General features: G+C 37.8%; 2 protein-coding genes and 1 long non-coding RNA gene across 5 annotated transcripts; 2 read left to right on the top strand and 1 right to left on the bottom strand.

Annotated features, from left to right (window-relative positions):
- The first annotated feature begins 3822 nt into the window (after positions 1 to 3822).
- On the top strand, positions 3823 to 10690 carry LOC134530756 (uncharacterized). Its single transcript, XR_010074867.1, has 3 exons — positions 3823 to 4130; positions 6909 to 7045; positions 10602 to 10690. It is a non-coding gene; the product is annotated as an uncharacterized LOC134530756 (long non-coding RNA).
- A 34125-nt stretch (positions 10691 to 44815) lies between these two features.
- On the top strand, positions 44816 to 142925 carry LOC134530755 (uncharacterized). The gene is made up of 10 exons (XM_063365895.1): positions 44816 to 45037; positions 58454 to 61408; positions 66163 to 66243; positions 68755 to 68870; positions 70508 to 70595; positions 84257 to 84435; positions 87945 to 88055; positions 97339 to 97488; positions 107261 to 107480; positions 138662 to 142925. The coding sequence occupies exons 2-10, from the start codon at positions 58460 to 58462 to the stop codon at positions 139097 to 139099; spliced, it is 4332 nt and encodes a 1443-aa protein (XP_063221965.1). The 5' UTR covers positions 44816 to 45037; positions 58454 to 58459; the 3' UTR covers positions 139100 to 142925.
- Positions 113245 to 119547, bottom strand: LOC134530754 (uncharacterized). Of its 3 annotated transcripts, XM_063365892.1 has the most exons (6): positions 119005 to 119547; positions 118334 to 118476; positions 116760 to 116969; positions 116571 to 116636; positions 116364 to 116494; positions 113245 to 113559 (listed from the first exon to the last, which is right to left on the bottom strand). In XM_063365892.1, exons 1-6 carry the CDS (start codon positions 119226 to 119228, stop codon positions 113446 to 113448), a joined length of 888 nt encoding a protein of 295 aa, XP_063221962.1. In that variant the 5' UTR covers positions 119229 to 119547; the 3' UTR covers positions 113245 to 113445. The 3 variants fall into 3 exon arrangements, with proteins under 3 accessions (XP_063221962.1, XP_063221961.1, XP_063221964.1); XM_063365891.1 differs by having other exon boundaries at positions 116571 to 116969; XM_063365894.1 differs by lacking the exons at positions 116571 to 116636; positions 116760 to 116969.
- Positions 142926 to 144179: the final 1254 nt, after the last annotated feature.

The raw sequence follows: 144179 nt of genomic DNA, 5'->3' as shown, positions 1-144179 counted from the left end.
CCGACGTGGAGAGACCAGGACGGCCGTATCATGCACCGAGCGCTTGGAGTAGCTGGGTCGTGGAAGACCTACGTGCCTCCCGAGGCGCGCGAGGCTGTCTTGAGGTTCTACCATGACCACGACCTGGCAGGACACCCCGGTACGGACTAGACACGACACGCGGTCTCCCAACACTACCATTGGCCTGGCGTGGCGCGGGATGTGAGGGAGTACGTCCGGGAGTGCGAGGTCTGCCAGGTCCGCAAGGCGCGCCGACGCGACGGGGAGCAGCAACAGCACCCACGACAACCGACCCACGCCTTCCAGACCATCGCACTCGACCTGATGGGGCCCTACCCCAGGTCGCCCAGAGGGAAGAGGTTCATACTCGTCATGACAGATATGTTCACAAGATGGACAGAGGCATATCCGTGCAGCAATGCCAGGGAGTCCACCATCATCCACCTCATGACGCAGGAATTCCTGCCTCGGTGGGGCTACCCACAGTCGGCCTTGACCGATAATGGCAGCCAGTTCATCGGCAAGCAATGGCAGGACCGGTGCGCGCGGGTGCATATCCAGCACCACACAACCCCAGCTTACCATCCCAGAGCCAACCCCACCGAGCGCAGGAACCAGGACTTGAAGATCCAACTCCGACTCCGACTGACTGACGACCACTCGAAGTGGGACCAACACCTCGCCGACGCCCTGTTCTGCATCCGCCGTCGTGTGAACGCAGCCACAGGCCACACACCCGCCGAGATGGTGCAAGGGAGTAACCTGTACCTCTCAGGCGAATGGGCCACCCACGGGATGCTGCACGATGGAGAAGGGACGGAGGAACGTGACCAGCGCAGGACAGACATGTATGAAGACGCACGGCGACGACAAACGACCTACTCGCAGAATATCACGCCCAAGACCACGCGGGAGCCACCCCTAGTCCGAGCGGGAGACCAAGTCTACGCCCGGGTCCACCCGCTGTCTGCAGCCCCCCGCAACTACTGCGCCGGATTGGCACCGCGCTGGAGTGGGCCTTACAAAATCCAGAGACGCGTGAGCAGGACCGCATATCTAGTCAGACTCGGGGGGCGGCGCATCCGGAAAATCCACCGCGACGATCTACGACTGGCCACGACACCGGGTGAGCTGATGCCGGAAGTACCCGACCACGATGAGACACACAACGACATGCACGACGATTAACAACTGGTAGCAGACGAGCCCGAACCGGCTACCGGAGAGCAACACCACGACATCCGAACCAGGACACCAGAAGAGGCCCTCGTTGACCTGGAAACACCAAGTGATGCACAAGATCTCACGCACGAGATGACAACGTCATGCCAACCAGGACAGATGACCCGCCACGGACAGGTGACCATCACCGACGTCTCACTGAGCGATCCAGAGGGCCTATTGGGAGACACCACCACCGTCATCAACGAACCCGACGACGTGGTACTCGGCGCCGCCAGACAACAACTACAACTCTGTGCGGCTGGGCCAGTGATCGCCCACGCATCAGAGGAGGAGGCGGCAACCCTACCTGAGGGCACTACACCCGTCGTGGAGAACCCGACGACGAGGCAGGAGAAACCCCGGGTATACCCGAACGAAGGAGGCAACCTTACTCTAGTGGGCCATCAAACAACCACGACGCGAGCAACCGCCGTACAACACCGACGGAAGACCACAACAACACCACCACAACCACCACTTGGACGCCACACGACCCACCAGAAGCGCCCGACGAACCGCCCATACGTCAAGTGATGAGACCCACCAGGGACAGGCGGCCCCCGGGGTACCTGGCCGAGTACGATCTCGGGAGGGCCGAGAGAGGCCACCGCGGCCCCCACAATCCTGAGGGCACGACGGAGAAAACTCGACCACCGGTGGACACGCACTACTACCTGCGACCGCCCGGAGCCCCAACCGCCTGGACATGCTGTGAAAACTAGGCCACCACACCACACCACCACACCACCACAACACTGCACACCACCACCTACCTCATCACGCCTCCACGTGGCCCCACTAGCCGCAGCCACCAGGTCCAGAGTGCCGGCCCCACCAGCCGCAGCCACCCCAGGCACCAGGATGGGGAGTCAACGACATGCTAGGGGTGCAAACCGCCGCAGAGCCTGATCGCGTGCAAGACCGGGCTTCTTCAGTGGGGGGCGTTTGACGTCGTACCGACCGAAGGCCATTAGCCCGGCCTCAGCCCGCAGTACTGGCTACTGCTGGTGGAACGCACCCCTCGCCAAGTCTTCACCCAAATGAGACGAGCGGCGTAACCTTGGTGCATGGAGGGAGTGTCCCCCCCTCCGCACGCCAACCCCTGAGGCAGTTCTGATCAGCTCGCAGCCCGGAGCAGACGTGCGCGTACCGTGGGGAGCCTTCAAGTTTTGTCTCTGATTCCTCACGACTGGTAACTATAGTCATCACCGAATACCTTTTTCAACGCAACTCCCCACGCGACTCCGGGTCGGTTTTTTTTTCTACGGTGCAAGGATTAACCCGGCCGTCGCTACTTTCCAAGTCAAGCCACCGAGTCTAGGGGACACGCTGGGGCCGATCGACCCACTCACGGTTAGACGACAGAGCTAGCCTGGCGCCCTCCCAGAAAATACCCCAATTTTCACGTACAGCTCGTTAGACTTGCCGCGGGAATCGCACCCGAAACCCCGGCTGTTGGCAGCGGAGACAATTCTCAAATGAATCAGCAGAAATAGTTCTGTCAATGGCAAGTCTAGTCAGGGCTAGTGAAGATGGTTATGGCAATTCGTAAGCAGTCCAGGGCATAGCAGGGACATGGTATAGGAGACCTACCATACTTTGGGGCGAAAATGGCTATAGAATATGAGCTGAGTGAAGAATTGCTTGACTGTCGATCGCATGCTTAGGGAATGTAAGTCGTTCGTATGAGCACTTTAAAAATATATTTTTTTTTTAGCGGTTTTACAAGAGAATGATGGGTGTCTAAACATATTTCAATGCTATTTCACTGACTAAAAAGTGTAACTACAACTTCTGTGCCTTGTTTCTACTAATTGTATTATTGTGAAGGAGGTGTGTGAAATGTACATAACGAACGGGTGGGCAATTAATTATGTTACAGTGTTAATATTTTATTACACATTACAATAAAAAGTGAGTAATAATACTATTTACTCAGGCAAATATTTTATTTTTATACATACTAAATTTAAAAACTAAGGTTTAGCTTATCTTTGACTTTATTTAAAATTAAAATTCAGGTTGTAAATATAATTACTATATAGATTTCAACTAATAAATATATATTAGCACTCATAGTTTTTGGGGGTTTGGTGGAAATATTTACACTATTTGCACCCACAACCATTTTTCTCAACACCTACTAACATCTTTCAGTGCAGGTAAGTACTGCAAAAGGAGAAAAGAGGCATTTTAATTTTACGGTGGAGCTTGGCAGTCTTGTATTCAGTAATTTTTTATCTTGTAGTTGGTGCCACCATGCTTGAATTTTTAATGTTTTGTTTACATTTTGTTGTGTTTATTGCATAGTTGTGAATTTTCCAGTTATTTTACGTTTTGCTGGTTAATGTAATTGGTTATGTTGTGCAAAACGCACATATATGGAAGTTGTGTTATGTAGTTCAGTAGAGCGAATAGTTGAACATTTATAGAACAGTAAACACAAACATGCTAAATTTACGACATCTTCGATGTTTTAATATGTTACAGACACTTGGATTAGGCAACTTGAAACTGACAAATATTGTTGCACAGTGGCTGCCTCAAAGGAACTTTGGACTCAGTAACACCAATTGTTTAAAAGAAAGTACGTAATGTATTTGTGGGTAATTTTATTGAGTAGCATCTGGTACAGAAAGTGAAAAATATTCCGGAAATTGATTTTTTTAGTTGCTTTCATTAATCGTGAAATAGGTTTTTTATATGTTTAAACGAGTAATTTTTAAGAGGGAAAGGCTTTCATTAATTGTGAAATTATTATTAGGTTTTTTGATATGTTAACCGAGTAATTTTTAAGATGTAAAGGCTGGTTAGGTTAAGTCAGTGACATTTGAATTCCTTTAAAATTGTGCGAAAGGTTAGGTTATCCTAGTAAACCTTCAAAATACTTTATATTCGTGCCAGAGGTTGGTTATGTTTGGTCAGCAACCTTTAAAATGTTTTAGTACTTATGAGATGTGTTGTTAAATTGTAAGTGTCACAGCTTTTCCTTAATATATATATATATATATATATATAAAAAATATGATTCCAAATGACTAACAAGAAATGGCAGTGGTGTACCAACAAGTCTCTGACCCATGCGAACGAGCAATGCTGTACTCATGAGAAAAAGAAGAAGAAGAAAGGGACCCATGAAGCATGGCAGCATACTCCCTAGGAGGGACATAGGTGGACTAATGTATCATGGCAGTGGCAAATGCATGAATATGGGCTGTGTGGCGTACCAAAGAGAGGCAGGGGCATAACCACAAGGAAGAACAAACTTACGTAGCATTGCAGTAGCTCACTGACAGATTGCAATACATATAAATAAAAAAAAAGTTTTAATAGCTAGAATAGGTACATAGAATCATTGTAACAGTACTAATGAATATTTTATTTCCTTCATGTGTAATGAGCAGTGCGAGAGGGGAAGCCTTCTTTTCACTGACGAGAGAGCCAAACGCCTGATCGTGCATCTTCAGGGATTTTTTTTTTTGTTCATTGTAAATATGCTGGTGTTGATACTAATGGTAGATTAGGTTAGGTTAGCTACATTATAAATACTTTAAAACATTGTGGACAGTTGATTTGGTTAGAATAGCTACATTAAAGATACGGAAAAAAAAAAAAACATGAACTTCAGGTTTTGGCTCTCTCGTCTGAAAAGAAGGCTTCCCATGCGATAATGTTCTGCCTAAAATCTTCCGTAGCGAAGCACAGGTACATCACCTAGTACTAAAATAATTGTTCAGTGCCACACTAATTCAGACTGTCACTTCTTTGTTAACTCTTTATAACAGTACTATCATTCTGCATTAATTTACAAAAAAAAAATTTGGCACCACTAGTCTAAAGCTGCTAACTTTGAAAGACTGACCACACACAAAAAAAAGTGGACAACTGATATTTCTAGTGCCAGAATATTTCAGTAGCAAAACTTAAAGTAAAGAAATATAATTAAATACCTGTTAATTTTGCACAAACTAACCAAAAATAAATGCAATTAATGATCTTCTATAAAATTGGTAAGATATAATATAAATTATAATAGGCCTATTAATTCTAAAGTTACTGAAATTGCATTAAGTTGTACAAATATGCTTTCAGCATTATTTAGGCATATGTAGCAAATTTTTTTGTGATTCATATTCATATAAGAACATCAATATGATGGGAATGGTACAATAAACAATCCAGCTATAAAAAAACAAACTATTTTTGATATGACTTGTTCCACAGAAAAATATAATAGCTTTTTATTGTATATGCAGAATAAAAACCATTTTGTTTGGTTGATTCATCTTTGTTCACAAAAGCCTCAAAGCTTAAACAATTACCATTGCAAATGAGTGAGTTACGTGTTTCCACTGCTAACATTTACATTATTGGGTGAATCACAGGTGACCATGCTATTCTAGTCTCTTGGCTACAGGATGAATAGCAGATGATCACTGGTAAGCTGTCCTTCATTTGGTGAATCGCATAGTCATCTAGGGTTGTAATTTCAAAAAAATGGTAAAGAGAAGATTGTAGCTTTAGGATGTTTATTATTCATACACATTATATTGACTTCAGCTTTATTACATAGCGCAGGAATTTTTGTTTTTGTAAATTACCAAACTTATTATCCCATTATGGCTGAAATTTCAGAAAGTGGTAAAAAGTAGTTGGTACCTATTTTTTATGTTTTTTGTTTATACTCAATTTTTAACTTCCTGCTTGATTAGCTTTAAAGATAATTTTCCTCATACTAAAACCAAACTTACCTACTTTTCACCTTTCTGAACAATCAAATATCTAAAAATACATTATATACTCAATTAATGTCATTTGTGCTTAGTTTCGTACCCCTTACTTGATTTGTTGTGGAGATGTGGTTCTAATAATATATAGTCCCACATGTGACTCACTCATCACTCACTGGTTTATACACGCACTTGCAGATGAAGTATAAACTTGAAATTTTGCAATGGATCTCAGTTCGCAACCAACAGAAACATTTAAAAAAAAATGTGGAAATTTTTATTTACAACCTAGAAAAATATTCAAAATTATGACATACCTACAAAGTCAGTGTTTTTATTATAAAACTACTTTTACCCCATTTTCACTTTCTTAGGGGTGGAATTTCAGTGCGTAGTAAAATTGATATTTGGTGGTTTTAAAATGTTCATTATTCTGCACAGTTATTATCTCCCACTGTTAACTCTGAAGGAATGATTTTCTGTATGTATGTTATTTATTCTAATTTTCTTATCCCGTGCTTGATTTTATTATTTATTGCGAATTCAAATTTGCTCTATTTTCAATACCTTAGGGGTGGAATTTCAAAATGATATGTAGCCTGTATATCAATCTAGTAGGTATTTACGATAAGTACCTGTTTTTTTCAAATTTCAACCACAATGATTCTGTGGTATTGAAGTGATTGATTAACAAAAGTCTAAACACCCTAACTTGCACCCTTTATATAATAGTAGGGTTATCTTGATTCTTTTTTAATGTTTAGCAGCTTATTTATTTATTTATTAATTTTTTTTTTTTTTTTTTATGAATATCACGGGGATTATGAGCATTTGATGTACCTTGCAACTTAACCACTAGAGTTTATCTGATATACTGTTGAATGAGCAGTATATATTACATATTACATTTAGTTCATGAATGTGATGCCAAGTCTGGTATTTTTCTTTTAACAGTCCAGGAGAGGCAGGATGGCAAAACACGCATTGTGGAAGGCGTGATAGTTACATCTCCAAGGGAACCATACCTAGTCCAGACAGACCACAAGGGACCATGCCCTTTGTGCAGTTTGGGACTGGATCTTAAACATACTGTAAGTAGTTGTTAATGTGTACGCAGTGACAAGACTAACTCCTGCTTGCCTGCACGTAAACATGTTGCCAACTCACTGTTTTGTGCGGATGTGACTACCTGTTGTGGATCCCACCTCAGGCAGTGCTTTCCTGCTCTGGGTGCAGATGGAGGGGGGTGTCTGCTTGCAGCGACCATTCATGTCTATGGCTTGTATCTTTGTGTTGGTGGGCATGTGACAATTAAAATAAAATAAATAATAATATAATTGTTCTTTAGTTTTAATTTGCGTAAGCTGGAACCAGGTTGTGTGTGATGCACGCATCATCAGTTTTTATCACAATTTTCCTACTTTGATTTTCTGTTGTAGTACATGGTGCTTGTTGTTTTGATTTAGTACATCAAAAAAACTGGCCAAACAAAATTTGAATAAAACAATATAGGTACACAAATTATTTCAGGTCTTGGTAAATTATTTATTTCGTATTCAACTAACGATCGTAATTCATTTTTATGTCACAACTTTTTGCTACCTATTTCCATAATTTATTCGACATGCTTTATTAAAACAGCAAGCATCATGAACCACAGGATTCACTGTATTCAGGATTATGCTATCAGGATCTAAGGAAACACTTGGATATGTGATATAGAACATTTGCCCAGTTTTTATTTTATTTTTTTATTGATGTTTAATACAAGAGAGAACAACAATGTGAAAGATAGCAGGAATACAGGAAAACAAAACTATCCCTCCTGTCTTTACCTTTCGAAATATGTGCAGGGGTGTTCCCAATATGGTGGTTGAGTGTTCAGATTACTCGCTTCCCACCAAGACGATTCAAGATCTCAAACCTAGACTTTTTTTTTCTAGTTCACTCCGTCATATTCTTATCACATCACCACAGACATCTTGGAAGAGCTCAATGTCAGTGAGTGAGATTCATTATAAAGAATCATATTCACACTTGCAATTGTCTTTTGAGCAGTAAGTGTGTGGGGTGAGTGGTAGTTTGTCCTGTAAGTTTTGCTAGAAACCTGATATTTTGTGTTTTGGATTGTTACGCTTGTCAGTAGTCGGTTAGGGGACGAAGTGGCGTGGTGGCAAAATGCATAACGGTAGAACATACTGAAATTCTAAATATCTTATGCTTTTTAATATTACAATTTTTTTTGTTTTTTAGCTGTGGAAATGTTTTTATTGTTTGCATTTCATTTCTGTTACAATTTACGATACAGCCACTCATCTCGACGTATTTTGTCATGTAAACAAGAAAGGTGAAAAATATTGAACAGAACTAAATCGAGCTTTCCAACTGTACGATTCCCCCCCGCCCCCTTTTTTTTCTCTCCTTTAAACAACCTAAAGGGAAATTTATTCACATGACTTCTAGTTCTGTGGCGGAAATGGCGGCGTGTGCTGTTAGGTTGTATTGTTCTGTACGTCTTTGGAGTTTCAGTGCTTGTGTATAAAGATATCTATTATTCAGTGAGTTTGCGTGTGTTTAGGTCTGCATATTCATAATTGTTTCCATGATGTATCAATAGGCTCGAACTATGCATTTCGCAGCATGTGCCGTTGTGATTTAAATGTTTCTCATGGTGTGAAGAACAGTATTTCTAATTATGTGAAGTGTTTGAAACACGTTAGTAATGTGTAATCTGCCGAGGGGAAAAAACCAACAGTTTCTTTTCGACGAGCCTTACCAGTTTCACGGATGTGATTCAAGCGGAATGCTATTTGACCAGTTTTTTTTAATACGTAGAACATAAAATTTCATTTAGTGTAGCAATTCAAGCCGGAAATTTGTTCCGGAAAATGTTCCTGACTTCAGACATAGCAAAAAAAAAAAAAAAAAAAGGATAGTTGCAGGCGCACAAAAACTGCTGCTATATTTGAAGAAATAGCATCAGTAACCTATAAATGGTAATTTCTCAGAAACAAGTAGGAATTTAGAAATGCTGTTTTGAGGGTAAATAGAATAATGTCTTTAGTATTCAAAAGAAGTATTTTTGGAATTTTATTATTTTATTTATGGAAAAGATGTGACATAAAAATATTACCCAAATAAGTTTTTAATCCTGAATTTTTGAAGAGTGCTAAGCAGGCCTCTGCAAAATGTCTACAGAATTCCAGTGTATAGATTTGAACAATATAGAATTCACATACTTTTTTTTTTAACTCATGTACATGCATGTGACTTTTTAAAAAATAAATTTTTTAATTGTAATCTAAAGCAATGGATCATATCTTTTGGTATGTTCATCTATATTTGAATCTATTACTCTTTTTTTTTTGTTTTGTTTAATTTTTTAAATATTTACTTTAATTATTCCTTTAGGTAGGTATTAAGTAGATTTTATACAGATATGCATATATTAAACTATTGTTGTGTTTAGAATGTTGGTTTACGTATGGTGCATGTTTCCACTGATTGAATCATTGTGTATGATTTCTGCAAAAAATTTTTTTTTTTTAAATCTTACTGTTGGTGGCCTTGCCAAGTTGACAGGCATGGGTGTGCAGAGGTTCAGAAGAAACTACACAATTTCAAAACTGCTCAAGACTAGCATTTAAAAATATGTTGAGGGCAGATAAGTGGTTCTGTTTCCAGATTTAGTTTTTAAAATGTATTTTAGAAGAGTGAAAATGGTTAAAAAATTTGTTAAAGAATAATTTTTAGACTTGAAACTCCCGATAGGGAATCTTGAAAGCACCCAAGGGTGCTAGTTTTCTGGAAATTAGTTTTGGGAAAATATTCTGGTTTTTTTCTAATGAGTAATACTTTTACACAATAAATTTTATCAACCTTTTATACAAACATAACCAAATAAAGAAAGAAAGGAGCTATTAGGTTTGCAAAAAAAGATAAAAATATACTTTACATATAGACATGCTCCACAGTTCTGTAGCTACTTTTTAACTTCAAAGTATTTTTACATGTACTGTAATATAATTTTACAAGTGGTATAAAGACTTCATAACAGAGGATAAATTCTAAACACTATACATGTGTACAGTCTACAATATAGAAATATTGTACTATTATCTTAGTATATGAACCAATCCTAAATTATGTAAATCTATGTTTTTATTGTAAAAAAAAAAGAAAATTTTCCCTCTCACATCTCTACCCAAAGGATTTGCATTACACCTATATCTTAATTTCTTTGCCATAATATGTTATGGTTACCGCTCAAATCTCATAGTTGCCTTATGTACGACAAGAAGACTGCGCCAGTTCACAGACTTGCTCTTAGAGGAGATACCGCTCTTCAAGCACTAGTGAGCATCGCACTAATCATTCCGCACTAGACGGGCCCCTTAAACAGTTACATTGGAGAGAAAAAATTATAATGTTAGTTTTATTACCGTAATACTATGGAGGATGAGTCATGCAGTTGAATTGAAACATAGTATGCCTACTTTACAAATTTGTAATGTTATTTATAAATTATGCAATTTTTTTCACAATAGTGCAATAAAAATTATTAAATAATAGTTCATTACCTTAGAGCTACATGCTTTAAAACTGTAGTAAAAACAGCTGAATGTTCCAGGATGTTTTGATCCTCAGTCAGTTCTTGCGCCGAGATGGCTGTATGTTACCCAGGCGAGTGACTGGACTGTGCAAAAAGCAACACATACGAGTCACAAAAATGGTGCAAATGGCTCAGAAGGCAGGTATGTTAAAAAAAATTCATTCTCTGCATTTTGTTGGTTGTATGAAGTAAATCTTTAATTTTTAATTTAAAATACCACATTTGTAAATTAATTAACAAAACAAATTGTATACATCAGTGTAAGAAAAACTTCAACAATTTTTTTATTTCTTAACTTTTCATATACAAAGATAACCTGTTTAAGTTGACGTAAGGCATGATAAAGGAAAGCAACATTATATAAGCTTCAAACTGGCATATACATCCAAAAAAATATCTAAAAAAAAATATATACAGTACTTTGTGAAAATAATGGGCTTAATGTCTCTTCAACATCAAGGTCATTAGAGTCAGTATGGGATAATGATATTAAAATGGAACATCGACAGAATGAATTGAGTGAGGAAAACTAAAGTACCCCACTGACTCACTGAAAAATTCACCATGTTTACCATGTGCGAAAACTCTGGTTTGACCTCATCACGATTCAAACGCAGATAACCAGAAAGTGGAAGATGAGTGATCTCACCACTCAACTATAGCGGCCGCCATGTGTCTATAATGATTTGAACTAAGTGTCAGGTGCAATTTTTTATTGAATGCTAGCGGATGAGCAATGAAAACCCTAGTTCTTGGCCTCACAGACACATAGTCCATGTCTGCAATACGAGGACATGGTGGCGACCAGTTGGTGTGAAGTCTCCCCAGACAAGAATGTTTAGGAGGACTGAAGAGTACACTGTGCCAACGTTGTACTCACTTTGACCTTCCCTCCCTTTCGAGTGGCTTCTTGGATGTGTTTTCACTCTATTCTCTCCAGGCAGCAGCCTCCTAAGGCCTAAGGCTATGTTCACTATGTTTCGCATGTTTGCTGCGCCAGGTGGCCAGACAGATCAGTCTAGTTCATGATGTTGGAGAGACGCATCCCGTGGAATTCAAGTGCTCTGTGGCTTGCCCCAGGTGCCACTACCCAGTCATGTCTCTTATCTTTTCAGTGCTGAGAAAGAAATTATGTGCTTGACCCTTTTTGTAATCATTCATTACCTTTCTGTATTTTTTTGATTTCAGGCCTTATGTCAAACATTAATCCTGACAGAAGCAAAAAAGATCCAAAACTGAGGTGGCATTGGAAAAAGTTTAATACTTATTTTGATGAAGATACAATAAAGGTGAAATTAAGATAAAAATGTGGTTTTTATCATAGTCTTCAAGGTTTAAAATTTTTAAAGTCATTTCTGTACAGTTTGGTCTATTAAAAAAAAATTATGGAGTTTTTTTTTATAATAGCATTAGGTTTTGTATGTTATATGTGATGAAAAGCAATAGTAAAATCTACTCTCATAATAGTTGTATCCATTCCATTTTTGACATTTCTTCTTGTTGTGGATTGAAAAATTCCTGTCTTGGCTTTTTTTTTTACAATAACCACTAATTAGTTTTTTTTTTTTTTTGTAAAAAGGAAATATTTTTTTTTTGCCTTAAAATTTAGCTATTTATAAAGTAAAGACTTGCCTAAGCCATATTTGTATTGTGGACATGCATAAACACATAACCCTGAAGGTATACCAATCCCTCACTTAGCACGAGAAATATGTTCCTAGAAATGTTTGTGTTATTCGAAAGCGTGTATTCTGAAGCATTAGTTTCCATAAATAGCAAAGCTAATTTATTTAATTTAATGTTCCAAAATGTGTAGGGAAATAATCTTTACATAATTTAACACTTAACTATAAATATGTGACACCATTTATCTTTAGAAGCCTTACCATCAAATACTTTATATGACAAATATGACACCGCGAAACGAGAGATTGGTGGTTACATACTTATCGTCAGTCAGCTGGTTGGCTTGCCTGTCCAAGCCTGACTTTCAACACGCTGCGTACCTTTACACGAACCTTCCAAACCATCCTTTATTGGCAATGAAATTGATGTTGCTGTACAGATATTTACAGTTTAATTTTTCAAAAATTGAAAGTGATTTTTTGCATATCACAGCTTGTTCACACCAATACTGTCAGGCCCATGATTTTTATCATTGGGCCATTCATTTAACAACCTTTCCATGTGAATCATCTGTTCATTACTGTTTTGGTATCTAATGTCAAATATATTCCCACTAGTACAACCAACAGCATCATAGTTACATAAACTTTTGATAGTCCTTATTTCTACAATGGGGCACACAGTTTACTCTCTAAAACCTTAAGTGCGAGCAATATATGTTTAGCCTTCTTGACAGCTTGCAAACCGTTAATACTTCGAGTTTCGTCTCAAGACAAATAGTTTATGTTTCTTAACACTTACTTGAAAATGATAAATTACGCTCTATCTTGGAAGCCATGATTTCAACTACAGGTGCTTGTGCACACTCAGTTACCAGCAGACGTTTGTGCATGCGAGTCCCATCCCACTGGCTAGACTGAAGTTTATCAGGGCCCAATCTGTGGCCGAGCGACAACAATACGGCCAGGCGGCATACGTGCTGACCTGACCTTTACATTCCATAGCCGCTACTGAACTCACCATAGCCACTACTGAACTCACCATAGCTGATGATTGTAGAACAGCCGATATCATAGTATGACGTGCGCTCACATCTCTTCCCCCTCACATAGCTTACCCCTTCCCCCACCGCAGTAACTGTATGCCACGGTACATCTGTTTACCGAGTTGAAACAGACTTTTTTACAACATGCCCGACTTTGTTTTTTTGCCTGTGGCAATTTCATGCTAATTGCAATTTACAGATGTGCTATTCAAGACTGAGGCAGTAATAAGTAGCTGTAAATGAATTTGCGCAATTTGAAGACGTGCTAAGTGAGGGATTGGTGTAGTTATGTTGAAACAGACATTCACGATTAATGTGCTTAGAGCTTAGACTAAATACAATATGCAGCATTAACTAAGTCATATTAATTGTTAATCATGGAAACATAATATTTTGATTTAAATATGTTTATTGTCTGCTGCTTTTCAATATATACAAAAATAATAACATTGGATATTATTACTTCTATCCACATTAATAATTGGCATTATTAGAAAGGGAAAGCTCAACTGATTGTTTAGCTTCATTTTTACATCCTTTATAATTATGGTGAAGATATTGGGCCTTTGAAAATTATCTGTGCTGGCACTCAGGACCTAATGAATGGTTTGATCTTGTTTGCACATGCACTGGAGCACAGACAGATGTCCTGTTTTAGTAGATTGCGCACAGAGGGCTTCACAGAAAAACCTACCCCTGGGGCAGTAGCACATCAAATGTCAGCAAAATAAGACTGGTGATGTTTACTAAGAAGTGTATTACAGCATCGGAATAACAACACTTGAAGCATCAGATTAAAGGGTAGGCTGATGGTTTGAAATTTCTGGGTCAGGATCTGATACCTATGACAGTTATGTAGTCTAGTTAAGTTGAAGCAGCTGGGTTAAACCTCACACCAAACAGGATCCAGGAACATCTAGAAGATATTTTGACAGGACAGTATAAAGGCAATATTTACGCTTTATAGAAAGTAAATATTTAATTTCCTTTAATATTTATTTAGTTTTTTTATATTTTATTTCTTATGTTTATTTGGACTCTATGAACAACCCAGACTGTAAATTTCTTTCGTTATCGTTTGTCTATGTATTACTCTGTGTTTATTTTATTTTTAAATATTGTCAAAGTTACCATAGCAGTAGTATTTTGAATTAACAATTAATTTAAAGATGAGCACATCAGAAATGGTCAGTAATTTTATTCTTTTGTTTTAAAAACAAACGAAAGAAAATTGTTTTTTAGTGACGGAAAAATATTCTTTTAGAACGAATTGAGACTTCATCGAGACAGCAGCTAAAACACAACGCATTTGGAATTGATATATAATTTAATACATTTATTCGAGGATTGGAAATAACCGCTACTGCAAATATTAGCTGAGTTTGTAAGAGAATAACGATTTTTAAGCTACGGAAGATTATGTTCAAATACCAAGATTTTAAATAATTATTTCTAAGAAGAGAAATCGAAGTAAATCAGTATCCAAGAGACTACCAAATTCATTTGATATTCTATGACTACTATGAAGTTTGAATACCGTTTGTAATACGAAGAAAGAAGAATCCTGTAGAAATGAGAAGTCACAGTTTGAGCCCAGGAAGGATGACCGTCGCGCAGTCCAGTCCTGTCGCAGCCCATATTCGGAAGGACGGAAGTGTTACGGCGCGTATTCCTTCTGCACGCTAGAGGACGGAGGAGCTACACAACTACCGCAGTCCTTGACGTGTTAAACCAAGGAGTCTCCGAGAGCCTACACGTCTCGTGGGTATCCTGCATCAAGGTTTGGTCCCTTACCTCATCAACTGAAGACTCGCTGTATAGAAGTCCCTGAACTAATTTCAGTTTAAGCGAAACGAACATTCTTTTGACCGATCTAGACTCTGTAATATTATAATGTATATTCCTCTGTAAAGAAAACATTCTTAACTTGTTCATCTTTAGATTTAGAATCAAATTTCGGAATCGCGATCCCGATCATGATAGTATGACTCAGTACAGATGGAATTTGGTAGTATAATAATGTGTTATTATCTTTTGCTGACAAGTTCTGCTTGATCGTACCCAGTGGTCCATTCTCTACAGGACTAATTTTAGTTAAGAATTGTATGAAATATTTAAATTACACTTAAATATTTAACATTTGATAGTGAAAACAACTCACTGATGTGTTAATAGAATTGTTGGATGCTTGAAGTTGATAGTCATATCAAATTCTATCTGTAGCTTAGAATAAGGTAGTTTAAGGTAATCTTCATGTTACGTGTTGTTTTATATGTCATAGTGTATTGTCGCCGTCATAACACGCACTACACATGAATATAGACAGTACATTTGGATTTTGATTACACTTTATTCCAAGGTCTAAAGGTACAACATTATTAATTAATGTACCTTTGATACACCTTACTTTGACTTTTACATTCAAGTATACTGGGAGAGTTCGGCTAGAAGTGAGGAAATTCTTAAATAAATTAAATAATTTCATTTTAGGCACTAGCCAGCTCCACAACAGAGCTTAGAGAATCACTTTGCAAGTATGCAGTTAGTAACTGGGTTCTGATTGTAAATTGTATATAACATTACTCTTTAAAAGTTAATGAATAGGCTCCCAGGATAGTTCTGCCAGTGTTTGGGGCAGTAATGAAAGGCTTAACCTCTGTGCAGGGGTTGACGTTTACTGTGTACAGACTTTTAATGCCTAGGGTGCCTGCATACTGTGCAGGGGAGGAACAGGAAATGGATCCAGAGGAATCTGTGCGGCCCTTCCACTTTTATTGAACATATACCCAGAAACAAAAACACCCGATATTTCCTGTGAGCTGGAAGAATATGTACGAGGGTTGTCTATCAATAAAGAGAGTCATACCTGTGCTACTGTGGTAGTGATTTCATAATTAGCAGCCCTCATTACTATAAGGTCCCCGATGGCTATAATAACCAGGGGGTTCTCTGTTGGCCATATGACAACAATATTCCCTGAGAAAAAAGTTTCAACTCTACCTGTGGACTAACTTAAGGGCCTGCATTAAGAATTAGTTTGGCCATCATCAATAACTTCTCGGCAGAAGGTGGCAGGCCAATAAACTTCAACAAAGTTAGTTTAACCACTGATTTAATTCCTGATTATTTTCACACCCATCCTCTTTAATGCTTCTATTTGTGCCTCTACAGCAGTAGGTGATAGCTGATAGAGCATTAACAAAAATAACATTTATTTTCTTTCACTTTGGATATTATCACATTTTTAGTTTGTGATGATTTAATTGTCGAGATCTGTTATCCACACTTAGGTTCTTTGCCTTTTATACTTTCAGCAGCTAAAAACTCTGCCAAGAGACTACAAAAAGGCTATAAAAAACATCACTTGTGGTCTTTGATTCAATATCTGAGGAGGGCTTGTAAATTTTACTATGTTAATTTAGTTGTAAATTGTCCATTGGGACCAGGCTAGCTCTATGTCTAACCATTTGCTACTGTCACATATCATCAACCCCAACATAGTTTTCTAGGCTCATAGGCTTTAGAATCTAATGTAGTAAAAGGTCTGCTACACTTTGGTGCACACCTTCCTAATCAGCGTAGTAAACTGGTTCTTATATAAACTTTACAGTGAATACAGAATTTGCAAGATATGTTTATTTTTTCACATTTTCCCCTTCAAGAAATGGCACATTTAAAACATGTAAGTTTAGTTTTATGGCTTAACATAAAATTTACCCTTTAATTCATTATCTCTGACAATAAGCCCTACCCTGTAAAATGATCTAGGAACACGTGTGGGCCATAAGTTAATTAAAAATGGTTTAGGTTATGACTGTAACTACCAGAGTGACAGTTTTGTAAAATTGTTTGATCCCTTCAAAACAATATATCCACCCTGGATTGGGCCATTGATCGACTGCCGGTAGGATTAGGTTTAGGGGTGAGTGTATGGCCACCCTCATGCCAAATTCACTTAAGAAAAATATAGTCAATAAAGTTTATTTTTTTTAACGAAATAACTTTGGCACAATGGCTTTTATAAAAATTATATATGTTTGCTTTTGGACTTATTATTGCCCTAATTAATATTTAAACACCAATTACTTTAAAAACACTAGTCCCGTTGGAAAAACTGTTTCTGCTGTTTTCCCCGTCTGTAAATAAATGCACTTGTCATTGAATAGTTTTAAAGGCTATGATACAAGGCAACAAACAATGATTGAATGAATGGGGTCACACTTATTTTGGACAAAAAGAGTGTAACATCCACTCTAGGTATAATTAATTTTAATTTATCGTTCATGACAAACAATGGCTGGAAGCATGTGCTGACCTATGTAATGGAAACACAGTATGTAATGGAAACACAGTACCTAGTTTGCAGAAAACCCAGAGTGGAGTGAGTGGTAAATAAATTTAGCTTAACTCCTGCCAGCATTAGCTGCAGAGTTACCATGGATCTTAGACTAACTGGCTTGGTCTATAATGCTGTTTTAAGAGAAAATACAGTACAGGAATAAAGTTTTTTAGAGGTAACCCACCTGGAGAGGTAATTATGTGACAACAACTAAATGTTAAGATTTGATCTCTTATATATTATTATTCTTTTTTTCTCATGGCAATTTTACAGCAAGTACATTATATGAATTTAAATTATCTTGAACAGAAAGATTGTCATGTGTTGGCGATAAAATTAAACTTGACAATACGCAGAGGACTTAATGAAGTGAAATTTACAAAGAGCTGGTACCATTATATTTAATAATGCTGTCGGTTGGCTGCAGTGTTATTAAGTCTTTATTTTTATAATATTAAATACATAGGTGCTAGAATGTCATATTACCCTAGTTTTTTTTTTTTTTGTAAAATTGTCTCCTTTTCAGCTGTGAAATTTATGATGGAAAAACTGCTTAGTATAGGCCGACCAAGCTGGCAGGCGACACCAAGATGAGAGGCTGTCCGACTTATGTTTCTTGGCTTTCATGGTGCCGAAAGGGGGCGGAGCTATGCCGAGGAGATGGGAGGAGATAGTAGCCTCTGATTGGCAGTAAATCCTTAGGTAGTAGGGACACATAATAAAACGATACCTGAGCCGCGCCGCCCAATGTTTCCCAAGACTGCCGACAGATGGTGCGCATGGGCGCTAAGACTAATGATCAGCCGGTAGCCGATGGCTCTGGTGGCAGTCGTCACCTGGTGGGAAGATCACCGACAGGTCGCACATGAGAGGTGCTAGCAGCATGCTTGGGGGTGTGGCTTTGTTCCACCAGCGGGGGAACTGGATTTAGAGACATTCAACAGGTCAATACTCTGGACACCAGTTTCTAGGAAGTACATCGATAAACCAGATGGCAAGAGGTACAGGGGGAAGAGCTGGCGTCGTGGGAACTTGGCGAAACTAGCCTTTCTGGCGTGTCCTGGCGATGGCGAAATGGATCTCCAGGCCTGACCAGAGTTGCCTAGTTCAGCCGATATATTATAAGGCTCGTGCTCCAGTAGGGGCTGATGGGAGCAGTAACTCCGAGATGGAGCCACGCCAGAAGTCACGGTGAGGGAAAGGAATTATCCAAGCCGTGATCAGGAGCGAAGAGAAAAGGATTATCCTTGCCGAATTAACGTGGGACTGCTGATCATCAGCACACAAGACTGGGAAATACAAACGGAAACCAGTACGGCAAAGTTTAAATTGAAAAGTACAGCAAGGAAAGAAATTTAAATTAACTAGGTAAATCAGATATATATAAAACACCGTACTTTTACTTTAAACTCCTCCTGAAATCTACCACATTCTACACTAACTCTTACTCCTCATTCAAACTATTCCATTCCCCATTTTTTAAACGACCAGTGAGTTAGGTCCACTCCCCCTTCCATTCTTATTAACTCACTAAAATTGTTTCGAGTATCCTCCCTCCTGTGATCTAGCTTTCCCCATCCTATACCACCGCAGTTCTGATGGTGCTAGTTACATGCTCTCCATTTTTAATTTTTTCCTACACTCCTCCACTTTTCTTTTCCCAATCTAGTTAATCTATGCAATCCCTCCAACACCCTTTGAGCAACACTGTATTGATCCCACACTGCCGCAGCATATTGAAGTATGATACACACCAATCTCCTTCAACACACTGATTCTTCCTCTCAGTACCCTGCTCAACATACTCAAGGTCTGCCTGTTTTTCTTCACTACGTCTGCACTTCTCTCCCAACACTTCTAAAATTGGCATCCTCTGAGAAATATTTGTAGGCTTTGGTAACTTTTCGTTTTTCTGTTTCCTCTCCTTTCAAACCATAAATCCTCTTATTCTCTATTTTCTTATCTTCAAATTTCACTACCCCTGTTTTGCCCACATTTTTCCTAATGTTACTAATTTCCATCTATTTCCCCATTGTATCCATATCCTTCTGCAAACCTCCCTCCTCTACTTCTCCATATAAGTCTCCTGAAGAAATATGCATGTCCCCATTTATATTTTCCTATATATTTTGCCATAATGGAAAAGAGCAGTTAACCCAGTACACGATCCTGTGGGGCACTCCTAGAGAAACCCTGCCCTTCGATAAATTATTATTTATTCGCAACATATTTTTATTTTGTCCATATGAAAATCCCCATTCTACCTCACCGTCCTCCTCCCAATAACATCTCCCTCCATACTTTAATCAACCTTATGTGCGGTACCTTACCAAATTCTTTATCGAAGTTGATGAAACAGGCATCTATCTGCTTTTCCTTATTGATTCCCTGTACCAATTACAGTTGTGTTTCACATGAGGAGCCTCTCCTAAACCCATATTCTGCCTCTCATCCAACCAATATCTCCTGACCATTACTCCTAATACATTCCTGTGCCGTATTCGCTCGTTTATTTTGCCTGATGCAGATGTGAGGCTTATTTTGTCTTTAGCTTGCTGGCTCCTCTTGACACCGGTCCGGCTGCCTCCCCGTCAAAGCTATCAAGTTTTTAGAGGCATGGGTCTCGGGTTTGGGTTCGGCCAAGTGGCGGGAGGCAGGGACGTGTCCGTAGAGGTGATCCTTGGGCTGTTTAGGCCACCCAAGACGCCTTACACTACAAATGATACACTCCGCTACGGGAAGTGTGTTTTTATTCCTTATCAAACTTTACATGGTGCTGGCCGCGACTGTTCGGGGTTAGTGAGCTCTGCGCGTGTATGGTTGTTCGGTGATGACCCCACTTATAATGGTGAGTGGGGGAGTTTATGAGAACAATACGTGGCGTACGTTGCTGCTGTTATGGCGCTATGCGCGCGACGGCTGTCAAGGCCTGCACAGTGACGCACGGCCAGTGGGGGTCATAACTCACGTTCTAGATGAGGTTGCGGAATTGGCGCGAAGTTGACCTCTCAACGTTGCGCGAAGACGACCAGCCTCTCCGAGCTCCCAGTGGATAATGCCGACTTCGTGTAGCGCGGCCCTACAGCGGGCCTGCTGATTGCGCGCCAAAAGCGCAGCGCGCGGGGAACAGACGCGGCCAAGTTTAGGACATATTCGCACTTTGAACAATTGCATTAATAAGTGCAAACGTTTGACGAATTATACATTACATAGTTTATGTCTGTGGGAGAAAACATGTGCCCTTGAATGCTATAGTCCGGCGGAAACACATTGCCACACCCGGTGGAGTGCTTCCGCCGATATGGCCGGTAGTGGTGCTAACTGCGGGTCGTTCAATGCACTCACACTCATTGCACCATGTTGTACGCACGGGCGTATTCATGGCACACGGTTTTGAGAGGCATCGGAAAGGCATCGCGGCCTGTGCGACTAAGAGGCGCACTATCGGCTGGCGTCAAATGCCCCCCCTCTGTCTGAGGCCGCTATGTCCACCGACGCCTCACAATGATCGCACGGGAGTGATGCACTCGAAGCGCTGCACTGGGGTGGTGTACTATGCCTGGGGTGAGATTCTAGGCCCTGACTGCCACAAGCATCCCTCTTCAAACAAGAAAATGACTGTGTGCCTCCCTTACTATGTTCGTTCCCCCTCAGTAGGGGCAGTGGTGTTGTGATGTGGCCTAGCTCCATTGAGTTGCACTGGGGTGGCACTGTAGGGTCCCTGGCCTGGCCCTGATGATTAGTCCATTCGTACTCAGCCAGGTGAACCGGAGCCCTGCTGGTCCTCTGTGGCCGCAGTGGAGGGGAGGGGGCCGCCGCTTGCTCGGGCGTGATGTCCACCGAGAGGCACCCCTCCAGGGGCAAGAACTTGTCCGAGGTGTTATCCTCAGGCTCTTCCAGGGGAGTGATATCCTCAATATTGTATTTCCCGGGCTCGGCCAGGGTGTAGGCATGGCTAACTTGGTCTTTCTCAGGCTTTTCCCGTGGGGTGACATCCTCAATTATGTATTTCCCGGGCTCGGCCAGGGTGTTTGCATGGCTAACTTTGTCCTTCTAGGGCCCGTCCAGGGGCGTGATATTAATGGACTTGTATTCGTCTAGACAGCACGTCCGGACCGAGGCCCGCCGCGTGCATGATGGGTACCTTCCCCCAATGTCAGTTCCTTCCTCCCCCTCTTCTGACTCATCACCTGACTTGTCGACAGACATCTAGGGGTTGGCATCTGCCAAGCTCATGTTCAGCATCAATGATGGCTCATCCCATTCCTCGGTCTCCTCCTCGTCATTCTGTTGCCGTATCGGGAGGTCCTGATGACCGCCGCCCGCAGCATCGATTGGAGGGCTCAGAGTACCGGCGGTTGGGATTTCCTGTTTGGGAGGGAAGGGGGGGGGGGGGCAATATGTATGGGCTCAAGTCCCGTGTTGACGTCAGATGGTGGGGCGGTGCCCTTTGGCAGAACCTGCTGGTTCGTTATCTGCTGGCCCTCTGATTGAGGCACCCTCGGGTTGAGCCCTGGTGACACGCCTTCCATTACCCCGGGTACTACCAACCGCAGGTCATCCCTGTGACCTTGGCAGGCCGTCCCCGGGGGTACGGACCACGTATGACGTGAGTCCGGATTTCCAGAGCACTTCCCTTGGCTCCGACCACTTAAGGGCCAGCCCCGCACAGAAATTGCAAGCTACCGATGACAGATGGTGCTGCCTCACGTACACCCACTGTCCAGGTTGTAGGGGCATTGGGGGGTGACTGGTCTGTGGTGTGTGCTCCGATAGGAATTGGTTTTTCTGTTGCCTGGCCTGTTCCCTCCCTAACCTCGATTCCTGGACGGATTAGTGTCCGTGACGGCCGCCGCCGCCCGGCACTCCCCTGGTAGGGTGAGTTTCTGTCCATACAGCAGAACTGCCGGGCTGTGGCCTGTGACGGCATTTGTATGGCGCCTAAGACAATACAGTAACTTGGGTATATGTACATCACACTTGGAATGGTCATCCCCCAGGCGCAATCTTAACTGTGCTTTTACTTCTTGGTTCCGACACTGGGTCGGATTGGCCTGGGGGTGATAAGACGGGACTGGTGTGGTGGTCTAGGCCTCACCGACGACAGTCAACTCGCCAGCGCTTCCCACTGAATTGGCACCCATTGTCCGTCAGTAGTACCCTCGCGAAGCCATAGTGCGGGAAAATTTCCCGGTCCAGTAGAGCCACTATGGTCCCAGCTCGCACGTTGGATACTGGGAAGGCCTCAACCCACCTTGTGAAGATGTCCGTGATGACCACTAAAAATCTTTGCCCCGAGTGGTCCGGGGATACGGCCCCATGATGAGTACCAGCATGTGGAATGGGTCATGGGGTCCACGGGGGTGTTGTTGCTCTACTCCGTCCGCCGCGCCTTCCGCCGTTGGCAGTGCTGACACTGTCGCACATAACCCCTAACATCGCGGGTGATGCATGGCCAATGAAATGTTTTGCGAATGACGGTCTGTGTCTGGTCTGCCCCGGGGTGGCCAGCCAAGTCATGGTCGTGGTGAAAATGTAGCATGCCAGTTCGTGCGCCTCAGGGTACGTAGAGGCGCCATGCCTCCATGTCGCCCGGCACCCGTGTCTGTAGCACTCCGTCTACTACCCGGTGGTAGAGGTGGACTGTTCCCCCAACCGCCTGCACTTCGGTCTGAGTAGCCTCGTCTGTCTGCTGGGCGTGCTGCACGGCCGCCACTAGGGCAGTGAGGGTATCGAACACCTGGATTGGAGCAATGTCCGTGAGCATGGTCACAGCGCACAACACTGCTGGTGCCTCCTCCCTGGCGGCGACAGGTAGGGTACCTGGTGGGGGTAGCAGCCCCTCCCAGCTGTGGTCGTCTTGGAAAGTGGACCCAGGGTCGGGGTGACGTGACAGCTCGTCAGCGAGCTGGTTGTCCTGCCCCTTTACATGCTCGGCTGTGAAGTCGAAGCTCTGGAGCATGAGTGCCCACCGTGTGAACTTCGACTTGCTGCCTTTGGCGGAATACAGCCAGCTTAGACACTGACTGTCCGTCCTCAAAGTGAAACACTGGCCTTCCAGGTGGTGTCGGTACTGCCGCATCGCCCAAACGACGGCCATGCACTCCTGTTCGTTCACATGGTACCGCTGCTCGGGCTGGCAGAACTTGGCGCTCGCGTTCTCCACTACCCAGCGTTCCTCGTTTTCCCCTACCTGGTATAGGATGGCCCCACCCCCTCTTGGCTTGCATCTGTCTGCAAGTACAGCGGGGAGTTGTGCCGCAAGCAGGCGAGTCAGTAGCACTCCCGGAACTCGTGCTTGACGGTGGCCAGTGCGTAATCTGCCTCCTCTGTCCACCGAAACCAGGTCTTCGGTGACAACATGTCAGTCACAGGGGCAACTATGCTGGTAAAAGTGGGGTACAAAGGATCTTAGCCAGTTCAAGAGGCCCAGGAGTTTTTGTAGCTGCTTACAGTTGCTGGGTGCGGGTTTGGATTCAATGAGGTTCAGGTGTTTGGGCAGCGGTCGACAGCCTACGGCATCCACGAGGTGTCCCAGGTACTCAATCTCTCGCGCACCCACATGGCATTTGTGGGGGGTGCACGTGAGTCCGTGTCTGGCCAGCCGCTCAAGGACCAGGCTGAGGTGGCATGCATGGTCCTCCCACGACCGCGACCAGATGATCACGTCGTCCAGGTATGCTGCTGCAAACTCGCCAGCTTAGCCATCTAAGATGCGGACCATCATGGCCTGGAAGGTCGCAGGGGCGTCTATCAGCCCGAACGGCATGGCGCTGAACTGGAAACGCCTCCCATTAGGTGCTGTGAAAGCTGTTTTGTGCCGGTCCTCCGGGCGTACCGGCACCTGCCAATACCCTGACTTTAGGTCGAGCGAGATAAAGATGCACGTGTCGCCCAGCCCCGCCAAGGCATCCATGATGTTGATGAGGGGAGGGGGGCAGGTTAGGTGACTGCGTTAATTGGCTTGACATTAACGCAAAAGCGCATTGAGCCGTCCTTACTGGCCATCACAATCAAACAATTGTAATGGGACTCACTTGGTTAAATGATGCCATCGCACAACATCTCGGCGATCTGCATCTGGAATACCTCGTTCTCTTTGGGCCCGAACCCGAATGGTTTGACGAACCGGGGTTTGTGTGGCCTGGTCGGAATGGCATGCTCAGTGACCGTGGTGCATCGTAGCATATCGGTAGTGGCAAACACTTGCGGTTGTTGGGCCAATACCCGGTTAATTAGGTCTATCTGCTTGGGTGGGATGCCATTTTGCAATTCATCTAGGGTGATGGAGTTCTCTCGCCGGGGTGGTAGCCACCGACTCAGGCTGTACACGGTACGCCTCTCCTGCTTGCCGACGTGCACTCTCCCTGCCTGCACTTCTACTGTAGCATCCTCCTGGGCTAACCATGGCAACCCTAAAATCAACTGGTCCCTGAGCCCATCCATCAAGAGGGTGGTGGTCTGACTGGTGTGATCTCTAATGACATTGGTGATTTGGGTGCAACCGACCGTGAGTGCACTCACCCCCTTGGTGGCTAATTGTACATTCTCACGCTCCGGGATCAGGTCCCCCTCGGGTATGAGTTGAGCCGACATGTAGGAATGACTGGCAGCCATGTCCACTAATGCATGAACAGGTTGCCCATTCATGGCCATCGGTATCCTTAGTAGGTACCCAGCCTCAGGTCCCAACTATCCCAGGTGGGGCGACTCACCAGACTGATCCAAAGGTGCTGCCACCGTCGTCAGAGGCACCCGGTGGCTGGTGTAGCTCGCCCGCGACCTGGTGCAGGCTGCTGATGGGTGGCGCTGGTCACCCCCGTCTGTCCTGATGGGGTTCACCGGTGCTTCAGGAGGCACCGCAGGTGCTGCCGGGGTCGCTGTGGGCATCCGGTAGATGGTGTATCTAGCCGGCGACCTTGTGCGGGCCGCTGACCGATGGCGCTGTTCACCCTCTTCCGTCCTGACGGGGCACTTTGGTACCTCAGTTGGGGCTGGACACGGGGTCCAGGGGCAGCAGCCAGCCGGTGCATCGCCCCCTAGTTGGCGTTTTCCGCCGTGGATTCTTTGTCCTGCGAATCTGCCATAATGCAGCCCTGGTATGGCAGACATCATGCCAGTGGTACTCTTCCGTCCGGCAGTACTTGCAGTGCGGTGCCCTGTTTTGTTGGCCTTCCGATCTCGCGCTTCTGCACTCGTCATGCTGGGTCCGTTGATTACCCTGGTTCTGACTGCTTGGTGATGGGTTGCCACGCTCGCGTGCTCCTTCTGTTTGCCTGAGTGGGCCCTGTGACTGTGCAGGCGCTCCATAGGAGACTACTGCAAGTGCGTCCTCAGGTGTCGTCAGTTCCGCAGTGTACGTCCCTCGTCGCTGCGCCGGGGAGCTCCTTGGTCGGCACAGGCTGTGCAGGTCATGATCCACCTCTTTCGCCAGTTGTACGAAGTCCTCTAACCCCTGTTCGGTGGCGCTCCGCAGGAACGGCCGTAGCTCGGGTACAATTAATTCCATGACTACACCCAAAGCTGCGCCTATGTTGCCCCCTGGGACCAGATGCCTGTGCAACTGGACTTTGTCGCGTATAAACGTCTCCATGTCCTCATCGGCAGCAGGAGATGCCGGAATAGCGTGTCCTGGCACTGCGCACGTGCGTGTGCACAGTCAAAGCGCCCTTCGAATCGGTCCACGAAGTCATCCCACACCATCTCGAATTCACCAATCATCCCCCACCAGTCGAGTGCGCTCCCCCACAACTGCTCGTCGACTCGTTCAGTCTACTCGTTGAGCGGCACTGCGAACCGGGTCAGCCGATCGCGGCAAGTCCGCGTGAACTTGCCGGGATCCTCGTGCACTTGTCCTGCGAACTCCGGTAATGTCATGGTTACGATATTACTCGTGATGCTTACCGCCTGTACCTGCGGGGGTCTCGTTGCTATGTTCTCGCACACAGAACACATGAACAGACAGTCTCTGAATTTAAGAAATTTCCGCGCTTCTGTACATCTGCGTTGTTTCATTGCGCCACACTGGTGACAGTATGCAACTTCGTCCGGTTGCCTGTGGCATCTTATCGTGCTGCATTCATGTGCTCCCGTTGGGCTCCTCCCATCACCTGGTTCAGTCTTTATACCCGTGCCGCATGTGTACATCGCGCACGCGCCCGCGTTGTTGACTGGTGTACGTGGTCGGGAATACTTGTCGCACAGATCTCCCATGTCAATAGATATGTCTGTGTTGGCTTGCATCGCGATCGCGAGTCGCGGCTGTCCGGCCCGTGTGCCGGGTTTAAGCGGTGATACAGCCCGTTGGCCCCGTTCACGTGTTTCCTGGCATTCACGTGGCCGCTCAGTGTGCCTGACTAATTTGTTTCGGCTAATGTCGGCTCGGCTCGTGCGGTGACGCTCTGTCCGAAACTGCTATTGGATGCACTTGTGAAGGGGGAGGGGGGTTCTGTGCGCGCTTGGCTGCTCGGAGTGCATTGCTGAAGGGGTGGGGGTGGTTTTCCTGGTTTAGCTGGCGCGTCCCGTTTCCCGCGCCAGCCTGTCCAGTGACGCGCACATGAAATCCGTTTTTCTTTGCGAGTTATGCCGTTCTCGCCCGTGTTTTCCCGCTGGCTCGCGTTGTGCATCTCCCGCAGCTGAATTTTTGCTAGATTTTTCCCGTTTCTGATGTCGTTAATTTTGGTAAATTAGTCCGTACTTTGGTCGCCACACTAGTTGGGCGCCATTTTGACAATGGTCCGGCTGCCTCCCCATCAAAGCTATCAAGTTTTTTGAGGAATGGGTCTCGGGGTTTGGGTTCGGCCAAGTGGTGGGAGGCAGGGATGTGTCCGTAGAGGTGATCCTTGCGCTGTTTAGGCCACCCAAGATGCCTTACACTACAAATGATACACTCTGCTAAGTGAAGTTTGTTTTTTATTTCTTATAAAACTTTACATGGTGCTATACATCCCCTAGCCGCGACTGTTCGGGGTTAGGGAGCTCTGCGCGTGTACGGCTTTTTGGTGATGATCCCGCTTATAATGGTGAGAGGGGGGTTTGATGAGAACAATACGTGGTGTACATTGCTGCTGTTATGGTGCTATGCGTGCGACGGCTGTCAAGGCCTGCGCGGTGACGCACGACCAGTGGGGCTCATAACTCGCGTTCTAGATGAGGCTGCGGAATTGGCGCGAAGTTGACCTCTCAACATTGCGCGAAGATGCCCAGCCTCTCCGAGCTCCCAGTGGATACTGCCGACTTTGTGTAGCGCTGCCCTACAGCGGGCCTGCTGTTTGCGCGCCAAAAGCGCAGCGTGCGGGGAACAGACACGGCCAAGTTTAGGACATATTCGCACGTTGAACAATTGCATTAATAAGTGCAAACGTTTGACGAATTATACATTACATAGTTTATGTCTGTGGGAGAAAACATGTGCCCTTGAATGCTTCAGTCCGGCGGAAGCACATTGCCACACCCAGCTGAGTGCTTCCGCCGATGTGGCCGGTAGTGGTGCTAACTGCGGGTCGTTCAGTGCACTCACACTCATTGCACCATGTTGTACGCGCGGGCGTATTCATAGCACACGGTTTTGAGAGGCATCGGAGAGGCATCGCGGCCTGTGCGACTAAGAGGCGCACTATCGGCTGGCGTCACTCTTTAGTCCTTTACTTATGCATTGGTATAACAACTGGCTTCTTACATTCCTGTGAAAATTTTCTCTTCATTAAATAATAAGCGCCCAAAAGAATATTATAATGATATCACCCCTAAGTTTAATCATGTCAATCCCTATTACTGTAGGTATAGTAAATGATAAACGATAGAGCATAACTTTGACGCCAGCCGCCAGTACTCCCTCTGGCTGTATCCGAATACCTAGGGATGTGTCCATTAAGTTCATGTCCCTCAGTGCCGGTCCTATCAAAATTTTTAGGTAGTGCGAGATCTAAAAATGGCGCCCCTCTAAATAAAAAAAATATTGTTAAACTGGTTGCTTAATTTTCCACCAAAAAAAGCAGCCGCCTCAGATTATTAAGCCGAATTACTGCTGTCTAAAATGTCAAATCTTAGAAATGTTCGTTTGACCAGTTTGTGCGATTACCTATATGTGATAGATTTAGTGGACAAATGACAAATAATAATAATAAATATAAGTATTGTCAACTTTAATTTATTCTATGTTCCATGCAAACATTAATCAAAAAGTATGTAGACATGTAGTAAAAATATTTAAAAAATACCTAGATAATCACTTTTCTAGCTTTAGCACTTGCAAATTTTTTTATCAAGTCAGAATAATTCAACTTTTGGGCAATAGCATTTTCTATAGACAAAATTCCAAGATCGGACAGTCTTTCCTGACACATAGTAGACTGTAGGAAGTTTTTATAAGTTTTAATTTACTGAAACTTCGTTCTCCTTTGGCAACAGTTATAGGCACATTTAGCAAGATACGAAGCACTGTCCATACATTCGAGAAAATATCTTGCCAATCATTTTTTTTTATAAGTCGAAGTACTTTTATTGGCTCTCCTGACTGAAGATCTCTTAGTAATGGGTTCAGGCTCACAAGTTCTTCAACCAATTCATGACCAGATATGTCACATTTTTCTCAATCAGTTAAAGTGATTTGCAATTTAGCACATGCTTTTTCCAACATGGATTTTTCTGGAATTATTTTAATGTCGTATAAAAATGACCATGTATCATTGAATTTTGACAGTTGTTGAAAACGTGTAACCAATGTATTCTCAATTGTGTCTATCATCGGGTAAAAAACGTTCATTTTATATAATTCCTCCGGATCAGTTGGTGTTTCATCTAAGGCTTCGTATTCAAATAACAGTTTTTTTTCTTCGCGATCGGACTGCCTTAAAAACTTGGTTTATTTCGGCTAGAGACGCTATTTCTTTAGCTGTAATTAGAGTTGAGGAAAAGCTACGGTACTCTTTCACGAATTCCGAACAGTTTTTCAGTAATTGCGATGCATTTGGTAAGTCCATAGTTTCAGACTGCATAGCTTTACTTACAATGTTTACTTGAAACAATATATCATACCTGCCACCATTGTAATGTGCCGGAAAATAGGCATTTCGTCACCTTTTTTTAATTTTTCTATAATTTTAAAATTTTTTGGGATTTCTTATTTTTTTACTTTATCTGGTTGTTAATGGGGGTGATTTACTTTTTGTTAGGCCGGAGTACGCCACGTATTTAAACTTTGTGCCAGTGGACCAAAGCCCCTTCCCAGGGGGCCTATCTGATATTTTGCTGTCTATGTGGACATGGTCAGCCCGGTTGAAATTTCTCTCGCCTGCAGTCACGTCCCGAGTTTGTAATTTTAATTCCCTGCACGACCAAAATTGCATAGAGCAGCTCCTCGGCTGCAAGCTGCTGCCTTGTAGAGGCCTGCTGAGAATAGCATGTCTCATCACGAAGCAGTCTCCAGTGGAGCTGCATTCCCACCTTAGTGGCTATTTCTGCCCCCTCCCCCTCCTCTCTCTCCACCTCACATTAGTTCTGAGAAATCAAGCTAGGAGTAGTGACCTGACGGGACGATGGCCTAATTCAAGGACCTTCTCCCTGGTCCGACAGAGACGTCCCCGACATCTAGCGGAGGAAAAAGTAACCGCGGGCCTGGTCGCCAGCGTGCAGAGCTCACCCTCATGACACCTGGTGGCAAGTCAGTTCACCGCCTCAGTTAGTTCCTCTTTACGCCGCTAGAGAGCAGCGCCGCGGCGCCCTTAAGCCCTATGCTTCCTTCTCGCGGCCTGTTGAAGTCGATTCTTTGTAGCTTCCTGTTAGCTCCGGTAGAGAGCGCGCATGTCGTGTTCTTGTCATGCCAACCTCGGACTCCTTCGGAAATTTTCGGCTTAGAACCGAACCTTCCCCCTCCTCCCTAGGGCGTTAGCGCCAGTTTTTAATTAGAAGCCTTGTCCGCCATTGTGGCACTTAGTTCTCTGAGCTCGGCTACTGACCATGTCTTCTCGGCGCCCTCTGTGCTAAGAGGCTTTTCGCGGCAACAGCGAATTCGTGCGCACAAGAATGTAGTCAGCTTGCTTTAGGGATGTGATCCCAGTGGTACAGTAGCCAGTCAAATGTAGTATCTATAAAAAGGCCATGTTTAGTTAAATTTTAGTATTTTTTCTATTTTTCTTATTTTTCCTAAAAATTTTAGTTTCTTCCGCGCTTCCGCGAATTCTCGGTACGCGCCATCCTGATGTCGGCGCGAGACACCTCGCGAGCCCTGATTTCACACCCTGTTTGGTGAGTAATCCTTTTTTTTCCCCCCAAATTCCCGTTGTTGGGTTTTCGCGCCAACTGTGTATGACTGTCTGGACGCAGGTCTTATTTGTTTTGAATTTGACATGTGTTTCAGACAGGGTCAAAGATTCCGGGGAGAGAAATTGCTCCCCACATGATCTTCGGGACCTGCTGCTGATTTCCCCCTTTAGAAGAGTTTTCCTCTCGGTCCGACGTCACCCTGGGAAGACCCGGGTGATATAAGCTATATATATATTCCACTTGAATCGAATCAACTAAATTCACTAACAAGATACCAGCGAGCAGGGCTTTAAGAAAGTAATCTTCAGGGACATGTAAAGTCAAGGAAACTCATGTATATGTAATCGTTGGGACATTCAAATTTGGTGCAATTTTTTTATATTTTTGTTTATGTAATCATTTATTTGTTAAGGTGTAATATGTATTGTTTTAAATAAGCCCGGGGCGCCCCCTTAAATTTGTTACTTACTAAGATCTTTATTGTCATGTTGAAATAATGCGAAAACAAAATCTCTTAATAATAAACCATGAAAACCTATAGACCAAGCTACCGATATAGTGTATTTATTTATCAAATACCGTCTTCATTTTATCGATCCACGAACTCCCCAAGTTACTAGTGTGCAAGGAGTGTAAATTTTGTCTTGTGCACCGCCTCGTGCCCCCTCTGGTAATTAACTTTAATTTTCTTTGTATTTTGCCCAGCAGTTTCCAAGAACTTTTTATTAAAATAAAATAATTTTTTTTGAGGCACGAGGGGCGTTACAGTAATTATGAACTCAAATTGCTCCATATTCTGAATAAGCGACAATGCCTCTGGTGCTGCAACTGAGTAATTAGTTTCTTCATGAAGATTTTGAAGGGCTTCACGAACTGAAGTATAGTTAAAGCGAACAGCAGCAAGACTAGAAACTCTACTCTCCCAGCGAGTTTCGCAAACCTTTTTTAATGATAATCCGTCTATGTGCTTGGATATCACTTCCCATCGTTTGGTTGATCCAGAGAATAAAACAAATAGTCTTTGGAGAAATCCAAATAAAGAAACAGATTTAACGGAACTTTTGGCTGCATCTGCTATCACCAAATTCAAGCTGTGGCAGCCACATGGATTAAAAAATGCCCGAGGATATAGGTTTAAAATTCTGGTTTGTACACCTTTGTTCACTCCTATCATATTCGCTCCATTATCGTAGCCTTGACCTCTACAACCGTTCATGTCTAAATCAAATTCTTGTACAATCGAATCAAGAAAGAGGCCAGTGAGTCCTGCTCCCGAGAGTCACTTACTGGCTTGTAAGCAACAAAACACTCTCGCACTTCCACTTCTTCTTCATTAACGTCAACGAACCGGAATGTTAGTGACATTTGTTCAATGTGGCTTACATCAGGAGTGCAGTCCATAATGATGGAGAAGTATTTAGCTGACTTTACCATATTCACTATATTATTTCGAACTTAACTTCCAAGTAAGCCAATTAATTCGTTTTGAATGCGTTTGCTGAAATAGTGGACATTAGTCTCTTTATTTACAACACGGCGGAGGTGCTCCATCATCACATTGTCAAATTTTCCTAATAATTGCACCAAACCCAAGAAGTTGCCATTATTAGGGGTGTATAATGTTTCAGAGCTCCCTCTAAATGCCAAATTATTGCCTGCCAAGAAGAACACTATCGACATCATTCTTTCGAGGATAGCAACCCATCTCGATTTCTCATCTTCAATCTGTTTTTTGTAATTGTTTGTCTATCCCGCTACAGTTCTTCAACCTAATCGATGTTTGTATCCAACTGTTCAAAGCACGTCGGTGATCTGAGGATGTTTCGTGTGTTTTGAGATGCGTTGATAAGTGCCGCCAGTCGTCAAATCCTTCTTTTCCCAAATTAGAGTTGGGGTTTGTGTTGAGTAAACGACAGCAAAAACAATATACTTTATCTGCAGATTTAGAGTACACGAGCCATCTTCTTTTAAAAATCTCCCCATTTGGCATTACTTTTTCAAAATGCGAATTTGAAAAATGACGGCCGTCACAATTCTTTGGGTAATTTTCGTTGTTCATTTCATTACAAACAGGGCATCGAAGAAGGATTTCATCTTTTGTTGCAGAGTCAATAATAAGCGGCCATTTTGAAATAACATCTAGTTTTCTCTCTTTAAAAGATGATGATAACGATTCATCTGTTACAACTTCTTCTGTAATATTTTGAGATGCAGATGAGGTTCCAGGAACAGCTAAATATTCTTGAAAATGGTGCTGTGTATCTTCAAGATCAGAACTTTTTTCAAGCGGGTCTTCTTCTATTGCTTGTTGATATTGAAGTTCTGGTGATGAAGGGTCAGATAACTTTTCTACTCTCAAAAATTTTGATAGCAAATTTGCAGATTTTTCAGTTTCGGCTTGCTTTATCCGTTTCCTTTTTAAGTTTTGTGCACCAGACAATTTTTTTGAAGACTGTGACATGTTTTTTAATCTGTAAAAGACACATTTAACCATCACTCGTTACATACATGATATCAGGAAATCAGTGACATAGAATAGGACATACTTGAGTTAAAGATTTAAATTCTGATGTGCGATAATCTATTCCCACGGACCCACGCGATCGAAATCGCCGGCAGTAGCCAGTTATAAAATAATTAAATTAATTTTTTTTTTCCTTTATTTAAGTTCAGGGACTATTTAAAAACCCGTTTTTTGCACTTTTAATTAATTACGGACCTGTTTTTAACCATCTTTATTTAACTGGCTGTTAGTATAACTGATTGATTTTTCATTTATTTTCCATTCAAAATACATAAAAACTCAGTTACGCTAATTGTCACTTAAATAAAGGCAGTAAAACAGGCCCTTAGACAAAACGTTTTTTAATAGTTATTGGACAAAAAATAAATAACTTTAACAAGAGTGATATATAATATATAGTAGGCCTATACAAATTTGTTAAAATAAACTAGTACCTACATCACCTTTACCACCTTATATATAAAACGCAGTATATGCAAAGATTAAATAATAGTTATTACGTAACAGGTAGGTACATCACTTCCATACAAAAGCTACCATACATACACTATAATAAATACACTACAAAAGCGCAGTACATCGGGCTGCAAGGAGAAAAGTACTCGACAAATCATTAAATGCCTAAGACACTATGTTTAATCTCGCCGTGCGGTTTCGTTCGTTGATAAGTGGGTATGTCTTATCGCAGTACCACAGAATACACTAGAAAGTAGTGGTGCACTGATATGACTTTACCGATTACCGATTCTTGAAACGTCCGCTTTATATGGTAATAAATTATTACGCTATTCATGTTTGGCCTTTGTTTATAATCATATGTTAACATTTAAATAAGTTAATATTCTTATCGGAAAATAACTGTACTAAAATAATGGAGATAATTTCAGAACGATTGTGAACGTTTAGAACAAGTAAACGTTAATAACATTTCAATGCAATGTATATGTATGGAAATTAAGTGTCGCCAACTTCTTGTCGCAATATGTATTTCTTATTCGTTAAAACAAACATCGCCGAACATGCACGAAGACGCCATATTTACAAAACTTTGGATACGTTGCTGTTAATATGCGATTAATCGGTATCCGCATCTGTGCTCCACTACTAGAAAGGAACTTAAACAATACTTACCTAATTCTGTTTTCTATTAAGAATTCTTCTGTAATAATCTAACGACACACACACTGTACAACACAGATATACACTCGCGCATGTTTGAACGACTTGGCTATTCAATAGACAATGCTTGCCTAGCGAAACAAGTGACGGACGAAATTTAATCACGCGCCCCACTTGCCCCTAATGAACGACTGGAAATTGGAAGACTCAGGCGCCAAGCAGTTCAAGTAACGGCCGGATGAAGCGCCACTGTAAACTGTGGGACACAGGATGTAAATAAACAATTGCTAGTAATGTAATACGAATGAGCCACGTTAAAAGAGCTGTCGTACACATAATCATTATTAATTTGGATTCATTCAATTTGGAGATCTAACACCATGACTTCGGAGGGCGGGTACCTCAATTCGTCCATTTTCCCGTGAGACCGATCGTCACCGTCGTTCGTCTCATGTGTCGGTTGATTTCGGCGCCCCCTCCCTTGATGGCGCCCGGTGCGGTCGCACCGCTCGCACCGCCCTAGGAACGGCCCTGATGTCCCTACATCCCTAAACAAATGCACTCAGAATTTAAAGGATACATTCTAATGTATGTACGATATCCGAATAGTTATACAGCTAGCACTACCTGTTGGTTTGTCATTGTACTAATGTGGATTGGCCTTTGATATTCATGACATATAATGGTGGGCAAGTAAATCGTAAATGAACATTCAAATTTATAAACAATTTCGGATGATTTAAAATATTGTTGGGAATTGAAATATGGAAGAAAATTTGAATCGGGCACTTGTTGTTCCTACAAATCAAATTAATTTACTGTTTATGTGAATTATGTAAACATATACTTATAGTATAAGTATTTAAAAATACCATAGTTTCATTTTACGTGTTTATCTTCAAGTTCAAAATCCTTTCTGATTAACTATCTCGTATCACACTTGTTTTTAAAGAGTTATGTTCACAATACCAAAGCTAAGGGATTTAAGGATGTAAAAATGTATGTAAGGGTCGTGTCCCTTAATATCTCGAACTAGTGGACGCCTGAGAGGATGCATCGACATCCCTTGTGAGAATTCGGATACAACTCAAAGATGGCAGCATCCATTACGATGTACTATCTTTGGATCCCTTAGCTAAGGGATCCATTAGGCCACTATTCAGGTACAGCTTCTGGGTCGCACAGGGTTTTACGTCCCAACAACACTTACTCGATTTGTGAGTGCAACGAACACGCCCGCGCGTGATGTCCGTCGTGTGAGTTAAAGTGCACCGTGACGAACAGCAAGTCGACTACAGTGCCCGGCTGGGTGTGGCAATGCGCTAGTGTGTAATTAAATAAGTAATTACTCTTTTCAAAACCAAAATAATAACAATTAAATGATACTGAAATAATATGAGAATAATGTGCAATTGTAAAATAATCATGTAATATCAAATTTAACAACTAAGTTGTGGGTAGCTGTTTTCCCACGCTCTACGCTTTATGGAGGAGGTTCGCTCCGCGCTTTTTAGCAGTTGCCTTCCGGCGCTCACTAGAGACAGTCGCTCCGCACCCGTCGCGCAGACATCAACATGCCAAAGCCAGCATCTAGGCGACAGATCGTAAGAGCATCCTAAGCAAGGACTTTTGTATTCGCAATCCAGCCGTGCCACAGCGATCTACAGTAACTTTCATGTTTTAGCATTTATTATCAAGTTAGGCTTTTCTAGGTCCATAGTTTATTTAACATTATTACATTTAATTTATGTTACATGTTCACAAGCCAGCCACCTCATGGCAGTCATCAGTAACAGTGTAACGGCCCCCGTGCCCTTGATTTTTGGTGTTATAACACCTCTTAAAAGTCCTAGGAAACAGCTGAGCAACAAGCAACAAAATTCACATAAAATTCGAACATCACCAGAGGTGGCACGAGGCGGGGAACAAAACAATTTAGAAACTCCCTACAAACAATCCATTTGGGAGTTAGTGGATCGGTATAAATATACATATAGGTACTCAATTAAATAAAAACAACAAAATAAGTCATGTGATCTTCCTGGTTTATTTATATTAATATTCTTTTATGTAGTGCATAATCTTTCTTTTAATAGATTTTACCAGAAAAGATCAAGGCAGATTAACAATCGATCAACAAATTAGCATTTTAACATCTTAGCAATCATTAATGAAGAAAACATGAACACAATTTATAGTGCTAGCGAGTCCGGACCGCGAATCTAGCGAAAATGTAACAAGGTTCTAGCCATAGTGAAATGTTTACAACAATAGTTAGAATATATGGCCTTGGTTTTGAAACTTATGCAAAAAAAATTACAATATCATCATGTCCAATAAGAGTTAATTCTTCTTGAGTCATAATTACTGAAGATATAACTTTACATAGTTCACAAAAACTTCTCCCCTGTCCACTGGCACACCAAGATTTATGAATTTTTGTCGTTCAGAACTCACGACCAGGTAAAATTCGGTGGGAAGAGCAGAATAAATTTTGTTGGGGTTCACTCAATTGACTTTCAATCCGATCATTTGTGCAGGGGTGACTCACGGATGACGGGGGTGTTTCTTCAATCGGTAGGTATCTCTTGCACCCTGCCTGCAACAAGGTCCAATATCGACAGAGATTAGACCAAGTAGCAGACAGACCATCAATCGGGCAAAAGCCCGCTAAATGGGAGCGAATTGGGGGAAATATTGAATGCAAAAGACTCATCGAAGCAGGGTGATGACAGATGATTCCATTCATGTTGCGCGATCGCCAGTTAGGACGCGCGACACGTAGACGTCGCGGAAGCCCAGAGAAAAGAATTTAAAAAAAAATACTAAAACATAGCTATTCGGGTTGGCTGACTAACAGAAGATAAAGAAAAGTTTAGGGAAAAATTCCCTTGGCCAAGACGATTACATCCTATAGCGCAGGAGAAGGCATATCTGCACGCGATTTATTATTCAAGAAGCAGTTCGACAGAGACGCCGATGTAGTCAGCCCAACAGCCCGCGCATTAATCCATCATGGCGGCTAGATCGTCTCAAAAAAAGGATGCTGGGACCCGGTAGGCTGAAAAAGGAGGGGGGGGGGGGATATGGCTCAGCGCCGAAAGGAGCCGAAGACGTCCGAGGCAAGGTAAAACGAAGGTCTGTTGCTTGGTAAAAACCTCTATAGCCGTCGAGCGCCGCGCGCTCTATGAAGGCGCAGTCGAACTAAGTTTAACTTCGACTCGCAAATTTTGCGCTAGGTTACTTGCAACCAGCATGGTGCTAAAGGAGGGGGGGGGGGGAACAAGACTGCGCTCTGGCGGTCAAAGAAGAGAGAGAGGGAGAGACTTAAGGACACGGCCACTAGAGTGCGCTGAAAACCAGGGAAAGAGAACTAGGATAAAAAAGGTTTGATATGAGTGAACAGAAGTCTGACAAAAATTAAATAAGAATGAAAATGGAAAAATTTTAAAAATGAAAATTTAAGCTTGAAATTTAAAATCTGTGCCAAACACACCAATAAACGGCACAACAGTCACATCTCGTAGTATATTGTCACGTACATCCAAACGTGACGCTGTCCCCGCTGACTGTCTTAAAATTATTATAATTTTATTACATTAACTAGAATTTGGTCTCGAAGGCGGGGTTATTTGCCTTGTGGCTGCAGGCAGGGATGCGTATACAAAGGGCCTCCCGGGCTGTTCTGGCCACCCAGGATGCTGTAACTATTGAAAAACAAATGTAAACCTAATTGGTTTTATTGCTGCGTCACACGTTACAGTACTTCCTTGTACAGGACATCTTCACATGACTGGCCGTATCATCGTCTACCTTCTCATCTCCGCTCACACGGCCCTCGATTGGCGGTACTGAATTAGCATCTGGCGGTATTCCGGGAGACTACCACACCGAGGGACGAGGGCTATCCTAAGAGTGACGGCGACGACGATTAAGGCACGCGGCGAATTTAGTGGTTAGGACGTGGCAGTCCGGACGGTATGTTACAAAAGAGTTCACTAGTTACTGATTAAGGGGTTAGACAAAACACTACAATTGACGCTTACGCATGGCTGATGACAAACACTAACACTAATACTTAAGTAAGGTAACAGCGTTTACGCTAAGAATGTCTCGGAGCTCAGGTTGACACTGGCCTCTCCCGTTCCGGGAAATTACGTGATAATCGAGGCTCGTCCTCGTGGTGGCGTGGGCCACGTTAAGCTGTGTACGGGCGCGGTGGTACCTGACATTGTAACTTACCCGCGACCGCGGCACGTCCCAGGATTTGATGCGTTATAAAGTTTGAGTTCGCATTAGGCGTAATGCCGCCCTGCGTGGGCAAATTTCAAGTTCTCCGGATGGAGTGATAAAGGCGTGAAGCGCAGACACCTCGGCGGGCTGCCCAAAAACACTATAATTTACGTAGCACACGAAAACGACTCGTAGTCGAGTCACACATTTTACTTACGGACCATACGACACGTCATACGGCCAATTTAGGGCCGACCGTGGAGCAGATGAAAACGGATTTGGAAATATTACCTATTGAAGCTACATGCTGATTCTGGCGCGAAAAGTTGGAGGCTCCACGTGCGCGGAGCTGCCGGCCCTGGTGAGTGCTGGAAGGCTACTGATGATTCCCCCTGGCAACCTGGCCAGGGAGGGGAAGAAAAATCCGCGGGAAGCTACGCAGCGCGGGAAGATGATGCCGGCCAGTTTTGTGAACGAAAAGAGTTTACAATTGCATTAATTAATTATTAAGTAAGATTTGACATATTAAAAGTTTAAGTTGGTGTTTGTACTTTAAATTGCATATGCACTTAATCCCCTTTTGAGCATATCCACACCCGGCCGGGCGCTTCGTATACACAGCCAGCCGAGACTTACGTCACGCCGTTCGAGGCACTGATCCCCCCTACACTATGTTGCATGTGCGGGCGTGTTCGTAGCACTGGCCCTGATTCAGGTGTTGAGGACACATAACGGCCTGTGCTCTCAGAGGGAGTACCGATGGCGGCGTCAAACGTATTTGCAATCTATCACAAACTTTGATTTATAAATATATGTAGTTGCATTACTTTTTAAGAACTGTTGATCGTGTACTTTTGACATTTCATATTCAAATTCAGTCATAACATAAATTTAGTTGCAACTTTTCAGTGCTGCAGTGTTTCGCTGCGGCCTTAGATTGTCAGTGCCGACCTCATGATAGAACTATTACACGCGTTTGCCGCCTAACCTGTTCGCGCACAATGTTGGTGTGTTAAACCGATCGTGTAGAGACGGTCTGTCAACAGACTCGGCCAGGGTTGGACCAGCAAGTGTATCAATCTTTATAAAATACAGTGTTTTCTCAGTCTTTTCCTTTTTATTTCAAGGCGTACTGGGTGGCCTAAACAGCCCGGGTAGTTTAAAATAACGATGCGCTCCTGCCTGCAGCCACGAGGTCGAACTCCCCTTTTTGCCCCCTGAGATCATTTTCAATATTTAAAACTTAATCAGGCAGCGGGAGTGGCGTCAACTTAATGGAATGCCTGAAATTAATAGTGACTGGTGTTTTATTTCTTGTTCACATCTTTATTCTCTATTCCACACGATACATCTCCTCCATCTTTCTCTCTACCTTCTTCTTCCTGCCTCATGGCCTCTGCACCTCCATGTGGCCATGATGGCCACTAAAATATATATTACATCCTTCCACCATTACAATTACTTCTTTAGCTCTACATCACTCAACATTACATGATACATAACAATTACTTATTTAACTCTACATAACTCAACATTACATGATAAATATAACAATACTCCATTGCATTTACCGATGACACACACCCTCTCTTACTCTTATAGTATATGACATATTACATCAAACAAACATATAAATACTTTATTAACTAACATAATACATAACCTCACCAACTCTTACTGCAACATAAGATACTACTAATATCACTCATTGCATTACAATACTCCTCTCATCTCACTTCCAGACCTGTGTTTACTCATATTCTTCTAGCCACCTAGGTTTATGTACACATCTCCCCAATCTCGTCCACCTCTCCTTAGGTTTCTCCTTGCTTGGGGTGGTTCCCTGTTCACCCTCTTCAATATTTGGCTCACTTAATTCCCCATTATTATCTACGTCTACACTGGTCTGTTTTTCGGACTCATTCATGTCCCCATCGATATCTACATCGACACTGGTCTGTTTCCTTCCCGATTCCTTTAAATCTATCCTATTTGTTCTGAATTCTCGCCCCACCTATCACTTACAACATAGGACCGCGGATCTATACTTTCCTTTACTATTCGACCTGGCTGCCATGTACCTGTCACCTGCTCTCGCATCACCGCCTTTTGCTCCGGCTTTAGAACTGGCAACCTTTTACTCCCCTTATCATAATGTGTTTTACTACGATCTGATTGCTCCATTTTTTGCTTGATCACCTCTGTTGGTTTGATTGTGTATGGCTGTACAATCTCTGAGTGGACTGGCATCTTAGTTTTGCAAACTCTTCCCATCAGTAACTGAGCTGGCGAGTGTCCCATATGTTTGAGTGGCATATTCCTGTGCTCCAATAACATGCTCCAGATATCCCCAGAGTGCAGGCCTAGTTTGCGACACTCTGTTTACAGATTCCCACCCCTTTTTCCGCTAGCCCGTTACTCTGCGGGTAATTTGGACTTCTGAGTTTTACCTCAAACTTCCACTGCTCTGCAAACTGCCTGAATGTGTGACTGCCAAATAGTACATTGTCTGCACTTACCACATCTGGACCACCATGTGTTGCAAATATCGACTTGCACTCCCCTATTACGCTAGATGCTGATTTGTCTCTAATTGCCCGCATCTCCACCCAGTTAGAATAAGCATATATAACTACCAAGTATGACTGTGTCCCGTATGTAAAAATGTCAGCTCCCACCCTCTCCCACGGTCGTTCTGCTATTGGCCACGGGTGTAGTAGCTCTTTGCAATTCTGCCTACTGACCCTGACCTGCCGCTAGTGTGTTGTGTTGTAATTCTTGTTTTTGCCTGTCTGCTACAAGAATGTTGTCTACTACTACTTGTACTGCATGTGTCACCTCCTTATCTTGATTCTGCTTCAGTTGTCCCATGCATGCCCTGGATAATGTGTCTGCTATGTATTGCAACTTCCCAGGGAGATAACAAACATTGACATCATATTCGAGCATTTTTAACCTCAGTTGTTGAAGCCTGGCCGACAGTTTGTTCAGATCCTGCTTGCAGATTGATACAAGCGGCTTATGATCTGTGAACACTGTAACCTTGTGATGGCCATATACAAAGTTGTGAAACTTAAACCTTGCAAACTGCACAGCCAACAGCTCCTTTTCAACTTGTGCATTGCGCTCTTCGTGTTCATTAAGACTGCGTGAAGAAAATGCCACAGGGTGGTCTTTCTGCATTAGGCAGGCCCCCAACCCATCTTTGCTAGTATCCGCAAACACCTGTATAGCCTCTTTCGGATCATAAAATGCAAGCACTGGTTTCCTACACAGCAGCACTTTTAGTTTCTCAAAGCTCTCCTTGTGCTCCAACTCCCACCTCCACTCTGCCTCTTGCCTCGTTAACATCCTTAAGAGAGCCGACACATGAGACAAGTTGGGGATAAATTTCCCTACATACTTCACCATCCCCAGAAACCTTAATACATCACCCCTACACTGAGGTTCCTTCATTTTCAATACTGCCTGCACATACCCCTCATATGGTCTAACACCTTCTGCACAAAATGTTTGCCCCATAAACTTCACACTACTCCTTTTCATCTGCACTTTATTTCTGTTAAACTTAACATTGTATCTCCTAGCGCGTTCTAGCACTGTAACCAGTCTGCTGTCATGTTCCTGTTTAGTTTTTCCCGCTACTATGATATCATCAAAATATATTTGGACCCCCGGTAAGTCACCAAACAATTCTACATTTTTCCTTTGAAATACTTCCGGGGCCGACTTGATTCCAAATGGCATACGCAAAAATTGGTATCTGCCAAATGGTGTCCCAAACACACATAAATCGGCACTACTCGGATCTAGCAGTACCTGATAATAGCCATCCTTCATGTCCAACACTGTAAATAAACTGTTGCCTGCCATTTGAGCTGCAATGTCATCCCCAGTTGGTATGACAAAATGTTCCCGTTGCATTGCTGCATTGAGGTGCACTGGATCCAAACATAATCGCAATTCTTTATTGGGTTTCTCAACAATTACCAATGCATTAACCCATTCAGTTGGTTTGTCCAATTTTTTTAACTACACCAAACACTTCCAACTCCTCTAACTTGCTTTTCAGCCTCTCAACTAGTCCATACGGTATTCTCCTAGTAGCCTCTATGTGTGGACGTGCACCGTCAGCTAGTACAATTTTATATGTGGACGGAAAACATCCTAGACCTGAGAAGACATCTTCATATTCATGAAGTAACTTAGGCATGATTGGCATACTTGTGCTACCATTATTAATTAAATGGACACGTTTAAGTAAATTCAATTTAACACAGTCCCCTAAACCCAGTAATGCTGGCTGACCAGCTACATCTATAACTAGAAATGACACACCTACATTACTCTCCATACCTTTTGATTTACATTGCAAGACCCCAATTCCTAACACATTTGTCTTAAATTCTGGATTTCCATATGACAGAATGACAGTGTTGGTCTGTTTCAAATCATCAACACTGAATCCTAACTGTGTGTACATTTCCAATGGTAATACAGATACATCAGCACCCGAGTCTATCTTTACTAGTACCCTCTGCTTATCATTAACTAAAATGTGTTAATACCACACCCTTGATTTTGTACTGCCATCAACTGAGCTTATGCACACGTGCTGCCGATCATCGTCAGTATCCTGCACCTCACGCACGGAGTTGACTGTCTCACCTTCGTTCGTCCTTAGTCCCTCCTTTCCATCACGTTGTCTACATACATTGGCAAAGTGATTTTTCCTGTGACACTTCGCACAAAGTTAATTATATGCCGGACATATTCCCTTCTGATGATTATACCCACAATTATCGCACCATGATTGCATCATGGGCCGCGGCTGTTGTGGATGAAGTGATCTTGTTGAATTAATGGCTGATGTTATCTCCGCATTCTCCTGCAAGAACCTCGTCTGTTCTTTGCTTGTCTCAGCTGCTTTACACAACGTGACAGCTTTCTTCAAATCCAGTGCCGGTTCCCGTAACAGTCGTTCTTGCACCTTTTGTCTCCAATACCTATTACCACACGATCACGAACCATTGCCTCCCCATCTGTATATTCACACGTCTTGACTGCTGGTTTTAATGCCGTTAAGAAACTGTCAAATGACTGTCCTTCCAAATGTATTATCTTTCCGAACTTGAACCGTTCCGCTATCACATTTTTCTGTGGCGCACAATACTCTTCAAAGGCATCTACCACTTGCTTATAATTATTGCCAGATGCCTCATCAATGTTAAACGTATTAAAAATTTCCAACCCGTCATCTCCGATGCAGTTCAACAGCAATGCCACTTTCAACCCATCATCTCCTTTTTCCTTGCCAGACGCCCGTAGAAATATTTCAAAACGCTGTCGTAATCTTTTCCAATTCTCAGCTACATTTGATGACAAGTCCAGCACCTCCGGTAACCTATAAGACCCGTCCGCACTTTGAGTCGCCATGTCTCTCTGCAAATCTACTTTAGGCACAAGCACAATTCACATCTGACACCATGTTTTATTTCTTGTTCACACCTTTATTCTCTATTCCACATGATACAACTGGCTAGTATATATTTTTACCCTTTGTAGTCATTGGTGCTTAATATTGATGTTAGGCACTAACTGTAACGGTAATTTTTCTGTTAATTCCAATCATTTTATAGGCTTTTTAAATCTCTAATTATGTTATCTCTACATTAATGAAGATTGACTTTCAATAGATATTAAACGTTTATTTTTATGGTATAAAAACAGTTGAAACAATTATGGCGTCTTTCGATCCAATTTTCTTCTTTAAATATTGACGTAGTTTAATGGTGTATAAAGTGTATTTTGAAATGATTTCAGCAAAATATTAGTTAAATTGGGGTACTAAAAAGTATGTTAGGACTATTATTATACAAATCTCCAGAAAATAATAAAATTAAATATATAGTAGGAAGTTTTAAAATGAATTGGGGAAAATCATCTGAAAAGGTTTTAAAATATATTAAAGCGATATAAAATTGTATAAATTGAATTTACATGTATTACTTTTTGTAATTAATCTGAAACTACTAAAAACTCTAAAACTTTTTATTAGTAGTTTTGGATGCGTCGGTGCAATAACGGAATGAGTTTTTTGTATAGGTTTTTTCAAGGTCTATTTGCATGTTTGTTAGTCTTTGGTTGTAGGTGTTTTGTTACAATTTTGCGTGGTAGATTAGCAATATTTATAGTGTTTTTGATTGAAACGTTTATACGTGATTTTACGTGATTGAATTATGTGAAGTTTGAAGCTAAGAGCAGCATGTTCTTTATATGAAGAACGTTTTGTGGAAGATGGTTGCTAACATCTAAGTTTTAAGTAGGTTACCTTTTATTAAAAATTAAGATTTCACTAAACATAATGTATTTATCCAATTATTAGTATTTATTCATGGAATTGTTATGAAAGCAGTTTAGTTGCATTTTTTTTATAGTAACGTAATAAATTTGAAACATGAGACTCGTTTGTTATGGTAGTTACTTACTTTTGAAGTTCCTGAAGATAGGTCTTTAAATATTTATGTACGGTGTAGATGGGTAATTGTTCCGTGTCACGTAGCGAAGTTTATACCTTGATACAATTCCTAAATCGCGGCTTTTCCGGAAATTAATAAATGTTTACTATTTATAAGGTGGGGAAAACTGCTGGGTTCGTAAGGGATAGCGAAATCGAGTTTTATTACAGTTTTATTGATTACTAATATTTACATCACTAATAAATAATCCTACTTAAAAATGCCTAATCACCAATTACTCGCACTTGAAAATGTTTATCCTCTAGTCACTCAATGTGTCAAGTTCTGCTGTTGACACTCCTCACAGTGGTTCGTCCCTTACCTTGCACCTGTCCACACACAGTCTTGTGCCACTCAGTTGCCGCACTCTCAAAATTCAGTAGAACTGTGTGTCTTGCCACACTGAAGGGCGGTCTCTCATCCTCTTTAACGGATTATGCTCTAAAATTCAGAATGTCCATTTTTTCTAACATTAGAGACGTTCCTGTATTTATCCTGAAAATAGTGTTGATTAAATCCTACTGGTTTCTGAGAAATCACCATTTATAGCTTGCATTACAATACCTGTGCATTGTGCTGCCGCCATTTTTTGCGATCTTGTGTGGGTCTGTTTGTTTAGTCAAATCATGAGAATGGTCTATTAAGTTAGGTTAACTACCTTAAAAATACTTTAGGGTCAATCCATATGAAGTGGTCCAAAAGGAAATTATTGGTAGCTTCATCAATTTAAAAAAAAATGATATTTTGTGCCTTATTAACATTATGTATTGACAGTTTAAAACTGTCACTATTAAATTTTTATTCTCACTGTTTGATTATGGCAGTCATTTTATTGCCATGGTGCATGCCAATTTTTACATTTAACTTACTAGGGTTTACCTACATTGTCATATCTTAGCTTTGGTAGGTCATAGCATAAAGAAACAAAATCTGAGGTGTTAAAGCACATTATATACTACAATTCTGATCATAAACCATCTTTCTAAAATCACTCAATCTTACCGACTTTGAAGGTTGAACTTCTGCCTCAAAATTGCAAAAATTTGCAGTTTAATAATTTTTTTTCAAAATGAAGGCAGTATGTGTTGGGCTTCAAAATATTTTTGTAAGTACTTATGTAATAGTAGTGTATACACAAATTATTTGGAGTGTGAGACTTTGCTACATTTTTTTACAAGCTTGTAAAAATGAGTTTTTTCATATTTTTGCTTACTTTACGGCTTAATATCTCTGGTGGGCAGTTATCTAAAAATCTGAAATTTGCACACAATTAAGTAGGGTACTTACTCCATGGTACATAACTCCTGTTAAAATTTTGACGTTGAGATTCAACTGGTTCATAAGTTAACCCCTGTTGCGAACTCGTAATTTTTTTTTTGTATAAATAAAAGCAATTCTAATAACTATATATTTTCTTAATTAAATTTAATATAATGCTGTAAGTACTGTACTAAGTCATAAAAAGTATGATTACATATTATATAAGTTCGATTTCAAAACAAATAAACACTATATACAAATTATGAAGCACAATAGTCCATTTATATCACCTTTCTAAATATAGTATATGTTTGTTTGATATTACAAATGATTTACAATTTTAATTTGTTCACCATATCTTATTTTCTATGTTTGTTAAACAGCATTGAAATTTCATCACATAGTGATGCTGGAATATTGTGTAAACGTCCAGTTGGTGTGGATAGTTCTGATGGACTGATCTTTCTCAACACATTCGTATGAGGCACCCACACTCAGTCTTCACATGACATCTTAAATGACGTTCTAGGTCCATCTGGGTTGTAAAATTTTACGTAAATGTCATTGTTTAGAAAATTAACTTCCTCGATGACTCCTAGCCACCAATGTTTATCATAGACACAGGCAACAATGTCATTGTTCCGAAGATCCAGGGGGACAGACTTGGTTGAAACTAGAAGATCCTCATACTCTTTTGATTTGGATGTTGCATAGCTTCTCATAATCTCAGTGAGTGGAACAAAGCGGTGAAATATCAGTGTTCCTGGGAGCCGTTGGCAGTTGTTAAACCTAGGTTTGAGCTCTTCTTGTCGAGCAGTGATTTCCTCTTCTTTAGCATATATATATTTTATACCTTTAATTGTCTGTGTACATAAACATATCTTCAGGGGAAAGGATGTGATCCTTGACTGTTCCTTGAAGACTCACCTTTGTTATTTCCCTTTTTCTGTTCCTCCGACACCATCACAGGGATTTTTTCCATGTGATGTTGCGAAGAAATTCCACTCTGATCTAAGGCTGATTTTATACTTATGGTGACAGTCATTCATAAGATTCCTTTTATTTTTATACTGACTTGATGATCCATCTGAGAAGTAATATATATGTTGAACCCAAGAAACAGTCTTTTAAGTGTTTCATAAGATGAGATTGAAATGTATGCACTGTTGCAATTTTACACAAGTTTGGCAAGGTTGTAACTTATGAACCAGTTGAATCTCAAAGTCAAAATTTTAACAGGAGTTATGTACCATGGAGTACCCTATTTAATTGTATGCAAATTTCAGATTTTTAGATAACTGCCCACCAGAGATATTAAGCCATAAAGTAAGCAAAAATATGAAAAAACTCATTTTTACAAGCTTGTAAAAAAATATAGCAAAGTCTCACACTCCAAATAACTTGTGTTTACACTACTATTACATAAGTACTTACAAAAATATTTTGAAGCCCAACACATACTGCCTTCATTCTGAAAAAAAAATTATGCAATTTTGAGGCCTCAGAAGTTCAACCTTCAAAGTTGGCAAGATTGAGTGATTTTAGAAAGATGGTTTATGATCAGAATTGTAGTATATCATGTGCTTAACACCTCAGATTTTGTTTCATCATGCTATGACCTACCAAAGCTAAGATATGACAATGTAGGTAAACCCTCTTAAATGTAAAAAATTGTCGTGCACCATGGCAACAAAATGGCTGCCATAATCAAGCCAGTGAAAAAAAAAAATTTAAATGTGCCAGTTTTAAACTGTCAATACATAATGTTAACAAGGCACTAATTATCAAATTTTTTAAAAATGGTTGAGTAACCAGTGCTGGACCACTTTAAAACATTGTGGACAGTTGGTTGGTTAGTATAGCTATTATATTAAAATTGGTAAAAGTTCCGAATCACGTATCCAAGTATCCCTTGATCCTGATGGCATGATCCTGTACATTTTGATCCTGTGATACATGATGCTGTTTTAATTTAGTACATTAAAGATCCTGCACATTATAAAAACTTGTGATATAACAATAAATTATGATCTTAAGTTGAATAAAAAGTAAAATATATTTTCTTTTTAACTTATGATCATTATTCAATGTTTTGTTTGTCGGATTAGGATCTTTTGATGTACTAAATTAAAACATGTACCACAGGATTACTGCATACAGGATCATGACATCGGAATCAAGAGATTAACTTGGATATGTGATTTGGAACTTTTACCTTAAAAATAATTTTTAATGGTTGTTTAGAAGTTAAAAATTTAAGATACAGCTATCCTGACCTAACCAACCGTTCACATGATTTCACAGTATTTTTAATTTAGCTAACCTAACCTAATCTACCGTCCACATATTTGTATAGTAGGACAATTCCACGGTGTCGGACGTAAAATTCAGAAAATATTTTGTACTATATGTTTTATTTATTAACTTATTTAATTATAAATGAAGTTATATTTTTCAATGAGTTAATAAAGCAAGTTCTCACAGTCATTCTGGTTTGCATTTTAACAAAACATAATATTTCTTAACATTTATATAATTAAAGTTATCATGGTGTCGGACGTAAACAGAAAAGTCCATTTATGCTACATCCCATAGCTTAAAGTAAAAACTCTGTGAAATACTCATCTTCAGTTCAGCACAATTATTTTTATTTTGTAGTTCACATAAAAAGCTTCAGAAAGAAATCTTTACAAACACTATTTTTCCAAAAACTTTTTTGTTTTGTTAAATAGTTATTGGTGTCGGACGTAAAACGTTTTGGTGTCGGACGTAAAACTTCTGAAGTATGTTGATGTTGGATGTAGATATTTAAATGTATTTTGGAAATATAAAGTTATACAGTATATTGTGTTGTGTATATAGCAAAGGCATTGGATAGTTTCAAAAAGACTCCTATTGTAACATGAACATATGTCAGAAAAACAAATGCACAATGCAAGTTACAAGTTACATTTCAGTAAATTTTTAATGTGCTGATGGTATGTTTAATTAATGGAAGTTGTGAAGATATATTGACCTTGTGTACCTCCACAGGGTACAGGAGGTGCAATTTTCTTAATAATGTAATTTACAACATAGGCAATGCAGTCCACTTGTTCAGGCCAATAATAGCATATTCCAGTTTTGGATGGGTGCATCACTTTCACTTCTATGTCATTTCTCTTAACGGACTGTACTTCACCTGGATAAAGCATGCTGTCATACCTGACAACTACCCAGTCCTGCTTAGGTTTGGATGTCATACTAAGTGCACTTCCATTATCAACATTCTCTGCAATTTTAATGTCTCTGTCTGGGGAAACACTTTCATCACTAGAGTCTGAGGGGCATTGTTCAACAACTTTCACTCTTATTTTTACTCCAGCGCTTGTTTCACTCACCACAATATACCCATACTTAAATAGCAGCAGCAGACACAAAATGGATACTGTGTGTATATGGAACAGGAATCGTGGATTCCCATATTTCTCAAACTTCATTCTTCTTCTCTTGTATGTCCAGTTTTGGTATATATACCACAGAAATATTGGGGTTTCGATTTGCTGCAAAACTAGCAAAATCATTTGCATTATTTATAACACAATGGGGCATTGCTTTCACATTGTTCCACACACTTCTTTTTACAGTGCCCCCAATGCAATCCACAACGCCCTTCCCGTGAAACATTGCAAAGAAGTGCCACAAAAGTTTGATGTCGTATTTCTTTTCCAACATATGGATTACTGAAAACATGTATCTATTTTTAAATTGAGATGATGCTCCATCTGAAAAAATGTTGAATGTGGAAATTTCAGGAAATTTTGTGACCAAGTCATTGAGAATATAGCTGATGAAACAATAAACTTGAATTTTTTTTATGTTCTAGATCATCAGACACAATCACACAACATTTACTCAAATCTCGGGAAATCCATGCATATGATGTAAATAATGTAGCCTGAGAATGACTCCAATTAGCAGATTGTATTTCATTCTGATGTATAAGTGAAGCATTTTCAGAGAAATCAATTTTGAGTAAGACATCAGACCCAGAGACATTTTCTTTAATAGTGTCAAAGGTGTTTGCTTGGCTACGTTTGATAAAACAATGAATGAGAAAGCCTTTCATTTGGCCTTTCAATTCTTCAAATGCCTCTGAGATTGTACTAATAATTTCCACTTTTTGAACTGTACCTTCTAATTTCTGCCACTGGAAATATTTAATCATTTATTCCTCAGTCTCATCTTTGGGCTTGTAGATGCTAATCATATTTTTACAAATCTGGCATAACTGAGACATGCACTCTTTTGATGATGTAGAGCAAACTATCATGTTTATGAAGTTACTACAGTCAGTAGGGAGATTAGTGAACCCTTTTATACCTATTAGCAACAAATGCACATTTTCATGATGTGAAAAAACACAGACACTATGTGGAACTGTGGAAAAACATTTACAGTGTTTTGGACGAAGGCTGCAGAATTTTGATAAACCCACTGTCACTTCTGGATGCTTCTCTTGAAAATATTTATACACTTCAAGAAGTGACATTGTTAGATAGCGAACCTGAACCGTGTATTTCTGTTTTTTTACCAAACTCATCTTTCTCTCTGTATATCACTCTGTCTTTCCTGCCAGGTGCTTGCCATGTAACCTTATCACTATTATAGAATTAATTTATAATGTTCTTATCATGTTCCGATAGACCCTGGTTATTCCTTATGCTACTTGATGGAGACAACTGAACACCACAATCTTGTGCTAGACATTTCACAACATGCATTCTCTTTCTTGGTGATAGTGGCAAGTTGTTGTAAGCTTGCTTCATGGCTTTTCCCAAAGATTGCTTATTTTTGAAAGGCACTGATAAAGTTTCAGGTTTATCTTCACGATGTGTTAATTTCTCTTGTTCTTTCTTTTTTTCGTGATACCATTTCTTTACTCTTTGGCACTCTTTCTCACAAAATTTCTCTAATTCCTTTTTTGTAGCTGTTTCTTTCTGTCTACATCTCACCAACTTCTTCCTAAGTCTATCCTTTTCTAAAGCAGTAGCTCTTTTTGTGGGATAATTTTTTTTATCTTTCTCTGCAACGAGCCATTTTCTGACTGCTAGCTTAATTTCAGAAGAGAAATATACAGACATAAACTATGTCACAACATAAACCATAGAAAAGGTGAACAATAAGTAATGAAGAGGAACAGGAAGTGGATTTTCATTTAACAGTAGCAGCAACTTAGTTATAATAAATTACAGCAAATACAAACTGGAAAAAATACTAAATACCTAAATCATTGTTTGGTGTCGGACGTAAAATAATTTTTACATCCGACCCCCCAACTAAAAAAAAAAAATATTTAATTACAATTGTCTTCTATAATGCATGGATATTGAAGCCAAGGAAATTCCTACTTTGAAATTTTATTATTATACAATACAAACAATCTGGTGGCAACTTACAAAACTGAACACACATTTTAGTGTCGGACGTAAAATGAAAAAGAACATTCACTTTGATCGCAGCCTAAATAAAACAACATGCAACAAATTTATCTTTCTGTGTTTTTACATGTTGCTCTAGGCAGTAGTAGTTCAACAGATCAAGTTGAATCCAATTTTAATTATTAAATCACAGGACATGAACCAAGAAAGAAACCAGTGCAAAATTAATATTTTTCCTGAAACACTTTTTAGTAAGTTTGTTTATTATTATTATTTATAATTTACGGTTTATAACAAAGCTAGCAACTGATTCTCGTACAGCAACATGTTGGCTTTCCAATGATACATAACATCCCAAGTATATGTTCATTTGAAAATTTACTTCACTGGTTGACCTTCCCATGGAATTGCCCAGTACCTATTTTTAATGAAGCTAGACTAATCTCTAATTTCTCAGTCATTTAAGTCTATGAAAGATGATATGGACATCTTTATTGCACATTTTAATCTGCTACATAGTTAATTGTGCAAGCTGCAAACTTTTGTAACCTTGGGTGAACTTTGGAACTGTTCGAACCTTGGAATAGACATGTGTGAACTTCGGAACTGTTCGGGCTTCAGAATGGACTTGTGTAAACTGGTTGTTACACTATTACTACCATTAAAATATGTTACAATGTTTTTAATATAAGTTTTTAATGGAGCTAACCTAATCCAAACAACCATTCTCACGATGTAACAAATTTTGTAATATTTATATTGGACATGCACAAATGCTGCCGCGGAATGGACTGTTGTGAATGTTAGTTTTGCAGATCCTTTGATTCTTTATATATAAGAATGTTAAAAACATGGCGACGGCTGCATCAATGCATAGGTATCGTAATGTAAGCTATGAACAGTGATTTCTCAGAAACCAATAGGAATTTAAAGATATTGTTTTCAGAGTAGAGGAACATCTTTTGTGTTTGAGAAAAGTATTGTTACGATTTTCCTGCGGGTTCATAAAGGATAGCCCAATTAATAGATTTTATTTCACACACACAGTTTTATTTATTACCACTACTTGTCACTTACAAATAATCTTCTAAATTGGCAGATAATTAATTACACGTAAAAATGTCAACTCCCCAGTCACTCATTTCACACACCTCGCTGGACCGCACTTCCGGCGCAACTCTCGCCGCAGCACCCCTCGTGGGTCTCCGCCGCGGGACTCCGTCGCCACACTCCGCCGCCGTCACACCCTTCGCCGAGATCCCACACGACGACTCACTCGCAACTTCGCCCGGGACTCCGCCGCGCCCGCGACTCTATCGCCCGGAACCTCCCGACTCCACTGAACTCACTCACTTCCTGCCCTGGAACCTTCGTCCAAGGACTTCGCCACTCTGCCGCACCCGCGGCACTATCGCCCGGAATCTCCGCCGTGGGAGAACTCCCCACTGAACTCCTCTCGAAGGTCGGCCCAACCTCCTTATATAGCCCTTGGGTTCCCGTCCAGAACAATCGGGCATGTCTCCGAGATATTGCGCGACCTTCGCCTTCGAAATGCCCAGAAACGCGTCGTGAGTCCTCGAAGGACGCGGCGGCTGCTCAAAGAACGCCGATAAACGCAACAAGCATCGGGTTCCCACAAAACGCGCCGATAAACATGTCTAAGTCCTTTTATTCCGCAGTGCGGCCTCTTTTAAGTAACTCGATCTGAGGCAGGTGCGCACTGCGACGGTCAGGATGTTGCGAGACAGTATGACACGAGATACCAGGGAGAGGATGCGGGTGGAAGGGGGGCGCAAACAGGCTGAACGAGTGCGGCGACGCCAAGCAAGGCAGCCAAGCGCGATCGTAACAGTATTTTCTGAAATTTATTAATAATTTTCGGATAATCCACGATGTAAGAATACTACTACCCGTAGAAAGATCCTGGCCAAATGGAATTACCAAAAAATCTTACATTGTTATAAATAATTATATCTGACAAAGAAGTTCTAAAGTTTACAAAGTATAAAAGTTTGTAGGACAAGTAATAATCACACACTCACCTTCAATAACAGTTTTCCCGATTTTTGCTCTGAAAACTTTTTTCTTCTTCCATACCAGTGACATTGCAAACAACACAGGATAATGCGGCCAGTGTTGTTCTTCTGGTGCATGAATAACTTATTACCAGTTTTCCCATTTTCATTCATCACCATCATCTCATTTGAAATATCCTGTATAATTTGTTCTAAGGTTTTTGAAATGTGGAAATGATGAAGGTGATCAATAAATGAGGACTGGGGATCTTTTACCCCTTAACTTGGAACTTTACTTATCGTTTGTGTTTCGCCTCAAACATTGTCTTGATTTCCTTAGTTAACAATTACTTTGAATGGATTTAAAACTGTACCTATTTAGGGTATTATGAATTTTTTACCCTTTAACCCCTGTTTTTCTCCACACCTTGCAGTAATACTTAGTCATAGGTATGAAACGATACTCCGGAGGTATCAATACTTTTACTTGATATAGTATCGGTCGTAAAGTATCTATACCTACTCAATATCGTATGAAAAGCATGGATACTACTTGTATCGGAAATATCGGTTGTTTTTTCCAACAAAATCATAACAGTAGTTTTAATATTATGTTTATTAATGAATGTAAAAAACTGGACTAAGGAAAAAACTCTGCTTTAGATGTACTCCCCAAGAATAATAATTTTTCAAGGTGTTTTCCTGTTAAACTATTTCTTGATGTAGTGATTGTTGCAACAGCTTTGGAAGACAATCTCTTGCAAGGTACAGAGGTACCGAAAATGTGCAGATACATTCGCGTCTGTCTGTATTGAATTGGAAACAGAGGTTTTAATTCTTCCCATTCTTCTAATAGGTTGGCTTTTAATGAGCAAACAGGATTAGCCATATATATTGACACTTCATCGGTTTTTGAGTTGGTACGTCACTGCTTTTGGTCCACTGCTAGTTGTTTACGGTGCAACCAAAAGTCAAAATCTTCAGTCGAAGTTTCTTCTTCAGATCCACTAGTTGAAGTTGCCTGCTGTGAATCTTCTTTAATGATGCATGCATTTGCATCTTGGAAATGAAGATTTTTGATTTACACTCAGCCAATAGTTTGTTTTGTAACTGAGTGACACATTCTATTGATGAGGAAAATGTCTTTACCTGCGATGTGAGGCAATTTATCATGGGTATGATTTTGGATATAGTGACGTAATTCTGGCCGGAAGATTCTCTGGTAACAAATTCGAACTGTTGTAACAACTGAACTATCTGCTTCAATATTTCGATTTCCTGGCCCGTCACCAATTCAGGACTATCTGTAGCATCAAGTAAAAGTTGCGAAGCAATTTTCAACATTTCCAAAAATTGTAGAATTCCAGCGTGATTTAACTTATAGAATAAATTTTTTGTACATCCATCAGAAATTCCACTGTATCTGGATTTTTCTTAATTTGTCTGACTGTATTACACTTTTTATTACCCATTTCACAATATATCTAACTTTTTTAATAACATCATTAACTTGAATAGAAGTATTGCTTATTGAAGAATCAACTACAAAATTTATCGTGTGTGCAAAACATGGCAAATGTTTTGAATTACCAAGTGTCTTTTTCATTGCAGCAACCATATTAATGCCATTGTCAGTAACTGCATAAGTGATTTTAAACTGTGGAATATCCCAATCTTTTAGAATATCAACAAAAACATTAGAAATATATTCTGCTGTGTGATTTGATTTGAGTTCCTTGGTTGCTATATTAATGCTGGTAATGGCTATCTTCTCTAGAAAATGTAACTGTTTGAAATGTGTTGACGAAGGCACTTTGTAATAATGTGCCAATACCTTCATTAATTTCAAAAACCCTTCTCCTTCAAAAACATTTGCATATAAAATATAGTATGCACATATTTATATTGCTACATTTTATGCCACCTTTTTGTGAAGCAATTTTTTCGACGGCAGCTTTCAATGGTGAAGATCCGAGTGAGAAATTTCATCCCTACGTAGTCATATCAGCAAATTTTTCAGAAAAATGTTGTAGTTGGCTACTTCTCTTAGGATATATGATAAATTTAAATTTATCTATCATTTTTAATATTAAGGGAGTTGCATTGTTTTCTTTATGTTTTTAAAAATACCTTTCATAATATCAACTTCTTTATTCTGATTTTGCCCATTAACGAACTCTACAGAGATTTTCTCTTTCTTTATTTTATGTATCAGTCTGGAAGTAATATGTACAAAATTACGACAGTTATTGTGACCATTCAAAAGTTAGCTAGATATAGAAATATATAAACTTTTTAGATGACGTAATTGTTTTGGGGTATAGTCACCATGAAAAAAATAAAGTATAGCCTACTTTTTCTAAAAGTCGTATCATGGTTATAACTACGATAGGTAGACTTTTTTTATATGTACCAGAAACACGTTTCTTATAATACAGTCATGCTCACAAAGCCTAGCGAATAAAGTTTTCTGTGTACTTTGTGGCACATCATTTTTCATTATTTTCAAAGTAATTGACAAGTATATGTATTTTTTTTTAAATCAGTTTCTAAAATGTAAGAAATTTTATTTTGTTTCTTATTGTGTACCTGAACTCAATACTTGAAGAAGAATGTTTGTTTCCCTTCAGACTCAAAATATTTTAACGTATGAACTTCCCCTTAACAATAGGTAAAATTGTTATGTTAGTAATTTTAATTTGAACAGAAGCTACACTTGTGAAGCATATTTTATTTTATTTATTTATTTATCTATTTAAAAAAATTTTTACATGTCTGCCAACACTATAAATACTTTTGGGGCATGTACAAAAACAAAATGGATTGGAATAATCAGATATGACAGGACAACACAAGGGGATAATTTAGAAATACACAAACACATAATAACAATAGAAAAAGTTATGAAGAGGTTACATTAAATAATTAAAAATAAAAATTATAAATAAAGTAAATATTATGGATGGGCAGAGGATAATTTATACCCCTTATAGGAATGGTTTGTAGTGTAAAAAAATATTTCAGACAGAAGTTGTAGATATATATTAAATTATGGTTTTGCAATAAATTAGAATGGATTTGATAGTGTACATGGTACAGAAATTATGAAATTTTTTTTTAATCTTCTCCTGTGGCAATAGTTTGTCTTATCAAAAATTGTTTCAGACAAAAGTTTTAGATAAAGTTATAATATTTACAAACAATTTGAAAGAACTCGATGGTGTACCTACAAGGGAGTTGTGAATTATTTTGTTTGCCAACTCTTTTTTCCACCTCTTGCAGTTATGGTTGGTTGTATCAAAAATTTATTTAGACAGAAATTTTTGGTATTACTCTTATGAGTTATAATACATTCAAATGGATGAGATATGCATCATATATGGAAGATATAGCGATTTTTCTGTTTTCCAAATAATTTTCCCTGTTTCTCCCATTAGTGTGTCCCTAAAAATGTGATTTGTATCTCTCTCTCTGTGTGTGTGTGTATGTATGTGTGTATGTGGGTATGTGATTTGTGTGTGTGTGTGCCTATATATATATATATATATATATATATATATATATATATATATATATATGTGTGTGTGTGTGTGTGTGTGTGTGTATATATATATATATATATATACACACACACACACATACATACATATATATATACACGCGCGCACACACACACACAAATAACATTTTTATGGACACACTAATTGCTGTAATTTTGCACAAATTTCTTGGATAAACTTTGACTTGGCAATGGTTTTCTGGGGCCTAACGACCAAAAATGAAAATCTATATAAAAAAATTTCCAGAAGTCTCACTATGTTGAATAGCTACAATATTTAGTCTTTCTTCAAAATCTGCCTAATAGTAAGCAGTTACAGTACTTCAGTTGTCTGTATATCACTCATACTATGTACTTTATCTTCCGAAATGACATACCAAATTCATTATTTATTTATCCTGTACGGTTAAATGCAATTACTTAATTAGATAAATACTATTTACTTGCCAGTGACATATTAGGTATCTATGCAAATGAAGTAAGTAAATATAAGTTAATGATTTTTTACCTACTCAATATAATCTGCCTCATATTTATTTTTCCTGTTAATTGACATAGATAAAATGTTTCACAGCATTTCATTAAATTACGAAAGCTACATCTGGTGAAACAGAACTGTTATCCCTGGTTTAAGGGTAGGGTGAACTCAAATAGCATTTTATTTCTCCTTTCTACAGTGAGAAGCTAGTTTAAAACATGATTAGCTAAGTTCACTTCCTGTGTTTCTTGCATTATCTACTGAAAACATGAACTGATGAAAATATTATGTTAAAGGACTACACAATTTTATTGCATAATCTAAATGAAACATATGTTTGTAACATTTGTTTGCAGGCTTTAATGTCTTTGGAAGATTGGTGTTTGTTTTAATGGCTATGGATTTCATTTTGTAAATTTTACAAGTGACAATTTTTTGTAGTGTATTAATATGGTAATGTCAATGATGTAAATTTCTTTCTTTTTTAGGGTGTGATGGCTATGGATTTGATCAATCAAGTTCAGCAAGTGAAACAAAAGCTAGAAGGATCACTTTTTAACATCACAGTGGATGTGAATCAAATTTATGAAGAGTTAGAGCAACATAGTGTCAGAGAAGATAGAGTAGATTTTGTAGCATCATTGTTCCTGAACAAGTTCGGCTTCACTCCTATCACTTCGTGCACAGACAGTGAGAGTAGTGATGATTTGCATGCAAACATGAGGATCGATGAAGTAACTACAGAAAAGCGAAATGAAGTACCATCTGCTGGCATGTGTGTTGATGGAACATTTTTATCTAATAGAGCAGACAATGAGACAAAATCTGCTTTTGTGAGAGTGAATTCAAAAGTTCCTGTAAAATCTCTGCTCGACTTGCAAGCAGATGTCAAAGTGGAAGTGAAACCGTGTAAGAATAAAGATACTAGGGACCACCTAGGCCTGCAGGAGGATACCAGTGAAACTGTTTTTTCACTGCCCAGCTCTTCCAGAGTGTCTAATGGCATTACTGTGCAATCTTCATCTGCTGAATTAGATTTTGATTATGATGTAAACAACAATGATCCAAACAATAACACAGAGTATGAAATCCCTTCTGATCCTGTGTCTAGTAGCATTGAAGGACTCCCTCCAGCTAGTCTGCATGAACACGATGATTATAATGATGTTGAGTTTATTGATCAAGAACATATTCGAGAAAAGTTGCTAGGCGAAGCAAGAGTCATTCACACTGTTGTTCCACAGCGTACTTTTGGTGAAATTTTTTCATTCCTTGAGTCAAATTTAGACAATGAAAACAGACTGCAAGTAGTGATGAAGTATTTTCTCAATCAAGACTTCCCGAATGAAGCAAATGTGGTTAGTGTAGTGAGTAAAAGTAGTTTAAGGCCAAAATCTGTGCACTGTACAGATGAAGTGATTTATGTTGATGATGATTGCTGTAAAGTAAAGGACCCTTGCACTCAAGAAACTCCTAAAACCAAAGTGGTCTCAGTTGCAGACAGTGAGTTACATGATGATAGTAGTTTGTTATGTGATAGAAAGATAACAGGTAAGCATGAATCTGAAACCGATGTCATTTTTGTTGAGAGTGTAAGAAATGGGAAACGTCACTCTTCGGGAAAAACGGAGGCCTCACCCACGAAAAAAATCAAAAACTCCTCTCAGAATTTATATAGAGCTGACTCTGAAGCCCTTGATTTGTCACTAAACATTTCAAAGTATTCTTGCAACACTTCTCATAAGCATTTTGATGCTGTAAAAGAAATGTTTCCTAACTTGGGATACCAGCATCTGGCCAAAGTATGTTCACGTTATGGAGAGACTGATGATGATTTGTTAAGGATTGTTGATGATCTTCTGGAAACTGTAAGCAGTTTGGGAAAAATGTGTGAACCTGCAGTTGAACCGTTGCCTACATTACAAGAAAGTGGTTTGATGGAAAAAAATTATTTGTTTCCCTTTATTTCTACAGAAATTAAAGATGAGGCAGTGGATGAAGTGCCAGAATATCAGGAAGCTGAGCAAGCATGTAATGTAGAGCAAAAACGTAATTTGGTTACTGTTTTCCAGCAGGCCAGCAGTAGTCATGGTGGGCCCAGTAGCCAAGAAACTTCAGTGTCAAGCAGGAAGAACAGCAGTAGCTCTACTTTTGTTGATGGCATTGCTCCCCCATTAAGCATACGACCTGTGTCCGTTGATGGCAGTTCTAGTTCTCACAGTACGAGCTATGAACATGTAGCTCAGAACTCAAACATCCATGTAGTTGGTGGTAATGATACAGAACATAACAGAGTTGATACAGGTGACATCAATAAAACATCAAGCAGTGGGATGAAAGCTGGTAAAGCAGCTGGTCGAGAGAATTCAAAATCTGAGGAAGTGGCAGCCATTGTTGCAGCATCTTGTGCGAGGTTTGCAGCTCCGACAATTGCTGTTGAAAATGTTACGAGCACCAAGGTTGATGACCTTGCATCACTAACTTTTCCTTTAAAAAATAAACTAGCAGGTATTCAATTAGTACCATTGGACAAACTTCTAGATCAGAGTAAAACTTCAGCTGAAAAGCTTTTATCAAACACATCTTCAGGTAATGGTAATCAAAAGCAGAATAAATCTTTAACTGCAATTGCAGTACAGAAAACAGCTTCACATCATTCTCATGAACACAATCACTCTGTTAATAGAAAAAGAAGTTGTTCGAGACATGGAAAGACATCTTTGGGCACTAATAAACCCGTAAAAAAGTCTAGGAAAGGTGCAAGGACGTGTGATGGTGATACAGTTGCACCAATGCCAATGACACTTTGTAATAATCATAATGATCCTAATCAACCAGGTACTTCTGGTACCCAGAAAAATACTCCGGTTGCTGATGCTGATCGGATCACATCTACCAACACTGCAAATGAAGATAAACAGTTAGCAGCTGATGATGTCACTCAAGATCAGCAGAAACTAGACGATGATCGCTATGAATGCTTGTTGAATATATTTCCCCAAGCAGATCCTACGTATCTTCTGGATAAGTGTATAGAAATTGGAAATGATGATGAAAAAATGAGAATTTTCATTGCAGATACTTTGGAGAAGAAAGATTATCCAACATACCAAGATTACCAGAAACGTATGGAAGTAGAAAAGCAGAAGAAGAAAGTTACCACTGAATTCAGTGTAGAGAGTTTTCTTGAAATATTTCCAGATCCGTTAAAATACTTTTTAGAGCAAAAGAAGGCTGTTCACAAGGATGCTGCCATAGTATTTTTAAAAAACAGGTACCCAAGAACTCGCCAACATGACATATTGACAGAATTTAAAAATTACCAATTCAATCTTACCAAAACATGTGAAATTCTTGATGGACATAACCATAGTAAATTGAAAATCAGGCGACCTCTAATAGTTGACACTGTAAATAAGCAGGATCTGCAGTTTTTACAAGAGGTGAGTTATGTATTTGATAGGTCTGATTAGTTGGGAAAAAAAATTATGTTGCCTTAAATATAAATATATCTATAGCATAGATATGCCACATGAGAAAGTTATTTGTGTTATTTTACCATTTTTCTCATTTATGATTCTTGATACTTAATAAACAATTTCAGTTGTAATTCCAGAGCATTGTCAAAAATATTTATATTTTATATTTTCTGTAAGTAGTGTAGTTTTAATTGTCTGTCAAGCTATTCCCAGCTGTGGAGCTTCTATTCTTTTGAGTCAGCTTCAATTGCAAAATCTTTGTTGTTGATGAGTAATGCTTATAGATAAATAGATTGGTTTTAGATCAGTTGATGAGGTAGGATTTACATGAACTGAAATATTTTAAAAGTTTGATAATTGCATATTATAGCTATTCATCATCCTAGAATCTTTTTCCAATTGTAATTGGTTATGTAATTCATATTATAGGGCCTAAGACCATAATCAATGCAAGTGAACTTGAATTTATATTTGGTTTATAACTTAAATAAGCCACCCAGATAATTAAAAAAGCTATAAAAAGAGGTTATGTCAGGGGAAAAGAGAGTGTTTGGTAACCCTAGCATTGGTTGATATGTCAAGGTAAGGACACAGCACATTGTGCTGAAGGATAGGAAGGGAAGGAGGAAGGGTTGGTTTTAAAGCCCAGTATACACAGGCTTCTTTTTTTCGAGCATGGAAGACAACATGAAAGCTAAACAATGAAGTTAACACTTATTCTAACTAGAATGCAAGAAAGACAGTGGACAATATTCACTATACAAGTTCAAATGCTCATATTTTTGACAGCAAATGCAAATTTGTACTAAAATTTATTTAATTTATAGGTATATTTAAGTACTGAAGTAGGCTAGCATTAATATTCATGAGGAAAAAATTTTCTTTTCTGATACTTTGAAAAATAATTTTCTATTAGTTTACTCTGGACTTGTACAAGAAAGCAAAAAATAGAACTCTCTTTAGTATTATACTAGCTAGTATGCAAATCCTTGTATACAGAACACAAGTTTGCTACAATTCAAGGTTACAAGAAGGTGCACACACGGCAGTGTATACTGGGCTTTAATTAACATAAGTTTAAGGCTCGTAGTGGTTACTAATTTGATTGTTATAATTTTAATTTGAAGTTAGGCATGAAACTACTGTTTCTGGCTCACTTAAAGTGTATGTAGTTACGATAGGAATTTTCTCAAAGTATATTCTTAAGATTCGTGGAAGTGCACTTCAAACTTTTTTGTGTACAGTCATTTGGGGTAACTTTGTTCCACACAATGAACATAATGTGCATTTATCACTACCAAATCATATTCACAAATTTCTTAAGACCAAAACTATTTAAAGATGATATCAGACTACAATATAGCCAACAAATAAAATTCATATAATTTTCATATTTAAATAATAATCATGATTTAATAGTGGACCAAAGTTACACTTATGTTTTGGATAACTTTGTACCAATTTTATATAAAAAAATTTATATAACAAACAGAGAGTTAAAACAATATTTTACCTTATCTAATACGATGACATGTTATTAACAGTGCAAATACAAATGCAAGTTAAATATTTTATTTTAATTCGACCTTGCTGCACATCTTGGTACCCAAACACATGTGATCATCTACAGTGAAATGTAAAACAAACATGTACAATTTCAACCATTCATGCTTCAATTAGACCTCACAAGTATTTCAAAATATAAAGAATGGTATTTACTATATACACCAATATTCACAACACTTCATTTTTTTTTTCTCACTAAAAATATAGTTTCTAATTCACTCAACATCATCAGAGCACAGAATTGGATCATTTATGCGCATCATTCCTCTTTTGTTCACAAGTTTCATGCAAGATTCGTCAAGTTTTTTAATTATATATTCTTCCTGGTACCATATGGTATCTTTCTGCTCAGGCCACACCCACGTTTTCCCTTTTCTTCTCATACAGCTTATTTCATATAAAGTAGTATTCACTTGATCTTGTCGTTCTACTGTGATCACTTTTCCAGGGTAATGAGCGCCTTAGTATGAAACTATCACAAAGTCCTCTATATTTTATTCATATGTCGGTTTAGCAAGTTGATTTGTCACGAAGTTAAAATTTGGAACTTTTGGCATATAGTCCAAAGCTGATTCACAGATATCAGTGTCTCGATCTGCAATCAGTGATGCCGGCTCACTGGTTTTGGCCACATCACAGTTGTTAACAACTATCTCGGCTAAGAGGTGTTGAATAGGAGCACTTTCTTCATCATTGTTTTCTTTTGGAGTAGGCACTATTGTTCTAATCCCTAACCTAGCTTTACATCTTCTCCCTCCTCTTGTTCCGGCACTTGATATTGGTCGTTATGCATTCTCTGATATGTCAGTATAACAGTTCCGGTCTAGATGTTCAGAACTGCTGTTCACTTAAAGTGTTCTTTTCTGTCCACGTGTGTTGCCACATTCTTTGTTAATGTAGTATTCTTTGACCTCCTCCACAGAAATACTTCTTCCTGGTTCAACGGGTAGTCTGTATTTCTTTACATTTTTAACAGTCAGGTCTGACTCCCTAATATCTTCAAGATATTTCTTGAACTCAGTGCCCACACATTCTGTTTATGAGTGATACTGGTTTCGCATATCCTGGAAGAGCTTCAAGTACTCTGTTACAGTCCACTGGGTAAAGGCCACTCTTCTCAAAACCTTTAACCAAGTTTGATGATGCTGTGCTTTGACCGCGAAGCAAAGCTTTGGCTAACAGTTCACTAAAAACACCTTTGGGTAAACACACTTTCTTCTTTCCTTCTGGTGTTTTTCTCCTCTCAGCTAGGACTTGTCTCCAGTTTGTCTTCTAAGATGAGAAGTAGGCAACGTCTAGTGGTTGCACGAGATGTGTCGAGTTTGGCGGGAGGCATATGATGCTTATATTGTTTTCTTCACATAAATTCAAAGTTTTAATTGAAATATGGGAGGACAAATTGTCCTCAATCAGTATTTTTTTTCCCCCTCTTTCCTTATGGCAACTGGAAGAAAGTGAAACTCAAACCAATCATCAAACACAGTTTGATCCATCCAACCACTTTCAGATGAATTAAGTTTTGTTCCATGAGGTGCATTATACAGCCAGTCTGTCCACTTCAGTTTTCCCTTAAATATAATATAAGGGAGTATGAATTCGCCCACAGCATTGCCGCAGAACATTACAGTGTAACAAGACTTTTATGTGTTGAGAATTTTCTCTGGATGTCTGCATGCCCCATATGGATCAATACTTTTCCTTTTGAAGGGGCGTCATGGAATCCAGACTCGTCATAATTGTACATGTTTTCTGGTAGAACATTTACAGTTTCCATTTCAAACTGCTCAAAGAACTTCTTTATTGTTGCCTCATTCACGAGAGCTCTTTTTCTTGAAATGTTAGTGGCAAACCTTTCACCGATTTCAGATTTGTGTCTTTCAATGAATGACTTACCCCATTCCCATCCTGGCATATTTCCAGGAAAGCAACGTACTTTCCTTTTTGCAGAATCTATGTACGATTTAACAATCAATCGTAAATCAAAGAGTGAAATGGAAATACCCATATCACTAACAGCTATGCAGTGCCTTACAAAAACAATTTCTTCTTCTGGAGAAAATATAATAGGGCGTCCGACTTTACGAGTATGTCTATTTTTTATTTTGTTAACAATTGTCTGTCTTGGAACTCCATACACTCTAGCTGCTTCTCGCTGACCAATACGACCTGCAGTTACATCTTCAATAATTTTGTCTAACAGATCTGCTGAGTACCTTGTTTTCGTGCCATACTGTCTCGTTCCGGGTTGAACTGGTCGTTTCCGCACCATATCTGAGATGAACAAAAAAACTGTTAACATTTGAGTATGTAATAATATTATTTTTAATATTTAGGTACCTACACATATAGTATTAAAATCTGCAAATAATGCTGTGTGTAAACAAATTTTTTAATGTAATTCAATGAGTAACAAGTTCACTACTAATATTTAAACATGTATGTATATATTTACAACCTGTAGTGATTTCAGTAAAAGTTATTGAAAAACAATGTTATTTCAATTTAATATCGTAATATACAACAAGTAAATTCCTAAACATGTAATTATATTACAAGTGATGTATATCAAGATAACTTTGGACCACATTTGGGGCAACATTGTACCGGTACAATGTTACCCCAAAACATGTTTGAAAATGCAGTGATATTTTTATAAGGTTCCGTTTTAATTAAATACGCCATTATATCATTCAAATAAACAGATACCATAATTAATAAGCTAACTAAAGCATTTAAGGATAAACACTACACTTAATAGTAACAAATTTTACTTACTGTTGCAACTTGAAGTCGGTCTACAAAAAGGCGCACTTTATACCACCATAGAATAACTACTACTGCTTCCCAAAGACTGTGCACACAAGATGGATAACTTGTAATGCTTCTGCACAAAACATGACAAAATTAAACTTTCCTGCAACCTTTACTATGAGCAGCAAGGGTAATTTGAAAAAAACATTTTAAGTGAAATGAGGGACTGGTACAATGTTACCCTGAGGGGTACAAAGTTACCCCAAATGACTGTACCTGTATTCCTTCACATTCAATGTACATTATCATTACAGAATGCCAGGGTTGAACTGAATATATGTGAGTTTGATTTGCCACGTGTCGATATCCAAAACAAATGTCTTCAATTTGTGTTTTTTCAGGTGGCATTTATTGAGAATAGGCAACTAATTGAAGACTATATTAAAAACAAAGAGTCTGCTAAGAAAGCAGCATTTGAAGAAGTAAGTGCAAACACATGTTTTTTTTTTATGCCAGAGCCTTTTTTAGATGTATAAATTGCTTGCAATATTTGATTAAGATATATACCATAATTTAATGGGAAATTTTTAAATATAATTTTCTTTGTTTATCCTTTTTAATTTTATATGGGCTTGATGTATCAACGGCAGTGAAGAACACACAACTTTACAGAGCAGGGTTTTTAGGGAAGTAATCTACCATGGGGACCAAGATCAAAATGGCCAAACCAGGATTCAAACCTGTTCTCTGAAACACTAGTTTTCGTGTCTTACCTCTGCACCACTTTGGCTCTATACATATAATTAATGTGATTTTTTTTAATTATTTGTACCGTTAATATAAAATAGTCTGTGAGTTATCCTTGTATGTGCTCACTGTACATGCCAAACATCTTGGTGAGTGAGAATCTGTGGTGCAGATGTGTATCAATGCAGTAAATTTACAAGATGATACTAAGTAAATAGTTTTATAATTGTCCATCAGGAAAGACAGCTTGATCTGTGCTGTTTCAAAGACTGACTAGTTAATGGGGCCAGCCACCAAGACATTTGTGTCTTTCAGAAATGAAGTTAATGAATATCTGTTTATTTGTCTTGTCAGTAGAAGCACGTGTTAACTTTTATAATTTATGTTGAAATTTTTTTATGTCTGCTATAATTTTATGGAAGTATTCGTCTACTTTTTAATATTTAAAAAAATATTTGGCCAGGTAAGCATTGAGTTACGAAAAAAACAAAAATTAATTCTTGAGGCACTGATGAGATGGTTTGGATTTTACGTTACCCTTGCCATGAATATCATTTAAGCTGCAGTCACAATTTTCCATCACCTGTCTGTTGATCAGTCATGTGACCTCTAGCCAATTATAGGCCTTTTCTCCCCTCCCTTCCTCCTTCCTTCCTTCTTTCCTTCTTCCCTTCTTTCCTTCTTCCCTTCTTTCCTTCTTTCCTTCTTCCCTTCTTCCCTTCTTCCCTTCTTCCCTTCTCTTCTTCCCTTCATTGTACATCATTATAATCTTAATCTTGGCAATCCCTACCTTTTGATGTATGAATGTGCTGAAGCCTTGTAAGTGAACATTTGTGGCATAGCTGACCTTAAGCTTATCAGTTTTATTTTATTTTCAAACATGGAAGGCTGTAATGATTCAGTTTTTTTTCTTCTTTTAACTTGCATGGGGTAATCACAATTTAGCAACAGACTTTGTGATATTTCAGACAGTCAGACAAATGGGTAGTTGACTTTACATTTTTCACCACTGAATGACAATGTGTATCATTTAAATAATGGCTGCACATCAGATGCACAAACCACTATGGTGCCAACCATAAATCAAATTTTGGATTAGCAGATATGTAAATTTTTTGATCATGATAATTTTATATGAGCTTTGTAAATGTCATGACATGGGCAACATATAAAACTTTCAAGAACTCTAACTGGTTTGTGATTTTATCATTTTCTTTGTCTCTATTGTGAATTGGAATGACTTTGTGTTGCTTTCTACTGTAAGGCATGTTTATCACAAGTAATGCAAAACAAAAATGTGTGACACAAAATTGATTTTGGCTAAAAATTTATGCGCATCCGTTTATTGTGGTCCTAAATTGAAGTTAGCAATTGTAGGAAAGCAAACAAAATAGTGTGTTTGTCAATTTTGACTTTGCCCCCTCTCGTTTATAATCTCGAACTTGCGCCACTCCCTGCTTAGAGCATGGGCACTGCGCATTCGCCCATTTGTTGTGATTTTAAACAAGGAATAAACACAGCAAGCAGTCCGGTGTAATCTTTATACTCTTTTATTGGAGCAGTCTGGCAAAAATTTGCATTGAAGTGTGTGGGGTATTCTGCTCAAAAATTTACCAAGTTTAGTGGTATAATACACCATTTTTGGACATTTCTTTCCTTAAGAGCTCCTAAATTCCACAAATACGTTGTACTTTGATTGGTTTATGTTTGATATCCCAGAGGATCAGTTTTAATTTATGTCATTCACCTTCGCTGTGATACACTCATAATGATGCTGCTGCTGCTTTAGTGTGTCAAACGTTGGAATCACTTATTTGTTGCAGGTGAAGTGTTGGCTTGTTGCATGCATTGCTTGTATAGATACATTTCATTTTGTTCTGGTGCACTCATTTTGCACATATAGGGACTTCATCCACTGCTGTAGTTAGTGACTTATATAAGTAAGTGAGGAAATTTTGATAAAAAGAATGGAAATGCATTATTGTATGGTTTAAAAATAAAGTGGAGTGCAGATAGTGTGAGATATGCGACTTTGTTTCTTTGGTTTGTGCATATACTATTACTTGTAAGTTATCAACTGTGCATTGATTTAAAGCATATTGAGCTTGTATTTAAGTTTTTCAGTGTTTTTTAGTATTTTTTAATATTATACTTCTTACAATATTGAAAGATCTTTGGTACTCGGTTCGCAATTGTACAGAATACTGCTGAATGATGGTTCTCTTAGTTGCTCCCTATATTTCCAGGCCAAATTGAGGAATGAACTCCTTGAATGTGCATGTTGCGGCAATGATGAAGTTCTCCTCCAGGACATTGGTACTTGTAATGAAGGCCATCTCTTCTGCAGGGAATGTATCCAGAGGTGAGCAGTTGTCATGCATTTGGCATTTTAGCATGATGGGGGGAAAAAAAGGGGGGGGGGGGGGAAATCTTGATCTTGTAACTCATTCCATAGCAAATTTCCTTATGATCTCAGTGGAATATATTACCTAAGTAGTAAAAAACTGTTTGGAAATAAAAATCATTCCTTTTGGAGTAATTTTCACTTTCTACCAGCATGGTGAGATTGTGTAATTTGATATTTTTGAAAAATCCTTTAAATATTTTATTTTCCAAAGATTTATTTGAACAGCCTTGAAAAGCTTTCAATCCTTATTCAAACATTTTCACTGTTAGGCAAAGTACAATCTTATATATAGTTATGCTTATCAATGACTCCCTAACTCAGTAATGCCAAAGAGTAATTTGTACCTTGGAGACAAGCGTATCATGAAGCACAAAATTAGCCTACTCCATAGATATGTTAATTCAGTTTTTATTTACATGTATTTGTGACAATTTTTGGTATTTCTAGGCTATAGTATTTATCAAGTTAAGTTTGCATGTACCTAGTTAGTAAAGATGTATGTGGTTAACCTCGCCACTTAAAATAAAGACAATAAATAAATAAAATAGAAAATGTAAGTGTAACAATAGAGTAACATTTTAAATACAGCTACATAAATAGAACATACCTTAATTATTAATTTAAAGTGTTTTTTTGTATTCATTATTAGGCACCTTACGAAAAGCTATGCTTATAATAAATTACTAAAAAGGCATATATCTCAGAAAGTTTAGCTCTAAATGAAAAACTGTGAAAATATTTCCTTTTTTGGAAATCAAAGTTTGTAGCACTGGAAATCTTTTGATGATATTTTGTTTTTTTTATTTATGCCCTTTCAAAAATCTTTGTTTTTAAATTTTAAAAAAGCTTATATCTTTGAAGTTTAAGATTTTATTAAAAATCATTTCTATTTTTGTATTTTATGGATATATGTGTTTTTTTGCCGTTATGCTGTTTTAAATTTTTATATTATATTCTTTTGTGGTCACATAATTTATTGCTGCTAAAATTATATGTTAGTAGCATAGATTAAAGGGTTTGTTATATTCATCATTTTTCAATGGCGCACCACAGCACATTTTCAGTCCGCACCGTCTGTTTCACGTTAAAAGCCTCCAAATATTTGTCAAAATTAATTTCAAATATTTAAAAAGATATTAAAAATATTTTGCTAGCATTTGTATCTCATATGTGATAATTTGATTGAATTTCAGTGTTTTTTGCCAATGTTTTTATAAAGGATCAGTCCCCATTTAATTTGTTCCATTTATAAAATCTCTGTGAACTTTCTTATCAATTATAACTTACTCTTAACTGGAAGTTCAGAATGTGAAATAATCTTGTACAATGATTCACATTTGGAATTGTGACCCTCCAGAATAGCAGTTTATGAGTTTTATATTTTTAAATAATAGTGAGATTCATCATTTTGAAATAAACTTGTAAACAACTCAAGAATAGGCCTCCAGGGAAGAAGTGAGAAAGCATGGATCAATAAATAGCATCTATCCAAATTGCAGATTTTTTTCCTTCAAAATATTTTGCATTATTGAAGAGGACAAAAGTTATGGTCTTATATGCTTGTAATTGGTTCATCTCCTGCTATGTTCCAGGGGTGTTGAAGTGGCAATTGGTGATTGCAAAACTACTTTTACCTGTTTCACAGAGTGTGATTCAGAATTCAGCCTGAAGACTTTGCAGGTAAAGTGCTAGTTGAGTTATTTTTTTACTTTAAAATAACAAATAGTGGCAGTATTAAAATTGACTCTCTTTCTGAAATTATGAATAAAATGAGTTCAAAAATTTTTGTGATTTGTATATGCGCATATGCACACAAGCACAAGCATACACAAACATACAAACAAGCAAAACACCATTCATTGACTCGCTCATCACGGATTCTCCGCAACTATAAGACCTACAGACTTGACATTTGGCACGTAAATTCCTTTTGCTACATAGGCATCCACAATAAGGGATTTTACAAGAATCAGCTCCCAAGAGGAGTTGTGAAGCATTAAAGATCAAAATTCCTGTTTTTGTTCGAAAATCTCAGTGGCAATAGCTGTTGCATTGTTGTCTTTGCCTCCAAGGCAGCTGTTCTTGCATTGTTAACATTTTCTTTGTCTCCTGGCAACAGTTATTTAATTGTTGATGCCTCATAGCAAGTTCTTAAATTTGTTCAATTTTCTTTTTGGTACATAGACATCAGCTAAGAACAGATTTTATGAAAATCAGCTTCCAAGGGGCTATTTAAAGATTCCCTATTTTCAACAATAAATTCTACAAATTTTTTTGAAGGCATTAAAGATAAAAAAAATTCTTGTTTTTCAAGTATATGCCCTACAGACTTAACTTTGCAGTGGTTTTCCTTATATAACATCGTGGTCATGAACTGAGAACAAGGTTTTCTGAAAATCAGCTTCAAAGGGTACTGTAACGTTTTTCACCCCCGACTCACGTTTGTTCGGGCGCCATTGGTTGTTGCACAACTCCCCAACCAAAGGGATTTTCCAGCAGTTTAGTGGTTACCAAAAAATGGCTACACAAGACTTTGTCGCATCACTTCCACTCAACCAACTTGCAACACGTTGATCCAGTCCTTTTGCAGTCTCGCTTCCTTACTCCTCCCCTGTGCACCTTACACCCACGTTTTTCTCTCAGAGTCCCATCCTCCATCTTGCCTTTCTTCCTCTCTCCCCTCTTCCGCCGGCACTCCGTATCCCTCCGCCACACTCCAAATGAGGGAATTTGAATTCACCACTGTTTAGCAAGCTCACTTATTCTTATGAAGTCTAATTTCAGAAAATGTTTAACCACTATTATTGATGTCCTACAAGTTAGTTCACACGCAAAAGTTTCAAGCTAAAAAATAGGTGGATCAGGGCGCAATAAAGTAGTTCCTAGCCAATAACAGCCCCCTGGCTGCAGACAATACTGCTATCAAAGTTGGAAGAAATGGCTTAACTGCCATTTTATCAGGGCATGGGGGTAAGCTGCAGTCCACCTCACAGTACCCATGCCCGTAAAAAACTCTTTCAGCTCTGCCTGTGTGCGTGTGCGCGCGTGCGTGTGTATATACACATGCAGAAAAACATTGACTTTAGTGAACATATCAAAAACAACAATGCTTTTAAATTCATAATTTTTTTGTTTTATTTAAAAAAATATCTCATTAACTTGCTCTAGAACTATGTACTAGCAAATGTTGAAAATATTTTCAAGTATCAAGGAATAATGAAACAAAGTAAAAGTTGTGTACACAAGCCAAGATGTGAGTGACCCTGACTAAATGTTAGCTGCTCATTATGCAATAATCAACTTATTATTTACTGTGTGTATGTCAACTCTTTTAGTAACATTCTGCATAACTACCCTCTTTTATCGCATAATCGTCGCACCTATATTTTAGGGTGTCAAAATTTGGATAAAACAACCTCTCGCGTAATCATTGCATGATGTTTTTGGTCCCGCTATTAGATTCCGAGCTGTTTGTTTTCTGTATAAAACGATCTATTTTAAAATTGAAATCCAGTATTTATTCCGACATTACCAGAAATATAAAGTCTGATGTGTAAATTATCTTTTAAAGATGTTTTTAAATGTTATAAACCTTTATCTGATCATCTGTGTCGCTGTGGAGTACCAGTTTTAAATATTTAGACAGCGCTAGTTGGCATCATTCATGTTTGGTTATGTTGCTTTCCGTATAGAGCGCGCACACGTAGTCGAATTCAATATCTAGCCGATTGCATGCAATGTGCGTTTTCTGTCGAGTGCCAAGTTAACTACAGTAGACGCAACATAACTCCGAGCCTGGGTGACGGTTAGAAAATCAATGTGTGTATGTGAGTCACGACATTGGGGAAGGCATACGTGGCGCGGCAACGAGCGATAATGCGTAACTTGATAACAGGGGCTACACGCAACTGCACAGAGTGAAAACTTAGTCCTTTTGGTGAAATCCGACGAATACGTTCGTTAACACATCCGTGGTACTTACTAAACATTTTCGTTTACAGTTTTGAATCTGAGGTTTGTGTGCATGTAGTGTATCACTTTTGTTCAGAGCCAGTGTTACATATGTAGTGCAGTGCTTCAGTAAAGTACAACTTTATACATAAAATGCCTCCAGTGTTGTCAAAAGTTAAGAGTAAAAAACTGCACTCGCAGGCACGGGAAATTGTCTATAACGTTCTGCAGTTTATGGAAAATGAAACGCGACTGCAAGAACCCTCCATTTCACTATAGAAAGCACAGCTGAGAACAGCTAAGGTGACGGGTGTGTCTCGCATGACTATACAAACAATTAAAAGGGAGGCAAAGAGGAATGAAGCTGGTGAAGGAACAACTTTCGAGACGCCCAACAAGAAGTGAAAGAAAACATGTAAACACGAACTTGACACCTTTGATGAAGCTGTGGTACAACATACTGTGTACAATTTTTACTTATTTGAAAAATGTGTGCTGACTGTCGAAACTGTACGACGTAAACTAAAGAACGACATAAATTACCAAGGTAGCAATATAACCTTAAGGACGACTTTGAAGAAGCTAGGATTCAGGTGGCAGAAAACCAAATCGCAGCGCTTACTTTTAATAGAAAAATCAGATATTCGGCATAAACGTATAGAATATCTCAAGAGTATGCTTTAATATAGAAACGATGAACGCACAATTACCGTATTTACTCACATATATGTCGCCATCGCATATAGGTGGCACCCATAATTTGAGGTCTTGAACTTGGTATTTAAGATTCCCCCCATATAAATCGCACCGGTAATTTAATGACGTGAACGGCCGGCGCGCCGTGCACGAAAGAGTTAACGGGTACTGTAAAATTCCGCTACTACGAGAGCTGATAATGGCGTGATAAATTGTTGTAACAACAAGAACTCGTAATAACCGAATATAGAAAATTGAAGTCAAGTTAGATTCCTGACTTCTTAAAATGTCTTAATTGTAGACTATAACTCGAAAGCAGTGCTTTGCATTGAAAAAATGCACAGAATAAAAGTTGTAGTAAATTTAATTACGAATAAAAAAGGCCTGTTATGATTTTTTATATCTACAGCGGTTTTCGTTATGGGTTCCGATAAATACTCACGCTAAGTGAATTCACGTCACGTGAGTTCGGCTATGCTAGCCGGCTGGTTGTTATTTTCGTTCAAAACGTGGCGAAGGAACTTGTGGATCAGGTAGAAAACATTAGGCTATAAACGAAAGATATAAGAACAGTGCTATCCTGAAATGCTGTGACATGTTTTTGGAGTAGATAATCACAGCGACAGACCGACAGGATGCGCTCCCGCCCTTGCCGTCAGCGATGTTTATTTTGACAGCTCAAGCAATTATCTTTTCCACAACCTTTCACAGAGTAAAAAAAAAAAAAAAAAAAAAAAGAAAAAAAAAAGTTTCAATGCAGATGGAAAAGTAACTATGCAGTAAAATAAATATATTTACGGCCCTGCTAGATTTTTCTATTCAATAAAATTCGAGGTATTAGTGATTTTTCAGCAGAAACTGCTGTGTGACTAATAAACAAATTGTATCATAATAACTTAAACTTATAAAGTATTTATTAACGGCGAAGGACAGTCATATAAGCCCATAAAAATATTTATTTTACCGAGAATGGACTATACAACCTGGCTTTTGCCGCACGCGGTGTGGGAGGGGAGGAGGATGCTGACAGTTTCTCACGCAGAATGTTGAAATAAGGGAGGGAATGTGTTGAAATGTTAGTTGGAAAAGGGGGGGAGGGTGTTTTTACATGGTTTGTGGCTCTGGGAGGGATGAGCCTTGAAGAATTAGCAGGGGATGGGAGAGGTAAGCGTCACGTCACATATGATGTCAAGCCGCCAGCCTGGCCGGACGAGTTTCTTATGCTCTCGCAGAAGCTACCACAGTGGTTTTTCGTGCGATAGTGGACGCGCCGAGCTCGGCTAGACACTGCCGCCGCGTGGACAGTCTAGAGGGGTGGTATCTATTTTTAGCCGTCTTTTGTATGCCTGCCTGCTTACAGTACAGCTGTCACCAAGAGAAACGTGAACACACAGCGCCCAACAAAGTGTAACAGACTTGTTTTTCAGCCGATTTTACTCAAATTTTCGACTTTCTCTGCTCAAATTTTTCACGGTTTCTCAAAAAACGGTCGTATAAACGGAATGGACGCATCAGAGGGGGGTCGCATCGGCGGGATTCTACTGTATTGAAAAAAAAAAATTTAAAAATTTTAAAAAAATTTTCTTCACATATAGGTCGCACTTCATTTTTTCCCCATCAAATCTGGTAAAATGACGCAACCTATATGCGAGTAAATACGGTATATACATGGATGAGTAGTACATATTGTCGTCTCATGCAAAAAATAAAATGTGAAGTGACATGTCCTCAAATGGTTTACTAGTGCCTGTCGTGAAGGGTCAAAGATTAATAATGATTCACGCAGGTGGCGAAAAAGGTTTTATCCCAAATGCTCTTGCAATGTGGAAGTCGCACCAGGCAACAGGGGATTATCACTAAAACATGAATAAAGATAATTATGAAAAATGGCTCACCGAACAATTAATACCAAATCTTCCACCAAACAGTGTTGTTGTGATAGATAATGCTCTCTATCACAATGTAAAAATAAATAAAACGCCTACCTCCAGCTCGACAAAATTGGAAATGCAGCAGTGGTTAAGTAAGGAGAATATTTCCTTTACTAGCGACATGCTCAAACCAAACTTGTACAACCTCATAAAGAAGCACAAACCTTCGCAAGTGCAGTACTCGGCAGACAGACTATTGGTAAATAGTGGCCACACATTACTTTGTCTGCCCCCTTGTCATCCGGATTTGAATCCGATGGAAAGCACATGGGCTAAAGTTAAAGGAGGAGTAGCTTCAAGAAATGTTACGTGCAATTTGACAAATGTAAAAAAACTTTGCGAGGAGATATTTAACCAAATGGGTCCAGAAGATTGGATACCGATTTGCAAGTTCGTTCAGGCTCGCATTCGGGTCACAGATTTTGTTTTTCTATTTAAAGTTGAAGAAAGGTTTTTGTTGCATGACTTATTAATTTAAATTGTTTAGCGTGCTCTTTTATACTTCATTTTTAAATAAATTTACTTTCCAGGAATGGGTTTTGTTTTTATGAATAACTTTACCTAACAATTTTTTTTCTCACATAAACGTCGCATCCACTCTTTTCAAACTTGATATTAGTATAAAATGTGCGACGATTATGAGAAAAAAACACGGTAATAGGATCCATTAATTTTAAAAAAGTTACTGAATGGGTTTTCATTTTGTTTTGAGACAATATATTTCCAATGCCTTAGGCTGGTATTCCAAGACTCGATAATAAGGGTTTAGGTGTTGAATATACTACACCTGTACCCTAAGCATATTCCTAGTGCACAATACTGCTCCAAAACCTTTAGATGGGTCACAGCCAGCCCTTTAATATAAGGGAACAGATTTTAATGTCTCCTATCCGTGACCTATCAGTTACCCTAATGTCTATGCATGCGCAGAGCTCACTTTTTTTATTGATTTTGTCCAGATGGCAGACCTGTGTCTGGAGTATTGAACTTGTGACACTCCAAACCTCCAACTAGCTCAAAATTTATCTGAATAGCATATAGAAGTCAGGGCACAGTGGGATAGCATTGTTTTCTAGGCTGGACAGCGCTGCTACCTGATGAAGACACTTTTAACTATCTGAGCAAGTACAGAGGCAACCGTAGAAGCCGTCTTGGTTCTGTGTGGTTTATGCTTTATACATGAACTATGCAACAAATGTTTTTTTTTTGCTCGAGAATTTACAACTTTAAGCAGTTTTCAACTAAAGGTAAGTTGTTTTTTATGAAGTATACAGCCTCTACTAACATTTATTTTTAAAGGATGCTTCATTCATTAGCTACAGCCTAATGATATATGAAGGTAAAATAGACATCTTTTGAATCCAGGAAAAATCATAATTTAAAATGTTTTGTTGGGGTGGAACGGGATAAGCCAGAACAGGATGGTGTCCCATTCTGCCCCATTATATTTTCATTGCAAAAATAGGTTCTAAGTATTTTTTGTCATAATTCCATATGGTGCAAAATTACATCAGGAAAGTTGACAGACAAAAATGGGACGAAAAAGCAATGTCAGAAGCAGTGGAAGCTGTAATTTCTGGTAAAACGGGATTTCTCAAAGCTTCTCATCAAATTAATGTATCTAAGTCATATTCTTTAGAAAGATACATTGATAAAAGAAAGAGTAACCCTGACTACAAAGTTAACAAATCTGATGGAAAATTAAAAATATGCTGAACAAGAATCCGACTAGTCGAATACCTAAAGTTTATGGAAAGTAGGCTTTTTGGCCTTACAATGAAGGTTTTAAGATCTTTGACTTACCAACTAGCCAAGTAAAATGGCTTAGATCACATATGTGACAGAAAGTGTTCTAGCAGGACAGGATTGTTTTAAAGGGTTTTTCAGTAGACATACTACCCTAAGTATTCAAACACCAGAATGCACATTAGGCGCAAGAGCTATGGGAGTCAACAAAATTGCAGTTTCACAATTTTTCTCTCTCCTCGCACATTGTTGATAAGCACAAACTTACAAGTGAACGAATATTCAATGTTGATGATACCGGGATCTCTCTGTAAACACTATAAGTCAATACAAAATCATAGCTCTTAAGGGAAAGCGGCACGTAAGGGCAATAGCTTCAACTGAATGGTGAAACAGTCAGCTTCTATGCTCATCTTTCCCAGAATCAAAAAGTAGGGATGTGCGAAAGTGACTTCATCCACACGAAATGAAAGTGAAAGAAAATTTATCAAGTTTCGCGAAAGTGAAACGAAAATGAATTTTTCTATGAGATAAATCTATTCTTAACGAAAGTTAAGCGAAATTTTTTAATTAACAAACAAAAAAAGTGCCCCAAAATTTGCTCTTTAGTAAAAAATTCTATTACATAAATCATTTTGGTGTCTTTTGATGTATCTAAAAATGACAAGTACATAAACTCATGTTTGACGACATGCTAGCAGGATACAATATAACCTCAAATGTCATTTGAAATTTTCTACAGATGACGAACCAATAAAATGCTTGTGTTACTCCAGTTTAAGGTTGAGATGCACTAAAGCTACATGAACTTGTTTCAGATATAAAATTAGGCTTTTCTAATCACGTGCATGGTACTGACGAAAAAACACGTGACTACTGCGGAACGGCCGCCATCTTGCACCACTGTCACACATGGCTAGCTCAGGAAGCTGTAGACCAGGCAAAGGGACATTGTCAAAACAAATCATAACAAATGGTTGCTGCCGAGTGGTCATTACACGCAGTGACTTGTTGACCTTTTTGTCTAATTGGCTGTATATTATGAGGATTTTATATGCCAGACAGAGTATGTAAAATTTAAATAAAGCTGACGACAATGTTTTTGTTTGGCCGTGTATACGGAAATACTAAATAGTGTACTAACAGTTCTGGAATGTATGTTTTACGAATATAGTACCTACACTACTGTTTGAAAGCAAATGAATCAGGTAATTTTTCAAATATTGCATGATTTTTTGATACCTAGGCCTACTGTAATCACGTTTGAATTTTGTTTACTTTATCACCCATGTTTGTTCACATTATGATTTTACCGTATTTTCATCAACGTGAGTTTTTTTCATCACCACGTAAATTAATCGTAACGGAAATCTTTTTTCTAATTAATGTCTTTATATGATTTGCATATTTTATTACGTTATTAGTAATAACATATGCAAATCATATAAAGACATTACATTTTTATTAAATTACGAGTTCTTTTTCAACTAGAACAAACGGACTTCGGTAAGCTATTGAACTTTCGTTTGGCTCGAAATATTTAGCTAAAAACGAACTTCGACAGATGAAATTCTTACCGAAATTGAAAATGAAAGTATTAAAATTTCGATTTCGGTTTCGGTATACCGAACATTTGCACAACCCTATCAAAAAGAAACAAGAATTTGAGTTAGGTTTGCCTCCAGAAACTTGGTCTGACTCTAATGCCTTAGCTGGATGACTAAGAAATTGTTTCGTGTATGGTTGTGAAAATTTATAGAATTTTCCAGAGATACAAAAGAATCTCCTCTTCTTATTGTGGATGGACATTCTACTCACACCAAAAACCTGGAAGTGATTGACATGGCTAGAGCAAATGGAGTAATTCTGCTGTGTTTGCCACCCCACATCTCGCACAAACTCCAGCCTCTGAATGTAACATTTTTCAAATCCTTACGTCTGTATTATGGTGAGGAAATCAGAAAAAGGCTCAGGTGCAAGCCAGGAAAAGTTGTTACATTCTTCTCTTTAGGACAGCGTATCTACTTGCAGCCACTATGACAACTGCCATCAACTGCTTTAAAAAAAACGGGGATATGGCCCACCGATGCTAAAGTCTTCTTGGAGGTAGACTACCTGCCAGCAGCTACAACTGATATACAATTGGACTACATGGATGCCCCTCTGAAGATTCCACGGGCGGCCTTGATAAGAGCTCAACCTCTAAACCTCAAAAGCAATTAACCACCCGTAAAGAAAGCTGAACCAAACCTAATTGGAAACATAGAGCCTCAACCTGGTTGTTCTTGGATATAAGATGAACCCAAAATAACATCTCCTGAGTAAGACACATCAGCATTTCACAGTACTAAGCCAGAGGCTATAAAACCAATTCCACTCATCATACAAGGTGTCACGAGAACTACTAGAAAAAAGGGAAAACTGTTGTTTTAAACGAGTCTCCTTACAAGAACGATTTAGAAGAGACACTCGCCAAAAAGAAGAAAAGGAACGTAAAAACAAAAGGAAGAAAATACTGCTATTAAAGGGAAGTCTACCGCAAAAAGCTTTTTTAAAGAAAAAGGAACGTTCAAAAAATAAATCTAAAATTAAACAGGCCAAAAGTCAAAAGAATTCAAAGAAGAAAATTTTAGAGGACAGTGAGTCCGATGGGGACAAAGATGAAGCAAGTGACTACTGCGGAGAATTTTACTTCACATCTAATGAGGGTTGGGTTGCATGCCAGAACTGCTTCAAGTGGGCCCACAACTCATGTGCTGAAATAGACAGTGAAGAAGATGATATATTAATTTGTGAATTTCACCAATATAATAATTTTGCTATAATAATGTTCAAATCTTTTTCAATTTTTAAAGTTACTTTTTGAAAAGATTTCCAACCTTTTACTCAATGTTTCATTGAAAGGTGTTAAATTTATGTTTTAAAATTAGTTTTTCTTTACTTTCTTACTTTATCAAAATTGTCTCCCACAAAATTTACCATATCCGATCCTGCCCCACCCATGGGGCAGAATGTGGAAATAGGTAAGCATTAAAAAAAATTTTAATATTAGTATAAAATATTTATTTGTACCATTTTAATGGTAACTTTTTGTAGCAAATGAAATAAACTAGTGATTTGTACTTTCATATTGTATTTATTGTACCCAAGTACTTGTGTATGGTTACCTAAACAATAAGTATCCCGTTCTGCCCCGAGTTCCCCTACATAGAACACTTTAACAATTTAGTTTGGCACTGAAATAATTATTTAAGTTCCAACAGAAATGTTACTATCAACGAAATTTCTCTCCGGCACAAAATGATATAAATGTATTTTTATTAATACTTGAGAATTTACAGTCATTGTGACCGCCATCTTGTGACCACAAGACCAAATACATTTGGAGTATACAAATTGGTCACACCAAATCTTCACTGATTACAGAACACAAATTTACCTTTTTTATCTACCGAGAAACAAATATTAAAAAACTAAGTAAATCCTGTGGTTTGGTTGCAACCTACAGTATGAGCCGAAGGCCTCAATTCCTGGAAACAAAGATGAAGTTACGCAATTGTGGTTTTGGGCGAAATACCTAAGATTGTGGTCACTGAATTCTAAATAAAAGTTCCAAAAAAAAAAAAAGATTAAATATAAAGGGTAGCGCCCGGACCACAGCTGAGAAATTTACTGAACTCCCATTAATATGTTATTTGTGAGCCACAGCCTGACATGTGACCTACTTGGTACTTCATTCAGATGCTGTCTGATGAGACGACCATCTCTGTCTTGGAAGGACAGAGGGGCTCGTGCCATATAATTTTCAACCAATCACAAAAATACGTGGAAAATGTCAGCCAGTCATGGCACATGGCATGAGTACTTCGACAAACTCCAGAGAATTTTTTTTTTTTTTTACCGTTCCAGAACACAGTGTCTCGCTAATTAGTTCACAGCTGGCAAACTATTGCAACAACTCTAACCCTGGCCAAATAAAACATGCATTTACGAATTTAAAAAAACAAGCAGTACTTAAAAATTACATGAAAGCACATAACTACATTAATAAACAAGTGGGTAAAAATAAATTCTAGTGTCTTATGATCCATAAAGAAAGTAAATCATCAGTAACACAAAAAAAAAATCATGAAACAATAGAAAGTATGATCATGGAACATGTTGCAAACACACAAACACTTCATAAAAGGAATGATAAGATTTTCTTTAAATAATACCAGAAAACCTAACCATAGTACTGAATATGATGACATAATAAATCTGTAAATTAAACCATTTAACAACAAATGGAGAGTGCAGTGACCTGGGTTGTTAAAAACTCTCATGTATTCTCTTTGTGAAAATTGGGGGAGTACTAAGTGTATCAGTGTGCCAAGTGAAACTTTATGATAGTAAAACTGTCCTGGAATACATTATGTACACTTTAATGGCCATGGCAATAAATAATCTCATCTTAATAAACTTGAGAAAATTAGAATAACGGCTTTGAATACCCATAATTTCTTCAACATTTTTTCAGTGTCTTCTAAGCGGAGTGGTAAAGTGCATAGTACACAGACACAGAGAATGGTTAGTAACGAGTTCAAATCCCAAACACTGTTTTTTTTATTTTAATTTTAAAAAACATATTACATTATGAACACTATAATTCAATTTTAAATAAATTTAATATTATTTTAATTGAGTGATTACTATAAGAATTTCTAATACGTATCTTAGTCCGTTGGTTTGGTTATTTCATATAAGGTTGGTCTATTGCCTTTAGGTTTTACTTTATATAAAAACAATAGAAATTATAGCGTGTGTGTATAATTTTATATCATCTATGTGTGAAATATTTTTTTTGGTTACAAATATTTTGTTACAAAATTTTGATAAAAATTAAAATTGACTATTTATCTGGTGTAAACCAGACATTCTGTGCTGAATATTGTATACTTCCATTATTTTCATATAAAAGTAAACAAACATGTTGAGAGACATCAAGTAACCTGCTCGCTAAGTGAATGTGCAACTGTTTCTAGCCTCGAAAGGGGACCATTCATTAAAAGGCTGCTGATTTGTTCCCTTACTGGGATTTTATTTGGACATTTTCTGGAACACGACCTGCGAGTTAGGTTACGGATGTGTCCGACATGGCAGTGCTTATTCTTACCCAACATTAAGAGAGATTGTTGCAGACATATTGGCAGGACAGAATGAATGAAAGTGGTGTCGCACCCAATACCACCCGGTTAGCAAATGGATTGGCCTAGGAGTGGACAGTCATGTTTCAAAACACTTGCAGAAATAAACTGGGTGCTGAAAATTATTCAAATTTCAGGGGGGGAAAAAGCTGTTAATTTTGAAAATAATATCTGTCTCAGACACAAACTGAGATTAACGTATTTTTATTAATGCTTACAGAAACTTCACAGTCCACATGGCGGCCATCTTCCGACCACGAAAGCCAGTAGATGTAGAGTATACAAATTTTCGCACATAACCTTTTCACAGATACAAACACATCAACTGTTTGCAGGTACAGAAGTTTGTATCTTAAATAATAGTTCGAAATTACGTCCTGTGGTTGCACACAACAGGAATAAAGACATACATAAACGAAATATGTTTTTTTTGGCAGGAGTCTTAACAACAAATAAAACAGAATAAAGACAAAGTTCACTTGATCCTTGTTGTGGGCTATTACTGATGACTGAAATCAAAAAATTCTTATTTGGTTCCAAAAAGTGAAAAAAAGGTTCATTACTGAATTACAGCCTCGAAATTCTCTCTTCAAATCATTAATAAATCATACTTGAGTCACCGCCCAACGCATGACGTTCCGTTACCTCGTTCAGACAATGACTAATGAGGCTACGTACCACCCAAAAAAAAGGGGCAGGAGCACGACCTCTCCAGCCAATCACAGCACATCACTCAAAAAACAAGCAGCATACAAATTTCCTGCCCCTCGCAGAGACATTTTCAACAGAGATTACAACAAAAAAAAATAAAGAAGTCTAGTGACATCATTTTTAACCAATCAGAAAAAATACCAGCCAATCCTGGCACATGGCAACAGCACTTCCGAGTCCTTTCTCACGGCTACTGAACTCTGTCTCTCTCTAGCCATACGCACCAGGCAAACTATGGCACTTGCTCGCCTTCAGCCAAAGAATCATGGCTAGAACAAAGTACAAAGGAAAATTATAACCCCCATTCATTTACGAACTAAGCAAAAACAACGTTATTTAAAAAAAATATGTTAAAAAGCATAAAAATGTAACTACACCAATAAAGAAACATGTAAAAATAACCTTTAGGGGCTTATTCACTATAAAGCAAACAGGTAGTCAGAACACCTAGAAAGCATGAAATAATGTAAATTACGATCACAAAATGTACGGTAAACATAAATATTTCTTAAAACAATTAAAACTGTTATTACAATGATATTAGAAAGCCTAACCAATGTACTGAACATGATGGGACTCCATAATAATTAGTCAATTAAATTATTTAGCAAGTGGGGAAGGCAGTAGCCTGGATTGTTACAGTGGTAACAGTTCTCATACTATATGTCTTTTTGCTTTGCTTGCCATATTAATTGTGCTTGCTAATCATACTGTGTACTAACCATGTGCATTTTGTTTTGTCCTCCGTGATGAATTTCTTGGGTTATTTAAATTAACTGTACAGCGAGCCAGAAGTGTAAATATTAGCTTTAGTCTTAAATACAGGACTCTGGAAAAAAAAATGTAATGCTACTTAACTCTGCACATAGATAAACATGGCATTATTTTTTGGTTGGTTAACTAATTTTTTTACAAATACACACTTGCCGCATTTAACTGCAGTTAGGTACGTAATGTGTTGTGCATTTTGTACTTTTAAGGTATTTTGCTTTTAACGATTACTTATATCACTTGTAGCCAGCATGCAAAAACGTAACTTAAGCAGAACTAAAATAAATCTTAAAAAATCACTAGCTTGGAAGTGAGAGAAGGTTTGATTTTGTATTTTCTGTGATTACAGAAATTCTTGAAGGCTTCATTGCTCTCCAAAGTGCTGCAGCAAAGGCAGCTGGAAGAAGTGAAGGCTGCAAGCATAGACGGCATTGAATTCTGTCGGTTCTGCAACTTCGCGACAATTCTGCCAGAGGAAGATAAGGTGTTTCATTGTCTGAACCCTGAATGTATGCAGGAGTTCTGCAGGTTGGTTCCTATCTGCTTTCAATTTGTCTCAAAGAAGTATTGTATAGTCATATTTTGACATATTATGAACCAAAGATTTATAAACTTATTTTTAGTATGGCATCAAGACATGTTTTTAATTTTTTGATATTTGTAAGCACTTCGTAAATTGCAAATGTTTATTAAGATAAAATTATGTATTAACATTAAGTAAATATACTTTACATATTAATCTTATTCAACAACTGTGTAGTCAGTTTCACTTTAACTTAACTAAATTTTGACAGGCATTGTGACCAACAAAACCGTATGTAAATGTGTAAATCCTCCACTTTCAAAAGTATCTTTCAGTTGAATTGTCGCTAGTTGTATGTTGTTAGTTTGGCTAAGAGTACAAAAAATAATGCCCAATATAAGTTTGTAACTTGCAACCTTTTAGAAATTGTAATACAATAGTATTACAGAGTACTAAACTATGCATATTTGGTTTGTTTATATTTTCCATCACCTTCTCCTAGCGACAAAACATCATAAAGTGCATTGTTGACAGTCGCCGAATGTTTGTTTAAAATCTGTGTTTTGTTTTTAAACGTAATTTAATTACTTTTAAGAGACATTGCCACTATAATATTTGTTTAAATTGTTATTTTATTGACATTTCTATTCGTTAAGTTAACGTGTTCTTTTGATTTCTTGGACGGTGCTTCGTGATTGGATGAGGCTTACTGGCGCCTCTAATGAAGCGCCTGGTGCCATGAATCAAGGGAAATAAAGTTTTCGGACTGCTTGGCCTAGTGCAGCTTCCCGTCAGGAGTCCTGGCGGCAGCTGAATTTGCTGTATAAATAGCGTGTTGTGTCAGTCCACAAAATCACAATAGACAATTTGTGATATAAATTATAGCGCAGCTCACCCGCAATCACCTGCTGTGAGCACATCTTTGTATTGTCCAGAGACAGCATCATGTAGGCCATACTGAAAAGGTTCGTTGGTTACGAATTTTAGTGACGCCACCGCAATTTAGGCCCTTTTACACTACAGGGATAGTGCAATATTTTGTTCATTGTACAGCCGAAAGTACAAACTATCAATTGTAAACTTTTTTTTGTGTCCTCAGAAGTCCTAAGTGTAATAATGTCTTCTGAACTACCAATTTTGAATTAGCTAGAAACTTTTAAAATAGAACCCTCAGATACTTAATTTGTCATAAACTGTGACAGTTATTAAAGTGAGAAAATATTAACTTTTGGTTTGGACTGTGCCCAACTAATTTTCAGAACTTAGATCATTTCCATATTTTTTTATGTGTCTGACTAATTTATTTCCAAGAAAGGGTATTGTATTGGTTTTTGGTTAAGTGGAGTAATATTTCTAACTGTCAGATATTAAAATCTTGCAATTATTTTTCAACTTAATCTTTGTGGTTATTGTGTGTTTCTCCATCCTTTTACACAGTCACATCATAGTTATTTTTCATGTTCACAGTTTATTTTATTCTATTTACTACTTATTCTGTGTGTAGCATACAGAAAGTATGTATAAAATATTAAATTATTTCTGGGTTTTTTATGCTTTAAAAATATATATAACTTTTTAAACGTTATTGTTACAATCTAAAAAAATTTAAATTTTATCACAATGGAGGATGAGTACATATTTATGTGTGACATCGTTGTTGAGTCTTGAATATATTTAGTTATAAGGGTCTACATGTCTGTATGAGAATTCTAAACATGTGATTGCTGTGGGATGAATATACAACTATAAACTAGTGACTTAATAGTGTATCTACACTGTGAACTTTTAAAGAATTTTTTTTTACACAATCTGCAACAATATTATAACAATCTCAATTGTGTTTAGTTTATTTTTTAATCTTTTTCAGGGGTTACTTTAATTTTCATTCAGGCAACCTACATAACACACGAAGGTGTTGCAGTCTGGTAACATGTATCAGTACTGAGTATAGGTACAGTTTCTGCAGTCATTTGCATCATTGCTGATGTTCATGCCTTGGCTAAATAAATGTGTTTTGTGTATGTTTTATTTCCATCTTATTTGAAGTTTACTTTTTAGTGTTTTTTTTTTGGGGTGGGGGTAAGAAATAGAATAATAATACATCAAAAATAAATATAATCATACAAGACCCACACACTCACTTTGGAAATGAAGTGTGCTGGGAAGCATTCACTCCCAGTAAGCTCCAAACCAATGTGTTAACTGAGAGAGCACAGTTAGACCTCGTTCTGGTATGAGGATTGCATGAAGTTATCTTGATGGATAATGTTTTTACTAATCATGACTCGCAGGGAAGTTCATGGCAATGTTAACAATTTATTTGTATCACAGAAACTTGACCGTTGATAGACTGTAGATCATCAGGTACAAACATACTCAGTGTGAGATTTACTTAAATAAGCGTAAATAATCATAGCAGAAAACAATCATACTGCTTGAAGCTACATACACCCCAGCAGGAATCAGATACAATTTGAAAAGTAAAAAATTATCATTGACGTACACAACAAATTTAGCGCTAAACATGTGTTAACATACTTAAATATTAGGAAACATTACTTTACAAACAAGAGCAGTAAATAGAAAAAAGACTATACAGTGCTGCTCGCCACTCGGGGATAACGTAGCTAAGGCAAGCCCAATTGACGGAAGCCTTGCTGAATCGTGATTACTGTTGCAACCAACGTGCAAAATGAACAAGGTCAATAGACCTTAATGACAGTCACAAAATGATTTTCCCTTCACGAAGCTCGAGGATTGTCATAGCACTAACAAAGCAGGGCTTACAGCCAAACAGCAAGTTAACCAAACAACAATTCAGGCAATGATGGCCAAAACAGTAATTTTGACAAATAACGAGTTAAAGTTTTCTACATTAAGAGCGTGGTCACCTCACAACAACTTAAGAAACACAGTTTACAAGTTGCCATGACTCACCTCATATGCCTCGCCGTAGGACTCTCCGAAGTATTATTTTCCGATGATCGTTGCTAATGCCAGGCAGAAGCCTCCTTGAAAACCATTTTTATACCCAAATTAGAATGCTCTCGCACATGCTTGAACATTCACGTGAGGGATGGTAGGGAAAGTAAGGTAAGGAGGAGTGGAAAAAGGGGAGGAAGGGAATAGGCATGAAGACAGAGGCGCAACGTCTTCGATGTCATCTTCAGCGAAGGTTTTTGAACAGTTCAGAAAAAATCAAAATGCTTGTGTATAGTGTATTTTATTGACAGCAGCTGCGATGAAAGGATACATATTTTGCATTACTCTCCTTGTATTACTAACCTAGCTTTCGAAATTCAATGATGTTGTGTGATGTGAACTTATTGGTTGATCATCTACTGAAATTACTTTAATGATTTTTATCTGCATTCTAATCACATTCAAAAAAATGGAATTGATATAAACAAAAAAAAATTTTTTAGTTTTAATTGTGTTCATGGTGGTGTAATACAATTACACCATATACCTAAAAACTTTTTATAATATTAAATTTTTTTTAATTTAATTTCAGGTTGTGTAAAGAGCCAAATCATATTCCTAAGCGTTGTGATGAAATTGAAAAATCTGATCAAGTGAAGTTAAGAACCCAGATAGAGAACAAAATGACTGAAGCTCTCATCAGGTAAGCAGCAAGATTGATTTTTAAACCTTCAACTCCAGTATTACTGTTTTCATAACTAGTTACCTGTTGGCCTGTGTTGCTGTATGATGCGATAGACTGATATATTTAATATATCAACCATGCTAAACCTTTTTACAGCATATACCAGTATTCATTGATAAATTAAATATAGTTACAAATAATGTGTGTCTGTGCGATATCTCATACACATGTTGATAGAATGTACAAAATTTCCTGCAGTGGCCCCAGGGGCTTTCCAAATAGAAATGCAAATTACTGAAAAGGCAAAACTTGATCCTAAATTCAAACTTTCAAAATCAAAGCACTAGTAGCCGTGTAGAAAATCTTTTTCTGACCAAGATTTTCCAAAGTCTCAAGATGTAAGCACTTAAGCCATAACAAAAGCAGAGTGTATAAAACATAAGTGGCAAAGTAAATGATTTGCTCACAAAAATACATCAAAGGGAAGCAGGTGTAAAATTTACAAAATAAATAGGCGTGCTTACGTAGGTTTTGTGAAAAAGTAAGTTGGAAATATAATTACAAATAATCTGAAAAATACATAACCCATATATAATTTATAATTTTGTCCCTCCTTTGTATTAAAGCTGAAGATAAAAATAGATTTTAAAGGCAAACTAATAAAGAAAATGTGTGTTATATTAATTGGGTAACTCATTGTAATAAGTCAATGTTATGCCAACACTTAGAAGTAAATAACAAAAAATTCCTCTTTACAATCTCCAAAAAATATGTGAACCCAGTCTATATGCTGTGAGATTAAACTATCAGTTTGTGAAATGCCTGGCAGTATTCCACGTGTTACCTTAAAACTACGGAATAAAGCTCACGATGCAAACTGCAAAGCATATTGGCATAAAAGCATGCCCTAAAGGTCAGCTCGTCGACACACACTCTCGCAGGCATAATGTAGGTACGTTAAACATTCTCAATGTGAATGATGGTAAATAAAGTCTCTAAATTTCAGCTACTATTAACAGCAGCTAAATCATTGTTTTATAGTCTCGATTGTGTTGCGTCTTGTGAGTGGCTGAAATTTAAGTAAATGGGCAGCCAGTTCTAAAGGTTACTAAAAACTTGGGAGCAAGCGTAAAAGCTGTTTTTACCTACATGCACGAAACCTGAAAAAGTCTCGTAGATGACAAAAGCAAATTACATACGAAAGTTAATTTTAGGAAATATAGTTTGTATGCCCAGTGAACAACTCAGGAGCCTTGTAACGAATGCACAACATATCTACAATCACATACAAATAGTGCGCAGCTACTACTGCCTTTCAGCCTCAAACAGTTAGTAGTTACTTCTGAAGACTGTAGAGAAGTAAAGTTTGTTACCGTCCCAGCTGGACACAAACACATTAAGGCTAAGATCCTGAGTTTCTTGCGAGCGGGCAAAGACACGCGTAGTTATCTTTGTCCTCAACAGAGCGCACTAGCAGTACGGTTGAACGATGTAGCGACGCGCGGAAAAAAGAAGGGGGGTGGGAAAGAGGACGCTGTTCTCAGAATTCTTATCGCCCAGCGGGGTGTCATGTTTACGACCGGTCTGGGAGAGGGGGGGGGGAAGGGTGTACTCTTCCTCGGCTAGCATTAGATTTCCAATCCCTTTGCCTCTCTGTCCCTTTCCCATACACGCACCCGACTACTCGATCCTCAACAAAGCGCAAGAGAATACAGAATAAATATTACTATTTTTGGTACATTTCAGTTAGAAACCCGTACGTAACCGAGTGCAACCCAAGGTAATTATAATAAATATTAATTTGGTGCACTACACATATACGATATACAAATTGAATGTTTTACTGCGGTGATTATGTGGCCAAAACTATCAGATTTGGTCTCTTTTGCAAGAACGCTCGTTCACAGCTAACCACTACATTCAAATAAGTTGGCCAGTAATGTAGTTTTCCTGCCCCCGTAAAAAAATAATAATTTTTAACTGTGTACTACAAAGGTTTTGCGCTCCTACATATGTTATTTCTTTACACATTTTGTCACAGGTGTGTGCGTATGTGTATTACACAAACAGTTGAACGTTGACCATCTAATAGCATGACGTTATGTTGCAAAGCGGTATTATTTGCTATATTTGATATCTCATTAGGACTGTATTTTTCTGTGCAATTATATATACAGGCGAACTTTTTATACTATCGGAGAATTTTTTGTAGCTGAATATCTGTCTTCAAAATATTGCAGGTTATTCCATTAATTTTAGTGTTTTAAATGTATTATGTTTTAAAGTTTGTATACATGAGGCTAGAGCTAGAAAAATATTTGGTTTGCGTTTTTAGCTGACCTGCAGCTTGTGGCTTTTGATTACACTTCCTTTTTTTATATGTGATGTTTAAAAACGATGTTATTAGTAAATGTCCTGGCATTCGTACTTCTTGTAAAAAACATAATCATATTTTCGAAAAATAAGCTATCATTTAGTAATTTATTATTGCAATATAAATACTTGTTTATGCCAGTCGCGTCTAGCGAAATGAGGAGCTCCTTCATGCTATCCCTACTGGTGACGTCAAGCATCACTGGTAGTACGTATTTTATGTATGAACTGGAAGTCAAAGAGGCTCGAAATAAACATCAGTTGTAACTAATATTAATAATTTAATTCTGAAAGGGCCACATACTCGAAGAATCGCCTTCTCTACACAATGAAACGTGTTGGAAGTAAAATATCTAAGGAGTAGGCTACACGTCATAGGTTGTATAAGAATATTTCGGAGGGAGCTAACCAAAGGATATTTTATCAAGCATACAGATAAAGTGATATTTTAAGAGTAGTAATCCCCCCCCCCCCCCCCCAACACCACCCACAAACTGACGGATTTATTGACACATCCGTACATAAAAAAACACTGCTCCAGAATCTGCACCTGAATCGTCTTAGTGGGGAAAAGGTGTACATAAATTACGATCACTGACTGAGGTTATACAGAAGGTAATCAAACAGAGTAAGTGATTAGGAGCAAGGAATACTAATGCAATAAATATGTCATTGATATAATTTAATGATAATTTTTACTCGCGTTTTAGAAGTTGATATTGCTGAATAGCAAATTTACATTTTAAAATATTGTAACAATGAAAAATTGTGAACCAATAAATATTTTTTGCTGAGTGTATAATTTGATTATGTCTTAAGACAAATGGAAACTAGATATTATGAGTACAAAATATTTGTAAGTAATAAAAATTTATATAATAAAATACTTACATTGATACAAAATACAAATATCTTTCTTAGATATACAAGTATAACTACAATTCATTTTCGGCCAACGAACATAAAGTTATGCTTTGGGCCCTGATAATAAATAATACCTACATAATTACATTTTCACTTTTCACCAAAAGTACATGAGGACCAAAAGTCAACAAATCTTAAAACACAATAAAAATATTCCCGGTATACATTATATTTTAATACAAACACCAATACAATACTAATTTTAACTGAACATTTTTTGGAGGTATGCATAATTATATTAAAATTTAATCAGAAAGTAATGCTACATGTTTACAACCTTCCGTACTTCACTTGCCTTTGACGAATCCGGATATGTTCAATGTTTAGCCAGCCGAAAAGGATGTTTAGATTTTATTTTTAGACGCATGTGAAATTAGGCCTTCATCGCTTTCACGTGAATTTACGGCATCTTACATTATATTATTGTACTTTTGTTTTGTTGTAACGATCGGTAGACTAAATATGTACATGTGTTAAATAAATTAATTTTGTCAATTTATTTTTTGATACCAGTAAAATACAAAATAAATGATATTTATTTTACGACCTCTTAAATTATTTAAATGATATATAAAATATGACCAAATTTTTTTCAAATGAAGACGTATTTTCAACTGGAAGTACGCGAGAATTACACAGATTCATTTGCTTGCGTATTGCATAGCATACATAATTCACGTCCATTTCTGACAGCCTTGCGAAGTCACTTCCAAAGTATCTACAAGTATATTCTTCAGGCGAATTCGGACACGGCATTATAATATTCCATTATATCTAGAAGACGTGTTCTTACATTTGCTTGGAGTTTTAAATTTGTTATTTGAAATAATAAAGGCAATTTTAAAGTTTAACTCCATTGCAGAAACACTTACGCAATATATTTGGTGGTTCTCTGCAAGTGTATTTTGTGTTTTATTCTATTTCGATAATGAAGTCAATCTGAATTTATTGCCTTTTTTTTTTCCAGATTTTTTTATACATTAGATGTATATAAATATAAAAATTCGTTAAAAGGATAAATCTTAAATGGTTTGAACAGTTATCTATAATGACTTAGTTGGTTTGTTCATTAAAAGCCTTTCTTTTTTACTGTTCAAGTGGGATTCCTTTATAACTCAAAAAATATATTATCACGTAACTAAAAGAAATGAATAAAAGAGCAAACTTCTGTTCGTATAAAGGTGTTAATTTTATGAAAATAATGTAATACAATTTGTTCTCTAGATAAGTAGATTTAGAAGTAAGACTTCATATTTCAGTCGTTACCATGGTACGACTTCCGGAAAAGTTTGACTTATATATATATTTTTTTACAGAAGGTACCGGAGCTTGCAGGTTGCGCAGAAAGGAATTGTATTGTTTGTGAGAGTTCTCTGTTGGCAGTAACACCTATGATATATTTGTTTTGATGTTCTGTTTCCAACTCATCGTTAAAACTAAATTTTACAGACTGATTATTATCCTTTGATTTAAAATCTAAGTTATTTACAGTGTTTAAAATATTCTTTCTTGCGTTTAAGAATATTTCGTATTGTTTTTATGATGTTTGAGTTACGCACAAAGATAATGAGATAGTTATTTTATACTGCTTCTTTCGCGATTTTTTTAATTTTAGTCTTGACAATAGGGAATGAATTATTCAGGCTGTGCTAAATAGATAGATTATGCTTTATGTCATTAAGATCAAACTCTTCTATTTTTGTGCATTTTATAGTATTCCTAGTTTAGTTAATTTATCCAACAATATATTTATACAGTCAAGGGCTTAGATGCTTTATAAAAAAAACTCAAGTGATTCATAATCAGTTGCCGTGTATAGATATATTTTGTAGAAAATAAGCAGTATATGTTTTACTGCTTAGAGTTGATATAAAACCATGTATAAAATTTGAAAGTATTTTGTACTTTTCATACTTAAAATTATCATACAATGTTCACAAGCGAAACTCTACAGAGTATCGTCAAATAAAACCTGGGCCAAAAGTAAATCAATATTTTAGTGCTCAATACAATTCGAAGGAAATGGAAGATTTTTTGTAGTATTATAAATGGTCATACAAGGATTGCTGATTTGGTTTTGTATTAATTTTGAGCGTAAAACTACCCCGAAAATATTGAATAAATTTTTCAGTTAAGCTGCATATAAACTGAACTGGTTTGCTAGCGGTCTTGCCATCGTAAACATGACTATGAGTCTGATTGGCCATGTTGGTGATAGGCACGATTTTCAAGGCTGTCTCCCGATATTATATGATATGTGTTTTATTTTTATACAAAATGAAGCACGAATATGTTTTATATTTCTTGTGTGAGATACCAGTTGCAAAGACTTTGCGGTTTGATTTTATGGGTAGTGAATCAGTGGTATAAAATAACTTCATTTATTTTTTTCCCGATAACATCTTTTTGACATTAGTATAATTTAATCACAGGCCAAGCAGAGAACCTTATTTTTTGTAGTCACGAAACAAATTGTTTGTATTCAATATCAGCTAATAACTTATGTCATCAAATACATTTACAGTACTGTTCAATTTGTACAAGCATGAGAAGTAAACAATAATTTCTGCAACAACGTTCTTCCGAAAGAAGGTATACACCGATTTTAAAGGTGCGTGCCTATTTCTTAATTTTATTTTTTTAGTAATTAGAAAATAAAAATCGGTACTTTTCCAAATTTCCTCATTGAGGCTGCGAACCAAATTTTGGTAGTGGGTTGGAATTTGTATAGGCCAGTGTGTGAGCGAGTGAATTACTTTTTGCATATTCGAGCAATTCAAAATTTAGGCAATAAAGTTTAATTATAACAATTTCACGTAAGCTAGAAAGCTCAAAGGCTGGTAAAACAATAGAATTTTATTTCATATAATTCTGGACAATTTCATCTAAGTATAACACACCCATTTAAACACATTTTATATACATAATAATTTTACTTCAGCAAGGTCTTCGGTTTCTTGTAACACAAATAAAATTACCTAAAAAAAATTACTGGACATACTTAAAAAAGTTTTTAGATTGTAATATTTGCCAAATAATTTAAATAAATCTAACTGCAAATGTAAGAACACAATATAAAGGTCTTTAAAATTGTATTTTGGATAATTACCTGAATGTTTATTTGCTAAAACTCCTCATAGAACTTGTTCAAAAGTATTTACATGTATACATATGCGTGCGTGTGCACTTGGAACTTATGTTTCTTTGATCATGTATAGTTGCAAATAATGTAGCGAAGTTAAATTGAAAAATATATACCTAATTCTTTCTGGCCAATATTTGTTTACAAACATAATTTTACATGACCCCAGAAGAAAAAAAAAAGAATCGCTACTGCCTTGTAATTGTGTTTCTAACGAACTTGTGTAACTAACGAAAATGTTTAACTGCTCAAGGCTAGTGATACAATAAATGCTTGGGTAGTGAAAAATCTATTGTTAAAAACCAAAGGTAATTTTAAATGACCTTTAGTTAACCATTGTTCAACGACAGCATCGAGAGATTGGCCCTTATTTTTGTATCGTTATATACATAACTAAATCATCACGGGAGGAAGTTGCCATAGGCGGCTGGTCCTTCAGTTACTATTTTTTTTAAACATCTCTATAAAGTTGCAATACTAACTATTAATATTTTGATCATAACTCATTTATGTAACATTAAACCCAGAGGTATAGCCCATTCTACCAGAGCTAAATTCGAGGTACTAATATAATCAAAGAAACATAATTAAATAAATATAATTAAATAAATTTATAGAAAATAATTGTCATTTTGCAATATTTTTTTACAATAATTGAAATATTCTAATAAAATCTTAAACATTATTTATTTGTCTTGAATGTACGATTCCTGGATAGAAGTATAAATAATAATTTAATAATTTAAATTGATTTTGGAAGTTATATTGTTATATGAAACCATGTTGCTATTATTGTAATACACCGTGATTGCAGGATTCATTCATGTGTTAAGGTAAAGAGTCATATCAAAATACATAATGAAGTCACTAAGATAATATGTCAAATAATGTTGTAATGTAATGTGTGACGTTCACGTAGATGCCCGTAAACGAAACAGGTTAGATATTATAATCATATTTAGCACTTTAGTATTTCCAAAATAAGTTTTTTTTAAGACGCCCAACTATTATAATAAATCTCTTATCTACTAAAACAATTCAGAAATTGTAGTTAGATGATTTTAAATAAGAAAATATTCTATGAATAAATTTGTCACGACAAGTGAAGCATATTAATAATAATTTACATCACTGAAAAGCTGACAAATATATCTATAGAAATTGTCGACAATGTGAGACGGTTTTCAATTCATTGCTGATACTAGTGTTGTGTTTTGACCGTTTCGAAGCAATAATATTCCCGCCTGAACTCCTGCGATATTAGAGCCATCTAGTGAGTAAACTCGGAACTAATCAGAGCTCTAGCGGCAAACTGTTGAACTCGTTCCTTTCATCAGCGGCAAGTGACAGTTAAATCACAGTATTTAATTCTCAGATTATTTAAATTCTGTACGTTATATTAAAAATATTAATAGACAGAATTGTTCATTGTACCTCCTTTAAGTTGTGTGCAAAGTAACAGCCGTGTACCGTTTAAATATATACCTAATATTTAGTTTTGAAAATTTCAAAATTAAAATTAAATAAGAAAGCATTTTTTGAAAAAAAATTTATGGTCATATTTACAAAATTCAAAGTTTTATTTACAATTCTGTCTAGTATGTATTTTTTATCTACTACGATATTCATGGGAGAAATAATTTTCTTGGAGGCTGCAAAACTAAGGATCTTAGCCTTAAAGCATATTCGCTGCAATGTCATTTCCAACACTAAAGGAGAATAACTTGCATTTTGCAGCAGAGGGATAAGGAAAAAGTTTGAAAACTGTACCGAAGTGAACTCACATAGTCACAGCGATATCTCCCGATGTGGCTACTAGTCCATAGACAAAAGGTCCTTAGTTGAAAGTCCAAACCAAACAGCTCATGCACATGGTAGACAGCCATGCGGGATCCATGCCTCTCAAATCTGACAAGAGTCGTGAGCACGCGTCTGAAACATAAACCATGTTCACAGAGCAAGACTGTCCTAAGTCTCGCTGACAGACTTCATAAACAGTGATCCCAAATAGTAAAACAAATGGTTACTAACTTAATATTAAATCAATTAAATACAACGGAATAATAATAATTTGAAGTTAAGCTGATAATTGAAATACTGAAGGTACCAAACTAATGTACGCACCAGCAACTAATTATATAAATTAAAAACTGCAAAATTAGAACAAATAACCAGATGTTCAAGCAAAAGTGCCAACAGCAAAAGTTAATCTGATAATTTATAAACAAAAATTTGGCATAAATGAAAGAACATAATGAATAAGAATTAAGAGGTGGTGGCAATCTCCTCATTCCCATGTTAGCTTTTTTGTTTTGGTGCTCATTAATGAACACATAAATGCTTTTGGTTTTTTAAAGTCCATTAAACCAATTCTAGGTTCGGAAAAGGTGCTCACAGAGGTAGAGGGTAACACTACAACTGGTCGTGTCATGATGCATCACACACATCAGGGAAAATGGAATGGGGAAAGGGAACTGTTTGAAAGCCATGGTGCTATGTTTGGTACTCTTATTCGGGTAATGAGCTGTTTTCAAAGTGGACCGCACATCACACTGCATAGTTCTGTGTGCGTATTACCAAGTGATAAGCTATATTTGTTCCCTCATGATAAAAAGACAGAGCCTGCCTCTAATGTGCAATAAAATAATTGTGTACCAAAAAGAGTTGTTCTTCCCCCCCATTATTTTTTTTTTTTTTTTTTACATGTTGTATTCATATAGCCTCTTACTCTTAATCTTTCACCCTAGGCCTTTAAAAGGCATTGTAAATAAAGTTACATTGTAATACAATTTCTACTCCTGTCTTTATTTGAAGTGCTAATTAATAATTTTATTGTGTTTCAAATCCATGTTTATTTCTCAGGGAGTGCTGGAATTGTAAGAAGCCTTTCATAAAAGAAGATGGTTGCAACAAAATGACATGTGTATGTGGAGCCATGATGTGTTACGTTTGCCGTCAGAAAGTGACTGACTATAAACATTTCAATGGTCAGGGCGGCACAGAATATACTAGGTAAGTATTTTTTGATTTTTTTGTTTTTATAAATCATGCATTTTCCTCAATCTTATGATGTTTGAAATGTGCTTGAAGCTTTTGGAACTTTTAGGAAAATACACCAGTCCCTCATTTAGCACTATTAATGTGTTACTAAAAATGTTTGTGTTATTCAAAATCACGTATTCTGAAGCATTTAGTCTCCATAAATAGCAAGGTTAATTTACTTAATGTGTTCCAAAATGTGTAGGGAAATATTCTTTACGTAATATAAACGTGTAGAATAACACTCAACTATAAATATGTCACACCATTCATCTTTATAAGCCTACCATCAAATCCTTTGTATTACAAATACGACACAGCGTAACAGGTGATAGGTGGTAGGTGGTTATGTACTTCAAAATTAAAGTGCTTATTAACGTATCACTGCTTGGTTTACATCAATCCTGTAAAACTTTTTTTTTCCATTACACCATTCATTAAACAACCTTTTCCAAGGGAATCATCTATTCATTTTTGTTCCGGTATCTAATGTCAAATAAGTTCCTGCTAGTACAACCAACAGCATCAACTTATATAAATGGGTGATAGAGTTCTTTTTTACAATACGTATGATTGTGCGCACAGTTAACTTACTTAAAACTAAAGTGCGACCAATATAACTGCTGTCTTCATGACATTCTGCATGCCGTAATACTTGAACATGATGCATTATGCACTCAAGTTCCCTGCCACTGGCTAGACTGAAGTTCATTACAGCCCGGTCTGTGGCCGAGCGACAGTGGTACGGCACGGTGGCATATGTGCGGACGTAAAAACATTTAGTCCGTTACACTTAAAAGTCGCAACTGAACTGGCCATAGCTGATGTTTGTACAACAGCTGATAGCATAGTCAGACATGCGCACGCATCTCTTCTGCCCCTCGTGTAGCTAACTGTATACCACGGTACATTTGTTGTTTATCGAGTTGAATCAGACTTCGTGGCCGACATATTTTTTTTTTTTTTTTTCCCCTGTGGCGATTTAGCTATTTCATGCTAACTGAAATTTAAAGATGTGCTATTCAAGACTGGGGCAGCAAAATTAACATTGTGCTAAATGAATTCGCTCAATGAAGATGTGCAAAGTGAGGGATTGGTGTAGTGTAGTTTGTTGAAAGGCTAATCATTTCATAGTTGCAAAAATTGCTTATATTAAAACATTAGTTAAGAAATTAATATTTAGATATAATGTATTGATATTTTAATTCAGCATAGGGTTGATTGTTAACCAAAGATTTGGCTTAGTTTACTATACAGAATGTGAAATTATGTCTTTCTCATAGATTTTACTGGTGACTCAAGTTTTTATTTTGTATTTAGACCCAAAAAATGTAGCAAGTATTTGTACCTCTATAATGTTATTACTGCCAAGGTTACTAGATGTATCTATTTTGGCAGGTCTGGTAAGAATGTATAATTGTGCCTTCTTTTGCCCCGTCAGTAGGGCATGAACTTTCACACTAAAAAAAAACCTATCGGGCACTAGGATGCATACTACATCATCATCCTCTTGTAGCTGCTTCTTTTAGTTGTGTCTCCATACCACACTTCATGTGTTTATAACTAACATTGTGTGGCACTAACTAGGAATATACTGGTTCCAAAAAAAATTTCCTGTTCTGTTTTGATGTTGTTAATTTGCATTTTTGATATTTTTAATTTCTATTTCGTGAATAAAATTTTATCTTAATAAAATAAAAGGATATTCAATGTCCAGAGCAGGAATTTATTATTATATTTGTGTGTTTTTCAAAACTTAGATATTCTGTACTGAAACAATAAACTTTTTAAAGCTCTTCAAACCATGATTTTTCTGTACTGGAACTTAATAAATATTTCTTTTTAGTAATATGATCCGTAATAATTGGAGTATCAGTGAGCATATAATTTGAATTGTTTTCAAATCTATAAAGTTACAATTTTTTAAAAAAAATATTTATTTTTTTCCTTGGATTTATTTTTTTCAACATAATTGAATTATTTTGCCATTGAAGTTTTAGTATAATAAATGTGCATGAAAGTGAACACACATCTGAAATTGTAGTAAGATTTATGTATGCTATTTTGTTGGAAAAACATGAAATTATCACTATGTAAACTGAAATAAATCAACTTTACTATCAGAATGAATTATATGTATGTATGTAATGCGGATGTATATTGCATCCCTACTTAGCAAAAATTCTCTAAATGTACAAAAAAATTATATTGAAAAACATTTAAATGCAATCTCAAATTAATGTAAAACATGAATCAGGATTCAGTCGTCTCCAAACACATTCTACATCCTCACCAATGATGAGCATGTCTCTGTTAACACATCCCAGGCCAGAGCAATTGCTGCACATGCTTGAACAATTCAAACCACTCTTCCTGCACTAACAGTTACGTATGCATTTGTCTTTGCATGTGCACACGATGAGGGAAAGTAGTTCTTGTGGAGTAGCGTGACTCGATGTTGCATGAGGTCTCCGGTGTTCCCTGATCTTCTTCCACCACCACTTAAATGGATTCTTCTTCTCATTGAGTCACTGCTGCTGAGTCATGAGCCCACCATTGCAGCGCTATTTCTATCGGCCTCTGCTCCTCTTTGTGGGTACACCACTTCCCCTCCTCGTGGGTCCGACATTGCCCCTCCTCGTGGGTCCGACATTGCCCCTCCTCGTGGGTCCGACACTGCCCCTCCTCGTGGGTCAGACACTGCCCCTCCTCGTGGGTCCGACACTGCCCCTCCTCGTGGGTCCGAAATTGCCCCTCCTCGTGGGTCCTACACTGCCCCTCCTCGTGGGTCCGACACTGCCCCTCCTCGTGGGTCCGACACTGCCCCTCCTCGTGGGTCCGACACTGCCCCTCCTCGTGGGTCCGACACTGCCCCTCCTCGTGGGTCCGACACTGCCCCTCCTCGTGGGTCCGACACTGCCCCTCCTCGTGGGTCCGACACTGCCCCTCCTCGTGGGTCCGACACTGCCCCTCCTCGTGGGTCCGACACTGCCCCTCCTCGTGGGTCCGACACTGCCCCTCCTCGTGGGTCCGACACTGCCCCTCCTCGTGGGTCCGACACTGCCCCTCCTCGTGGGTCCGACACTGCCCCTCCTCGTGGGTCCGACATTGCCCCTCCTCGTGGGTCCGACATTGCCCCTCATCGTGTGTCCGACAATGCCGCCCCTCGTGGGTCCGACACTGCCCCTCCTCGTGGGTCCGACACTGCCCCTCCTCGTGGGTCCGACACTGCCCCTCCTCGTGGGTCCGACACTGCCCCTCCTCGTGGGTCCGACACTGCCCCTCCTCGTGGGTCCGACACTGCCCCTTCTCGTGGGTCCGACACTGCCCCTCCTCGTGGGTCCGACACTGCCCCTCCTCGTGGGTCCGACACTGCCCCTCCTCGTGGGTCCGACACTGCCCCTCCTCGTGGGTCCGACACTGCCCCTCCTCGTGGGTCCGACACTGCCCCTCCTCGTGGGTCCGACACTGCCCCTCCTCGTGGGTCCGACACTGCCCCTCCTCGTGGGTCCGACACTGCCCCTCCTCGTGGGTCCGACACTGCCCCTCCTCGTGGGTCCGACACTGCCCCTCCTCGTGGGTCCGACACTGCCCCTCCTCGTGGGTCCGACACTGCCCCTCCTCGTGGGTCCGACATTGCCCCTCCTCGTGTGTCCGACAATGCCCCTCCTCGTGGGTCCGACACTGCCCCTCCTCGTGGGTCGGACACTGCCCCTCCTCGTGGGTCCGACACTGCCCCTCCTCGTGGGTCCGACACTGCCCCTCCTCGTGGGTCCGACATTGCCCCTCCTCATGGGTCCACCATTGCCCCTCCTCCATGAGTCACTAGAGGGACAATGAAATGAATGGTCGGTTGAATTCTTGTGAAGCAAATCACTAGAGGAACAATGAAATCGATGGCTAGCTGAGTTCTCGTGAAGCAAGTCACTAGTCAGTGAGTTCAGTGGTGGGGAGAGGTGTGAGTTAGGGTGCCTAACTGACACAAATTGAAATTGATGGGGAATTTAGCATGGGGTGGAGAGAGGATGGTGACTACAAAAGCTACAAGAGCTACAAAAGTTACAAAAGCTTAAAGAGCTATAAGACCTACAAAAGCCACAAGATATAATAATACTTTTATAAAAAAAAACTGGGTGCTGAGGGTTGGTTTAGAATTATGATCACAAGGAGTGAGATGGAGCTCCAAAAGCAAGCTAAGCCAATCTCACCCAATCTAAAATATCTTTATTCAACTAAATCAGTAATAGTTTCCCACTTAAACCTTGCAAACCATTATGGAGTGTTAGTAACTGTTCTTCAGCCTAAATTCTCATGTGGTTTCGTATTTGGACAATGTGCTGAAATATGGTTTGACATATTCTCCATCCTTGCCATCGTAACATGTGATCAACACACATGATTGTGGGTCCGAATATATCTCCTATATGGTTTGCATTTAACTAACTTAAACTTAGCCTCAATGATGTACGGCCTTGTCTTCTACACCATGCTCGGCAAAATCCCAATTTCTAATCTACAGCTAAGGAAATAAATTAATTAATCTACCTTATTTATTTAGCAGATGTACATAAAATATTTAATTTTCATACAAATTCTCTTTGATAAATAAAATATAAAATGTAACAACTCCAATTATAAATTAAAAGCCTAATCTAAAGGTTAATTTTTATTAATTTTTTAAATCTTGTTCTGCAGCATTTATAAATAATTTTTAAATACGTTATTTCACTTCTTCAAATGTTATGACCAGTAAAAGTAATAGGGTAGGTGGGGGCAAAGGTTTCCAGTTTCGAAGTTTGACTTTCCCCTGGGCCCCCAAATCGTCCTATCGTTCCAAAAAGTGGTTGGTATTGTAATAGGATATCTCCTGCACCTTCAGTATATAAATGAATTGTTTTCCAAAAGATTTAGGCACCGAATCTTTCTTTTTTCTAAAACATGTGTTTGGAAACCTTTGCCCCACTGAGTGGGGCAAAGGTTACCACTATCAACCTTTGCCCCACTCATTGGTTTATAGCTAGATAGGCATAAAAAACCACTAATAAAACATAGGCCTACACGTTTGGGTTTATTCAGCCTTTTTAGACACGTAAGAATCATTTATTACCTATTATAATATAGAAAATTACAAAACAACAAAAGTAAGAAACAAGAAAATTACAAAAGAATGTTATAAAATATTATTACAAAGAGAAATGGGTAAAAACAAAGGAGTACCTACTTATTGTAGGAAAAACAAATTAAGTAGGGAAGTAGACTCATTCAAAGCCTACTTAAATCCCAGTTTAAGTTTATCAATAAATTTTTAAGTCATTGAAATCACTAGAAAAAGTTACTGTATTTATGAATCGTCCAGAAGTGCACTTGATTGGCTTGGAGAGTGACATGTAAATATCTTGAGGTTTAAGAAAAGCTTCCTCTTTTGTTTCTGAAAATCGCTGAGTCTGAGGAATTCTTCTGTAAAATAGAGCATAATATCCATCGTCAAAAACGTGGACAATCTTTGAAACATATAACCTCACCGAGTCTTTGGTTTTGCCTTGAACTTTCACCACAGCAAAATCATTCAGCTGCAACTTCCTGGTGCTCTGGCTGTTTTCACTTGGTTCATCATCTTCTTCATTTTCTGTTTCAGAGAAGAGTCCATCCATATCCGAGCTCAAATTGTGAACAGAATAGGAATCACTGTCAGAGGAGGTGTATGATGGTGGTGATGGCTTCTTAGTTCGCTGAAGCTTATGCTTGGGTGGTGGAAACAATGCCTTTCTTGGTTTCTTATTCTTCTTTAACAATTTACTATTTTCTCTCTTCGCCTTCTCTTGTTCTTTTTCCTCTAGATATTTTTTGTTAGGCGTTGAGGTAAGTAAAACTGATTTCAGGCCTCTCCCTGTTCTCTTCCTCTTTATTTTGATCTTTGGAAGTGGAATGATGTCTTCAGGTGATGCAACTGCTGGTACCCAATCGCCTGAAAATGATGGTCTCTCAGGATAATGTACAGAATGTGCTACTTCTTGAGCTATGTGAGCCGAGTTCCCAGTAGATGAAGCCTCTCCGATGAGTTGACCAGGACTTATGTCATCCATCATGGAAGTGGGTTCGTCTGGTAATTGTGACTCCGGTGGAAGGTCGTCCCCTCGAGGTAGATGGTCATTGCGGTCATGGTTGAAATATATGAACCTCTGTTCCTCATCGTCTTGTGGTTCTGTAACTTCAGGTTCTTGGTCTGTTACTTCGGAGGGCAGAAAGTCTACATCTGTAAATTTATTTTTATCGAAAGGATAGATTCCAGTGCTGTGAAAACCTTGAACTGCTGTTTCAACAGTTGCTGCTCTTTCAAAGGCAATTTTAACAAGTTGTGAGACATCAAATTCACTTATTGTTTGCCCAGGGTTTGCGTTTGTCCAGCTATCTGCAGCCGCATCATAAAAGGCTTTGAATGGCCTGAAGAAACACCTGTCCAAGGGCTGCGTTTTGTGACTGCTATGCGGCGGTAGGGTAAGCAAATGAATGTAATTGGACTTAGCAAACTCAACAGCTATCAAACTGATGTGTGAAATGTGATTATCCAGTATAAGAAGTATTGGGTTCTCAGGAGTAGGATTTGTGTACTTCTTAAAGTGATCCAGCCATTTCACAAAAGTTGCTGAGTTCATGTAGCCTTTATCCATCAATGCCATGTCACAACCAATCGGTCCTCCTTTGATAAGCAGCCTATTTTCTCGTTTTCTTCCATATATAAAAAATGGAGGTACAAATTGTCCGACCGCACTCATTGCACAGACCACTGTTATCGTTTTACCCTGTTCAGCGGATGTAGACTTCGCCACTTCCTTCTTACAAGTGGGAGCTATGTGCTTTGGTATTTTATTTGGCACTGTCTGAACTCCGGATTCATCCATGTTGTAAATACGTTCTGGCCCAAAGTTATATTTTTTTAAGGTATCTTCCAAGTTGTTGAAATACAGTTTGAGTTGATGACGGTTTAATCCCATGGTACGTGCCACACTTGTCTTACGTGCGGTTCTCAACGATAGCTTGTTTCTCTTCATAAACGCTCGGGTAAAATCCCTTCCGGCCATTTTTGATTCGTCAGAAAATGGACAGGAGATGCTATTTTTCTTAGCATAAGCATACAGAAGATATCTCAAAGACTTGAGACTCAAACCGAAAAACCGTTTGTCCAATTCCACACAGTGACGAAATAAATCATCTTCTTGTGCCAATGTAAAAATCTTCCTGAAACGTCCAAGCTTTGACCCCCCTTTTCCAAGTCGCATCCTTTTCATTAATGCGGTGTGTGAGAATCCAATCGCTTTGGCTGCCTGACGCAAAGAAACTCCTTCCTTCATCAATGAACATGCTTGGTCATAGAGAGCTTGAGTAAGGGGTTTTTGGTCAGTTTTTCTTTTGTAATTCCTGAAATGATTACCCTAACTATTATATATGTCATTCAAATCAAGTTACATTGACTATAATCTATATCTAAGAGAGAACAGGAGTACAAATTATGAACCCTAACTAAAAACAGGACATAAAACTAAATAAAAATAATAATAGGGGCAAAGGATGCCAATGGAAACCTTTGCCCCATTGTGTGTGGAAACTTTTACCCCATTTTAGGTTACTTCGGTTAAGTTGTAATTCCCGCCATTGTACACAAGTAATGCAAAATCTTGTGAAAGGATTTAAAAGGTTATGTTCCAGCCTAAAACGAGAAAATTTGCTCAAAACTATACACACTTTTTAGTTACGTCAGCTAACACTCGAAAACGGCAAAAAATTACATCAAAAAGGACAAAAAAACACTCACCTCATATTCCTGGCCTGGTGCTGGTAGATCGTCACGAGGTTTCATCAGACAACTGACAAGCAACAAACAAGTGCGCTGCCTAGTGTATTTCCTTCAAAACTATTCCCGGTTTTTTTCAAATATAGATGGAAACTTTTGCCCCATGGCAACTTTTGCCCCCACCTACCCTATATTCAAAGTTTCCTTGTTATTTATTTTAAAACGTACTTAGCATTTTACATGCAGTATAAATGTATGTGTCATGTATTTTTAACATATAAATACACTGTGTTAAAATGTAATTCTGAATATTCTTATGAAAATTACAAAATAAATATTGATGCATGATTATTTGTGTTTATTTTGTTTATTATATAACAATATTCAAGACTGAATTTTCGCAAAAGCCCCTGTCAAAAAGTCACACTTTGTCTTTGTAATGTTGCAGGACCCTGCCCCCCTAAATAAATAATTTTCTTTTAAACTTCTTTTTGGTATATGTAAATAGTAATAAGTCAATGTTTTTTGAGTGATGTATAAGTTATGAAACAGTATAATCAGACGTTATGAATATTAATATATGTTATTTGCACGTGCTCTGTGTTTTAAGAAGGTATTTTGTATTTTATTAAACATTTTTAATCATTACTATTGTTTATGTAATTATTCACAAATGAGCCGCTGTACTAGAATTTTACCTGTTTATGCCTACTTTTTCAGGTTTTTCTCAATAAGTTTAATTTTTGTAAAGTAATTTGTATTATGATTGCTGTTCTTAATTTTTATTAACATGTTGTAATATAATTATAAATCACGGGACTGTGTCTGGGTTGGTGTAATGGTTAGAAAGAGAGGCATGAGAGGCCTGTAAGTGGGAGTGAGAAAGAAACAGTGCTTCCCCGCCAATCGAGATAAAGACGGTAATTCCCCCACTGCGTGGGAACCGAGTGATAACTGCTGTCTCACGGTGTGGGAGAGAGAACGAGAATGGGAGTCCCCGATTTCGATGTGAAATTGAAAAGAGACTGATCAGGGGAAGCCCAGAGTTCTGTATCTAAAAGATTTTTTCATGTATTGTAACTTGTTCTGTGATTGGCTTGTATCGGTAAGCGTGAATGAAGAGTGCGTGTGATTGGTCGGTGAGGTCATGTGACGTTTACTCCCTGCGTGGAGGAGACGAGTTCATGAGTTCACCAGTTGTCTGCCGACTGCTGCACCAGTAGGTCGCGTTCGGTGGCTTCTCGCTAAATTATGCAGTAATTTGCTAATGGATAATTTCACGTTGGTGGTCAGAGCCAGGCCGAGTATTAAGTCAACCTAATTTGTTTTATTTTCTTTCGGACAATAATTAGAAATTGCGGCCACCTTCGTCTGCATTTGGCTCGGGGCGAAATTCGGTTTCGCTGGGTGCGGCCACGTTTGAGGCCGCACTGACTTCATGTATTTGCAGCAAAACATTACTGAAGGACTTAATCTACGCTATTACTTTTCGTTAATTTTCCTCGCGCGAGCTACCAGCAGTTTTTCGACGGGCAGATGTTTGAATGAAACGAGTGAATGAACCATTGGAAGTGTTTAGATTCGTCGGGGCATTCTGTTTGAAAAAATAAAAACAAAAAACTAAAATCGGCGTTCAACATCTGTTTATTTTGTATATAACGAACCGTTATATCTTAAACAGTGTATGTCTGCGGGGAAAAATGTATTCATTAGTATATAGTCTCTATCAAGTAACTTGTCTGAAATTTATTGAAATTTATATACACTTCTTCTGCCACATGTTCTGTCAACATTGTTTATTTACAACTTCATGTGATTTTCAAGTATTGCTTTGCAGGTGACATTTGGGAAGCGTGCACTGGTACAACTTTTGAGTCATCTCAAATTTTAGTCTTTTTACATGACACAGAATATACTTAATTACAACTAAAAATAAATCTTACATTTTTGCCCTAGGTGCCCATTGTACAGCACGAATGATGAGCTACATGTGGAAGTGGTCCGGCAAGAAGCAATGAAGGCTAAGCAAGAAGTGCTGCAGCAAAATCCAACAGTTCAGTTGAAGCACGACCCAACCGAGGTGCTGCCGGAAGCCACCCAAGCACACGGGATCCAAGCACAGCACATAGAAGCCAACAGGCGCCTGGAACACGTCATGGTTAGGCTGCAGGACATGGTAAGTTGCATGACACACTTCATTTGCGGCTCTCACACATGAGGAGCCATGTTGGTGAAGTGGGCAAATCACTCGTCTCCCTCAAAGGCAATTTGTGTTAGATTGCTGGTGGGGTTGAACTCTAATTTTTCGCATGTGGCTAATGTTGCCGTTAGTTGGTGGGTTTTCCAAGTTCCCTCATCGTCTAATGACCTCAATGCCGGCAAGATGGCATGCTCAATCATGTAATATTTAAGACATGCAACTCAGGTATACCTGTAAGAGTATGCATGTAAATATAAGTATGGCAGGTGGGCAGTTTGGATTATCCCTTGAGCCTCTTAGGCATGCCTGTGCAGAATTGCACTTTTAATTGTAAACCATGTACGCAAGTAGACACGAAGGAAACACTAGTCACTTGTGGTACAGTACCTACTATAGCGCATGCAGGAGATCATAGTGTATTATGGTTTGTATTTGAATCAATTAATAAATGGTAAACTAGGACCTACCTGTTCCTATAAAGAGTAACATCTAATGGGTATTTAAAGAAAAATATAAAGAATGAAGCACATTATAAGCTGGTTATCATTTTTTAATGTACTGGTTTTCCTGATTCAGAATGTAAATTAGTATAAAAATCATACAAAGCAGTTTTAGTTTTATTCTTGACTAGCTAATGCCCGACACACATTGCAAAATTGGGCATGCAGTTTTTTGTAATATGTTTGAAGCTGATACACATATGCAGAGCATCTATCTCTCTCTCTCTAATTCTCTATCTATATCTATCTCTATATCTCTATATGCATGTGTATATACATATGTATGTGTAAATACACACACACATATATATATATATAGACACACACACAGACAGACACAGAGAGACACAGTCAGCTGTTGGCTGTCCTCTTAACAAGAGCGACAACTGACAACTTGGGCACCCTCTCAGGAGTTGGTCTCCTGCGTCCACCATGTGGCAGACATCAAAACAACCAAACCAAATCATTTAAATTAACAGCGTGCTTAAATGACTTTACTCCACCAAAAACAGGGTGCTGGCAAAATACCAAAATTAGCAGAGCTGAAAAAAAGTTTCAAGAACTTTAAAATTAAGAAAGTGACTGTAAAGAACCAGCAAGTAAAAAAAAAAAAAAAGTAAACTTTAACAATAAATTTATTGTGATTTAAATAATGTAAATATTCTAGGGGTGTGCGGGAAAGGAAATTGAGCTTTGGGAAAAATTTGGGAGGGAAAATCAGATTTCACTCTGGAAATCAGGAAAAATCGGAAAAATACATTATAAGCTATCTATAGAGCATGAGAGCTAACTTATAATTTTTGTAATATTTTTACCACAACAACATTAAGTTATAAAAAAAATACCACACTGGTAAGTCACAAATTTCATGAACTAAACCTATAGAAACTAAACAATATACAAGACATTCTTTACACTTATGAGTTGCAGCATCTTTCGAGGAAATGTTTCTGATCTGTTTGGAAAACAGGCTTTTAATATAATTTTCTGTTTTCATGCAAGAAAACCAGTTCTTCTATAAATGTTGGGTGGCTAAAGATTCTCACTTTGAAGACACTATATTTCCAGCGGATGAGAAAACACTTTCACAAGCAGTTTGAGTTGCTGGTATTCCCAGATATGCCACTACTATTCTCCGTTCACTCTTAGCTGAGTTCTGAAATAAACAAACACCGCCGTATCACTGCGCCGCGTCAGCAAGTGATAGGCTGAATTCATCTGGCGCGCCAAGCACTAGTTGCAACACACACACTTCAGTACAGTCGGTGCTAATAAAATAACGGAGACATAATATAACAGGAAGCACCGTAGCACTTTGTTCAGCGTAGGTGGTTCATTTGCGAAGAAAAAACTATGCACTTTACGCCTAATAACCGTCTTCACAAAATCATCACAAGTTTTTATAACAGGATACTCAAGTTTCCTTTTCTTCCCGGAAGATGTTAATGTCCCGGTGTCCTGTAATTCTTTCCTTGCACGAAGCACACTGCTCTTCGAAACACGCCTAAATTCCGCAGTTAAACTCGCGATATCGTTCACACGACAATCCGGATATTTGTCTGAAAATGTTTTAAAAACATTCAACATAATAGTTTTCTGTGCACTTTTCAAAGGCTTTCCCGTTCTGTGTTTTACAAAACTCGGTCCGACGTCAGCCATAACAAACCGTGCGCGCGCGAATCCGAAATGCAACTGTTGCGCCGGGCATCAACTGTACACTGTACAGTACATTTTGTCTATGCCACCGTACACACGGCGTCTGCTAACATAATTGTAAGTACATACTAGCTGACACATTAAACTGTATTGGAAATTAATGATGAATCGCTATAATGCTATATATCAACAATTGTTATAGAAAAGACAGTGTAAAAATACTTACAAATGGTACGTAACCAAGGGACTATTTCTTGCGCACGAATAATGTGCGCGGCGGCCGGCAGCCAATGAAAATGTTTGTTTACAAGAGGCTTTGTTTATTCCAAAACTGAGGTAAGAGTGAACGGAGAATAACTTGCATAAATTTGGCAGTATCATCTCATTTTGTTCCCACCACTTCAGTGGGTCTCCAGTTCTCTCTAGTAGTGGCATATTTAAATATGTTGTCACCTCTGTGTTTTGATTAGCACCTATGAGAGACTTTGCAGCTAAATTATCAAATTCATGCCACAAAGAGGAGTGGCTAGTGAGTCATTAGCTGATTCAGTTTTCTGAGTCCCTGCAAAATAAAGAAAAAAATACCTTGAACCTTTACAAACATCCGAGATGCTAACTACAAGTAAGAAACCTGGTTGTTAGTCTATTTATTGCAGAAAATAATAAAATCCATACTGTAGGCCTATTAAAATGTATACTGCTATGGAATGTAGAATACCACCCAATAAATTTTACATTCACAGACCATTAAATTTAGCAAAAGCTGCCCACAGTAAGAATTAACCCCCTTTATGTTTCTGTGAGATGTGCCAAGTTGTTTACTAATTATGATTAAGTTGATGTGTTAATATTAAACAAGCACTTTACCTGATTCAGTGTCTTCTTTTAGAAAACTGTCAAGTTTTTGCTGTAAAGTGTTAACAGCAAGTTGTTTTTCATTGGCGGACACAACAGCCTTGAAGTGTGGGTCTAACAAAGGAAAGCGTGCCTTCAGTCCAAAATGTAATGCCCTACAAAATGTGACACCAGACTCAACTTCACTAGAATGAGTTTCAGTGTAGTTATTCAAAAATGTCTCAAATGAAAACAAAACTGGAATAACCATTGAATCTGTAGGTATCCTTTCTCCAGGAAGTTCTTCTGTGGCTTCATGTAGTGGTTTAAGAATTTTTACGTTACCTTCAAGTCGCCATTCACTCACACTAAGGTTTCAACATTTATCTCTGCAATGAAAAAAAACTCACAGGCCTTACAGGATTGGTGTGAACCAAGTGGCTATACACGAATAAGCACTTTAATTTTTGACAAATTAAAGTGTAAATATCCGGACAGTAATATCGGTTTCACTGCCAGTAAAAGATGGTTGGATAGTTCGTGAAAAGGTATGTGGCGTGTGTTTAAGGTCACACCCAAGCAGGCAAGCCAACCAGCCAACTGATTATTAGTGCATAACCACCTTCTCCTGTTACGTGGTGTCAAATTTGTCATACAAAGTATATAAAGATCGTTGAGTGTTACAGGCCTCAAAGTCGGTCACTTTTTCCACTAAAAGTCACTTTTTGTTTTCATTGTCACTAAAAGTCACTTTTTCCAGTAACTGGTCACTTTTTCCACTTTTTTCGCATATTTGGTTGGTATTCTCATGTTCTTATAAACAAAATTACAGTGAAACCCCGATTTTACGTTACCGCTTTTTATGTTTTCCCGATATTTGCACCAGTTTTTTTCGGACCCGTTTTATCCTCATTTTATACAATGCAATTAATTCCCGTGGTTTACAATGCGCCTATAATCTGCTTCTTGCAATTTACGCTGTTCTTTCGGATATTACGCTTACTTTATTAATTAATAGTATAGTCCATCCACGGTAACCTCCTACTTTTCTGAAGCCCTGCTTTTCACCGCATCTACTTTAATGTCACTATGTATCCTTCCGCCGTATGTAAACAAAAACATTGCCATGTGACAAATGTCAAATGGTTTGTTTACAATCACCAGCTGTCAAAACAATGTGTGTGTGTGTGTGTGTGTGTATGTATGTATGTATGTATGTGTATATATATATATATATATATATATATATATATATATATATATATATATATATATATATATATATATAAGTAATTTGAATATGATCTAAGTATACATGTATATGTTCATAACATTTATGATACCCAATGGTAAAAATATTAAAAAATAAGTTTGTTAGCTAAAGAAATAACATATAATTTAAAGTAAATTTTTAGGAGAACATATAAATTTACAACATTTATGTAAGCAATAAATATCATCCTTCAGTACAGTTCAACACAGTTTTCTGCATCTGAAAAAAAAAGTATTGTAAATTATACATATGGCTGTCCATCTAAGCAATCTGGAAAAGACTAAGGATTGAAGGTTTAATAAAATTAACAAATTCAGATGAAAACATTTAAAAATGAATTTTCTTCTTTTATTTAATAAACCCCTACCATTTTGCCGGTTAAGGCCACAAATAAAAATATGGTTATATACATTTTCCTGAGTATACTTATTAGACAAAATCATAATTTTATGAACAGTAAAATTGTGGTAAAGAATTGACAGTAATTTCTATACCACTTATATGCATTATTTATCTTTAAAAGATTTGTGCAATGGGAGTGCATGACTTGATGTAAGTTTTTGGACATACGCCATTGCTAAGAACTTTTTCTGTTGAAGAAAAACTAATAAATAAAATAAATAAATAAAAATAAAAATAAAAATTCTTAAAAAAAAGATACAAAAAAACACACAAAATTAAGCAAACAATTGCTGTTGTCAACAAGGATATGAACACCACAAAATATTCCGAAACAGGAATATGGTCAGCAAACAAAGAAAAAACAAAGAAAAATGTACTAAGAGAACGAAAAAATCCCCACAAATGATGACAACACAAAAATATTGAAACCCAAAATAATTCAGCACAACAGTTGAAGCGAGACAAAAAACATGACAAAACGAAAAAACAAACAAATACAATAGTTTTACCTATCTGTTTAGGTAAAACTATTGTATTTGTTTGTTTTTTCGTTTTGTCATGTTTTTTGTCTCGCTTCAACTGTTGTGCTGAATTATTTTGGGTTTCAATATTTTTGTGTTGTCATCATTTGTGGGGATTTTTTCGTTCTCTTAGTACATTTTTCTTTGTTTTTTCTTTGTTTGCTGACCATATTCCTGTTTCGGAATATTTTGTGGTGTTCATATCCTTGTTGACAACAGCAATGGTTTGCTTAATTTTGTGTGTTTTTTTGTATCTTTTTTTGAGAATTTTTATTTTTATTTTTATTTATTTATTTTATTTATTAATTTTTCTTCAACAGAAAAAGTTCTTAGCAATGGCGTATGTCCAAAAACTTACATCAAGTATATGCATTATTTATTTGTGGCCCTGGATGGGGACTGGCTTTTTGTTTTCCAAGTAAGTTCACTGAAAAATGAAGACACACAACAAAATAAAATGTTTCACATACACCTATACGAATCCAGAAATGAAATTTATTATAAATTTATCTTAATATGTGTAATATAAAGTTAATACATAAAGTTCCAGTAATCAACATACTTAATGGGAATGCATAAAAGAAAAAAAAATGTTTCAAACCCCAATACTTACAGTTGCCCAGGTGTTTATTACATACAGACCTCAATAAGAACACCCGGGTAAATCATCAAGAGGAACTGCCAGTACTTCACTGTCTCCATCTACTTGCTGTGTCGTAACCTCAAATTCTTCGCTGTCACTGTCTTCACTTGAACTATCCTTGTCGAGGTGGATGATGAGTGGAGGAATGGTGCCGCTGTCTATGTGGACTTCTCTCTCCCAGTCTGCTTGAATTAGCTTCTCCACGTGATCCACACACCTCGCCCATCTAAAAAAATTAATGTATACAGTAAAACCTCTATATAAATGACCTGTTTATAGCAAAAACCACTCTATAACAAAATATGTTTGTTTCTGTCAAAACGGCATAGTAAACAATGCATGGCATGCTCTTTATTACATACAATTTTAAACTCACTCCACAAGAAACTATTTTTAAACACAACAAAACTCATTTAATGTGTTTTCCTCAACTATCAAAGCTATTATTTAATACTTGAAGTAACATGTTTTGTTTTATGTTATCTGAAAAAAAATTTATAGTGGTTTATTCAAGATATAATAAAGCTGTAAATATTTTCTATGTTATCAATAAAGGCTTAGAATGCATATGATAAAATATTTATTTCATAAGTTTTGTGTATGTTTTTGGTTAAAATTTGTCCCAGACAAAAACAGTGAGATATAGCGAAAATTTAATTTTTTGAATAGTTTTGATGATTTACTGTATATGTATTTCACTATAATAACATAACTTTTGAAAATACTAATGTGCAAGAACTACATGTGTAAATACCTATTCAAGTTCGCTAGATGAAAATATTTAAAATTCTCTACGTTGAAATTTTATCTGAATATTGAAATCTGCCTACAGCACTGAACCCACCATAACTTTAAAGTCATTGACACAAGATTAAGCATAACAGAAAGTAATATCACAATTACTAATAAATACAAAACTATTTATGGAAATGAAACAATTGCAAATGGACTGCAATTACAAAAAAAAAAAAAACCTTGCAAATAAGTCACCACTGTTAGATCTAGAAACTACACAGATATGTATGAATCACATGGGAATAAAATTACAAACACAAACACAAACACGAACACAAACACATACATGCAACACATTTTCAAAACGACAACTACACAAATTCAAACCACTTATTTTTACCAATTGTTTTAAAACTGTATTACTGGTATATGAATATACACAAAATGATAATCACACTATACACACACTAGCACACAAAGTTATCACAAGGAATGGTAGGACCAGGCTGCTAGGCAACAATACTTACGTATTATGTAAAAATGTATGGTAAGGGTTTTGCTGAAGCTTGAGGAATGTTCTACAGGAAAATAAAACAATTTCTACTTCAAAAGGAATACCCCATTGGTCATGCAACATGAAAATACCTCTCTGGTGTGGAAGCATCAAGAGCCTCTTTCCAGATGGCTGCAACTGCATCATTGTCAAATCTCTTGGCCCGCCCCACGTTACTATTGTAATGGTGTTTACATTGAGCCCAAACTAGTTCGATTGCATTATAGTGGCAGTGATAGGGTGGGAGTCGTAGAATTTCGTGGCCATAGTTACGAGCCAACTCGTCTACCTCATATCTGAAAAGTGTGTTAGAACAAGGCGTAAGAATGTAATTTTTTGCAACTATCTCACTTTTAAAGAAATGCTGTAAAAAAAACGAAATAATATACCGTATTCGGGGCTTGTTTTGTTTAGCTATTCTCAGCAGCTCCACTTTCAACAAATTATTTTCATGTTTTATCTCATTCTTCTCCAGCCACGCGATCAGTGCATCCTTGGTCCAGTTCGTTGTAGGTGTTTTCTCAACCTACGTTATGCCAACATTTAACTAAATACTCAAGTAGCTGATAAGAATTCATGACAGTAGAACCCTGTTACAATTTTACTGCTTATAAAGTTTTCCTGCCTATAATGTATTATTTTTCAAGTCCAATATTTTCCCTATAAGGACAATGTATTTAATTCCTGGATATAATGTTTCACAAATTATGCGTTTCGTGCTTGTAATGTTCACTTCATAAAATTTTAGAAGACGAAAAAAAATTAAAAGCCTTTGTCTATACTGTCTATGTATATGTGTATGTTAGCAGTTAACTGCCTGTTGACACCCTTGGAAAACAAATAAATTCATAAATTTTTAGCCATTCTGTGTGTTTTCAAATGTATTCACTTAAATCACATGTTCAAGTGGCAAAAGAACTGGACTTAAGCATTTCCACTGTAAACACTGTCGTGAATTATGACAATTATACAGAAATGAGACAATTTTACAGCAATGAGACAATGTGTAAGTAAAGACAAAGCAGATAGAAGCTGGAAGCACCATGATGTTAAAGAAAAATTGTTTTTGGCTTGCTACAAGCAAATTGGAGCATCAAATATATCTTTATGCAGCTTGTTGAGTCCATTGGCAATAAATCCACACTAAAAAGTACTAAATTGAATTTCCTGCTTATGTTTTTTTTTCTTGTAGCCCCTTAAAAACAAATTATAACAGGGTTCTACTGTACTTATGCAAAGCAAACATGTGTTTTGGCATATTGTCGTAATGAATTTCTAAATTTAACAAAGCATGTTAGTTTAGTGACTAGAAATTTTTTTGAAAATATTATTTTAATTTATTAAGTAGGGCAACAGAGCATTCATAAAGTGGGTCCTTTTACCAAACAAGTAATTATGTCATTTTCAAATGCTATTTGCAATAAAAAAATTGTATTTGGTATTTCAAACCCTCTACTAAATTAGTTTGCACTACGATGTAATTCAATTACATTATATATATATATATATATATATATATATATATATATATGTATGTGTGTGTGTGTGTGTGTGTAATCAATTTCAGCTCAAACATTATAGTTTATAAAAATGTAGTGTAGGCATACTATTAAGATAACAATTATTGCTGGCAAAATGTATTAGTCTCGAATATTCGTACTTATACACAATAATAAACACATGTAAATTTTTCACATTACAATTTGAGCAATAAAAAGACACTGCTTTACCATTGCACATACCTGGGTGCTGTGATATGAAGCATTGTCCATTATGATGACACTGGGTTCCTCAAGATGCACCAACATGTCTTCAAACCACATCAAGAAAGTTTCCCCATTCATCTCGCCATGGTAGTCTGCAGTCTTCTGACCTGAAAAAAAAAAGTAATCCTGCTCCTGGCACAAAGCCAGTGCGCCCTCCAGCATTAACAACAATAAACCTTTTACCATCTCCAACAGTACGTCTCTTCGCAGATTGTAGACTCTTGTCCTGCCATGACTTTGATACAGTTCCTGAAAAATATATGAAATGGAAATGAAATACTTTGTATTGGACCACAGAACAAATTTTCAAATAAATTAATGCCTTGCCTCTCTGGAAAATCCATGTTTCATCAACAAATATGAAATTGGCACCTCTTTCTTTTTCTTCTTTATACTTTCTCAAGAAATCTATTCGCTGCAATACTATGTTTTCATTCTCTATCAAAGCTTTTCGTCCATCAACAGTTGTCCATGAAAATCCCATCTTCTTTAACAATTTATGAAGACTTGATCTTCCACCATAATAATCTATTTGTCTTTCCCTGATTTCTTTCAAAATGGTGTCGACTGTACCATTCAAACCTGTAAATTTATTGCATACATTAACAATACATGAAATAACAGAGGTACACAAAACTAAGCGAAACCACAACCCCGTAGAAGATAATTTAAGTGCACAATTTACATTTATTAAATAGTTTTAATAAACTTACATTTCAAAAATACTTTTAAATTAATTTAAATTTTGTAGTTTGCTTAGAGGAATTCTACATTGCAGTATTTTTGTCTGCAATGGTATGACGATTATATTGCGCGTTTGTATTGAAGTTGTGTAAAATATTAGTATTTCAGCATTCAATTTAGCAATCAATAAGTTACAAGCTCTACACTGTGTTATAGGTAAATGTTTTGTATCGTGTATCCCATGTGATCCCTAGATCTTTATGCATGAACCTGTACATCCTATTGATCGTGTGGTGCATGCTTTTTTTCATTTATTCAGATCAAAGATCCTGAACATAATCAAATATTGTGGTATAGCAAGAATAATTATCATAAGTTTAATAAAACATATATATTTTCATTATTATTCAACTTTAAATCATAACTGATTACTATATCACAGGTTTTTAGTTTTGGTTTTGTACAGGATTTTTAAACGTAATAAATTAGAAAAGCAAGCATCATCAATCACAGGATCAATATTTGCAGGATCATGCGATCAGGATCAATGTATCGAATCGGATACGCGATACTAAACTTTTACTGTTTTATAACCTTCTGTTACTTCATACACTAACACACAGTTTGTCTGGCTAAGTTGTGTTTTCATATGATACTTCATTACAATTAAGTAGGCCTATTGTTTATAAAATAACAATACCCCTATATTTTCTGAAGGGTTAGGCGGGGCATGACACTATTTTGCAATAGAATATATATTGTACTGGACCCTGCCACACAGTACAATTTAGCCAATTAAGTATCCCAATTTTTTTTTAATAACCATGCTTGCTTAGACCACAACTCACTAATTTGTAACCAATTACTGCTAAAGCGCACAACTGGATATTATTGATACTGGAAATAGTCATTATTTAACCTTCTGATACATCATAAAAGTTGAGGTTATTTAATATGTATACTGTGTATAACGATATAAACATTACTTGTAGTTTTAGAATGTAACCATTTTCTTTCTATCTTTAACCTAACCTTAAAAGGACGTGTACCTATTTCATATGTTGCACAATATTCTATATATCAATACCATATCAATAAAGAAACCTAACAAACCACCCAAAAATGTTAAGTATTTTTAAAGGACAGATTATATCGGAAAAAAACTGAACCGGTCAATCTGCATATGGATATATGAAATGAATACAATTAAGTAGGGCCTACCCCAGTGATATTGAAACTACTCTTCAGTATCAAATTTTTACCTTCAGCGTACATCCTGTAAATTGCATTCCTGATTGCATTTACTGTGAAATCGTCGACTGTGTCAAGTGACTTTCCTTCCTGTGGCCTTTTTTTCCTCTTTTTTCCTGGTGTTGAAACTTCTTCAATGTCTTTCTTGTAGTACCTAACCAAAAAAAAAAACATTTGTCATAACACTTTTCCGGGGACCCGTTCACAATACGCAGTTAGGCAGTGTTCCAAATATGGCATTTTGTCACAAATATTTGCTTTGTGGTCACTAAATGGAAACATGACAGACTTTGTCCACGAAATTAATGAAGTATTTTTTTATTTATTTTGTGATCTCCCAAACAGATGAAAAACTAATTAAATGCAAATTATAAAATCACTCCCTTATGTTATAGTTAAACCTATCATAAAGTTTATAAACATCGTTATAAACAAACGTGTATCACACCCATAAAAATACTTGAAAGTGCCTATATTGTTATTGTTAGGACCTGAGTAGGCCTAATATGATTTTAGGTTAACTTTTCAACAGAGACGCCACATGGCGGTGTTGTCTCACACCAAAAATTATAAATTGGAAATAAAACACAAAAAACCTCGTGAGTTAAAACACAGGCCGACAATACTTAGGACACAGTCGATATTTTTTTTAAGTGCATGAAAACGAAAAAAGCCTACTTACTTGAGAACAGTTGACTTTGAGATGTTGAGAAGAAACGCGGTCGTCTGCGTAACGTCACATTTCTTCAAGTCGCCTTTCCTAATTAAAACATATAAGTTCTGAGCGACGTTAATGATGTCCATCTGACGCTGCGAAGAAGTAGCTTTCCCCATCCCGGAACCAATTACCATTACAGCAATCACAAGAACCACACAAAATATCAAAACGATAACAAATTCCATCATTACAATAGTAGATAATAAATAATATAACAAAGTTAAAATACACAATATTAACACAAAATCCTGAAACACAAACTGTACGTTATTTCACGGTCAGTAATATATTAAAACACACTGCAATATGGCGTAACTGCAGACAAACGGCTGAAAGAGAAAACAAACAAGTGACTATTAACATTATTAATGCGCGACCACGGTTTCGGCACGTAATATTTTTTTACCGTTAACATAACGTTTTTATTTCACCAGAGATTTAAAAAAATGTTCAAACTTAACAAATACCCAAACAAATTCTTAAATACACGCGGAAAGTCAAAAAATATATATTTTGGCTAAGGAACTATTTCGTTCTAATCATTGCCAACACACCACTTCTCTCACTGTTTCATTTACACACATGCGAGATCATTAATATTAATAATATTGTACATAGATAGTTACTTTTTTTGTAAAATTTTATTTAACATCATTATACGGTAATTTAGTGTTAATGCATGTTTAATATGCATATGATGGAAAGTATTTTTGCAAACAAACCAAACATGCTGCATCCTGGTGTGTTTTTTCAAAGGTTCGTTTAAAAAAGTAGGAGGTTACCGTGGATGGACTATAACATTAAGTTTTCTGTTGTGTAAGTCATCTTATAAAGACGTTTTTAAAAGTAATAACTTCATCTGTAACGTCTTCTTCGCCGCTGTATACTGCTTATAAAAATGTAACCAGCGCCTGTTGACATCATTCCTGTTTGGTTATGTTGACTACCGTATAGAGCGCGCGCAGGTAGTGAAATATCGATAGCTCGCCGACTACATACGAGAGCGCTATTAACTACAACTGATTGCCAGCACTCTTTCATAGCCATTGCATGGTTATGCATTTATTTACAACTTACGTTCGTGTTACGGTTTTCTTTTTCTTAAGCGATAAAACATGGTTCATTCATTTTTTGTACACATTCCTTATGCTTTGTGATATTTTTTATTAATAAAGAATGAAAGTATGAAATACTTAGCTATACTCTGTACCGAATGTAAATATGGGATATAATGTCAATAATTATTTTTAAATAGGTTTCAGGCCCTCATAATGAATTATTATGTGTACATCAGAGTACGATGCATTTAGGTTATATGATATTACAGTTCTCTGAGCAAAAAAAAAGATTTGGTATACATTTCCCTTATTTTACACTTTCCCTTATTTTACAACATTTTCAGGCGCACATATATATGTGTGTGTGTGTGTGTTCGCGTGTGTGTGTGTGTGTGTGTGTGTGTATGTATGTATGTATATATATATATATATATATATATATATATATATATATATATATATATATATATATATTCATTCCACTTAGAAGAAAATGCCATCAGTGCCAGAGTTAAATGTCTGTTTGTGGGCGTGTGTTTGGTAACAGCGCCTTGTAACAAAGAGGGAAGCACATATGAGAGGTTGCGAGCCGGCCTATCTTTAGTTCCAGTCTCTCCTTTCTACGGCATGTGCGAGGGTAGTGTTTCGTCGATACATTTGTAGTATTGCATGTGGAATTTATTTATCGAAGTGATTGTGAAGTGAAAATATGTGTGAAAACATGCACATAACTCATCAATTTTGAAAAATTACATGAATTTGCAACAATTATCAATGGGTAAAAATGCCAGCATAGCGTACTTAATAGCGATGGGAAAGTGCAAACTCCATGTTGAGTGGCTTGAAATGAAGGATGAAAATGGCTTCGTGATCAAGGAATGGGCAAGAAAACATACTGATCGTGAAGTTTTTTGTGTTTTGTGCAGTGTAACATTTAATGTTGATAAAGGATTTCAGGCCATTTCTCAGCATGCTAGTTCAGTGCGCCACAAGACCTTATCGGAAACAAAGTTGCACCGAAGTCAGCTGAGACTTGCTGCTGTGAGGCCAAGTTACTCAACTGCATCCAGTAGTACATTAGATGAAAATGTAGTTGTTCCAAGCAAGATTTTACAACTGTTCAGTGTGTGTGAAAATTTTAAAGCTGCAGAACTTTTTTGAATTTTGAAATGTGTTTCTTCAAATTATTCGTTCAATTCATGTGACTGTATCTCTGAACTTTCTGATTGTATGTTTGGAACCCATTGTGGCTTGAAAGTGTCTGAAAATTTCAGTTTGTCAAGCACCAAAGCAAGATACCTTCTCACTGATGCCTTGGCTCCACATGTCAAGAAACTCCTTGTGGAAGATATGTCTGTGGTATATTACAGCATCTGTTATGATGAAACCACGAACAATGCCAACCGCAAGGAACTTCAGGTTGCTGTCAGATATTGGTCTGAAAGGAAAAAACAGATTGTAGGCCACCATCTTCAGACCTTTTTCATTTTGCTCGGCTACAGGGAAAGTTCTTGTTGAGAAGATTAACACAGCTTTGGATGATGCATCATTGCCCCATCAAAAATTAGTTGCTGTTGGTAGTGATGGCCCTAATGTAAACAAAAAAGTTGAGCGGCTAATGAATGACGAGTTGATTGCCATCAGGAACAAGAATCTTTTTAACATTGGCACATTTAACATACATTTGCTTCACAATGCATTTTTAAGTGGCATTTCACAATTAGGAGAAAGTGCATCTGAGTTGGTGACATCAATCCATAATTGTTTTAGTGGCTGGCCATCAAGGTGTGAAGATTTGTGTACATTGCAAACAGAAATGAATGTTCCTCAGCACAACTTCATTAAACATGTATCGTCAATGTGGCTTTCATTGGAAGGAGCAGCTATGCGTCTGATTTAACAAATTTAGACAGTCACAGGGGTTTCCCCTTTTCTTTGTTGACCCAGCGCTCTTAGCCGTTTGGCCCTGCCGCCCTGGGGCCCCCATGGGTATGGATGCGGATACGCCGCATACGCAACCAGGAAGAGCATTAGAGCTTTTGGCTATGCAAAGAGACTGAGGCTACCCATCCCAGCTTATGCACCACCTCCGGCCCCCTACTCCACTCAGCTCACCAGCAAGTTGGATGCTCCCTTAGCCCTCTGGAGTTGTCATCACTTCTGGCGCCTACCCCAGTCCCCCGCCTCACACTGGGACTCCTCAATCACCCAGCGAACTCGCAGTCCGGTGGAGGCCTACCCAACCTCTTCCAGCTGTCCAGGCTGGTAACCGGAGCTGTCCTCGTCGCTCACAACGTCAAAACGTCAAAGGGCTAGGGAACCCTGATACCTGCCCCTAAAGCACTCGGAGCACCACTCCCATGTACGAGTCCTACCCAACAAGAATCCTGGGCCTTTGAGGAAACCTCAGCAGGGCACCATTCAAACATGGTGGATTCTCCCCGTACTACGACCAACTTTTGGTCTACTCGGCAGACTGTTCGCCGGTAGCTTGACCAGACCATCACTCTTCAGAGTGCAGCCACGGGGTGTCCTCGTCGCCTCGGAAAACCCTCCGACCCGCCGTACCTTGGCCCGACGGGTTTACAGCCGGTTAAGGCCCGGATGCGACTGCACTCGTCGGGCGACGACCGCCGTCAGCCCCAGCTGGAAAATGGCAACTACAGTGCCCGGGCAGGAGGCACCTGGGGGTTGCCTCAGTACCTCCACCGACTACTGGGCTAAAGGGGAAACCTCGCCGAGCAGTTTACAGCCCGTTTTTAGGCCCGGTCGCCCGACACCATAACCACCATACCCAGTCCTTCCTTTACCTTGGGGCCTGATCCATTCACGATGGGGCCCTTTGGGGACCGATGCACCGAGGCTCGGCCGTCGAACCCCCCGGAAAGGTTTCTATCGCATCTGCTGTTGCCCGCAGATTCAGCCCTTCCGCCATTATCGGTCTCATACATGCAATTGAGGATGCACTGAAGCAGAGTTTGACCCGGCATTGCCCTCTTTAGTTAGAGGTGCTGTGACCAGAGGTTGGGGAACCCTCCCAACTTAGTCACCACGATCCTCCCCCAACAGTGGTGCCAACGTGGAGGCAGAGGGTTGCCACTTGATGTGGAGAGGCTATATAATCACATCACACACCCTTACCGCGGACTTGTTGGGTCATGTCTCGGATACTAGAACCGGCAACAGTTCCGACACCTCAAAAGAGCAATCACCTTCCTATCGGTGTGTGGAAACCTCAGGGCAGGCAGAGGACACCTCGGGGTTGCCTGAATCTCCTCACCGACTACTGGGCTAAAGGGGAAACCTCGCCGAGCAGTTTACAGCCCGTTTTTAGGCCCGGGTACCTGACCTGCAGTGCCACTGCCAGATAGGTCAAGTCCACTCCCACCCATCTGATTGAACAGTGGGAAGTTGTTTTGAAATACTTCTTGTCATTTGTTCCCAAGAAAAGGAGTGAGCTCAGTAAGAGCATTAAGTACAAAATGATAGCAGAACTATTGAAACAAAATACAATGAAGGCTGAACTATTATTTGTCTGTTCGAGTGCCCACTTGTTCACTCGTTTTACACGAGTGTTTCAAGAAGCGCCAATGATACATGTAATTTATGATAAACTTTGCACATTGACCAAGATGCTGATGGGTAAAGTTTGTAAACCTGCTTAAAGTTAGTAATTAAAGTAGGTGGTGAAAGGAAGTAGGTGTTTTAAAATAGTTAAATATTTCAGTTAATGTACCTAAGAATTTTATATGTACAGTACACTCCCTATTTAACGCGGTTGTCGGGGGACATAACTTTTACCCGCGTTGTTGCATAACCGCGATGTTTCGATGTGACCAAGGTCAAAAGGCATAAAACACCGCCTGTGTTCTAATAGGTCGGCAAGCACGCACAGTATAGACGGCCCGCCTTTGTGCGGACTTTGCATCCGCAGTTTCCACTAAACACGGGTGAAAAAATAAAAATAATAAATTTTAAAGATAAATATTAAATGTTGAATTGTTTTTATTTTTCCGCGTGCCGCGCACAGTTTGTCGCACGGCCTACGAGCGCGCCACACGCCGCCATACACATGTGCGGCACACAAGCTGCTGCTGCCAGTCTCGTGGTGTTAGCCACAGTATCTGCTTCGTCAGTGTCCGTAACAAAGTAAGCGCAGTGTGTGCGGTTACACACGATTCTGTGGTCAAAGTCTTCTAAAAAGAAAGGCCGTAGTGATACTTCAAACCGAATATGAATCGCAAAGTACCGAGTTTGATTGACAAAATAAAAATTCTAGATTTACTTACAGATAGCTTGTCTTTTGTAGAAGCAGGCCGCAGATACAGGAAAAAAACGATTCTAGCATTCGTACAATAAAAAATAAAGAATCGTCTTTCGTGTCAAGTGGTTAAACTTTATTACCCATGCTTACAGTAAATTATAAATGGTCACATGTGGGAAACAAAAATTGCGCCAATTTAATTTTAGCGCAATCAGTGACACCGTATTAAAAACCGTGTTAAACTTTGTCTTTACTTATTTCACCAAAAGCTGTGTCGAGTTGCTGAGTGTGTGTGGCTCGGATCGGCAAGTGTTATATTCCCCAGCCTCTGTTTAAAGGTCGGGAGACCGCTACACATAAACATTTCCGGGACTTGTTTACTACCTCACGGCAAAAGTGGTACAGTATGGTTCAAGTAAATATTGGACCACTGGGAATTCCTGGGCAAAGATTAAAAATACGCTAGCCGATTTACTTTACTATTTAATGTTAAAACATTATACCAAAGTAAAAAGATGAACTTGTATAATACAATGAATTACCCAATAATATTACGTCTGTAGGTTTAAGTTGTAACAAAACATTTATATACAGATGTCCAGTAAAGTACCAATTAAGATTCTGGAGTGGAATTTTAAACACCGGACTACCTGATTTTGCCTTGTACGCAGGGACGCTGCTCAGTCAAGTGACTCATGCTCTGCCTGTGTGCTGCGTGAACACATTCCCTCCCCCACTCCCCCTCGACAAGTTTCTGCCCGCTCTAATCTCTACCTCTCTCCATATTCTCGGCTCGCCTCTCCCTACCCAGCGCTTGCCGACAACCAAGCCTATCCAACATCAATCCCCAGCCGAGTCACGCTGGACAATGTCGCTGGAAGGTGGGCTTTATCAGGTCCCCTGTCCGATGCTTCATTTGTGAGATAAAGCGACGTTAAGAACTAGTGTTTCAGAAAATATCACTGGGCTGGATTGGACCATAATTTGAAAACCCTACAAGATAGAGGAATAATGTACGGAGATATCTTGTTTAGAATTTTACTGCGGACATTTTCTACGCCTAGGCTTTTTTCTGCCCGATGCTTAGTTTGTTAGTTACAACGCAAAATTATCCTAATCGGCTGTCAACCATTTATTCCATTATTATTATTCATTTCTGACTGGGGGACATGGTTTGACCCGCGATATACCCGATTCCGCGATCAATCGGGGCGCGATATACCGGGAGTTTACTGTATTAGGTACATTTTTTTGTACTAAACAGATTATTTACTATTGTTGTATTTGGACTTTGCATTTTAGTCCAGTACTTGTCTGTATTTCAGCACTAAGGAAACATTCCTTTATTCTTTGCAGTTGGCTGAGAGAGACCATCTGGAATTTATGTTTTTGGCTCAGAAACATTTTTTGCCAAATCTTCTTTGAGAACAAAGCCACTGCTCAAACATCTCCGTTCCCTTCAGCCAGAAGAGAAAAGTTCTCAGCGGAGTTGTTTGGACATTGTTGCTGTTTTGAAGGCCCTGCCTATGGATATTGCAGATGCAGGCCTCGAAGTCGGTCACTTTTTCCACTAAAAGTCACTTTTTGTTGTCATTGTCACTAAAAGTTAATTTTTCCAGTAACTGGTCACTTTTTCCACTTTTTTTCACATATTTGGTTGGTATTCTCATGTTCTTATAAACAAAATTTCAGTAAAACCCCGATTTTACGTTACCGCTTTTTACGTTTTCCCGTTATTTTCACCAGTTTTTTTTGGACCCGTTTTATCCTCATTTGATACAATGCAATTAATTCCCGTAGTTTACAATGCGCCTATAATCTGCTTCCTGCAATTTACGCTGTTCTTTCGCATATTACCGCTTACTTTTTTAATTAATAGTAACAATAAGTTTTCTGTTGTATAAGTCATCTTATGAAGCCGTTTTTAAAAGTAATAACTTCATCTGTAATGTCTTCTTCGCCGCTGTATACTGCTTATAAAAACGTAACCAGCGCCTGTCGACATCATTCCTGTTTGGTTATGTTGACTACCGTATAGAGCGCGCGCAGGTAGTGAAATATCGATATTGATAGCTCGCCGATTACATACGAGAGCGCTAGAGCGCTTTTAAATACAACTGATTGCCAGCACTCTTTCATAGTCATTGCATGGTTATGCGTTTATTTACAACTCACGTTCGTGTTATGGTTTTCTGTTTCTTAAGCGATAAAACACGGTTTATTCGTTATTTTTTGTTCACATTCCTTATGCTTTGAGATATTTTTTATTAATAAAGTATGAAAGTATGAAATACTTATCTATACTCTGTACCGAATGTAAATATGGGATATAATGTTAATAATTATTTTTAAATAGGTTTCAGGCCCTCATAATGAATTATTATGTGTACGATGCATTTAGGTTGTATCATATTACAGTTCTCTGAGCAAAAAAAAAAAAAAGGATTTTGTATACATTTCCCTTATTTTACACTTTCCCGCATTTTACAACATTTTCAGGCACGTATATATGATATAGATCTTCATTCCGCTTAGAAGAAAATGCCGTCAGTGCCAATGTTAAGGGCCCCGCCTACCTGGTCACACATACGGTGCGCAGAGCTTCAGGAAAAACAACGCGATTTCAAAACTACTCAAGATATCCGAGTGGGGCCAATTTACGAATAGCATTTAAGAGTTCGCTGAGGACCGAAAAGTACTTTTAATTTCGGATTAAGTTTTTAAACGGTATTTTTAGAAGCGTTAAAATGGCTAAAACGCGTGTTTTCAGAGTAATTTTTAAGCATAAAACAATCAGTACAGATTCTTGAAAGAACTTAAGGGACTTGCATAACAACTGTATCTTCATTTCTCCGCCATATAATGTTACGGTCACTGCTCAAATTTCACAGTTATCCTGTGACGACGAGACGAATGCGCGCCAGTTCAGAGACTTGCGCTTAGAGGCTATACCGCGCTATAAATACCAGCGAGCGTCGCGCTTATCATCCCGCCTCACTAACACACATACACCCCTGACGAGGCGGGCCCCTTTGTCTGTTTTTGGGCGTGTGTTTGGCAACAGCGTCTTATAACAAAGAGGGAAGCGCATATGAGACAAGAGTCTAGCGGCAACACCGCTACTTCCTGCAACTGGCTGCAAATGCCGAGCCTTTCCGAAGTTGGCCGATCGGGAGCGCCTACCCCCTGGATGTTTTTTATTTTTACGCGCTTTTTTTCTCCAGTATAAAAAAGCCACAAGACTGTTTGTGGACGTTTTGCTCTCTCGTCAGTGAAAAGAAGGCTTCCCGTTGCGGGATCGCGCCGCCGGCCCCGGAACGAGCGTGAGCGGTGCGGCATTTGCAGCCAGTTGCAGGAGTAGTAGCGGTGCTGCCGCTAGACTCTGTCATATGAGAGGTTGCGAGCCGGCCTATCTTTAGTTCCAGTCTCTCCTTTCTACGGCATGTGCAAGTGTAGTGTTTCGCCGGTACCTTTGTAGTATTTCGTGTGGAATTTATTTATCGAAGTGATTGTGCAGTGAAAATATGTGTGAAAACATGCATATAACTCATCAATTTTGAAAAATTACGTGAATTTTCAACAATTATCAATAGGCAAAAATGCCAGTGTAGCGTACTTAATAGCGATGGGAAAGTGCAAACTCCATGTTGAGTGGCTTGAAAGGAAGGATGAAAATGGCTTCGTGATCAAGGAATGGGCAAGAAGACATACTGATCGTGAAGTTTTTTGTGTTTTGTGCAATGTAACATTTAATGTTGATAAAGGATTTCAGGCCATTTCTCAGCATGCTAGTTCAGTGCGTCACAAGACCTTATCGGAAATAAAGTTGCACCGAAGTCAGCTGAGACTTGCTGCTGTGAGGCCAAGTTACTCAACTGCATCCAGTAGTACATTAGATGAAAATGTAGTTGTTCCAAGCAAGATTTTACAACTGTTCAGTGTGTGTGAAAATTATAAAGCTGCAGAACTTTATTGGATTTTGAAATGTGTTTCTTCAAATTATTCGTTCAATTCATGTGACGGTATCTCTGAACTTTTTGATTGTATGTTTGGAACCCATTGTGGCTTGAAATTGTCTGAAAATTTCAGTTTGTCAAGCACCAAAGCAAGATACCTTCTCACCGATGCCTTGGCTCCACATGTCAAGAAACTCCTTGTGGAAGATATGTCTGGGGTATATTACAGCATCTGTTATGATGAAACCACGAACAATGCCAACCGCAAGGAACTCCAGGTTGCTGTCAGATATTGGTCTGAAAGGAAAAAACAGATTGTCTGCCACCATCTTCAGACCTTTTTCATTGGCTCGGCTACAGGGGAAGTTCTTGTTGAGAAGATTAACACAGCTTTGGATGATGCATCATTGCCCCGTCAAAAATTAGTTGCTCTTGGTAGTGATGGCCCTAATGTAAACAAAAAAGTTGAGCGGCTAATGAATGACGAGTTGATTGCCATCAGGAACAAGAACCTTTTTAACATTGGCACATGTAACATACATTTGCTTCACAATGCATTTTTAAGTGGCATTTCACAATTAGGAGAAAGTGCATCTGAGTTGGTGACATCAATCCATGATTTTTTTAGTGGCTGGCCATCAAGGTGTGAAGATTTGTGTACATTGCAAACAGAAATGAATGTTCCTCAGCACAACTTCATTAAACATGTATCGTCAAGGTGGCTTTCATTGGAAGGAGCAGCTATGCGTCTGATAGAACAGTGGGAAGTTGTTTTGAAATACTTCTTGTCATTTGTTCCCAAGAAAAGGAGTGAGCTTGGTAAGAGCAGTAAGTACAAAATGATAGCAGAACTATTGAAACAAAATACAATGAAGGCTGAACTATTATTTGTCTGTTCGAGTGCCCACTTGTTCACTCGTTTTACAGGAGTGTTTCAAGAAGAAGCGCCAATGATACATGTAATGTATGATGAACTTTGCACATTGACCAAGATGCTGATGGGTAAAGTTTGTAAACCTGCTTCACTGAAGGTATTTGGAATGAGTGAGGAAATACTGAAATCAGAACATATTCTCCCTTCCAGCAAAATTCAAGTGTCTGAAAATGTTTCCAAGGAACTGTCAAAGGTGTGTTCTCATTTTACTACGCGTACAGTTTATTTTCTTTGCATGTTTAACAGTTGTAAGTTATTTTTATGATTAAAGTTTGTACTTAAAGTAGGTGGTGAAAGGATGTAGGTGTTTTAAAATAGTTAAATATTTCAGTTAAGCACCTAAGAATTTTATATGTATTAGGTACAATTTTTTGTGTTAAACAGATTATGTAATATTGTTGTATTTGGACTTTGCATTTTAGTCCAGTACTTGTCTGTATTTCAGCACTAAGGAAACATTGATTTATTCTTTGCAGTTGGCTGAGAGAGACCGTCTGGAATTTATGTTTTTGGCTCAGAAACATTTTGTGCAAGCCTGCTCCTACATCCTTGCCAAATCTTCTTTGAGAACAAAGCCACTGCTCAAACATCTCCGTTTCCTTCAGCCAGAAGAGAAAAATTCTCAGCGAAGTTGTTTGGACATTGTTGCTGTTTTGAAGGCCCTGCCTATGGATATTGATGCAGATGTCCTACAAGATGAGTGGAAACTTTTCCAGCATGAGAAAGGGTGCAACAGTAATGGTCGTATTGATGATTACTGGGCACAATTTTTTGACCTCAAAAGTAGTTTAGGTATGGTGAAATATCCTAATGTGTGCGCAGTTGTTAAAGCTGTGCTGTCCCTACCACATGGCAATGCCGATGTAGAGCGTGGATTTTCAGTTTCATGTAGGTTTTTGACTGAAGAAAAAGGGTCAATGTCTGAAAGGACATTAAATGCTGCCCTTGCAGTGAAGAGTGCCATGAGGATGTATGAGATGAAACCACAGCTATTTCCAATCACAAAAGAACTGTTAGCTATGGCACGCAGTGCCCATGCAAGTTACCAGGCATACTTGGAAAGAAAAAAGAATGAATTAGAAGAAGAAGCAAAACAAAAAGCAGAGTTGGAGGACAAAAGAGTTGCAGAGGAAGAAAAGAGAAAAAGTATGATTAAAGAGAAGGAAACCATAACAGCTGCAGAACATAAATTGAAAATTTTGAAAAAAACAGAACAGGAGAAACAAAAAGCTTCAGATAAACTCTTAGATGAAACGAACAAAAGATTGAAGAAGGCAATTGAACAGAAAAACATGAGTGAAATTTTGCTAGCACAAGGCATGTTGCAAGGTGTGTTAAGTGTAAGGAAAGAGGTAAATGAAACAAAACAAGAAGTTGAAGCTGTTCAACACACTATCGAAAAGAGGAAAACAAAGATTATATCCGACTTTTTCTCAAAAAAAACCAAAGATTTAGAATACCTTTTATAATAATCACACATATTTCTTGAAGGTCATGAGTCTTTGAACTTAAAAATGTATATAAGTATATTGCTTAGTATTAGGTATCTATTATTACTTTTTCGTACTTGTTTGCAATGTTTAGGCAGATACGTTTGTGCTCGTTATTTGTCTTCTTTCAATATATCTACAATAGTATCGGTTCACTCGTGTTAATATGTACCAACAGCTTGATTCCTGTACCAAGAGCATGTAGAGGTAGGATCTCTTTTTCTTATGTCATAGTTTTACGGTGTTGTTATTGTGAATTTTAAAATAATTAATTTTATTATAGTATAATGTTATTTTCATCATTTTAACAGGTAGTTTTTTGTGTCACTTTTAGTCACTTTTTAGTCACTTTTTTAACCAGAAAAGTCACTTTTTCCACTATTTTGTTAGAATGTAACCACTTTGAGGCCTGCAGATGTCCTACAAGATGAGTGGAAACTTTTCCAGCATGAGAAAGGGTGCAACAGTAATGGTCGTATTGATGATTATTGGGCACAATTTTTCGACCTCAAAAGTAGTTTAGGTATGGTGAAATATCCTAATATCCTAATGTGTGCACAGTTGTTAAAGCTGTGCTGTCCCTACCCCATGGCAATGCAGATGTAGAGCGTGGATTTTCAGTTTCATGTAGGGTTTTGACTGAAGAAAAAGGGTCAATGTCTGAAAGGACATTAAATGCTGCCCCTGTAGTGAAGAGTGCTATGAGGATGTATGAGATGAAACCACAGCTATTTCCAATCACAAAAGAACTGTTAGCTATGGCACGCAGTGCCCATGCAAGTTACCAGGCATACTTGGAAATAAAAAATAAGGAATTAGAAGAAGCAAAACCAAAAGCAGAGTTGGAGGACAAAAGAGTTGCAGAGGAAGAAAAGAGAAAGAGTATAATTAATTAAAGAGAAGGAAACCATAACGGCTGCAGAACATAAATTGAAAATTTTGAAAAAAACAGAACAGGAGAAACAAAAAGCTTCAGATAAACTCTTAGATGAAACGAACAAAAGATTGAAGAAGGCAATTGAACAGAAATACATGAGTGAAATTTTGCTAGCACAAGGCATGTTGCAAGGTGTGTTAAGTGTAAGGAAAGAGGTAAATGAAACAAAACAAGAAGTTGAAGCTGTTCAACACACTATCGAAAAGAGGAAAACAAAGATTATATCCGACTTTTTCTCAAAAAAAACCAAAGATTTAGAATACCTTTTATAATAATCACACATATTTCTTGAAGGTCATGAGTCTTTGAACTTAAAAATGTATATAAGTATATTGCTTAGTATTAGGTATCTATTATTACTTTTTCGTACTTGTTTGCAATGTTTAGGCAGATACGTTTGTGCTCGTTATTTGTCTTCTTTCAATATATCTACAATAGTATCGGTTCACTCGTGTTAATATGTACCAACAGCTTGATTCCTGTACCAAGAGCATGTAGAGGTAGGATCTCTTTTTCTTATGTCATAGTTTTACGGTGTTGTTATTGTGAATTTTAAAATAATTAATTTTATTATAGTATAATGTTATTTTCATCATTTTAACAGGTAGTTTTTTGTGTCACTTTTAGTCACTTTTTAGTCACTTTTTTAACCAGAAAAGTCACTTTTTCCACTATTTTGTTAGAATGTAACCACTTTGAGGCCTGCAGATGTCCTACAAGATGAGTGGAAACTTTTCCAGCATGAGAAAGGGTGCAACAGTAATGGTCGTATTGATGATTATTGGGCACAATTTTTCGACCTCAAAAGTAGTTTAGGTATGGTGAAATATCCTAATATCCTAATGTGTGCACAGTTGTTAAAGCTGTGCTGTCCCTACCCCATGGCAATGCAGATGTAGAGCGTGGATTTTCAGTTTCATGTAGGGTTTTGACTGAAGAAAAAGGGTCAATGTCTGAAAGGACATTAAATGCTGCCCCTGTAGTGAAGAGTGCTATGAGGATGTATGAGATGAAACCACAGCTATTTCCAATCACAAAAGAACTGTTAGCTATGGCACGCAGTGCCCATGCAAGTTACCAGGCATACTTGGAAATAAAAAATAAGGAATTAGAAGAAGCAAAACCAAAAGCAGAGTTGGAGGACAAAAGAGTTGCAGAGGAAGAAAAGAGAAAGAGTATAATTAATTAAAGAGAAGGAAACCATAACGGCTGCAGAACATAAATTGAAAATTTTGAAAAAAACAGAACAGGAGAAACAAAAAGCTTCAGATAAACTCTTAGATGAAACGAACAAAAGATTGAAGAAGGCAATTGAACAGAAAAACATGAGTGAAATTTTGCTAGCACAAGGCATGTTGCAAGGTGTGTTAAGTGTAAGGAAAGAGGTAAATGAAACAAAACAAGAAGTTGAAGCTGTTCAACACACTATCGAAAAGAGGAAAACAAAGATTATATCCGAATTTTTTTCAAAAAAAACCAAAGATTTAGAATACCTTTTATAATAATCACACATATTTCTTGAAGGTCATGAGTCTTTGAACTTAAAAATGTATATAAGTATATTGCTTAGTATTAGGTATCTATTATTACTTTTTCGTACTTGTTTGCAATGTTTAGGCAGATACGTTTGTGCTCGTTATTTGTCTTCTTTCAATATATCTACAATAGTATCGGTTCACTCGTGTTAATATGTACCAACAGCTTGATTCCTGTACCAAGAGCATGTAGAGGTAGGATCTCTTTTTCTTATGTCATAGTTTTACGGTGTTGTTATTGTGAATTTTAAAATAATTAATTTTATTATAGTATAATGTTATTTTCATCATTTTAACAGGTAGTTTTTTGTGTCACTTTTAGTCACTTTTTAGTCACTTTTTTAACCAGAAAAGTCACTTTTTCCACTATTTTGTTAGAATGTAACCACTTTGAGGCCTGCAGATGTCCTACAAGATGAGTGGAAACTTTTCCAGCATGAGAAAGGGTGCAACAGTAATGGTCGTATTGATGATTATTGGGCACAATTTTTCGACCTCAAAAGTAGTTTAGGTATGGTGAAATATCCTAATATCCTAATGTGTGCACAGTTGTTAAAGCTGTGCTGTCCCTACCCCATGGCAATGCAGATGTAGAGCGTGGATTTTCAGTTTCATGTAGGGTTTTGACTGAAGAAAAAGGGTCAATGTCTGAAAGGACATTAAATGCTGCCCCTGTAGTGAAGAGTGCTATGAGGATGTATGAGATGAAACCACAGCTATTTCCAATCACAAAAGAACTGTTAGCTATGGCACGCAGTGCCCATGCAAGTTACCAGGCATACTTGGAAATAAAAAATAAGGAATTAGAAGAAGCAAAACCAAAAGCAGAGTTGGAGGACAAAAGAGTTGCAGAGGAAGAAAAGAGAAAGAGTATAATTAATTAAAGAGAAGGAAACCATAACGGCTGCAGAACATAAATTGAAAATTTTGAAAAAAACAGAACAGGAGAAACAAAAAGCTTCAGATAAACTCTTAGATGAAACGAACAAAAGATTGAAGAAGGCAATTGAACAGAAAAACATGAGTGAAATTTTGCTAGCACAAGGCATGTTGCAAGGTGTGTTAAGTGTAAGGAAAGAGGTAAATGAAACAAAACAAGAAGTTGAAGCTGTTCAACACACTATCGAAAAGAGGAAAACAAAGATTATATCCGAATTTTTTTCAAAAAAAACCAAAGATTTAGAATACCTTTTATAATAATCACACATATTTCTTGAAGGTCATGAGTCTTTGAACTTAAAAATGTATATAAGTATATTGCTTAGTATTAGGTATCTATTATTACTTTTTCGTACTTGTTTGCAATGTTTAGGCAGATACGTTTGTGCTCGTTATTTGTCTTCTTTCAATATATCTACAATAGTATCGGTTCACTCGTGTTAATATGTACCAACAGCTTGATTCCTGTACCAAGAGCATGTAGAGGTAGGATCTCTTTTTCTTATGTCATAGTTTTACGGTGTTGTTATTGTGAATTTTAAAATAATTAATTTTATTATAGTATAATGTTATTTTCATCATTTTAACAGGTAGTTTTTTGTGTCACTTTTAGTCACTTTTTAGTCACTTTTTTAACCAGAAAAGTCACTTTTTCCACTATTTTGTTAGAATGTAACCACTTTGAGGCCTGCAGATGTCCTACAAGATGAGTGGAAACTTTTCCAGCATGAGAAAGGGTGCAACAGTAATGGTCGTATTGATGATTATTGGGCACAATTTTTCGACCTCAAAAGTAGTTTAGGTATGGTGAAATATCCTAATATCCTAATGTGTGCACAGTTGTTAAAGCTGTGCTGTCCCTACCCCATGGCAATGCAGATGTAGAGCGTGGATTTTCAGTTTCATGTAGGGTTTTGACTGAAGAAAAAGGGTCAATGTCTGAAAGGACATTAAATGCTGCCCCTGTAGTGAAGAGTGCTATGAGGATGTATGAGATGAAACCACAGCTATTTCCAATCACAAAAGAACTGTTAGCTATGGCACGCAGTGCCCATGCAAGTTACCAGGCATACTTGGAAATAAAAAATAAGGAATTAGAAGAAGCAAAACCAAAAGCAGAGTTGGAGGACAAAAGAGTTGCAGAGGAAGAAAAGAGAAAGAGTATAATTAATTAAAGAGAAGGAAACCATAACGGCTGCAGAACATAAATTGAAAATTTTGAAAAAAACAGAACAGGAGAAACAAAAAGCTTCAGATAAACTCTTAGATGAAACGAACAAAAGATTGAAGAAGGCAATTGAACAGAAAAACATGAGTGAAATTTTGCTAGCACAAGGCATGTTGCAAGGTGTGTTAAGTGTAAGGAAAGAGGTAAATGAAACAAAACAAGAAGTTGAAGCTGTTCAACACACTATCGAAAAGAGGAAAACAAAGATTATATCCGAATTTTTTTCAAAAAAAACCAAAGATTTAGAATACCTTTTATAATAATCACACATATTTCTTGAAGGTCATGAGTCTTTGAACTTAAAAATGTATATAAGTATATTGCTTAGTATTAGGTATCTATTATTACTTTTTCGTACTTGTTTGCAATGTTTAGGCAGATACGTTTGTGCTCGTTATTTGTCTTCTTTCAATATATCTACAATAGTATCGGTTCACTCGTGTTAATATGTACCAACAGCTTGATTCCTGTACCAAGAGCATGTAGAGGTAGGATCTCTTTTTCTTATGTCATAGTTTTACGGTGTTGTTATTGTGAATTTTAAAATAATTAATTTTATTATAGTATAATGTTATTTTCATCATTTTAACAGGTAGTTTTTTGTGTCACTTTTAGTCACTTTTTAGTCACTTTTTTAACCAGAAAAGTCACTTTTTCCACTATTTTGTTAGAATGTAACCACTTTGAGGCCTGCAGATGTCCTACAAGATGAGTGGAAACTTTTCCAGCATGAGAAAGGGTGCAACAGTAATGGTCGTATTGATGATTATTGGGCACAATTTTTCGACCTCAAAAGTAGTTTAGGTATGGTGAAATATCCTAATATCCTAATGTGTGCACAGTTGTTAAAGCTGTGCTGTCCCTACCCCATGGCAATGCAGATGTAGAGCGTGGATTTTCAGTTTCATGTAGGGTTTTGACTGAAGAAAAAGGGTCAATGTCTGAAAGGACATTAAATGCTGCCCCTGTAGTGAAGAGTGCTATGAGGATGTATGAGATGAAACCACAGCTATTTCCAATCACAAAAGAACTGTTAGCTATGGCACGCAGTGCCCATGCAAGTTACCAGGCATACTTGGAAATAAAAAATAAGGAATTAGAAGAAGCAAAACCAAAAGCAGAGTTGGAGGACAAAAGAGTTGCAGAGGAAGAAAAGAGAAAGAGTATAATTAATTAAAGAGAAGGAAACCATAACGGCTGCAGAACATAAATTGAAAATTTTGTAAAAAACAGAACAGGAGAAACAAAAAGCTTCAGATAAACTCTTAGATGAAATGAACAAAAGATTGAAGAAGGCAATTGAACAGAAAAACATGAGTTAAATTTTGCTAGCACAAGGCATGTTGCAAGGTGTGTTAAGTGTAAGGAAAGAGGTAAATGAAACAAAACAAGAAGTTGAAGCTGTTGAACACACTATCTAAAAGAGAAAAACAAAGATTATATCCGACTTTTTCTCAAAAAAACCAAAGATTTAGAATACTTTTTATAAAAATCACACATATTTCTTGAAGGACATGAGTCTTTGAACTTAAAAGTGTATATAAGTATATTGCTTAGTATTAGGTGCCTATTATATTTGTCTTCTTTCAATATATCTACAATAGTATCGGTTCACTCGAGTTAATATGGACCAACAACTTGATTCCTGTACCAAGAGCATGTAGACGTAGGATCTCTTTTTTTATGTCATAGTTTTACAGTGTTGTTATTGTGAATTTTAAAACGATAATTAATTTTATTATAGCATAATTTTATTTTCATCATTTTAACAGGTAGGTAGTTTTTTGTGTCACTTTTAGTCACTTTTTTGTCACTTTTTTGTCACTTTTTTAACCAGAAAAGTCACTTTTTCCACTATTTTGTTAGAATGTAACCACTTTGAGGCCTGGTGTTATTCTATGCATTAATATTACGTTAATAATATTTTTCTACACATTTTAGATCATATTAAGTAAATTATAAATTAGCCTTGCTATTTATGGAGACTAATGGTTCAGAATAAACGCGATTTCGAATAAGATGAAAATTTTTTTGGTTTTGGAACACATTAGTTGTGCTAAGTGAGGGATTGCTGATTTTTGTGATTTTGGGGATTGTGATTTTTTTTCTATTTTTTGTGATTTTTTTAAAAATCTTTTAATTTAACACCCATGTTTTGAATTCACCAGTGGCTACTATCTGTTTCTCGTGTACGTGGTGCTGGCCAGAGAATTTGCTCTTCCTGAGTTGTCATTTTAGCTTTCACTGGAATCTCATTTGATATTGTATCAATGCTTTATCTATTTGTGGTTCTCTGGCGTAGAGTCACCACTCCCTACATATGTAGCTTTATTTAATTACATTAATAACTTATTTCATTATCTAATTTAAGTTAATTTTTTATACCTATTATATAATTTTGCTGCACGGTCAGAGGTTGGCGATGGTTTTAAAAAGATGCTGGAATGAACTAGAAGATATGAGATAAAACATTTATAAGTTTTAGCCTTTAGGTTAAATTATTAATATGTAGATTTTATTTGGTAATCTTTTATTCTTTTGCTGATTTGAGCATAGAAACATTTCAAATATTTGTGTACGTATGTGAGCAAAATAGTGTTCAATTATGAGTGTTTGCACACCACTAATGCACAGGTGTGCATGAGAGAGAAAGAGAGAGAGACGAATGATGATGTATCTGTCTGCCGGAGGCCTCTGTGCGCAAGGTCAGGGTCACACATGCAGTATATTTAAGTTAGTATATTTGGTCTTGTAATTTTAGTATTATTTATTTTAACAGTATTCATTATAAGGTGTTCATTGCCATTTGTAAAGTATGTTTTGTGATACGAATTCACCCAGTGGTTTTGAGTTGTTATTAAATGTACATAATCTTGATCTATGATTTTTATCTACTCTATTGTACTGTCACGACTCCTTAAATTTGTTTTATTACTCTGTGGTTTAAGGTTTAAAACTCAGTGACTAGATTGAATTTGGTCTCACACCCCTTGTGTGTCAGAGCAGCTGTTGATGAATAAGCAGACTTTAATTACCATGTCTTTTTTTTTTTTTTGTTACAATGCTGCTGAAAATAAAGACTGGTCCTGGCAAGGTGTGGGGACGAAAGTCATTCACTTGTAGTGTTAGTTTATACTTTCCAGTTTCAGAATTTATTGTGCCCATGTAAAAATATTATGCTGTTGAAATTTTTTTTTTTTCCCCTGTTCTACAAAAATATATTTATGAGAGTACTTTTGAGAGTTAAAATTTTGGTTTTTGAATGTTGTTATTTTTTCAGCATCATCGTATGTTGCTGCAATATCGCCAACAGCGAGTGCTTATCAACCAGATGATACCTGGCCAACCTATACCAGATGTCCCGGACATACCTGTTGACCAGCGTATACCAGCTCCCCAGGACATACCTGCTGGTCTGCGTGTGCCAGGACGTCGGCGACTACTGGTCGCCCTGCGCAGAGGAATGGGCATACAGCATGCACGCAACGTGTTGCAACAAGCTCCGGAGGAACACGCATTTCGCGTGATCGCTCCTGCACCTCTGCCAAGGATCGTTGAGCATCCCGACGCCAACAACCCACGCGGGGCGGTGGTGCAGCGGCCGGCTCCCCAAGGGGACCAGCGTCCAAACCAAGTGTTTCTGAATGAAATGTTCCAAGCCTTCGTCCCACCGCCGCAGGGCGTGCTTGAGCAGGCAGAAGGTGATCGACCCCTCTGATTTCGACAGCTCTCGAGTTTCCACGTGGCTGGCGGGTCACTCTGGCACTGTTCGTCTGCTGTCTCGTGATGAGTGGTGCCGATCACAAACAGGCTCGTGTGGAGTGAACAGGATTTTTGAATCCAGCAGAAGTGAATGGTTGTTCCAGACTGGATTGTTCATTCAAGTAAAGAAACACACTTTTGGTCTATGATTTATGTATAAATGTACATTGTAACATTAAATTGTAAACTGACTGAAGTAAGGTATACATTCTATGAATCATAAAGATTTGAACTTAAGTTTCTTTTACATTGCATCATAATGTAGTGGGTGCCAGGTCCTTACTTGATAGGAAAGGGTTATATTCTTGAAGCACTGTCGTTTTATTATTTACTTATGGTTGGTTTATTTTAAAGCATTCTGTAGTTACATAAAGGACAAGTGATCATGTTTTCATTTTACAAATATAATGTGAAAAAGGAAAAAACTAAACTCCAAAATCTAAGATTGTCTATAGTGATTATCTTGTTTCATAATGAGGTGTTTGTAATTTAAAATTCTGAGTTTAAAGGAAATGATTTAAAAGTACGAAAACAAAGAAAAGCTACCATTATGTTCCTTGATAGTATAATGCCTCTGAAAATAATTTTTCCATTGCAGCGTGTGTAAAGTAGCAGGTGTATATCAACACCATTAATTAAATATTCACTTATTTCTTGGGCGGCAGATGACATTCTTACCAATGATGTACCAGTGTTAGTCAGTACTGTGATCCAATGTTCTTACCTTCAAATTGGAGGCAATCAAGTGGCACTTGTTGCTTTGTTTGAGTTTGTTGGTATTCAGTACATACTTGTAACAGTTCCATGGTTGTTGTTTAACTGTGTGATGATCTCAATCATTTGATAATTCTTAATTTGATAAGTTTAATTGGGCATATCTCACTAAAGATTTTTAGCAATGAAATATGCAATGCATAGCTCTTATGATCAAGTATTTTGTTTAGTTTCAAAGTTTTGCTTTGTGTAATACACCTGAAATACAAACAGCATTACCAACTCTTCAAAATTACTTGTGCTTTGTGTGTGTGCATAGTATGTGTGCATGTGTTTGTGCATGTATATGTGTGTATGCATGTATGTGTATATCTATAGGTATACATAATACACACACAAGCTGATGTATTTGTGCTTCACTACGGAAGTGTACGGGTAGAACCCTTACACGCCGCTCATTCGACATGCCTTTTCTCATGTGTGCCAGTGCCGTACCTTAAGTGAAAAAAAAAACTAAATGTAAGTTTTTAAAAACTAACTTATAAAATAAAAAAAAAAATAGTTGAAACTAAGATAAATAGGAGGAAATATAAACCAAAGATACCAATTTGCATTCAACAGTTTTTTTTAGGCTTTAAGAATAATTAGCGTTCATTATTGAAATGTGATTTATTTTATTTCAAACTTGAATTGTAACTGCAATGTCATCGACCACACATAACTGATTAATTAAAGGAATAAAATGTAACATGAAAATTGCAACACTTTTAATTCTTCAATTGTAAAAAACATGGCAGCAAAAATCTTCAATTATTTCAAAATGTCTGACTACTTTATTTGGTTAACTGTTACACATGTTATGTGCAGGGATAATGAGGAGTGAAACTTGCTAAAAAAAAGTTTTCTTTGTGTGTGTTTGTTTGGGGAGGGATGATTGTGAGTGGGATGTATGGGGTGTGTTGGGGGGGAGGGGTGTGTGAGAGTGGGTGCGTAAATGTAAGTGGGTGTGTGGGTGGGTGTACATGTGCATGCATGTTTATTTATACATACACTTTCTCTTCCTCTCTTTCTCTCTTTATTTATGCTGCCTTGAGACATCACAGTCATTACATTCATAAAATCCATTTGCAGTGTAGCTTGATTCTCTTTTAATGGGTAGCTTTTTCTTGCCTATGTATATAAATTCAATATTTTATGTAATAGTTAAAATTTCATGCCTTTGCTGGGCAGACTCTTGTTGTGCAGTGAACTGACCACCTAAATTCTGTAGTGTTTACAATATCATCAAGACAGGCACTGTCCATGCCTGGGGCAATTTCTGCATCAGACCATCCTTTAGTGAAACAGCTCCTTTAATACTTATAATTTTCATCACCTTCGATTAAGTTTATGTATATGCATAGTGACATGCCACTTCATAATAACTTCTATTTTACAAACAGGTACATGAAAGTGTTTCTCAAGGTCCATATATATTTACATAATTGTTTGATTTGATAGTATTAGTGCAGTCTTGCAGTCATAATGAACCACGAATATATATTCCTGGGATTTAAATTTGAAGGTCAACATTGGATTCTGATCAATATTAAATTATAATAGCATGTTAGCTGAGAGGAACCTCACAATAATAACTTGACAGTAGCGAAATAATTGTTCTCTTAATGCCCCTGCCTACTCATAGACTTAGCAATACATGTATTTCTGTTATGGTGCCATTCAGCCAACTATGTTTGAGGTCTTAAGTCTTCAAAATATATATTTGTTATAAAATAAGATTTAAAATATTGTGAATTTTTTATTTGCATTTCTTAATAGATTTTTAAAAATGTACAATGAAAATATTGTATTATTTTAACATGTAAAACCCTCTCATAACATATGGCTAGATGTCCAGGTAAGCGGAATTCCTAGTGACTTATTGGCCATTAAGTGCAATGTCATATTGTCTTCACACTTCTTTAATGCCAATGCAAATGTTTCAAAATTCACCATGTTGGTTATACAGAGATACAGTATTGTCCAAATTATCTGTGGTAATAACTTTCGGGATCCTACATACAGTTTAATTTTTGTATTTTAAACATGATTGATGAATTTGAAGTAAATCATGAAAACCCTTTTGGAAGTGGAAATGGCAAACCAGGAAATTATGGGTTGTGTTCTTTTTTTGTATATAAAAAAAAAAGGATCAATAACTTTATATAGCTGGATTCAATTTTAATTTTCTCTAGTTTAATTTAGTTTAATAATTTTTTCTCAGATCAGAAATAATTTTTATTCCTTCAAAATTTTAACCATTACAACACAAACAGATGTGTGTACTGAATATCTAGACTTTAGTAAAGATATTGGTATAATTGGTATAAAAATTTTCTAAACATTTTACTAATGATAAGTAATCACAATTTCCACTGTTAATTATATATTATTTTTAATGAAATGTGTCTGTTAGCAGAGTTGTGTCTTTTTTCAGACTAGCTGTCTCTTGAAGTTTAGAAACATTTTTTTTTTTAATTTATGTATTTATTTTTTTAATTGTCTGTAGTTTTTACTAGATGACTTCAAAATATACAAGTTCTGTTTTTTAAAGTTAATTTGTTTGTTAAAGTTGTAACATTTTATGTAATAAGAGAGATTAGGTCTACTTAAAAAAATCTCTTTTTGGTGTTCTTTATACAACAATTATTGGAATTTGAAAAATAATATTTTTACTTATTTTTTCAATCAAACATAATGGCTGATGTTAATTTCATATTATTGGACTTTAATTAAAGAGTAGCTTTGAATTTTGAGATATTTTTGTTAGTATTTTATCAACTTATGTTTTGAGGTTTTAAGTCTTCAAAATATATATTTGTTATAAAATAAAATTTCAAATAAAGTGAATTTTTTTTCATTTCTTAATATATTTAAAAAAATGCAAATTCATGAAATCTGTAAAATTTAGGACAGTTAAAAAATAGTAACAATATTCTTGTGGTATTTTCACCCTCTTTGCCAGTAATTGGCCAGATTTGGCATGGTATAACCAAGGTACTATTATTTGTATACAATTCATTTTTTTAATTTTTCTTTTTCCTTTGTTTACAGTGTTGTTTAATTGAATTTTTTTGCCTTACTAAAAATACCATTTCTTTAACTGTTTCTGAAAACTATGTTGTCTTATGCTGGTGGTATAGTATTAATTTTAGTAAGAAGGTAATTAATTAGTGATGTAGCAGAAGAAACCAAGTTGCCTAGTCTACTGTTACATTAAGATTAAAGCTGGATGGTAGTATGATTGATTGGCATTGCAACTCACGAATGTTGTGAGTAGAGATGGGCCAAAGAGTGGAATGAAAGTAACAATTATTGCAATCTTCTGCCACTACAACTCAAAACTGAGTGTAGATTCTATTCTTCCACATACTTCTTAGGACCAAAACTGGGGAACCACCTGAGATGCAGCACATTGTGACCTAGCCACAAACCTGGCTGAGTCCTGGGGAGTGGTCAATGAATGGACCCCAGACACACACACACGCACTCTCTCTTGCACTCTCGCACTCTCTCATGCTCTCTCTCTCTCTCTTGTGCTCTCTCTCTCTCTCGCTCTCTTGCGCTCTTGCTCTCTCTATTTTTCTTGCTCTCGCTCTGTAATAGGAGCCTGGCATTAAGTGAACCTGGACCCTGTTCAAATTGCAAAGCAGATAAGTGGCTCCTGCCCGCAGCAGGAAACCCCACGATGCAAATAACAGCAACACCAGTGCCCTGTGACACAGTTAAACGCCAGAAACTCGGTGCAGACGACTAGCGGTCATCAGCGAACTCAGTACACTCCCTCAGGGTGTGGGCCAGCCACAGTCGGCCAAGAAACTGCATCTAAAGCCAATCACTCTACACCTGACGGTGATGAGGACCTATCCAGTAGTCTGAAGTGACTTGGATGCGAAACTTGAACTTGCCCTGAAGCGTATACAACACTGGCAATGCAACAAACATGAGTACAAACAAGTATATTCATGGAATACCACGCCACCCTTCAGGCAACTAAGGCAACTGGACAAAATACCTGAAAAAGTTGTGCTCACTAGAATGACCCCAAATTTGTTCAGGAAGTAGGAAATAGCAAATAAACAAACTGGGAATGCCAATAATCCATTTCTTAATTCATCTATAACAAGCGTACCATCAACTACATGAAAAAAAACTCGTTCTTGAGGTACTGCATGCCAGTAACATAGACCTATTTCTTTACGAATGACACATCTCTCCAATGAAGTAAGCTGTCTCCCCAGAAAAATTTTTAATTTAAAGGTGCAAAATGGTGCTAATTAAAC

Source organism: Bacillus rossius, chromosome 3, assembly GCF_032445375.1.
Source record: "Bacillus rossius redtenbacheri isolate Brsri chromosome 3, Brsri_v3, whole genome shotgun sequence".
In the NCBI taxonomy this organism is placed as follows: Eukaryota; Metazoa; Arthropoda; class Insecta; order Phasmatodea; family Bacillidae; genus Bacillus; species Bacillus rossius.
This window is presented reverse-complemented; position numbering and strand designations above follow the sequence as displayed.

Excerpts from the sequence above, each read along its gene's own strand:
- LOC134530755 (XM_063365895.1), top strand. The coding sequence starts at position 58,460 with ATGGCTATGGATTTGATCAATCAAGTTCAGCAAGTGAAACAAAAGCTA. Across the intron at positions 84,436-87,944 it reads TGTATGCAGGAGTTCTGCAG|GTTGTGTAAAGAGCCAAATC; the intron begins GTTGGTTCCTAT and ends ATTTAATTTCAG. Across the intron at positions 97,489-107,260 it reads GGCGGCACAGAATATACTAG|GTGCCCATTGTACAGCACGA; the intron begins GTAAGTATTTTT and ends TTTTTGCCCTAG.
- LOC134530754 (XM_063365891.1), bottom strand. The coding sequence starts at position 119,228 with ATGATGGAATTTGTTATCGTTTTGATATTTTGTGTGGTTCTTGTGATT. Across the intron at positions 118,477-119,004 it reads TCAAAGTCAACTGTTCTCAA|GTACTACAAGAAAGACATTG; the intron begins GTAAGTAGGCTT and ends TTTTTTGGTTAG. Across the intron at positions 116,970-118,333 it reads TTACAGGATGTACGCTGAAG|GTTTGAATGGTACAGTCGAC; the intron begins GTAAAAATTTGA and ends ATAAATTTACAG.